The sequence below is a fragment of the Salmo trutta genome, chromosome 28, assembly GCF_901001165.1.
Source record: "Salmo trutta chromosome 28, fSalTru1.1, whole genome shotgun sequence".
NCBI lineage: Eukaryota > Metazoa > Chordata > Actinopteri > Salmoniformes > Salmonidae > Salmo > Salmo trutta.
This window is the reverse complement of record NC_042984.1, coordinates 25,467,438-25,611,616: the sequence shown is the minus strand read 5'-3', so window position 1 is coordinate 25,611,616 and position 144,179 is coordinate 25,467,438. Positions and strand designations below refer to the sequence as shown.

Here is a 144,179-nt window from a genome sequence, read left to right as displayed (position 1 = left end):
CAACTTAATCAATCTTCCAGTGCAAAGTTCCTTTATAGTTATTGTCTTTATCCCCATAAACACCATATCTCAACCCATCTGTCATTTCAATCATTGTGTCCATGTTCTGGTCATATACACACACAAACACAGTGTATACACACATTAACATAGTGTAGGTCTAAGAGCTCAAACTTCTATGCAAGAAGGAGAGAGGAAAAAGAGAAGGTAATGCCATTCAATGGACGGCATTACCAGACAGTATTAGACAGGGATAAATAGATCTAACCATGTCTGGTAAGACGCCAATCAACAGGCCATGGAGCTAGGACTGAAGGACGCTCTGAACCAACCGTCCCCTGTACGCAGAGGGAGCCAGCTGAAAAAAGGCAGGATGAGATACAAGAAGAGACAGGCTGAAAAAGATACAGTATGTCAGTCTGTCTGTCCGTCTGTCTGTCTCACACACAGACATGGATACTAGTTTGTCTTTTTTGTATTCTCAAAGACTATGTTATATGGAGTTAATTTACAATGAAGACAAAAGACATATTGATGATTGACTGGTCACGTCAAAGATATAGAAAAACAGCTTAAGTGGGAAAATGTGGTGCCTTTTCACCACAAATGAAATTCTTATGCCACTTTAAGGTTCAGTGCAACATCTAAATGGTCTTTTTAACCATGTGAAAAGGAGAGGGGGTAAAAAAGGGAAAGAAAAAATATGACAAACATTGAACCATTCCGTGTGTCTATGTCATAGATAAAGGCAAACGACATGAGTTGAGCCAATAAAGGTGTGGTTCAATATTTGTGGGGTAATTCTCCCTCCTTAAACAAACATTCAGACTGTACTGGCTCCTTGTTTATTATTTTCCTATGTCTGTGCTGCCTGTTTGAAAGCTTTAGCTATTCAATTGGGATTTATTTTTCTTTATGGAAGACCATGAAAAATGGGAGACATGGAACGAGATGGAAGTTTTCCTTAAGGGATCAATTCATTCAAGTCTATGGCTGTGTATCAGTTGCTTATGACAAAAAGGAAACACAATAAAAACATTCTAATTGTAACAAAAAAGATGCGAGGCAAAACACTTTTGTTCTCCAATAAAGCCTTGTAAAACGACAAAAGACACTACAGATAGAGCTATGGGATATACTTAGCAGTGATAAAAAAAGGGCAATCATTCATATGAAGGGAGAGAGAGAGGGAAGGCTGGGGGGGAGTCAAGGAGGATGTTGTTGAGTTTCTTTCTTTCGTAAGTGCTCAGGTGAGCTCGTGTCAGTTTCAGGATGTGCCACGCAGGTAAGGCGAGCTGAACCAATCACAGTGACACAACACAAAGCCATACGCTGCAGGGGGGAGGGGACACGGAAATGAGTAGTACGACCGGTGGAACCATCAACCGACTGGTATTCTTTAACTCAGGCTGGGTGGGGCTGCTATAAAACAGGACAGGGAAGTGGATAATACAAAGACTGGGTGAGCTAGGGCCCCTAACTGTCTCCTCTACTTGTCCTCTCGGTTCTCGCAATCCATTCGTGCCACTAACCTACTCCATTTGCTTAAATTGATTCCTAACTGAGTAACACTAAGATATTTCAACTACTTTGATTGACAAAGCACCCCAGTCATATCTGCCATACATTTTTCCAATATGATTCACAAAATAAGCACTTCATATGCCTATCTTTTTGACAAATAAATGATGACGTAAAACTAATCATTTTTCAGATGTGTAGTTTCAGCTAGTGTAATAAAGATGTGCCAAACTGAAGATTTAGGACAATCGCCCATGTAGAATCAAGTCAACTCAAAAAAGGGGAAACACATTCTCTTCCCAGTTTCCTGGTATAGCCAGCACACCTCTGCATGCTAGCAAAATTCTAGCCAAAATTACAGATGCGATGCTCAACCAAGTCTTCTTATCAGTGACGTTATCAGACATCAAATCCTTGAAGAAAGATAGAGTTCAAACTGGAGTCAAGTGCTACCATTACCACAGTACAGTTACCACAGATAATCTAAAAATCTGATCAGGTATTGCCTTTTTATCAAGGGGTCACACCTGACCCTCTAAGTCTGTCCATAGCTGAGGAGTATCTCTGGAGGTATGTGAGTCACCCAGGAAACATCGTTACCAGACAGTGTTAGAACACAGTTGTACAATCCAGCACTGTCAGGTAAGATGGATCCTGAAAGCCATTTCAGTGGGAACCAGGCCATTTAATTTGAAACAAAATGGCCGCCAAGTTGAGGTAAAGTGTGTTAATATAGCTAGCTAATGTCGTAAGTTGTGTGGTGTCTCACTGTAGTTAGCAGATGGCTACCATCATCATTACCAGGCAGTATTAGAGAGAGTGATTATATCCAATGCTGCCTCGTAAGATGTGGATGACCATCCAAACATGAATAGAAGACAAACAATGGGTCATAAAAGTGATTATTTTACAGATCGCATTAATAATATTTTCCTCTGAGCATTTTCCAATACATGTTTCTCTTGTATATATTAGTGTTGTGATATCTCCTGATTTTGACTGACAAAAAAACTTGATAAAGGCTAACCATGCTTTGGTAGGTTTATGTGTGGATAAGCCCCGCCTATGGGCATAATGGAGGCTTCAGGGACATTCCACTCTGAAAAGAGAGGGGTGTTCTAAACTGTTGACAACCCTGACTGTGGACGCAAATGATCGTTAGAAGGCCAGTCTATCACATCTCTGAAACTACATTTATATTTAACAGAAAGAAGGAGAAACTTATACAAAATCAAGTATACCCCCCTACCCAGGCACACATACAACTCGTCATCAATATCCATTACAACCCCACTTCAATTGACTCAACAAATTTTGGCTTTGGGTGGACTTCACTACCTCAAACTCAAACTAGCAGTGATAAGTTTCGATATATCACCTAACCCTCAGGACCTGAACAAGACATGAAGTGGGGGAAACCACGTATTTGAAACTCGCCTCGAAACTAAAAATACAGCTTGTTGTACGGCAGACAGGGTCTTTGTTCTAGTAGGGGCTGTAGCTTAGGCTGGCTGTTACAGGAGAGTGGGCCACAGTGGCTGTTAATGATTGCCCAAACCTGTTCTGACTGGTCTGGTTCTATGGCACAGCAAGGCTGGGAGGGCTGCTTTTCTTAAAATGGATGCAACTTTTCCCTCATTCCGAACATCCATTCTAGACTAACCCCACTGCATTTTTCATAATCAAAACTTAAGTAACAAGGCTTTGGGGGAGTTGTTCCGTATTCACATCGCATGTCACTGAAGATGTTAGCACAGTTAGCACGTTGTTGCAACATGCTGTTTTGGCACCAAACTCTGCTCATTTTAATTTCAATAGTAATTTGATGAAATGTTGAAAACGAAGGGGGAAATGAATGCCTTGCTTTTTCCTGTTCCTCATGTATTTGTGTTTGTAATGTGATGAAAGCCTGGAGGAATGCTGGACTGACCTGAACTGTTCCTATGCAGTGTGTGCAGAAGGTCATTGAGACAGCCTTCGTTTACTGAATAACATGGGCGATTCACAGGTACTGTACACAGTGTGAAAATATCACACTCATTAGAATCCCATATGACGTAGTGCTGCCTGCTCATTATTTCTATTTATGTAAGATAAAGACTCAAATATAGTATGTTACAGTATTCCTTAATTAGTCATTCTATTTACATTGCCACTTAAAATAATAGTGACACAAGTCTGAATTAAAATTAAAATATGTATACATTTAGTCGACAATGAAAAGTGCCTACAAACTATTTGCATCGTGCTTTGTAAAATAAAATGCTATTAACTGTTAGAATATATTGAGACTTGGTACAGTAAGTCAGCAATACTTATACCAATTAACTATTTTAATATATTTTAAACAGGAATCATTTTCTGTAAACCTGAAACAAAAATAGAATCAAGACAATCTTGTGTCCAGAGGGAAAGAATAAAGAATAGACTTCCAGTCATCCTGCCAGTGAGCTAAACGGAAGAGCTTTAGTGAATGAGAGAGAGTGAGAGAGCAGGAGAGAGGAGAGAGAAAGACAGAGCATAAGGGAGGGAAAAGCACAGGCAGCAAAGGGAGGTGGAGAATGAAAATGGAGAATGCACCTGTAACCTTACCGTTGTGAAAAGGAACCCAAAAGGAAAGAATGTAACAAAACAAAGTGATTAAAGGTGGGGGGAGGGGGGAGAAAATATCTTGAATTTCCAGTAACCAGAGCCTGTAAACACTTCAGCTTCTTCCCGGTCAGTCAGTCAGGCCCCATGAAATGAGAAAGCCAAGCAGACCTGCTCTCTGCAGCAGCCTCTATTTAGTTAATCATCAGCATTATAAACCAGGGCTGCAGGCCTAAGGAGGAAGAGAGAGAGAGAAAGAGAGCGAGAGAGAGAGAGAGAGAGAGAGGGAGAAAGATTAGTGAGAAAGAATGAGTATTAGAATGAATGCTTTTAGAATGAAGAAGAAGACAATGGAAATAAAAGTTAAAGTCAAGTAGACCCTATAGTTTCAAGTATTACCGGAGTACTTGGCATCCTACCGCCAACAAGTACTTGCTATGAATTTCTTCTGTTATCTTTCCTTCTTTTAGCTTCGCTTAAGTTTTCTCCCTTTCTCCCTGAAACTCATCCCTGTTTTGGCGGAAGTTATTCCGTTGTTGGAGCTGTTGTTCATTTGGCATGGCGCTTATGGCTGCCCATGCTTTAGCCTTACTGATTTGTAAGTGAGGCGTGATCAGGTAACTCTGCCCTCTCCGCTGGAATGTGACTCCACTGTGAAATGAACAACCTGATAGGTAAACCAGCCTGGTCCTTAATCAATAGTTGGCATTTTTGTGGAGAACATTGGCAGGGAAATCCAAAACCTTATTTAAGGCTAAACCTTATCTCAACACCACTAATTAACCCTCCAGACTACTGGAGAGAAAAGCTTAGTGGCTCGATTTGTCGCTTTTGTCGCTTGTTCAATTCCCTCTGCTAAATCACTGAATTAAGTCTGAAATTGTATTCACTATTCTACTATTTTATCAGAGTTAAATATTTCAGTTTAGAACTATCACTGTTTCCTTTTCCTTTTAGTTTTAGTTTTAAATATTTCCTATGAGTGAGTGAAATTTGCAAGACATTTGTTAAGCAAAAAAGGTTTGTAGACTCTCTCATGCATGGTGCCTTAATTCAGTAATCTATATTTCAGTTTGGGTTGGTATAAGTCTCACAAATATAGATTAGCATTTCCAATTTTCCTCACATTGATATTAAAGCTAGGAATAGACAAGAGTAATGTATTTCCATGATTTGTCTGATTATAATTTCTTGCCTTAACATATCGTTAAATAGATTGCCTTTAACATATAGTTAAATAAAGGTTAAATAAAAAAATAAAAAAATATCCTTAAAAAATAAGGGAAAAAAACCCCCTAAAATCCTGCCAATGTTTCACATATTTTTATAGCACCTAATGCCATTGATTTATCGAGGCACAAAGCAACAGCATTCCATCAAGATCGACTATAACGTTAATGGTTTAAACTGGTTATTGAACAAACTGCATAGTCAGTCATACTGTACCTATTTAAATTGCCTGTTCTTCAGTTCACAAACTTAATGGTTTTTTTTCCTGACCTCTCACCTTACTCCGTGATTGGCACTACAGTTTTCTCTCACCGAGAGGAAACACACTAGTAAATGTGTTCTTAGTTTCACATGTCTGTTTTCTAAGCTGTAAAAAAAAACAATAAAATAAATGATATAAAAAATTCAACCACCATTTTGTATGGCCTGCCAATACAGCAAGTCACATTCTATGGAAATTCTCTACAGACCAGTGGTGATATCTGTAATACCCAAACCATAGCCATAATCTTTAAAAAGCTATAAACAATTACAAATGACTCATTCATGTATGTGTATTAATTGCGCAAATATCTCTCTCTCTCTCGCCACCAAACAAAATCTTCCACCTCACTCCTCACATTTTCCCTCCATTTATAAACAACCCCTTTATAACTCCATGAAATATGCAAAAGATTAGTTTAATCTTCTTGCCAACATAAAACATTCCAAAAACATAACCATCATCATGGCGATTTTATAATCCCAGAAGTCTAACAATATATAACAGTCCTTATTGACTTGCAATTCAAACCACACAGGAGAGTAAAATGGACGAGCAGACATTTTACGTTCAACATACATCCACTACATGAAGCCTCTTATTTCTCACATCAAAATGTTAAGAAAAACTGAGATTTATATTTCAAATCTCTATCTATAGATGCCAAAGGAAACAAGTAAGAACAGGCCTAGCCTTGGTATTTTAGTCTCCTTTTCAAGACATGCAACAATCCTAACAAAAGGCTGCGATGAGACTCTTATTCAACAGGTATCAGAGATAAGTTATCAAAAGCCATTTTAAATCAACAAGAAATGCTTCCATGCCTTCATTATAATTGTTTATCAGAAATAGATACATTATTTTAAATACATAATAACAATGGTTCTTTTGTGAAATAATCAAAACATTCAACATGATTTTTTCGTCAATTGGTTATCATCAGCTTTTCTAGATGTAAAACTAGCATAACGTTACCATAACGGCTCAAATGTTCCTTCAAATGTGCATTGGAGGGAAAAGGCCGCTGTCTTTATATCCTTTGACAAGTCTGGCTGTTTGCCTCTACCTGCCCCAACTGGTCTTTCCAGTTTAGTAATGAACGTTTGGCTCTATTGTTCCCTCTTTTTCTTTCTGTTTAAATGGACTGGAATCTGATACAGTTTATGATATGCTTGCCATCGAAGCACGCATTTTCTTGTAACAGCATACAAATACCAACAACCTTGTTTGCTTGCCATCCACTTCCTGGCCATTGCACAAGTATACACACAACTGGGCTTCAGTGTACCTGTAAGCCGGTGCTGAACAAGGGCGATGACAAAGCAAAAATATCACAAATAATGTCAGAGGAAATCATACACTGATCAAAGTGAAAACAAATAAAGAGATATCATGCTGTCCAGTTACCCTGTCCAGTTACCCTGTCCAGTTACCCTGTCCAGTTACCCTGTCCTTCCCAGGCGTGGTCAAGCGAGCCAGAAACCCATGACAAGAGCCATCAATGTGCACTGGCTGCTGGGGATGCTGGGGATGCTGGGGCTGCTGGCTGCTGGCTTCATATGCTTGTCTTCCTCTTCCCTCCTCTCACAGAGAGATAACCTCTACGACGATCGCTTTGAAAAAGTCGTCAATCTCAGGCAAGAGAATTAGCTCGGCTTGACTAGACACCCAACGAGGAGGCGAAGAACAAAAACCTAATCAACAGGTTTGACTCGGTTCAAGTTTCAAGGGAGCTTGCGGCACCGCTACCTGGTTAAGCTCCTTAAGATGAGTAGACTGAATTTGTAAAGGGGCTAGGTTTACATGTAGCCCACCCCCCCACCCCCACACAGGTGTAATTTTCAGGTTTCAGCCAATCCCCTAAGCCTTTGGCGCTCACAGGTGTGTCCCCTGCGCTGCAGTGGGCCAATCAGGTCTGAGACTAACCCCAGTCCCCCCTCCAGTCCCACCTCACCGGTTCGACTGCTAGCCACCCACACACCCCAACGCTCCCGCCCCAGGTACTTTGTATGTGTTTATGATGTCAGCCCGAGCTTCTGTTCTTCTTTTCCTATCACAACACAAACTACACCACCATCATCCACGATTGGGGGGGGGGGGGGGGGGGGGGGGGGGGGGGAGTAGAGCCTACCTAAAATCCTCTGTAGAAAACCACATGACCTCTGGCTTACTTGTCAGCGTATATGAAATGGCTGTAACCTGAAATACCTGCTCTTTGCCCTTGTCTCTTTCAGTCTCTCTATTTTCTGTTCACACACCCATTCCAGCCTCAGTGGCTAACAAATAAAGCCCTACTGGTTTACAGCCAGAACGACAGTTGAACAAAGTACCAGTAGGTGAAACAGACAGACAGAGAGAAACATGCCGTTGGAGGTGAGCCAGGGAAGGAGAGGGAAGGAGAGAGAGGGAGGGGGAGGTGACAGGAGCAGGATATGTTGGTCTATCAATCACTGGGGCTGGTGGGGCTGAGGCTGAGCCCCGGAGGCATCAGGCCCTAATCCCTGGGCTGGGCTGGCTGGCTGGCTGTCTAGTTGGCTGGGCTGGGCTGACTAGTGGGCAAGGCAGCCACTGTGGTCCTGGTGTAATTGACTGGATTAGCTTTAACAATACAAACAATGCCAGATTCAGATCCTGTTTCAGGGGAGCGGGCGTGGCACAGATTGCCGTGAAGCAGCTGAGAGGAGAGGTGATTGTTCGAATCGGCAGGCCACAGATATATACGGAGTGTACAACAGTTGAGGCTGCTGAGGGGAGGACGGCTCATAACAATGGCCAGAATGGAGTGAATGGAATGGTATCAAACACATTCATGTTTGATATGTGTTTGATACCATTCCATTCACTCCATTCCAGCCATTATTATGAGCCGTCCTCCCCTCAGCAGTCTCCACTGGTGTACAAAACATTAGGAACACTTTCCTATTATTGAGTTGCACCCCTCTTTTGCCCTCAGAAAAGCCTAAATTCGCCGGGAGATGGACTCTACAAGGTGTCGAATGCTCCCCACAGTTGTGTCAAGTTGGCTGGATGTCGTTTGATGGTGGACCATTCTTAATACACACGGGAAACTGTTGTGTGTGAAAAACCCAGCAGTGTTGTGGCTTTTGACACACTCCAACCAGTGCGTCTGGCACTACATTACTCTGTTCAAAGGCACTTAAATCTTTAGTCTTGCCCATTCCCTTTTCCCTTTTCCCTTCATTCTCTGAATGGCACACATACACAATCCATACCTCAATTGTCTCAAGGCTTAAAAATCCTTCTTTAACCTGTCTCCTCCCCTTCATCTTTACTGACTAAAGTGGATTTAACAGGTGAAATCAATAAGGGATCATAGCGGTCACCTGACTTCACCTGGTCAGTCTATGTCATGGAAAGAGCAGGTGTTTTGAGTAGAATTATGCAGAATCCATCTAGTTTGAACTTTAAAAACAAAATGTAACTAGGCAAGTTAGTTAAGAACAAATTCTTATTTTCAATGACAGCGGGTTAACTGCCTTGTTCAGGGGCAGAACAACAGATTTTTACCTTGTCAGCTCAGGGATTTGATCTTGCAACCTTTTGGTTACAAGTCCAACACTCTAACCACTAGGCTACCTGTCGCCACTGAACATAATATCAGTTGGAAACACAACCCGTCATAACATTACATTTTAGTTAGCAAAGCGGCTTACAGGCAGTGTATTCAACTAATATTAATAAAAGCAACCACATACAGGGGTTGTGAGAGTGGAATGACTACTCAGGGAAGACTATGATATGTGTTTATTTTTCTGCATTTAGCAGACATGGGTTACTACTATGGGTGCACCAAAGCACCTAAGTGTTCAAGCACACAGAGAAAATGTGAAGGCATGTTTCATTCCAAAAAATACCTATTAGGTTTTCTGATTCTCTCTAAAGTTGTTCCTGAGTGAAGTTAGCATTTTTCAAAGGGATTGGTGAGTAAATTGCCCTGGTCTGAAAGGTTTGCTTTGTTTAGCATTTTCATTTGCATTCCAAATTAGGTTTAGAGTGAGGAGCTGGGGCACAACCTGAGTTCATTTGAGTACTGATGGGTATCAGGCTGGCCTGTCACGCGAGGGAGGATGTAAAGACATCTATCAACACTGTCCAGCGTTAACTACACACACACACACACACACACACACACACACACACACACACACACACACACACACACACACACACACACACACACACACACACATACACACACACACACACACACACACACACACACACACACACACACACACACACACACACAATTCTGCTCAATGGGCTAGTGCTCATGCCGTCATAGAGTGTGTGTGTTTTTGTATTACTTTGCATTTATGCCCTGTTGTACTGTCTTTCCCATTGTGTTTATCCAATTGTATCCACTTCTTATTGTCTGATTAGTCGTTGTTGATTTTGTGAGGTCATTCATTTTAAATTTAATATCATGTGTTCAGTTTGTCTGTTTGTTGTCAGTTTGTGGACTTTTATGACCCCTCCTCCCAAATAGATCCCTGTTACCTTATGCCACTGGACACTAGTTAGACATTAGGTCAGCCCTATAGACAGTCTGTGAGTTATGATCACATTTCATTTTGTCATCACTCACGTTTTACAATTTCACCTAGCTACCTACATGATTTTTCCCCTCTTACATCGTAAGCCAAGTCATAGTTTTGTCATTACTCGTCAGTACTTGTCCTCCATTAGGCCAATATGCTGAATCTGTTTGTTTTGTTTTATCCACCTGTCTTCCTTTTGTCCTTCCGCTCAGTGACTGTGGGATAATTACAGAGATTGACATTGTTTTACAGGAAATGAAAGGACTTAGCACAGGTGTGATGCTGAAAGGGCTCTCATTATCATGATCAGTGCTGAACCATTGATTTCTATGAAGTTTCTCACCAATTACCTCCTTGTCTTTGCACTACTCAAGACTTCAGCTACCTCTGAGTTGACCAGAGATGAGCTATGAGTGGGAATGAATGACTAGGCCTACTACATAGATACATTTCATGTGACAGAGTACCTTAACTCGCTGTAACTCCATATTGTGATGTGTATATGAAAGAGGTTTAGAAGTGATATGAGAGGAGTTGTGTGTGTGTGGAGTATTCACCTGGGGACTGCCACACACAAGCAGTCTAGCAACCACAGCCTTGCTCCAACTTGCTGCCATATACCACCAGGTAATTGGGCCCAAGGATTGTGTGGGGGCAGGGTGTGTGTGTGTGTCTCGGTCTCGGAGAGCCATCCCATAAGCCCCAATGAGGTTGTTGCCATAGGAACACAGGGAAAGGGGAGTCAGACATACCAATTATTAAAGCACCTTTATTCCACAACACATCTGTTAGGCCAGCCCAGTGGTTTAATTTACTCAACACAATCAATAGTCCTCACCAGTGGAGAAAAAGCACTTTCATGTGATCTTCAAGGCCTAAAGCTGATAAGTTTTATAATGCACAGAATCCACTATGATGTTCGGCCTTAGAAAGGATAGCATACAATGCTGGAAGTCACTTACTGGGCATTACTCTCAAATTTAGGGCCTTAAAGTGCCTTTTTTGTTGGGAATGCAACAGTGCTAGTGGAAATGTATTGTATTAGTTAGTAGTGCATTCAAAAGCATGGACACCAACACATAATTATTTTATGTGATTATTTTTATTCAACCTTTACTTATACAGATTCTAATCTCTTTTACAAGAGAGACATGTTCATAAAGATCAAATTACAAACCCCACTAAAGCACTTTGAACATTAGAAAAAAAACACTTTTACAATCCATTGCTCATTATTATTCTTATTATTTTGGACATTATGATCATTCATCTCTTTATATTTGAGTGAAGCCATCACATTCTCATCTGCACACATTAACCCATGAAAGGCCCTGCTAGGTCTGACCGCCACAGCCCATCAAACACACCTGGCCAGTGGCTGCTCAGGGTCAAGTTTCAGTAATGAGGGGAAAGCCATGTGCGTGGCCCTGTGGAGTTTGTTTAGGAGATGAGGCTAAATGTTGACCTCCAGGTCTCCTTTTTCATTGTACTCCTGGTATAGAGCATGTCTGTTTGCATCGCCTGCTTCTTGGGCACATTGGGTATTGTGTCGTTTTGAAGAGGTTTGTGTGCTCTGGACACAACATATGGACTATTGCAGCGCACCATCTTCAAACACACCTGTCTGTCTCTCCCATTCGAGAATCCTCTCCATTGTTTCTCAAAGAATACCAAAGCCAGTTATGAATTGTTCACAATAGAACAGTACATGCACATTCATGACCAAATCATCTTAAAAGGGAATGGAAACACTTCAGGAAGTAAAGCTGAGCAAAAATATGTATTCTGTCAGTTCTCAGACCTATGTGAGGAGAACATTTACATTTACATTTAAGTCATTTACATTTAAGTCGTTTAGTAGACGCTCTTATCCAGAGCGACTTACAAATTGGTGCATTCACCTTATGATATGCAGTGGAACAACCACTTTACAATAGTGCGTCTAAATCTTTTAGGGGGGGGGGTTAGAAGGATTACTTTATCCTATCCCAGGTATTCCTTAAAGAGGTGGGGTTTCAGGTGTCTCCGGAAGGTGGTGATTGACTCCGCTGTCCTGGTGTCGTGAGGGAGCTTGTTCCACCATTGGGGTGCCAGAGCAGCGAACAGTTTTGACTGGGCTGAGCGGGAACTGTGCTTCCTCAGAGGTAGGGAGGCGAGCAGGCCAGAGGTGGATGAACGCAGTGCCCTTGTTTGGGTGTAGGGCCTGATCAGAGCCTGAAGGTACGGAGGTGCCGTTCCCCTCACAGCTCCGTAGGCAAGCACCATGGACTTGTAGCGGATGCGAGCTTCAACTGGAACGACACTATAGACATGTCATCTGTGCACTAGGCAGTTAATAGCTGCCCCCACGGTGACAAGGATAGGCAGGGGCTGGAGAGACTAGACAACATGCTTCTGAGGCTGCAAACAGGGCTGAGGGACAATCACACCCTCACCGGAAACATACATAGATATATACTGATTATACCAAACATCAGAAACACCTTCCTAATATTGAGTTGCATCCCTCTTTTGCCCTCAGAACAGCTTCAATTCATTGGGACATGGACTCTACAAGGTGTCGAAAGCGTTCCACAGGGATGCTGGCCCATGTTGACTCCAATGCTTCCCACAGTTGTGTCAAGTTGGCTGTATGTCTTTTGTGTGGTGGACCATTCTTGACACACACGGGAAACTGTTGAATGTGAAAAACCCAGCATCGTTGCAGTTCTTGACACAAACCGGTGCGCCTGGCACCTACTACCATACCCCGTTCAAAGACACTTAAATATTTTGTCTTGCCCATTCACCCTCTGAATGGCACACATACACAATCCATGTCTCAATTCTCTCAAGACTTAAAATTCCTTCTTTTTAGCCTGTCTCCTCCTCCCCTTCATCTACTCTGAAGTGGATTTAACAAATGACATCAATAAGGGATCATGGCTTTCACCTGAATTCACCTGGTCAGTCTATGTCATGGAAAGAGCAGGTGTTCTTAATGTACATAGGTACTAGTAAAGGGACTCCTAGTCTTCACCCAGTAGCTCAGATTTTCACTGGTAATTTCCCCTTTCTTGCCTGCTTTTAATTTGGTCTGACTCTTCTTGTATTAGGCTGCAGGCCTAGTGAATGTCTGTAAGAAGACATTTAAGTTGTAAAAGACAATTATTGTTATTATATCCCTTATTCTTATAATATTTTATAATTCCAGTTAAATTTTGATGACAATATCCATGAGAGGAATATTGTATATAATGTTATGGTTAATACATTTACATGTTAGTCACTTAGCAGACGCTCTTATTCAGAGCAACTTACAGGAGCAATTATGATAGTATGATACCATTGGTCCTATTAGCCAACGTACAATCATTGGATAATAAAATAGACAAACTACAAGCACGTATATCCTACCAACAAGACATTAAAAACTGTAATATCTTATGTTTCACCGAGTCGTGACTGAACAACGACATGAATAACATACAGCTGGCGGGTTATACACTGTATCGGCAGGATAGAACAGCAGCCTCTGGTAAGACTATGTATATTTGTAAACAACAGCTGGTGCACGATATCGAAGGATGTCTTGAGGTTTTGCTCCCCTGAGTTAGAGTATCTCATGATAAGCTGTAGACCACACTATTTACCAAGAGAGTTTCATCTATATTCTTCATAGCTGTCTATTTATCACCACAAACGGATGCTGGCACTAAGACGACACTCAATGAGGTGTAAACGGCCATAAGCAAACAGGAAAACGCTCATCCAGAGGCAGCGCTCCTAGTGGCCGGGGACTTAAACGCAGGGAAACTTAAATCCGTTTTACCTAATATCTACCAGCATGTTAAATGTGCAACCCGAGGGGAAAAAAATCCAGACCACCTTTACTCCACATACAGAGACGCATACAAAGCTCTCCCTCGCCCACCATTTGGCAAATCTGACCATAATTCTTACAATCAAAACTAAAGCAGGAAGCACCAGTGACCCGGTCAATAAAAAAGTGGTCAGATGAAGCAGATGCTAAGCTACAGGACTGTTTTGCTAGCAAAGACTGGAATATGTTCCAGGATTCTTCTGATGGCATTGAGGAGTACACCACATCAGTCACTGGCTTCATCAATAAGTGCAGTGACAAACCATCAAACAGGCAAAGCATCAATACAGGACTAAGATCAAATCATACTACACCGGCTCCGAAGAACGTCGGATGTGGCAGGGCTTGCAAACTATTACAGACTACAAAGCAAAGCACAGCCGCGAGCTGCCAGGTGACACGAGCCTACCAGATTAATAAATTACTACTACGCTCGCTCGAGGCAAGTAACACTGAAACATGGACGAGAGCATCAGCTGTTCTGGACGACTGTGTGATCACGCTCTCTGTAGCCGATGTGAGTAAGACCTTTAAACAGGTCAACATTCACAAGGCCACAGGGCCAGACGGATTACCAGGATGTGTTCTCCGAGCATGCGCTGACCAACTGGCAAGTGTCTTTAATGACATTTTCAACCTCTACCTGTCTGAGTCTGTAATACCAACATGTTTCAAGCAGACCACCATAGTCTCTGTGCCCAAGAACACTAAAGTAACCTGCCTAAATGGCTACCGACCCGTAGCACTCACGTCTGTAGACATGAAGTGCTTTGAAAGGCTGGCCATGGCTTACATCAACACCATTATCTCAGAAAACCTAGACCCACCTAATTTGCATACCACCCCAACAGATCCACAGATGATGCAATCTCTATTACACTCCACACTGCCCTTTCCCACCTGGAAAAAAGGAAGACCTATATGAGAATGCTATTCATCGACTACCACTCAGTGTTCAACACCATATTGCCTCAAAACTCATCACTAAACTAAGGACTCTGGGACTAAACACCTCCCTCTGCAACTGGATCCTGGACTTCCTGATGGGCCACCCCCAGGTGCTAAGGGTAGGTAACAACACATCCGCCATGCTGATCCTCAACACGGGGCACCTCACGGGTGCGTGCTCAGCCCTCTCCTGTATTCCCTGTTCACTCATGACTGCATGGCCAGACACGACTCCAACACCATCATTAAGTTTGCTAATGACACAACAGTGGTAGGCCTGATCACCGACAACAATGAGACAGGCTATAGGAAGGAGGTCAGAGAACTGGCCATGTGGTGCCAGGAAAACAACCTCTCCCTCAACGTGATCAAGACAAAGGAGATGATTGTGGACTACAGGAAAAAGAGGACCGAGCATGCCCCCATTCTCATCGACGGGGCTGTATTGGAGCAGGTTGAGAGCTTCAAGTTCCTTGGTGTCCACATCACCAACAAACTTTCATGGTCCAAGCACACCAAGACAGTTGTCAAGAGGGCACAACAAACCTATTACCCCTCAGGAGACTGAAAAGATTTGGCATGGGTCCTCAGATCCTCTAAAAGTTCTACAGCTGCACAATCGAAAGCATCGTGACTGGTTGCATCACTGCCTGGTATGGCAACTGCTCAGCCTCTGACCGCAAGGCACAGAGGGAGTGCCTACGGCCCAGTACATCACTTAGGCCAAGCTTCCTGCCATACAGGACCTCTATACCAGGCGGTGTCAAAAGGAAGGCCATAAAAATGGTCAAAGACTCTAGCCACCCTAGTCATAGACTGTTCTCTCTGCTACCGCACGGCAAGCGGTATCGGGGCGCCAAGTCTAGGTCCAAAAGGCCTCTTAACAGCTTCTACCCCCAAGCCATAAGACTCCTGAACAGCTAATCAAATGGCTACCCAGACTGTTAGCATTGCCCCCCCCCCTCTTTTACGCTGCTGCTACTCTCTGTTTATTATCTATGCATAGTCACTTTAACTCTACCTATATGTACAGTTGAAGTCGGAAGTTTACATACACCTTAGCCAAATACATTTAAACTCAGTTTTTCACAATTCCTAACATTTAATCCTAGTAAAAATTCCCTGTCTTAGGTCAGTTAGGATCACCACTTCCTTTTAAGAATGTGAAATGTCAGAATAATAGTTGAGAGAATGATTTATTTCAGCTTTTATTTCTTTCACCACATTCCCAGTGGGTCAGAAGTTTACATACACTCAATTAGTATTTGGTAGCATTGCCTTTACATTGTTTAACTTGGGTCAAACATTTTGGGTAGCATTCCACAAGCTTCCTACAATAAGTTGGGTGCATTTTGGCCCATTCCTCATGACAGAGCTGGTGTAACTGAGTCAGGTTTGTAGGCCTCCTTGCTCGCACACGCTTTTTCAGTTCTGCCCACAAATGTTCTATAGGATTGAGGTCAGGGCTTTGTGATGGCCACTCCAATACCTTGACTTTGTTGTCCTTAAGCCATTTTGCCACAACTTTGGAAGTATGCTTGGGGTCATTGTCCATTTGGAAGACCCATTTGCGACCAAGCTTTAACTTCCTGACTGATGTCTTGAGATGTTGCTTCAATATATCCACATAATTTTCCTCCCTCATGATGCCATCTATTTTGTGAAGTGCACCAGTCCATCCTACAGCTAAGCACCCCCACAACATGATGCTGCCACTCACGTGCTTCACAATTAGGATGGTGTTCTTCGGCTTGCAAGCCTCCCCATTTTTCCTCCAAACATAACAATGGTCATTATGGCCAAACAGTTCTATTTTTGTTTCATCAGACCAGAGGACATTTCTCCGAAAAGTACGATCTTTGTTCCCATGTGCAGTTGCAAACCGTAGTCTAACTTTTTTATGCCGGTTTTGGAGCAGTGGCTTCTTCCTTTTTGAGTGGCTTTTCAGGTTATGTCGATATAGGACTCGTTTTTACTGTGGATATAGATACTTTTGTACCTGTTTCCTCCAGCATCTTCACAAGGTCCTTTGCTGTTGTTCTGGGATTGATTTGCACTTTTCGCACCAAAGTACGTTCATCTCTAGGAGACAGAACGCGTCTCCTCCCTGAGCAGTATGATGGCTGCGTGGTCCCATGGTGTTTAATCTTGCGTACTATTGTTTGTACAGGTGAACGTGGTACCTTCAGGCGTTTGGAAATTGCTCCCAAGCATGAACCAGACTTGTGAAGGTCTCCTACTTTTTGGCTGATTTCTTTTGATTTTCCCATGATGTCAAGCGAAGAGGCACTGAGTTGGAAGGTAGGCCTTGAAATATATCCACAGGTACACCTCCAATTGACTCAAATGATGTCAATTAGCCTATCAGAAGCTTCTAAAGCAATGACATCCTTTTCTGGAATTTTCCAAGCTGTTTAAAGGCACAGTCAAGTTAGTGTATGTAAACTTCTGACCCACTGGAATTGCCATACAGTGAATGATAAGTGAAATAATCTGTCTGTAAACAATTGTTGGAAAATGACTTGTGTCATGCACAAAGTAGATGTCCTACGACTTGCCAAAACTATAGTTTGTTAACAAGACATTTGTGGAGTGGTTGAAAAGCGAGTTTTAATGACTCCAACCTAAGTGTATGTAAACTTCCGACTTCAACTGTACATATTACCTCAATTACCTTGACTAACCGGTGCCCCCGCACATTGACTCTGTACCGGTACCCCCTGTATATAGCCTCGCTATTGTTATTTTACTGCTGCTCTTTCATTATTTTTGAAATGTTTCTTATTTTTTACTTATCTATTTTTTACTAAACATGTATTTTTCTTAAAACTGCATTGTTGGTTAAGGGCTTGTAAGTAAGCAGTTCACTGTAAGGTCCACACTTGTTGTATTCGGCGCATGTGACGAATACAATTTGATTTGATGTAACTTGCACTTAGTTTTCAGGTTTGAATAAGAGAATGTATTCCCCTAACCTTATTCTTACAATTAAGTTATTGTTTTATTAATATTATATTACTTGTGTATGTCTTTTCTTATTAAATGTAAGACTGAATGCCATTTGTAATATGTTTTGTTGCATATATGTGTTTAATATCCTATTCAGATAAGAAAGTGTCTGATCACAGAAGATGCCATAGAATTCTAGAAAAATACCACCATTCACATGTATTTTTTCAGATGATCAATCCTGACAAAATAAGGAGGATTCAATATTCTCTAAGTTTTTCTCTATTTTCATTAGGAAGTTTTGTTAATGGCAGTTGTTTGGGAAAAGAGCATATAAGATACATATTTTAACAGAAGTACTTGAAGACTGGAGTTGGGAAATACTGCCATAGATATATCATATAACATAAGCTAGAAACATATATTTTTTTAGAAATGTAACAGCAGGTCTAGATAATGATGCAAGATGTGTTTGTGATGAGAGGACCCTTGGGGAGCGGGGCTCATGTGAAGATACAGTCATCACTGGGCCCAAAGGGATTGGTTGCCAAGGAGGGGATCCGACCGCCATGGTACACCTATCGCCCTTCTTAGCCCTTCCATTGTGCTAAGAAGCCACCAGGAACATTCTAAAAATTAAATGTGATTTATAAAATAAACAGAGATGATACCAAGATCAGCAGCATGATAAAGATATGAAATGTGAATATTGGGGTAAGAATAATCAGGAACCTCAACTAACACTCTCAAAAATGTTTGTATAGATACAATAATAAGCACTACTCAATGGTCAAATCTCATGTTATCATAAAATCCACTCACAAGGAACATAGATGTCACATACTGTATGTGGAACAACTTAAAAGCAGACCAATGTTCTGTTGCATATAACCCTTCTGATCTTCAATAAAAGGCATCAGCCAGAGTGTACAGATTAATAAAACTGACTGCCTTAATGCCTAAGTACATTTCTGAATTGAAATGATGGACGTGTTTATTGCTGGCTGCACTGGGGACCCCTTTGTTCTTCAATGAGGGTGTAAAAAAACTGGTTCCTCTTTGTGTTCAGTGAGTAGCATGATTTACTTGAGCACAGTATTAAAGGTCCCAATTAAAAGTGATTTACTGAGAAATACTGAGAGCCATTGTCAAAGAATACATCTCACCTAAGCATTATAGTGAGTAGGGGGAGATCAAGATATTCAAAACGCTCCCACATGAACAAATACATTTGAGGAGAATGCATGGACACACACACACTGATAAATAAATGCTTATCTTTTTCTTTCATCACCTATTATATCTAGAAATTGAATGATCTAGACTCTCTCTCTCAAGTTTAACATTGTCCACACAGGCCCTCAGGCCAAGTAAATGATTGGCAGATTTAATTTATTTTCAATGATTCAGGAAGAAATTAGGAATCAAAGTCCACGGGCCTGCCTGCGTATCATCTGACTCCATCATATACACACTTTGGAGTCTGCAAGAGGGCTATACATTAACCCATTTGTCAGTGTGTGTTAATAGAACAGGGGCTGTTGCTCAACCCTGGAAGCAGTTTTATGGCTTCACAAAACATTCAGTTTCGGCGCCACTCTGTCAACAGAGAGATCTCCAGTCACAGAGCTAGTGAGTCCACTACGGCCTTTGCCCAATCAGAACGCAGCTAGACATAACACAGTCCCAAAAGAGCCTATCAGAGAACGGGAGTTAAGGAGACCAGCTATTCATAATTCACCCTGATGATGTCCTATGTTATGATATAGAAATAGACTTGGGCATAGGAACATGTAAATTACTGGTGCTACAGTACATGTATGGCACAGATGCTATAGTATTTGGGTTGATCATGTAGCCTGGTCAAGAGAGTTAAGTGGTATCTGATAAGAATATCTTCAGGAAGACAGGTGTTAATTAATGTAGCTATCAAACAGCACTCTGGTTTCACCTAAGAATTTCTCCTCACACTTTGCGCGGACATCATTGAGGTTTGACGTATATGATACAAACATCCAAAACTCAATTGTATCCAAACAAAACAACAAGTAAAATAGTATTGGCAAACACATATTTATGATCTAATTTTGATTATATTTAGAGATGCAAGCAAAATATTTTGAAGAGCTGAAAAGGAAGAGCTAACTCAACTTTACAAAACAATATGAAAATGCTTATTTATCTAAAATACCGGTATTTGGTACTGCTGCTGCAAGTAAATTAAACTGAAATTTGAAATGGCACCACAATCCATCGAGATACATTACCTTCAAACAACTTATTTTGCCTGAAATGATTTCAACAAGTCATTCTGTTCTACTCACTATTAATTCTATGACAGTAAAATGCACGTGATTGATTATATTCTCCTACTCCAAAAAGTGCCCGTTTCCAGTCATAGTGACAGGTTGACACTCGGTAGGTGTGAGAACACCTACCTCATGATGAACGTGACATGTGCCGTGGAAGAGAAACAAATCCAGCAGTCTCCTGTTCAGGAAAACAAAGACAACACCACCATGCACCACCCGGAAACAGCTCCCTCTGAAATCCAACCTCATACGCCAACTTCAAACTATCCAAACACTGCATGGACTTACTTAGCCTACTTGGTTACAGGAGCTAAGCCAGAGCTAAAGAAATAAGGCTTGGGGGGAAAAGAGATGTTGGTAGCTGTGATGTGTGTTGAGAAAAATGCATCAGTGTTATCACTGTGGGTTATGCAAGAATAGCTTGGTGTAAACCTTTGCCTGGTACAGCACTGGGCCCCAGCCTGCACTTGGCCATGGAATCCTACCCTGAAGAATTCCTAATTGCCCTTCCTTAACAGGAAGCTGTCATAGCAGCCGGACTCAACCAGGGTCTCCTGCCTGGGTTATCACATATTCCACCATCCTCCCTTTTCTCCCAACGATACTATTTTTAGGCTTATTTGTAAGACAACCGAGGGCATTAGGTGTATGGGAGGCATAAGGAGAGACTCCATCATTGTAATGTATAGCCTGAGCCAAAACCCTTAAAAGTATTTACAGTAGGATAGGGACTTTCCCATGTACTGTTCTGTATCACTATCCAAGGCAGGAATCCTAACTGATTCTTTCACACACAAAAATGTACATTTACACAGATTTTACACAAACTGGTTTTGTAATTTATTGGGGGTCATTTTATTTATTCAAATCTTTATACCTAGCTACAAGCAACATTATTTAGGTATGCTCTTGCCTTCGATGGTGTGTGTAAAACAGTAACATGAATTGTTTGTGGCCAACTGCATATTCAAAATGAAGTCTGCAGGATGCAGTGTAGTAGTGACTTTGAGCCCAGCGCCATAGACCTGTTTGCAGTGACAATGGGGTGAGGAAGATGGGTATCAAATGAAAGGGGGTCTGTAGATTTAAGGCTTTTTGTCTTTGGTCATTCAAAGGAAGCAGCTGCCAACTGCACAGAGCCTGGGCCTATTCATGTGGTGGTGGGGCACAGACATGGACCACGCCAGCACACACCAGGGTTGGGCTCAATTCAGAATGTTGTAATTGACACCCCACAGGATGTAGAGTTAGAATTTGACTTTGAGTGACAGGAAGTAGAATTTAAATCTGTGCTATTCAAATAAATTCCACTCAGTCATACTGTCTGTAGTTATGAAAACAATTAGTTTAAATACATTTATATTATGTTGGGTAACGGATCAGATCTCAGAACTCATTAAGAGGCACTTTCTATCTTCAATATAATCATTCATTCAGAAGGTTAAACCCATAGGTTTTAGGCCTGCAGTAAATTAAATTAGATTACCAGGTTCCTTTTTCATTAGGTTATAATAATCCATGCCTTCTGGGAATGTTATAAAGTCCAACAGTTATGGGTTGAGTTAGAAATTTGACTGTCAGAAGTATTAAAATCAACCAATGTCAGCCTTTATTATCTAAATGTTTAAAGTGCGTGTGGACGACAGAGAGAAACAAAATGGTGCAGTTTGAGGCAATGTGGCAGAGAGTGATGCGGGCGCTGGAGATGGGAGTGTGAGCAGGTGGGTCTGGGCAGGTGTGACGTAGTTGTCATTTGTATGTTTTGTATTGTCTAAAAATATAAAATACATTCGTACAAAAAAAATAAGGAAAAATGAAATGCTTGCAATAGCATTCCGATTATTCATTATGAATAGGATTTATATGATTTACATTCTTCATTGTAACCACAATGTCACAAATAATTAACACACACACAGAAGATTAACTTGGTTAAAACAGTCAAAACATTTCTTTATTAAAGACTATCAGAAAGAATGTTGGTACTTATTTATTTGGATCCAAAGTCACGAATGATTGAGTCACTCAGCTTTATGCTGACAAATCCTTGCTGCACTCTCTTTCATTCGGTTTCTTCTTCACATCAGCAAAGGACTCTGTGTTTCAGGGACGTACTTTATGTAGAGGGGCTATCACTCTTTCACACTGTGGTAAATAAAGCCTGTTTTATTTAAAACCAAAAGCCTACCGTGCCTATTTTTCAAAATTTGTCAGTCCACATATCAAGTGTAAATGTGCCATTGTATTTACCCACGTTCTCTCTCAACTCCAGGACCACCGCCAGCATATATATATATATTTTTAATATAATGCAGAACACTAGTGGCAGAGGAGACTTTCGGACTGAAAACACCTCCATTCATTTATGAAAAGATAGTCAATTTGTGCCACAGTTTAGACTATCGATAGATCAGCTTTCTAACTCCCCCTTGTGATAGTGTGGTGCAATGACAGAATTACGCAATTTACCACAATCTGCCAGCATCTACCACAAACAGTAACGGCATAAACTAGAAACCTTTAAAGAAAGAACCATTGCAGAACATGAGAGTTGCATTGAATCTGACAGGTCACTCTTCCAGATACCCAAAAAATGTATCACTTTTCTCTGAAAACAATGTTCATATACTCTTTTAACCTTTGTGCTTAGAATAGCCGATAATATTTCCACCAACCATTTTATTTGTTTGGCTTTTTTTTGAAGGCCTCAGGGTCAACTTGAGGGTTAAACTAATGCATTCTGGGAAATGCGCACGAATGCATACATAGAATAAAAAGAAATGGAAGGAATGTATTTAATGTATCATACACCACAGCCAGAATATTGAATCTACATTATTACTGTGGCTAAAATAACATTTAATTAACAATGACATCATGCATCATGAATATTGTAAATCCAAATGTCTGAAAAACCAAGAATGGGCCCAAAGGATATGAAAAGCCCTTTCCACTGTTGAGATTCAAATGTCACCCAGTCTTCTGTATCATGTTGCCTGCAGCTTGAGCCTCCATCCCCAGCACAACAGTAGATATTTGCATCCGAGGCAAATCAGTCTGGCTCTGTCCACAAAGAAAGTCTGGTATATTTCATGTGTTATTATGGGTGTGGAACTGTGGATAGTTTATAGAGCTTCACATATATTCCGACCGAGGGAAGACTAAACAGACATACAATTATCTTAATACATGATACGATGAGCATAACGTATACATGTAATCTTTTGAGTAGTAATACATTTTAAATGTAAATTAGGTTTGATAGCACTGTAAAAAAAATTGATTTGAGGGTATATAACCCACAAACTAAGATTTGCTTATCAATACATTGAGCAGATAATGATTTTGGGCACAGACACATTTTCAACACTTTCTTGTAGAACAGGTTAGTATTAGTCTCACCAGCCAAGAGTTCCAGGTCTGGTAATTATTAAATAGTTATGTTACCTTTAGTGTCGATGGATCCAAAAGTAATGAACATATATGCCTAGTTAACTCCTCAGCCTTTAAAGACTACACTTTAATTTTCCTATGCAAATAACTTTGCATTAGTTGAGCGGATGCTTTGCGAGGTTAGGAGACAAGGATGTTCTGTGCCACCCTGATCCTATCCCTGGCCCAGTAAAAACCAAACCAACATGCAAAGCAGCCTTCAACGGGGTCCTCAGTCAACACTCACCCTCCATTAGGGCTCAAACAGAGGATATCAACAAATGACAACGACACAATCTGCTGTCTGTTTCTGTGCCATGGGTCTTGTACTGACACTGCTTTACCAAACATTTCCCAACTAGCACATTTGGTTCCTTGGAAGTTGTGGGAACATAGTGTATGTTTTTGGTTTTTAAATCAGTTGTGGGAACAAAGCCATACATTTCCTGCCTGGTAAAACAGAATGTTTTTTCAATGTTCTGAGAACAGAAGTGTACATTTTGTCTGTTCTGGGATGGTTTATTTTTAGGTTGCAGGGAGGTTCTGAGAAAGTTTTACTCTGGTTCCTTGAAAGTTTTTTTATGGAGGTTTTATTAATGCTCTGAGAACAGAAATATATTTAGAGGTTTTTCAATAACTTCCTTAACTTTCACTGAATATTTCAATAAAACTTATAATAACACTGCTAGCTTACTTGGCGTAAACTTTTTTTTTTTTTTTACTTCAAGTACAGATAGGACACATGGAAATTCATATCCTTAGGCATTAATCATGCAAACATAAATGTTTTATTGTGATGCGGCATCAGTGAGATTCAAACCTATAATATTCCATTCTCTATCCAGGGAATTAGTCCGCTGCACCACCAGGATGCACGCTATGTTTATGCAATATTGGAGATAGTTTGGTGAGATCTGACATGCCCCCTGAGCCCACTCAGACACTCTTGACACCTATCCCAAATGGGAACTACACATGTGGCTCATGCGCACAGTGCAATATCCCTATAAACCTTCTTTCTTCAGACACCCACATACAAGTCAAAAGATCCCTGTTAGGGGTATCATCTCATGCAAGACCAAGGGAGTAATCTATCTCATCACCTGTTTAGGTGGAAAAGCCTATGTAGGACAAACGAAAAGACAATTAAAACAACGCATAGCTGAACACCGCAGCTCAATCAGGTGTAAGAACATTGACTCTCCAGTAGCAGCTCACTTTGTTGAAGCTAACCATCCCATCTCCTCCCTCAAATACACAGGCATTGAGCATGTTGCTCTACCAAGGAGAGGAGGTAACATTGAGATCCTACTACTACAAAGGGAGGCTTACAGGATATCCTATCTAAAAACATTGACCCCTAGTGGTCTGAATATTGACTTTGATCTCTGGCCCTTCTTATGAACACATTTTCCTTTATGAACGAACAAGTCTTACAAATTGAAAAATTATTTTTTACAACTTATTATTGTACACCTAATATGTTCCCCCTGTTGATGATGTTCATTATATATTAAGGTTGAACCAAAAGATTACATGTAACAAAAAATATGAAATTAAGTGAAATTGAATGAAACAATAATGTATGTTGATGCTAATATGATATACAATATTCCATTATGTTTCTATATGATAACAATAGCATAATATATTTAATATGCCATATACCATTTTAACAGTTTCACAAATTAATTTTAATGAACTTATTCATTATGACACACCCCTCAGTACTGTCATTGCATTTACATCACATTTACATTTACGTCACTTAGCAGACGCTCTTATCCAGAGCGACTTACAAATTAGTGCATTCACCTTATGATATCCAGTGGAACAACCACTTTACAATAGTACACCTATATCTTACACTAATTGCACTGTGTGTCTACATAACCTGGTTCAAGTACTCATGACATTACCCTGAGGAAGGCACAGCGATGCCGAAACGTTGGTTAATACCCATTAAATTGCTGGGAGATTATACATGGAGTGTGCGACTTCCTTTATTTTGATAGTTTATTCACCGTTAGTCAGCACCTCCACACAAACTATTATTCTGGGTGTGCGCCAGCTCATGTTTTTTTTTTCTTTTTTACATATCTGGGGGATACAACCTTTCCAGCTCTCCAGATTTTTAAGTATCTTTAACTTACAATCTGTAGAAACTATGAGAATAGTAAGGTTCAGAACTTTTGAGAAGCATCACAGTTGAAAAATATATGGCAAATAGAAATACAATATGGATGGTGTTAAGAGATAGATGGGAGGGGTTGAATGGAGCTGAAGGGTGGGACTAATAACAAATGTAAAAGCAAATATAAAATATACTGTGTCTGTAAAATGTACACTACGGTTCAAAAGTTTGGGGTCACTTAGAAATGTCCTTGTTTTTGAAAGAAAATCTAATTTTTTGTCCATTAAAATAACACCAAATTGATCAGAAATACAGTGTAGACATTGTTAATGTTGTAAATGACTATTGTAGCTGGAAACTGATTATTTTTTATGTAGATAGAGGCCCATTATCAGCAACCATCACTCCTGTGTTCTAATAGCACGTTGTGTTAGCTAATCCAAGTTTATCATTTTAAAAGGCTAATTGATCATTAGAAAACCATTTTACAATTATGTTAGCACAGCTGAAAACTGTTGTTCTAATTAAATAAGCAATAAAACTGGCCTTCTTTAGACTACCGTAAATTCCGGACTATAAGCCGCAACTTTTTTCCCACGCCTTTGAATCTCACGGCTTAAACAATGACGCGGCTAATATATGGATTTTTTACCCCTTTCAATTTTTTTTCCTCCAAAAAAAACACATTCTGTGATGTGCTCAGTTTTTTGCCGGCATGAAGCTTTCATTAGACCAATGAAATTGCCGAACGGGTTAAGGTCAAACAACTTTTTTGTTTACTGTTTAGATTAAATCGAGCGCTCTCAAACTTCCCATCATTCTGATTACGGTAGTCATTTTGTCACCCTCATCATGGCAAAGACACGGAGAAATGCATATGATGCAGCTTTCAAGTTGAAGGCGATTGATCTGGCTGTTGGAAAAGGAAATAGAGCTGCTGCACGGGAGCTTGGTCTTAATGAGTCGATGATAAGACGTTGGAAACAGCAGCGTGAGGAATTGACTCAGTGCAAAAAGACAACTAAAGCTTACTGCTAATTTTGTATTTTTTGTTACAAGCCGTGTTTCGTTAAAGCCTATTTATTTTTGTTACAAGCCGTGTTTCGTTAAAGCCTATTTATTTTTGTTACAAGCCATGTTTCGTTAAAGCCTGTGTAAAGTTCATTTGTTTCAATGTACCGGTAGGCACCTGCGGCTTATAGACATGTGCGGCTTATTTATGTTCAAAATAATATATATTTTTTTTAATTCAGTGGGTGCGGCTTATATTCAGGTGCGCTTAATAGTCCGGAAATTACGGTAGTTGAGTATCTGGAGCATCAGCATTTGTGGGTTCAATTACAGGCTCAAAATGGCCAGAAACAAAGACTTCTTCTGAAACTCGTCAGTCTATTCTTGTTCCGAGAAACGAAGGCTATTCCATGCGAGAAATTGCCAAGAAACTGAACACCTCGTACAACGCTGTGTACTACTCCCTATTGGCCAGTCTGAGATATGGCTTTTTCTTTGAAACTCTGCCTAGAAGGCCAGACTGGTGTTTTGCAGGTACTATTTAATTTAAAACTGGGACCAGTTGCAGTTCTGTACTGGAGTCTCTTCCATATAGTCTCTCTTTGTTGGTCACATAGCCTCCCTCTGTCAGGGAAGAGACACTGACGTGACACTAGAAGCTTTTCATCGCTCTGGGATTAGATGTCTGAGACAAATTGATTCTTAACACTCTTCAAGCTCTTAAACCAGTTATAACTTTCCCATCTCTGCACCAATCAGAACTCCTCTTCTCCAGTTCTACAACCAATCACAGTTCAACTTCTAGGCTCTTGAATGGTTTGCAACAAACTTGATGGACTCCCTCACACACAGAATGTCCATGCCGTTCACCTACTCCCAGAGACAGGAAAGTAAATTAAGCAGATATAACGTTCATTCACTGACTGTGTCTCCTACCTTGAGGCCAGGAATATAGTCTCTTCTCGAAGTACTTAGTGCTAGCAGATGACCTCTTGTGGTTCTCATAGATAAAGATACATGGCAGCTGCCACAGAGCCGCCATGTTGAAAGACTCAAGGATCTGGCCCTGATTGGACAAGAGGAAGATAAGATAATCGATGATGATTATTAGATAGATAGGTAGGTTAGGTTTCACACACACACGGTTGTTGCCCTGGTACTGACAGGCTAGGGACACACCTGCCACGAATGAAACTTGTAGACACACACACAGCGTGAGAATGCATCTTTCCTAAATTTAATGAAGCATTTATAAGTTAAGCATTTATAAGCTACATTCTTCAAGAATCAATGTCTATATATCAATAGTTTCACAGTACACAAATTGATAGTGTCAATCCCAGATTGTCTCTTTAAGTAAAATATATTCAGGCCTACACATCATCATATTATGTTTTTTTAATTTGACCTTTATTTAACCAGGTAGGCAAGTTGAGAACAAGTTCTCATTTACAATTGCGACCTGGCCAAGATAAAGCAAAGCAGTTCGACACATAAAACAACACAGAGTTACACATGGAGTAAAACAAACATACAGTCAATAATACAGTAGGAAAATAAGTCTATATACAATGTGAGCAAATGAGATGAGGGAGGTAAAGGCAAAAAAGGCCATGGTGGCAAAGTAAATACAATATAGCAAGTATAACACTGGAATGGTAGATTTGTAGTGGAAGAAAGTGCAAAGAAGAAATAGAAATAATGGGTGCAAAGGAGCAAAATAAAGAAATAAATACAGTAGGGAAAGAGGTAGTTGTTTGGGCTAAATTATAGATGGGCTATGTACAGGTGCAGTGATCTGTGAGCTGCTCTGACAGCTGGTGCTTCAAGCTAGTGAGGGAGATAAGTGTTTCCAGTTCGTTCCAGTCATTGGCAGCAGAGAACTGGAAGGAGAGACGGCCAAAGGAGGAATTGGCTTTGGGGGTGACCAGAGAGATATACCAGCTGGAGCGCATGCTACAGGTGGGTGCTGCTATGGTGACCAGTGAGCTGAAATAAGTGGGGACTTTACCTAGCAGGGTCTTGTAGATGACCTGGAGCCAGTGGGTTTGGCGATGAGTATGAAGCGAGGGCCAGCCAATGAGAGCGTACAGGTCGCAGTGGTGGGTAGTATAATGGGGCTTTGATAGACTACATCCAGTTTGCCGAGTAGAGTGTTGGAGGCTATTTTGTAAATGACATCGCCGAAGTCGAGGATCGGTAGGATGGTCAGTTTTATGAGGGTATGTTTGGCAGCATGAGTGAAGGATGCTTTGTTGCGAAATAGGAAGCCAATTCTAGATTTAACTTTGGATTGGAGATGTTTGATGCGAGTCTGGAAGGAGAGTTTACAGTCTAACCAGACACCTAGGTATTTGTAGTTGTCCACATATTCTAAGTCAGAACCGTCCAGAGTAGTGATGCTGGAAGGGCGGGCAGGTGCAGGCAGCGATCGGTTAAAGAGCATGCATTTAGTTTTACTTGTATTTAAGAGCAGTTGGAGGCCACGGAAGGAGAGTTGTATGGCATTGAAGCTCGTCTGGAGGGTTGTTAACACAGTGTCCAAAGAAAGGCCAGAAGTATACAGAATGGTGTCTGTCGCCTGCGTAGAGGTGGATCAGTGACTCACCAGCAGCAAGAGCGACATCATTGATGTATACAGAGAAAAGAGTTGGCCCAAGAATTGAACCCTGTGGCACCCCCATAGAGACTGCCAGAGGCCCAGACAACAGGCCATCCGATTTGACACATTGAACTCTATCAGAGAAGTAGTTGGTGAACCAGGCGAGGCAATCATTTGAGAAACCAAGGCTACTGAGTCTGCCGATGAGGATGTGGTGATTGACAGAGTCGAAAGCCTTGGCCAGGTCAATGAATACGGCAGCACAGTATTGTTTCTTATCGATGGCGGTTACGATATCGTTTAGGAACTCGATTTGTGCACAGGGGCATGGTCATGCTGAAACAGGAAAGGGCCTTCCCCAAAATGTTTCCACAAAGTTGGAAGCACAGAATCGTCGAGATAGAATGTCATATGCTCTAGCGTTAAGATTTCCCTTCACTGGAACTAAGGGGCCTAGCCCGAACTATGAAAAACAGCCCCAGACCCTTATTCCTCCTCCTCCAAACTTTACATGTTGGCACTATGCATTGGGGCAGATAGCGTTCTCCTGGCATCCGCCAAACCCAGATTAGTCCGTTGGACTGCCAGATGGTGAAGAGTGATTCATCACTCCAGAGAACGCATTTCCACTGCTCCAGAGTCCAATGGCGGCGAGCTTACACCACTCCAGCCGACGCTTGGCATTGATCTTAGGCTTGTGTGCGGCTGCTCAGCCATGGAAACCCATTTCATGAAGCTCCCGACGAACAGTTATATTATGTTCACTCCGGGGCCTGAAACTCCCCATACTCCCCCGTTGTTAGGTTATATTACTTGTTAGATATTACTGCATGGTCGGAACTGGAAGCACAAGCATTTCGCTACACTTGCATTAACACCTGCTAACCATGTGTATGTGACAAATAAATGTCATTTGATTCTACTGACATTGCTTCCAGAGGCAGTTTGGAACTAGGTGGTGAGTGTTGCAACCAAGGACAGGCAATTTTTTACGAGCTACGCGCTTCAGCACTCGGCAGTCCCGTTCTGTGTGCTTGTGTGGCCTACCACTTCGCGGCTGAGCGGTTGTTGCTCCTAGATGTTTTCATTTCACAATAACAGCTCTTACAGTTGACCGGGGCAGCTGTAACAGGGCAGAACTTTGACAAACTGACTTGTTGGAAAGGTGACATCCTATGACGGTGTTACGTTGAAAGTCACTTCAGTAAGGCCATTCTACTGCCAATGTTTGTCTATGGAGATTGTATGGCTGTGTGCTCGATTTTATACACCTGTCAGCAATGATGTATGATGAGGTGTCCACATACTTTTGTATATATAGTGTACCTGTAGACTTTCCATCACCATGAAGAAAAACAATGCACAATACAGTAATTGAGTACATTGAGACATCAAGTGGTTTGTGATGATGTGGCTCAGTTGATAGAGCATGGCGCTTGCAACGCTAGGGTTGTTGGTTCGATTCCCACTGGGGACTTGTTTGCACTTTTGCTCTCGCTAAGAGTGTACTAAAATGTTAAAGGAACGAATAGACCATTTCAGTTTTTACACAGAAATAAATTGCATTTGCAAAGTATTTCAAGAAACTGGAAAACATATCAAGCAAGTATTTTACATTCCACAAGTATTATCAGATTAATTGTTTTGTGTTTTTTTACAGATAATTGTCAGACTCAAAATACAAATGCTGGTATCACTCAAATACAATACATTTAGGGGGAAAAAAGTAGTCCACTGGGCCTTTACTAGTCCTGTATTAGTGGACAGATATAGACGTATTCAGCGCAGGCCAAAAATTGTTTCTGCGCATTCGTCTAAGATGCACTTGAAAGGTACGGTCCAAACACTTAAAAGACACCTCGTCCACTTACCCTCGCCTTATGCCCTTGGGGGAATCCCCGTCGCCATCTTGGAGGATGGTCCAAATGATTAGCCAAGCAAAGGAAGTTTGCAACTTAATAAGCACCTCAGCCCCGTTTTTAGTCGACTTTGCGAGTGTACAATTATGTTCACTCCTCTAGTGCTCCAAATAACTTACTTCTCGAGGAAATTGAAGAAATTCTTAAGTCTTCTGAGAAAATATCCATCCAGTCAGATTATAGTTGGTGGAGATTTTAATATGGTTTATTCTAATGAGACTGATAGATTGCCTCATAGGCCTAACATTGGTGTGAACAAGTTGGTGAATTGCTGCCAAAGCCTGGACTTAATTGACATATGGAGAGTAAAAAACCCTGGAGAGATACAATACACATGGAGTAATAGAGATCGTTCCTTACAATCAAGAATTGATTTGTGGGTGATAACCTCTAGTCTTGAGCCCAACATTGTAGAGGTAAAAATACTGCCTGCAGTCCTGACGGATCATAAAGTCATATGGTTGACAGTAAGAATGTGCAGTAATGATGGTAAGAAATACTCTGGTGGTTACTGGAAATTAAATAACTCATTGATATTGCATGATGATTTAAAAAATGTGATTAAAAATCTAATTTCTGTTTACTGGAGTTTAGCTACATCTAATGCAGAATATGGGAAATATTGGGAACTGCTGAAATTTAAAATCCGCTCAGCCTGTATTACTGATGGAAAACAGCTTGCTTTAAGAAGGAGATGTGAGGTAGCTGAACTCTCTAAAACAATTGCCGATATCACAGAGATTGAGCATCTTGATCTTAATGAGAAAGCTAAATTGAATGATTTACAGAATCAACTATATACATTGTATGAGGAAAAGGCTAGAGGAGCTTTCATAAGATCTAGAAAACAATGGCTTGAAAAAGGTGAAAAGAACAGTAGATACTTTTTTAATTTGGAGAAGAGGAGAGGGGAACTCAACACACTTCGGAAATGTAAGATTAATGGGGTTACCACTGAGGATAGAGAGTTGTTATCAGACTTTATCACTAAGTTTTATGAGAATCTTTACTCCTTAGATAAGAATTTGAGTGACTCTAAGGATCTCCTTGATTCTATAGAGAATGTTAATTCGGTTAGTGAAGAACTCAATCAGTCTTGTTGCCAAGGTTTATCCATTATGGACATCCAGTACGGGGTTGCTCAGTTAAAAAATAACAAATCTCCAGGTTGTGATGGATTAACCTCTGAATTTTACAAAACCTTCTTTGAAGAAATAGCACCTTTTTTACTTGAAACCTTTAAGGAGGCTATAAAGAAGGGAGAACTACCTGCCTCTCTGAAGCAAGGGGTTATTACTCTTATACCTAAACCACACAAGGATCTCCTAAGTATTGATAATTGGTGTCCAATCACACTCCTAAATAACGACTACAAAATTATAGCCTTAATCTTTGCAAAAAGGTTAAAGTCTTGCTTAAATTATCTGATTGATGCATGTCAATCAGGGTTTATGAAAGGGCGCCATATATCTAATAATCTGAGGCTGGTGTTAGACTTGGATGAGTATTGTGATCTATTAGATGACTTTCCTGTTATCCTATTTTGGGATTTTCAGAAAGCATTTGATACAGTAAGTCACAATTTTATCTTTGATTGTCTTAAGCATTTGAAATTTGGTCGTTTTTTTGTTGATGCTATTAGAACTCTGTATAATGGTGGCAATAGCTGTATCAAACTCTGTCATGGAACATCCTCGAGGTTTAACATTTACAAAGGAATACGACAAGGTTGTCCAATTTCACCTCTTTTATTTTTGTTAGTATCTCAAATGTTATGCTCATTAGTTCATAAAAGTCAATTTGAAGGCATTACATTCCAGGCCAGAGAGATCAAGATATCCCAACTGGCGGATGACACCTCACTTTTTTTGAAAAATGTGTCTCAAGCTAGATTAGCATTGGATATCGTGAAGCAGTTCTCCAAAATCTCAGGTTTGGCATTAAATCTTCCCAAATGTGAGATGTTTGTTTTGAAAGGAGCTGTCAATCCAGCAGATTGTAATATCTCTGAAAAAGATACTGTAACCTACCTCGGTGTAAAGATCACAAAAAATCTTAAGGCTGTGAATGATCTTAATTTGAACCCGGTAACTGAATCTGTCAAAAAAAAAAGTATCCTCATGGTTAGGGAGGGATTTAAGTCTTCAAGGAAGGGTGCTTTTATCCAATTGACATTTATTGACATTCCCAAATCCACTTGCTGTACCTTAGATAGGCTTTTGTACAACTTCATATGGAAAAACAAGCCACATAAGATAAAAAGAGATCTTATCACCAACAGGGTTTGTGATGGCGGTCTAAATGTCTTAGATTTCACTCTCTTTAATCAGATATCAAAGGTTAACTGGATTAAAAGGTACATAAAAAATCCTCAGTTTCTGGAATATTATACCTCATTTCGTTTTTCAGAAGTTCGGAGGGCTTAATTATTTACTACAATGTCCATATATTGTGGGTAAACTTCCTGTGAAACTGGCGGATTTTCACAAGCAGGCTTTAATGTGCTGGGCTTTGTTGTATAAAACACAACTTTTCACCTCAAAAATGTTTTATATGGAACAATGGGTCGATATTACATAGAAACAAGATGTTATTTAATCATAAATGGTTCTCGAAAAACATTGTTCTTGTCAGCCAATTAGTTGATAATAGTGGGAATCTATTTACACAGAGAGAATTTATGGAAAGATACAACTTTGAGGTTTCAAGCAAGGAATATGACACTGTTATTAAAGCTATACCTAGTGGGATAAAAACTTTACTTCAGAATAATACATATTTTGGAATATCTCCGATTGTAAGCAATATTCAGGTGAATGGCATTGGTCTACTAGATACGAAATTCAACAATCGTTTATTAAGGGATATTTTCTACAGGAAGTCTATTCCCTCTGCGATATTTTGTTGGGCTTCATCGTTTGATGTAAACTGGCGCCGTGCTTGGCTCACTCCACACAAATTTATGGTGACCAATAAAGTAAAGGAGATCTCCTTTAAGATAATCCATAGATTCTATCCGTGTAATAGCTTGATTTCTAAATACATACTTGATGTTACCAGTGAATGCAGTTTTTGTGAACTAGAAATTGAATCTATTGAACACTTATTCTGTAATTGTTTATATAGTGAAGTGTTCTGGACTGATGTAAAACTATATATTGGCCTCAAATTGCATACAACCATTGACATTTCTAAGATTGACATATTATTTTACTACACTGATTCCACAATTGAATGTGAGTATGTCATAAATCTTTTTATTTTATTAGGAAAATGTTTCATACACAAATCAAAATTTATGAAGAAAAAGCCCCTTTTCTTCATTTTTTTATCTGATGTGGAAAACTATTAGAGTCTTTAAAACATATACAAAAAAAAATGTCAAAAAATGTATTCGCTATATGTCTGTATTTGATTTGATATAATGTGGAATAGTTTTATTTAATTTTTTTATCATTTCTTTGGAATCCCTCTGGCTGTTATGTTTATGTTTTGCATGTTACTGTTAATAAAAATAAAAAAATTAAAATTATGTTCACTCCGGGGCCTGAAACTACCCATAATTCAATTCGCGACGATTGTGCATCTGCGAAAACTGAAAAACAACATCAATGGAGAAGTCAACATACAATTGTAAGTAAAAACGAATGCAAATAAGTTAGAAATGTTGCTATTAGTAAAAATGTCATGTTTTTGTTTGGTTATCTTTTGGAAATTGTAGAAATAAAACATTTTCCTTCAGAAGTTCCAGCTAGGCAGGCTAGCTAGCTAATTATTTTGCTAGTTGTCATACAGTAGGCATATATTACTAACTATATATATTACTAACTATATATTTAATATAAGTAGACATGCACTCATAATTGACTGTAGCGAATATAAATCACCCACAAGTTACCGGTGGCTGAAAACACAATCATCGCGGGATGAACGAGTGGCGAACTTCCGGCCAAGGGTGGTTTATTTAAAAATGATTCCTTCCCCCTTGTTACTGTTTAATAATAAATAAATACAAATTCCTTCCCCCTTGCCCTGCAAGTGTATACGCGTCGACGTCATGATACGTAACCTGAAGTGTCCACTTAACTTGAGGGGTATGGTGTGTCTTTTATTAAGTGTTTTAACTGCAGCCAAAGAAACGGCCAAATGCCGATGGCGAGCATCAGCAGATATAACTTGATATCAAGAAACGCCCATAACAGAAACCGCCCGGAATTGCGGTCTGCAATTACACCCTTCTCTTGGAACGACCCTCTCTGGCCACTATTTGATGTATATCGGCAGGGGGGACTGCAGTACAACAATACACCACTAGTCTATTAGTCTAGGACCATAAAAGTTAATCATGTCAGTAGGGGCACGACAATACTCTTGTCGTATGTGTGTCAAATGTTAGTAGAGAAAAGTAACATGCGAGTGTTGTGCACGTGCAGCTAGCAAACGTCAGCTACCTAACTTGCTGGCTCAAGCCTCAGTCTGCTAACTAACGTTAGCTACTGTAGCCTTTATGCTTTGGGAGAACTGTAGCAGGAGATCAATGTGTAACTTTACAGGTCTCCCAGAGCGAAGAGGCAGGGGACAAACTGGGCAGGCAATTTTTATTTCATCCCTAAAGGAAACATACATAGCTGCAATAACTACATCTTACGCAAGGGGTAGCCACCTAGCTACTGCTGCGCTTCAAAACAAGATGTGACGCACTATATATTCTCCACAATTCGTGGTACGGGCGGGTCATGGCTAGAGGGGATACAACTTTTGTTAAATTAGACTTTTCGTAGCAGGTTAGGAGACCATAGACACCGTTATGGACTTACACGTTAACACAGATTCAATATTTGGAGTCAGGTAAGGAAAGCACGACAAAAAAATGGTTTTCGAGTAGATTAGTTCAAATGTTAGCGTTCGCTAACTAGCTGTATGGTAACTAGCACACAGGACTACCAGCTGTAGTTACTGAATTTATGTTAACTAGCTAACTAACGAAGAAAATGTATCAATATGTGGCACCACTGGCAGTTGTCGCCCAATGTCATGGAAATTGAAAATAATGCAATTCCGGCAACTAGATGTTATACTGTGGATTGTAATGCATATCCACTTAAACATTTAAAACCTAGCCTAATATTGAACCATAAGGACAATTCTGTGGCCTACCCGTTTTTGACACACTAATATGTAAGACTGGTTTCAATAATAGGTGGTGAGCCTGCTTCTTCACTGGTATTCATTCTTGAAAACCCTTATTATGCTTAGGATTTTCAGCAGTGGGCGTAGCAGGTGAGCTTCGCCCACGATTGGCTGTATGTGAACTACAATTCCCGCCACTGTTTTGAAGTTGAGAAACGTCAATAATAATAATTGCTTGCGAAACGGTTTTCGAAACATATGAAAGATAATGGGCATATCACCGAGAAAGAATCGTTAAAATAAAACATTTACACTTACTGTAGCAGTTTTGCACAGATCCATACGTTGTTCCTCCACTTGAGGAACTACACTTCCTCCCCAATTAGCTTACGCATAGGTTTTCTAAGCATGCTAGATGGCTAATTAGCACGGGTGGCTGTCTCTGTCTTCCGTAAACAAGCACTGTAATCATGGAGATATGACCGTGTGCGAACACTAACCCTAACAGTGTAAAGGTGTATAGTGATTTAACCTTTTATTTGTATTTTTCCTCGCCGATTTCCAAAACCGTACCACAAGCGACGCGTTTTAACGTTCAGAACGAGAGTGGAAGCCCTTAATAACAAAACTGCCCCGGCCAGAAGACACAGTACTATCATCAGTAGGCACTAATGGTAACGTTAGTGTCTATGGATGGGTTACCCTGGTGTCAGAAGTGTGATAACTGTCAGTGATCAATGAAACGCATGATTTTAAAAAGTCATGATTTTGACAATGATAATTTCTGATTGCTGCCCAACTCCAATGTTTGCAATGACCCCTCAATGATTTGTATACCCCTCAGCTAAAATAAATACTTGTTCCTTCATCCAGTGCAAAGATGCAAGCAATATTGCCTCAAGATTTGATGTTGTCAACATTGTTAAACCATGACTCAATTTAATAATGCGCCTAATTACGTAACTCTCAACTCTTTTGTTAAACTATGCAGTACGCTATTCATCTTTGATTCAGTCATTTGCTTATTACAGACTTGATGGAATAGTGCCTAGACTATATTTGAGGTCAATTCGGTGAGAGGGATAGAGACAGACATACAGTAGGTCATATTTCTGTCTGACAAACTAGTGAGGGGTGGCCACCATTTGGCTTTGACAATTGTGTGCCTGACATGACAGAAATCCTTTGTTTAAAGACAAGTTTGTAAGGCTATATTACAAGAAGACGGTATCGCCACAATGACACAAGGTAGGTTATGGGACAATGTTTAGCCTGACTAAATGTATGATTTATTGTGAGGCAGGTTTTTTTATTGCAAAGGTTTTTCCCAAAAATGTGATGCAAATACAAAATTGCTTTGAGCAATGGTGGTTCAGGTGCAGTTTTCAGCATGCATTCTATATAAACAGAGGTCTTAGAATCAATTGTTTTTGAGTGGTGCCTGACTGGACTGCATTGCTGCTTCTGTCTATTTTGTCTCCATTGTTTGATATTAGCCTAGCTAATTGTTATTTTGCATTGGGACAATGAGGCTGTCAGTGTATATCCTATCACACAGGATATAGCACTATTTGATCTTTGAAAAACCACAGGCATCATGTCTAGACAGTTTCTGTGTATTGCCTAGATGCTGCTAATGTATGTTGCGGCTGCTAAAGCCTATCTGTTAACTTGGAAGTGCTGAAAATGACGTGTGTGTATAGAACATGACTCTGTAGTGTACTAAAGCTGGACGGAAGCAATCCAAAGGTCATGGCTCTGAATCAAAAGCCACAAGAACAAATAAAATGTCACTGTTAGGTTATCACCTACCGTAAAGCTGAAACTTGATCGTGATGGGCTTAATGTCATGGTTGACACATTTCCCTTGTGACACTGAGCAATAGCCCATTCCCTTTGTGACTCATTTATCTTGCATAGGTCCATATTTCACCTGAAACATCCAGAGTCTATTTTGATCACGGTGTGGTCTTGCGTGTCTGTCAGTCTCTTGCAGAGGACGAGTTGTGTAAATGCACTCTTTTTAAATCTAATCAGTTTATTGGTCGCGTGCACAGATTTTCAGATGTTATCGCAGTGTAAAACAATATAAAACAATACACATACATAATCCAAAAAGAAAGAAATTAAGAAATATCAGCACAAGCAATGTCAGAGTCTGGAATACAGTGCCTTCAGAAAGTATTGACTTATTCCACATTTTGTTGTTACAGCCTGAATTCAAAATGGATTAAAAAAAATTGTATTTCTCACCGATCTCCCCTTAATGAAAAAAACGACATGCTTTTATTAATTGTAGCAAATCTATGGAAAATGAAATACAGAAATCTCATTTACATAAGTATAAGTATTCACACTCCTGAATCAATAAGAGCTTTCCACACCTGGATTGTGCAACATTTGCCCATTTATTATTTTAAAAAGCTTTGTCAATTAGTTGTTGATCATTGCTAGACAACCATTCTCATTTACGGGGCTGTAGTAGTGGAGCAGGTTGAGAGCTTCAAGTTCCTTGGTGTCCACATCGCCAACAAACTATCATGGTCCAAACACACCAAGACAGTTGTGAAGAGGGCACGACAAAGCTTATTCCCTCTCAGGAGACTGAAAAGATTTGGCATGGGTCCTCAGATCCTCAAAGTTCTACAGCTGCACCATTGAGAGCATCCTGACTGGTTGCATCACTACCTTGTACGGCAACTGTAGTGCCTTGCGGTCAGAGGCCGAGCAGAGGGTAGTGTGTACGGCCCAGTACATCACTGGGGTCAAGCTTCCTGCCATCCAGGATCTCTATAACAGGTGGTGTCAGAGGAAGGCCCTAAAAATTGTAAGACTCATCATTGCATGTTCTCTCTGCTACCGCTTATTTTTCTTAATTGCACTGTTGGTTAAGAGCTTGTAAGTAAGCATTTCACTGTAAGGCCTACGCTTGTTGTATTCGGCGCATGTGACATTTGATTAGATTTTTAGGTCTTGCAATAGACTAGCATCAAAAAACTTTTTTATGCAATGTGGTTGACGCAACAGATCAGAACGTTTAGCTTAAAATGTTGATTAACTATTAGGCTATTTCTTCACATTATAAGCGCAGCAATGCGCACATGGTAGTAGGCTATAAGCGCATATGTTCCATTAGCGGAAAACACCATTATCAAAAGTGACCGCAAATGCAATTATGCATGTAATACTTTTATAATTTTCAAAATTAAAAATGCACCTTTATCTTCCCCAAACTTGAAACTCACGCGCTGCTTATGAATGCCAGTTAGGCTCTACACCCCTTGTAAAGTGGATTAATGAGCTTAATTTTAAGAAGTTATTTAGCCACTTTAGTTGTCTTATTAAAACATTTACCATGTCCAGGTGGGATAGCGCAGTGCAATGGTGATTACGTCGTCTGTGGATCTGTTGTAGTGGGTCTAGGGTGTTGGGTAAAGTGGAGGTGATATGATCCTTAACTAGCTTCTCAAAGCACTTCATGATAAGTCATTTTGTTCAGTTGCCTCTGCTTTCTTGGATACAGGAACAATGGTGTACATCTTGACGTAACTAGGGACAACATACTGGGATAGGGAGAGATTGAATATATCCGTTAACATTCCAGCCAGCTGGTTTGCACATGCTCTGAGGACACGGCTTGGGATGCCGTCTGGGCCGGCAGCCTTGCGAGGGTTAACACGCTTAAATGTCTTACTTACATTGGCCACAGAGAATGCGAGCACACAGCCGGCGACGCAGACCCATGCTGCGTTGCCGGCTCAATGTTTTCCTCAAAGTGGGCGAAGAAGGTGTTTTGCTTGTCTGGGAGCGAGGGCCTGTGTCTGCGACGTGGCTGGCTTTCCCTTTACAATCCATGATTGTCTGGAGTCCCTGCCACATATGTCTTGTGTCTGAGTTGTTTTGCCTCTTTGATTGCCTTAGAGGTCATAGCTGGTCTTTTTGTACACGTCCATGTTCCCAGTCACCTTGCCATGGTTAAATGCGTTCTCACTTTGTTTTGCACGAATGCTACCATCTTTCCAAGTTTTTTGGATTGGATAAATTCTAATCGTCAGTGGGAGCAACATCCTCTATGCACTTCCTGATTAACCCAGTCACTGAGTCAGTGTACATACGTTGATACTATCCTCAGATGCGACCCAGACATTTCCTAATCTTGAATCATAGATTCTGATTTTCGGTTGCGTTTTCCTCTGATTTACTTCATTAAAGTCCCGAGCTACAATAAATGCGGCCTCAGGATATGTGGTATCCAGTTTGCACAAAGCCCAGTGTAGTTCCTTGAGAGATGTCACGTGTCGGCTTGGGGGGGAATATACACGGCAGTGGCGATGGTCATTCGAGAGGTAATGCGTGAGGTAATTGGGTCTGCATTTCATTATTCCAGATTGGGAGAACAAAAGGACTTGAATTCCTATACGTTACCACAATCACACCCTGTCACACCATGAGTTGTTAATCATGAAACATACCACTCAACCTTTCTTTTTATTGAATCATTATTTCTTCCTGTCTGTGCGATTGACCTGTCCTATCTAGTCCTGAGCTGGCCTGCCTTGCCTGTTATATGGATGACAAGACTGGCTTTGTTTACAGACATAGAACAGAGTAGCAGGCTTCATTATTAGAATTAGTCTGCTGTGTGGTTCACCACCACCCCCTTATCATTGGCTAATTGGCAGTAGGAATGTCAGCTGCATGTGAGTTGTTCCATGTAATTTCAGCAAGCCATGACACCCACCATCTCAGATTGTTCTGAAATTGTTTCTGTAGATAGAAACATTGTGTGGTCATCCTCATAATTCAAGCTACGCCTTTCATTAAAGCAATTCAGTTTGTCCTTCTTTAGGCTTAATCTGTGTTCAAGAAATGGCCCCCAAAAAAGGTCTGGATTAGTTACTGTTAGACCATTCTTGGTGAACAAGCAGAACATTAGGCAACAGCAGTTCTAATGGTTTCAATGATAAAAGTTCCAAACACACACTGTAGTGTTTTACAATGGTGATGATATTGGCTTCTATTAGAGTTGTCACAACATTTTAGTCCCTTGCCCATTTCTCCATCAACGTTTTGGACTAGGAAAAGTCTTCATATGAGAATTGCACCATAAGGATAGCCCTCTGAGAGCTGCCACTTGTTGGACTATTCAAGAAGAGTTTTGGTTGAAGCATTAGGTTGGTAAGAGAAGGACATATTGAATTGCTTTCATGGAGGACTGGCTTGAATTGTCAGGATGACCACACAATGTATTTGAATAATGTGCCAAATCTAATAGGTTTCAACCCAAAGTTGCAAAGGAAAAGTTGTGATTGATTTAACAAACACAATAGTGTAGTGGTATAGCAGGAACGGCTGCATTTGTAGTCAAAACCAGATACATTCACAATACTTTCAATCTTTAATTTCTCTTAACAGGGGGGGAAAAAACAGGGAATGAATAACATAGTATGTAGAAGCAATACTACAAGCCACAGCTTCATACTAGTTGTCAAACATATAGAACTGATAATGTATACTGGTTGTTGGGGTGAGATTGGCATGAAATGTGGGGGGTCCGTGGGGGGATTTTTGGGGCGATTCCTTTGTGTCTTACTCATTGGTAGGAAGTTTGGTCCAAATCAGATGTTGGTTATTATATTTATTAATATTACCTGAATCCTATAAATTAAAATGGCCAATTTGGGTGCAATCAATTAGCTTAATTTGTCCGAGATCAACTTATATTTAAACAAAATAATGTTACAGGAATTCTAATCACATCTGTTACTAACTATGGTCTGAAATCGTTTATAATCTCAGATGGTGGGTGTCAATCCTCTTTCTTGTGCTTTTTGAGGTGGAATGACCCAGTAGCCTGTTCATGTGACTGTTTGTAGAATGACTGGCTGCAAAATGTACTGTCTTGTCCATGCCTTCCACAGCTGTGCCCACATTACTGAATTACTGTCCATAACCATGTGCTGTTCAAAGCGTGAGAACAAACACACACACATTATTCCCATTCCTCTTCCACTTCCCTGGCTATACCTCCACACACAGTATTTATTATTGCAGTATTAATGATTGCTAAATATTGCACAATTTAAGCACTTGCCCCCCCAATCCCACCTTCCGCAAAACAAATGTAAATATTGGACTATAAATTGTGCTTTCATGTATTATACTTGTGCTAAAATGTTTATTCTACTGAGCCATTTACTTTATGCTTGTATTTATATATTTTATTTCTTATTATTGTTGCATTATCGAGAAGGAACATACCAGGAAGCATTTCGGTGGACGGTGTATACCATGTGTATCCCGTACATACAACTAATAACTTGAAACATACACAGGTCTACTCACAGTCCATGATTGAAAATTGGAACCATTGCAGGTGCTCATTCATCCCCTTATGGAAGTCCCCCTTCCATATGGCCCCTTTTCTTCCCCCCCAAAAGCACAACCCCTCTCCAAACACATTGCCTCCTCCCCTGCTCTCGCTGCCCCTCCCCCTCTTCTCTGTTCTTTGCCCGTCTGTTCACTGGCAGCAAATACAGAGAGAGGTGTCCCTGGGGTATGGAAAGGAAGGCTGTGCAGCACAGTGTGTAAAATGCGCACGCGCACATGTGTGTTGATGAGGGAGAACACGGATTTAGCAGCCGAAGAGAAGCCTATCCGTGTGTGTGTGTACGTGTTCATGCATGAGCGCAGGTCTGAGTGCGCTGCCTGGGCAGCCACTTTCCCCACTGCCCTCCTCCTCCGATAATCCCTGCTGACACGGCGCACAAAGGACTAAACGCTGGCCGCATCCTCCAGGAAGGCCCTCTCCACTCTGCCTGTCTGCCCTCCAGCTCTGATTACCCACACAGAGGCTGAATACAGGAAGGATGCTGCTGCCGTAACGCTGCCTGCCTGCGGCTACATAACCTCTGGTTCACTGTCCACCACAGCATAGGGCTCTAGCCCCCGGATCCCCCCCCTCTATCTATCTCACTGGAGGTGTTCCAGGAGGTGCTGTAGAACTCTGTCCTCACCATCTTGTGCAGATCTGAGGCTGCCGCCTCCTCTCCTTCTACCCCATTTTTGTGTCTCTCGGCTTGCTGACTGTGCCGCACGCGTCTATTCCAACAGGTAAACCTACGAACCGAAACACAGATATGTAGCAGTACTGCCATATTTAAATACATTTTCACTAGTTTCAGGGTGATATGAGAATGCTATCTGCACATTCTGACAGTAAGGTTATTCCTTATCACATTTCTGGTAATACAGTGGCAATGCATGTAGCCTATTGCTTTTACTGTTGCTATTGTTTTGGTTTGAAGGTTCACAAAAATTAAGGGAGTGTATTTTTGGTAACATGGCAGTAACCTGGAGGAAAAAAAAATTCACTCTGAAATGGAACATGAAGACCTTATTTTATTTATTGGTAAATATGACAACTTCCCCATTTGCGGTAGGGGACATAGAAAGGGCAACCAGTGAAATATTTGCATGTGCACAAAGACAGTAGCAATTTAACCAATACTACAATGGCTACACTACTACGATTGTGCAATATGTAGTTGGAAACTATAGTAAAGCCAGCAGATAGAGGCTTGGCCAGGCAGGCACTACCTTCTACAATTGTTGTGTAACAGGCTAGTGATAACACCTTTTGGAGGTGCCAGAATATTTTATCAAGACATGTTTGCAGAGCTCTAGTTTGTTGTTTGAGATTGAGGTGCCAAAACTGTGACATTTGTTGGAAATGTAGAGTTAGTCTACCCCTCATGTGAGAAATTAGTCTATTTGATCAAGTCTTGCCCAGCTATGATAATACTTTTATGCTAGTAATTTTATTCCCCTCAACATTTTGGTTGATCTAAGCACCTACTGTAAATGTTCAAAGCTACTGTTAACTTATCAGTGTTGAATGCATTTAGTGATATGGGACTTAAACAGGGCAATTGCTACAACCCTTCCACATATTTTCACAGAAACCTTTATTTCTTTACATTGTTTGTCACAGATAGTGAGTCCAGTATGTTCTGTCCTTGAAAAATAGGCCAAAAACTGTTAGCTCCAAAAACAAAGTGCAAAGTTCACCCCAAAACAAATAGGAGAGATACTGTTGGAACATATTTATTCCCCTGTTAGCAGGATGACTGGTCCATAGTGCTAAGTTAGTCACATTGACAAGGCACTGACACAGCACAAAGCTGCTCATGGTGTCCTGCGACTCTGGAATACAGCTCTTCAAGATGTTCAGGAATGGGCTGAAGATCATGGGAAGTGAGTTTACTGCTCTCTCTAAGTGTACAAAAAACTGTAGCTCACTGTTGCATTATTTGGAGTAATAATGGAATACTCAGTAGGACTTCTGTTGAGATTTGTGTTTAGGTCTGTTATGTGGTGAAGTGGTTTGTGAGAGTGGTTCAGAAGCTCTCTGATGTGAAAATTAGACACTTATTTGCCTACGCGACATTGTAGAAGTTTGTGTAGGTGATCTGTAATGTCATAGGTAACAACACTTTTTCTGATTGGGGATGAGGGGAGATATTGGACTGTCAGTTATAGTAATAATTTGCTGGGTGCTTACAGTGCATTCGGGAAGTATTCAGAGCCCTTCCACATTTTGTTACGTTACAGCCTTTTGCTAAAATTACATTTCCCTCATAAATCCACACACCGTACTCCATAATGACAAAGCGAAAATGGGTTTTTAGAAATGTTAGCAAATTTATTTAAAAAAATCTGAAATACCTTGCTTACATACAGTACCAGTCAAAAGTTTGGAAACACCTAAAAACCTAAGAATTTTTCTTTATTTTTACTCATTTCTACATTGTAGAATAATAGTGAAGACATCAAAACTATGAAATAACACATCATGTAGTAACTAAAAAAGTGTTAAACAAATCAAAATAGATTTTATATTTCAGATTCTCCAAAGTAGCCACCCTTGACAGCTTTGCACACTCTTTGCATTTTTAAAATAAGGCTGTAACGTAACAATGTGGAAAAAGTCAAGGGATCTGAGTACTTTCCGAATACACTGTATGTGTGTGTGTGTATAAATACACTACCGTTCAAAAGTTTGGTCACTTACAAATGTTTTTGAAAGAAAACTTTTTTTTTGTCCATTAATTAGTACCCGCAAAACATCAGTCTCAACGTCAACAGTGAAGAGGCGACTCCAGCATGCTGGCCTTGTAGGCAGAGTTGCAAAGAAAAAGCCATATCTCAGACTGGCCAATTAAAAATAAAAGATTATGATGGGCAAAAGAACACAGACACTGGACCGAGGAACTCTGCCTAGAAGGCCAGCATCCCGGAGTCGCCTCTTCACTGTTGACGTTGAGACTGGTGTTTTGCGGGTACTATTTAATGAAGCTGCCAGTTGAGGACCGCTCAGTTTGGCTGGGGGGCCAGCTCTAGGAAGAGTCTTGGTGGTTCCAAACTTCTTTCATTTAAGAATGATGGAGGCCACTGTGTTCTTGAGGACTTCAATGCTGCATACATTTTTTGGTACCATTCTCCAGATCTGTGCCTTGACACAATCCTGTCTTTGAGTTCTAGGGACAATTCCTTCGACCTCATGGCATGGTATTTGCTCTGACATGCACTGTCAACCTTGGGACCTTTTTATATAGACGTTTGTGCCTTTCCATATCACGTCCAATCAATTGAATTTACCACAGGTGGACTCCAAGTTGTAGCAACATCTCAAGGATGATCAATGGAAACAGGATGCACCTGAGCTCAATTTCGAGTCTCATAGCCAAGTGTCTGAATACTTATATGAATAAGGTATCTGTTTTTTATTTTTAGTATATTTGCAAACGTTTCTACAAACCTGTTTTCGCTTTGTTATTATGGGGTATTGTGTATAGATTAATGAGGACAGTTTTTAAATGTAGTCCATTTTAGAATAAGGCTGTAACGAAACGTGGAAAAAGTCAAGGGGTCTGAATACTTTCTGACTGCACTGTACTTACATGCATACAAATTGGAACTCCAGTCGGGTCTTGACCCCTGGTATCATATGAACACGCATAAGACATGGCGAAATTTGTATAATTGCAGGAAATTGGCTTTAAAACTAAGATTTCCTCTGCCCCATGGCAAAATGTATAGAATTTCAGGAAATGAGCTTGAAAATGTAAAAAATGTCTCTGCCAACAAGGGGTGTGAACAGTATAACAGTTTGGGGTCTCACGGCTTGCGAAGTGGGGGTTTGTTGTAACTACTCCGATAAATGACCATATCCAGTCGGACCTTAGCGACCTAGGACATTTGTGTGACCGGACCTTCTCAAATAGTACTTGAGTACCCCTGATGTATAGCCTAAATTTGGATGACGGAATAACCATTTCACTGTCTGTAGTGTTGAATTTGCCTTGTCCAACATTCTATTGTGTTAGTCCCACTTTCTAGAAAGTACATTCTTTATTCCTGTTGGAATATGTCTTCTGTCACTGGTTCAATGTAAACGGTCAATATTTGTCTTGAACAGTAAGCTACACCAAATCAAAAACAAGGGAAGTCATGAGCCTGAAATGGTAAATGGCAAATTAAGTTTGTCCAGGTCATTTCCATGTAAAAGGACCCATGAGCACCAATATGTGATGTCCATAGGAGCATGTCAAATTGGGTATCAAATGAAAGCTGTCTCTATTTTGGAGAAATGAAGGCACATGTACATTTTTCAACCATTTTCCATCTTTAAAATTATGAATAATCAAAGGCTTTAATTTCGGGTCAAACAGATGGAAAGAAAACATACCAGAAAAAGCCTTAAAAGGTATTTGAAATGCATTAAAACACAATAGTGATGAAGTAACGACTCCAGCCAACTATCAACACTTATTTTAATTTGAGATTTTTTTTTCTAACTTCTGTAAATTTAAGAAACATTGCCTTGTGCTTTAATTCCGTTACCAAAAACCCACATCTTTAAGATATTTTCTAATTTCTCTCCCTCATGAGGGAGGATAATGAAGGTTCACAGAAGTAACAAGTAAAGGTATACCTATCAATTTAGTTAGGGTTTTTACTGATATCAATTTTGTTTATGAATTATGTGATTTAAAACTCATTGCGTTAATGGAATTTCCAAACATTTCTGCAATTTGATTGGCTGCAATGGGAACTCATAGTAGTGGCAAACCACAGTTTAGTTCACAAGTTTGGACAGTACAGTCAAGTAGAGTATAGCAAAGAAGAGTATAGTAATGTAGAGTTCAGTACAGTACACAGTAGAGCACACTAGAGTTGAGTACGCTAGTGTACTGTGTTAAACTGAACTGTATTCTACTGAACTCTACTGTGCTGTACTTTGATGTCCAAAGTTGTGAAACATCTATGATTGGTTCACATTTGCTCTGGTCTGGACCAACCCAAATTTGATCTTGTTTGGAGGCAGAGCTCATTAAAATAATAGCCAGTGTGTAGAATAATACCCAAATATGGGGATATTTGCATATTTATACCTTTTTGTGTACCTATTTAGGATATATCACAATGAAGAGAATGGCATATCCATAATTATGCATCTCTGTATAGTACAGATCCGGAACGCATGATGAAATTCCTTTACCGCAATTCCGCTGCTGGATGTAAATCCACTTCACCTATTGTAGTTCAATAACCAAAATATATTTTTTTCAAAGTCAATATGTCATGTCATAGCTGACACTCGCGTCGTTGAATTTTAATTTGGAGTAGATATTTAAGTTTATTACAATCCTTATTAAACATTATAGGCTACTGTAGGTTTATGCAATTTCAAAGCAAGTACCTAGCCTATTTCTATCGATATAGGCCTACCTACTTCAAGATATGTGTATGCATAGACCTATATGATGAAATACATTATTAGCCAGAGAGAATGTGCATTACCCACATTTTTACAGCGGACTAGATGTACTGTAGATGGCCATCAGATGTTAGTGTGATAGAATAGGATAACATGGCTGTTTAGGCACTCAATTCTACTTTTACCAGTGGTTGACATTATTATACCGTTGAAATTTTAGTCAAGTCAATCAAATTTTCACAATAGCATATGGGACAGATGTATGGCATTTGTTGTTATAGACGGGCAAACAATCAGTGTTTATTTCTGTTTAGGAAAATTGGTATATTTCGCTATTGATAGATCCGTGTCCACTTGCCTTCAGCCGATGCACTTGCCTCTAATGTAATGCTTAAAATTTTGGGAGAGACCCACTCTCTTTGTGAAGTGAGCGATTGATTAGTAATGTTTAGGATTCATCCACCTATACAGGGTTGGAGACTTGGGTATGTCTTGTGCACTGTTATCAGAAAATGGCCCTCAATTTAGATGTTGCCTAATTGTATTACTGATTCTCTTCTCAATAAGCACCTAGAGAGTATTACGTTGGAGGTAATTCTGTGTCTGACAGTGTGTGTGTCTTTGTGTGTGGTGACGTTGGCCTTACAGATAGGTCCTCAGCGGATGTGTGACAGAGGCCAGTCCATCTGTTATGAGGAGCAGAGCTGCTTATCCTCTCTCTTAGCCCTCAGACACAGATTGGCAGAGATTGCTCCTAACAGGTGGCCTACCCAGGGCCCAGTCCACCCCAGGGAGGACTGTGAGGACACCCTGTCTGGCTACCACCCCTGTCTCCCTGCACATGCAACTGCAGCCCCCTGTTGGGCACACTAAATATGGACTGCTGTGTTGGTGTTAAGTTTTGGCTGGCTTGCGCTCATGCTCGCCCACAGTGCATTTGGAAAGTATTTAGAATCCTTGACAAAAAATATTTCGTAGTCAATCTACACAAAATACCCCATAATGACAAAGCGAAAACTGTTTTTTTTTTTTTTTTAAAAGGTTTTTGCTAATTTTATCAATTTAAACAGATCATACCTTATTTACATAAGTATTTAGACCCGTTGCTATGAGACTCGAAAGTTAGCTCAGGTGCATCCTGTTTCCATTGATCATCCTTGAGACGTTTCTACAATTTGATTTGAGTCCAGCTGTGGTAAATTCAATTGATTTGGACATGATTTGGAAAGGCACACACTGTTGACAGTGCAAAAACCAAGCCATGAAGTCGAAGGAATTGTCCGTAGAGCTCCGATACAGGATTGTGTCAAGGCACAGATCTGGGGAAGGGTACCAAAAAATGTCTGCAGCAAAGAAGGTCCCTAAGAACACAGAACACAGTGGCCTCTGTCATTCTTAAATGGAAGAAGTGTGGAACCACCAAGACTTACTAGAGCTGGCCGCCTGGCCAAACAGCAATCGGGGGAGAAGTGCCTTGGTCAGGGAGGTGACCAAGAACCCGATGGTTACTCTGATAGAGTTCCTCTGTGGAGATGGGAGAACCTTCCAGAAAGACAACCATCTCTGCAGCACTCCACCAATCAGGCTTTTATGGTAGAGTGACCAGACAGAAGCCACACCTCAGTCAATGGCATACAACAGCCCACTTGGAGTTTGCCAAAAGGCACCTAAAAGACTCTGACCATGAGAAACAACATTCTCTGGTCTGATGAAACCAAGATTGAACTCTTTGGCCTGAATGCCAAGCTTCACGTCTGGAGGAAACCTGGTACCATCCCTACGGTGAAGTGTGGTGGCAGCGTCCTGCTGTGGGGATATTTTTCAGTGGCAGGGACTGGGAGACTAGTCAGGATTGAGGGAAAGATGAACGGCGCAAAGTACAGAGTGGTCAGGATCACAGACTGGGGTGAAGGTTCACCTTCCAACAGGACAACGACCCTAAGCACACAGCCAAGACAATGCAGGAGTGGCCCAGCCAGAGCCCTGACTTGAACCCGATCAAACATCTCTGGAGAGACCTGAAAATAGCTGTGCAGCAAACGCTCCCAATCCAACCTGACAGTGCTTGAGAGGATCTGCGAAGATGGTTGGGAGAAACTCCCCAAATAGAGGTGTGCCAAACTTGTAGCGTCATACCCAAGAAGACTCAAGGCTGTAATCGCTGCCAAAGGTGCTTCAACAAAGTACTGAGTAAAGGGTTTGAATACTTATTTAAATTATTATTACGTTTTGAATTTTTTATAAATTCGCAAACATTTCTAAAAACCTGTTTTTGCTTTGTATTTATGGGGTATTGTATGTAGATTGATTTAATCCATTTTAAAGTAAGGCTGAAGCGTAACAATGTGGAAAAATTCAAAAGTACAATCTTTGTCCCCATGTGCAGTTGCAAACTGTTATCTGGCTTTTTTATGACGGTTTTGGAGCAGTGGCTTCTTCCTTGCTGAGCGGCCTTTCAGGTTATGTCGATATAGGACTCGTTTTTCCTGTGGATATAATACTTTTATACCCGTTTCCTCCAGCATCTTCATAAGGTCCTTTGCTGTTGTTCTGGGATTGATTTGCACTTATTCGCACCAAAGTACGTTCCTCTCTAGGAGACAGAACACGTCTCATTCCTGAGTGGTATGACTGCTGTGTGGTCCCATGGTGTTTATACTTGTGTACTATTGTTTGTACAGATGAACGTGGTACCTTCAGGCGTTTGGAAATTGCTCCCAAGGATGAACCAGACTTATGGATGTCTACAATTTTTTTCCTGAGGTCTTGGCTGATTTCTTTTGATTTTCACATGATGTCAAGCAAAGAGGCACTGAGTTTGAAGGAAGACCTTGAAATATATCCACAGGTACACCTCCAATTGACTCAAATGATGTCAATTAGCCTATCAGAAGCTTCTAAAGCCATGACGTCATTTTCTGGAATGTTCCAAGCTGTTTAAAGGCACAGTCAACTTAGTGTATGTAATCTTCTGACCCACTGGAATTGTGATTAACTGAAATAATCTGTCTGTAAACAATTGTTGGAAAAATTACTTTGTGTCATGCACAAAGTAGATGTCCTAACCGACTTGCCAAAACTATAGTTTGTTAACAAGACATTTGTGGAGTGGTTGAAAAACGAGTTTTAATAAATCCAACCTAAGTGTATGTAAACTTCCGACTTCAACGGTAGATGCATGGAGAGATTTTTCCTTCTCTTTTGGGGCGTATCTTCTCCTTTCCCTAATCTCCAATTATTTCTTCATCCAGGGTGCATCTCAGTAATTTCAATTATCCTAGACCTTCTATTTCTCCTGGTTTCTTTTCTTGTACTGTAGGCCTGCCTAGCAGGAGTGATCTGAAAGAACTGCCAGGATTTCTGCTTTATTGCTTTAACCTCTCCAGTAGATCAAAAGGAGACGAGGACAGGAAGCTACTTTAGACTGACACAGGCTTGCTGAATTGTTTTTCTCCATTCTGATTTGTTTATTCTGAACCAAACTAGGACACAACTGACAGTGAAGTAGAACAATTTGTGTCGATCCATACACAGAGAATGAGAACACAGGAGTTATGCGAACAGAGGGCCATGGAAAATAATGGAATTGGACGTTGATGTCTTCCTGTTTGCATGCACACAAACCCTGTGACAGTGAATTGTGGAGCGATGGTAATTAGTTGGTGCCCATGATGGTCTGTGGACTGAGTTAGATAACTGGCCAGAGTTTTTAATCCAGTGAAAGCAGCCTAAACTGTAATTCTGGGGCTGGAGAAAGAGAGTATGAGCAGCCTTCTTATTCCCTGTCTAATCCCCCCACTCCATATGTTTTCACGCTAAAGCAGATACCTTTTAACACACAAATTATAGCATACAAATATAATTTTAAAACATTTTAATAATAATTTTGTTTTGCCTATTGCTGCAGGATTAAGATGGATTTAGGCCTATACTAAATCCCGTAACTTGATACTTATCCTGGGATTAAGACTGAATTAGACAACAAAAAATAATCACATGAACTGAGTTCGGTCAACATTGGCATTGGTTGTGTCACTCAGGGTGAATGAAAGTTGTTTGTAACCGTGAAGCCTCCTAGGTAGTGTTTTGTGCGTGGGTAGAACTAGCCTAATAGTTGCAGGTTCTTTCTGTTATTGGAAGCTGTGAGTGTGAAATAGTCTTTCGAGTGAGAAGTAGCGACAATTTAAAGGAATACCTGTCAGAAATTCTGTGGGTTAGAAAATTGTATCAAATTTGAGTGTGTTTAAGATTCCAATCCATTTCTGACAGGCCTATGTTTTTATTCGACTCGCCCTCACACACATGCACACACAATTCTGTAGGCTGTTACATAAAGGCTACAAGCCCACGGTAGCCAGCCCAGGCAGAGGAGGAGGATGCAGAGAGACAGGCTGATATAGTGTGCTCCATCCACATCTACAGGTGGATGGACTGCCTGCTTCTATCTATGCAGTCGCTCCCCCTAGATTCCTCTGTGTACTGTAGACCCAGACCAACGAAGCAGCATCAAATAATGCTACCACCAACATGATCAACAGAAATCAACCAAAACCAAACATGTTGGCTGAGGGACAACCGAGGTAGGCTTCCCCCGCCTCAACAATAGTAGTTAAATAGCATTTGTGAATTAATTGACCGTTAACGTGCCTTAGCCTCTTTGGTTGTGGCTGTGTAGTCGGTCTGTTGGATCTAAGCATGTGTCCGCGAGGAAGATGCGGAGGGTTGAATATCAGTCAGTGTTTCAACAACCAGTCAACTGAGACATTCCTCCTTGAAGAGCTATGCTATGTAAGACGGGCTAAAGTAGGCCATGTATGCAGTCTGCCCGATTGGCTGACTGATTGGAATACCTCTTTGAAGGTTCCTGCCTTTCTGCTGACTCAGTCCACATGAATATAGGCTTCCTTCCCGCGTTTGTTGGGCATGCCTGTATAGCTGTTGTGCCTGTATAGCTGAAGGCATGCCTTCCTTCCCAGCTATGCGGGCATGCCTGTATAGCTGTTGTGTGGTAGACTGTGTGTGGCTGCTGTGTCATGTCAGGGGTAGAGAGTAGAGCAGCGGGGCATGTTAGTGGTGTCTAATGTCCAGCTGCTCCTCTCTGAGTTGGCCGATGTCACAGCATGGTGCTCAGTGTATGTTCCAGGAAGGATGGGGGAAAAAAAGAGCTTCAGTACTCGGGTTAATAAGACCTAAGACCTTTTTTTTCCTGCAGCTTCACTGACTGTCCTTCAGCAGTCATCGACTAAAACACACAGTATCTCTGGGATGAGTGTTGCGCATCATTGTTTTAGGGCTTAGTCTCACTGCTCTTTTAAAATGTGTCAAGATCATAAAATGATTAAGCAATGAAGTGGCGGTGAATAGCTTATTTACAGAAAAAGCTGCTTGGCAACAATTACTATTTGTCACAACAAAAGCTCAAATTCCTGTTCTAATTTTTTTTAAGTACATTTTATTTCACCTTTATTTAACCAGGTAGGCCATTTGAGAACAAGTTCTTATTTACAACTGCAACCTGGCCAAGATAAAGCAAAGCAGTGCGACAGAAACAACAACACAGAGTTACACATGGGATAAACAAATGTACAGTTAATACAATAGAGAAATATATGTACATTGTGTGCAAATGTAGTAAGATTAGGGAGGTAAAATAATTACAATTTAGCGTTAACACTGGAGTGATAGATGTGGAGAGGATGATGTGCAAGTAGAGATACTGGGGTGCAAAAGAGCAACAACAACAAAACAATATGGGGATGAGGTAGTTGGGTGTGCTATTAACAGATGGGTTGTGTACAGGTACAGTGATCGGTAAGCTGCTCTGACAGCTGATGCTTGAAGTTAGAGAGGGAGATATAAGTCTTCAGCTTTAGTGATTTTTGCAATTAGTTCCAGTCATTGGAGAACTGGAAGGAAAGGCGGCAAAAGCAGGTGTTGGCTTTGGGGGTGACCAATGAAATATACCTGCTGGAGCACGTGCCACAGGTGGGTGTTGCTATGGTGACCAGTGAGCTGAGATACGGCGGGGCTTTACCTAGCAAAGACTTCTAGATGACCTGGCGCCAGTGGGTTTGGCGACGAATATGTAATATGTAGCGAGGACCAACCAACGAGAGCATACAGGTTGCAGTGGTGGGTAGTTTATGGGGCTTTGGTGACAAAACGGATGGCACTGTGATAGACTACATCCAATTTGCTGAGTAGAGTGTTGGAGGCTATTTTGTAAATAACATCGCTGAAGTCAAGGATCGGTAGGATAGTCAGTTTTACGAGGGTATGTTTAGCAGCATGAGTGAAGGAGGCTTTGTTGCGAAATAGGAAGCCGATTTTCTCGATTTAATTTTGGATTGGAGATGATTAATGTGAGTCTGGAAGGAGAGTTTACAGTCTAACCAGACACTTAGGTATTTGTAGATGTCCACATATTCTAAGTCAGAAACGTCCAGAGTAGTGAGGCTAGTCGGGCGGGCGGGTGCGGGCGGGTGCGGGCAGCGATCGGTTGAAGAGCATGCATTTAGTTTAACTAGCATTTAAGTGCAGTTGGAGGCCACGGAAGGAGTGTTGTATGGCATTGACGCTTGTTTGGAGGTTTGTTAACACGGTGTCCAAAGAAGGGCCAGATGTATACAGAATGGTGTCATCTGCGTACAGGTGGATCAGAGATTCACCAGCAGCAAGAGCAACATCGTTGATATATACAGAGAAAAGAGTCGGCCCGAGAATTGAACCCTGTCTCACCCCCATAGAGACTGCCAGAGGTCTGGACAACAGGCCATCTGATTTGACAACCTGAACTTTGTCTGAGAAGTAGTTAGTGAACCAGGCGAGGCAATCATTTGAGAAACCAAGGCTATTGATTCTGCTGATAAGAATGCAGTGATTGAATGCAAGGTTGAAAGCCTTGGCCAGGTTGATGAAGACAGCTGCACAGTACTGTCTTTTATCGATGGCGGTTATGATATCGTTTAGGACCTTGAGCGTGGCTGAGGTGCAGTGATCACTGACCAGCTCGGAAACGAGATTGAATAGTGAAGGTATGGTGGGATTCGAAATGGTCAGTGATCTGTTTGTTAACTTGGCTTTCAAAGATTTTAGAAAGGCAGGGCAGGATGGATATAGGTCTAGTGTCTCCCCCTTTGAAGAGGGGGATGACCGCGGCAGCTTTTCAATCTTTGGGGATCTCAGACGATACGAAAGAGGTTAAACAGGCTAGTAATAGAGGTTGCAACAATTTTGGTGGCCAATTTTAGAAAGAGAGGGTCCAGATTGTCTAACCCAGCTGACTTGTAGGGATCCAGATTTTGCCGCTCTTTTAGTACATCAGCTGTCTGGATTTGGGGGAAGGAGAAGCGGGGGGAGGGGGACTTGGGCAAGTTGTTGCGGGAGGTGCAGAGCTTTTGGCTGGGGTAGGGGTAGCTAGGTGGAAAGCATGGCCAGCTGTAGAAAAATGCTTTTTGAAATCCTCGATTATCGTAGATTTATCAGTGGTGACAGTGTTTCCTAGCCTCAGTGCAGTGGGCAGCAGGGAGGAGGTGCTCTTATTCTCCATGGACTTTACAGTTTCCCAAAACCTTTTGGAATTAGTGCTACAGGATGCACATTTCTGTTTGAAAAAGCTAGCCTTTGCTTTCCTAACTGACTTCTTGGTTCCTGACTTCCCTGACAAGTTGCATATCGCGGGGACTATTCGATGCTAATGCAGTACGCCACAGGATGTTTTTGTGCTGGTCAAGGGCAGTCAAGTCTGGGGTGAACCAAGGGCTGTATCTGTTCTTAGTTCTATATTTTTAAATGGGACATGCTTATTTAAAGCACTTTTAAAGAGCAACCAGGCATGATCTACTGACGGGATGAGGTCAATATCCTTCCAGGATACCCGGGCCAGGTTGATTAGAAAAGCTGCTCGCTGAAGTGTTTTAGGGAGCGTTTGACAGTGATGAGGGGTAGCCGTTTGACCGCGGACCCGTTACGGACGTAGGCAATGAGGCAGTGATCACTGAGATCCTGATGAAGACAGCAAAGGTGAATTTAGAGGGCAAGTTGGTCAGGATGATATCTACGAGGGTGCCCATGTTTACGGATTTAGGGTTGTACCTGGTAGGTTCCTTAATAATTTGTGTGAGAGGTTGAACAGGCTAGTAATAGGGGTTGCAACAATTTTGGTGGCTAATTTTAGAACGAGAGGGTCCAGATTAGAGTTCGACCGATTAATCGGAATGGCCGATTAATTAGGGCCGATTTCCGATTGTTATGAAAACTTGAAATCGGCCCTAATTAATCGGCCATTCCGATTAATCGGTATTTTTGGATGCCGATTTGGACGTTTTTTTAATTTTTTTATATATAATTGTTTTACTTATTTTTTTTTATTGACCTTTATTTAACTAGGCAAGTCAATTAAGAACACATTCATATTTTCAATGACGGCCTAGGAACGGTGGGTTAACTGCCTTGTTCAGGGGCAGAACGACAGATTTTTACCTTGTCAGCTCAGGGATTCAATCTTGCAACCTTACGTTAACTAGTCCAACGCTCTAACCACCTGCTTTACATTGCACTTCACGAGGTTACGCGAATGCAGTAAGAAGCCAAGGTAAGTTGCTAGCTAGCATTAAACTTATCTTGTAAAAAACAATCAATCAATCATAATCACTAGTTAACTACACATGGTTGATGATATTACTAGTTTATCTAGCCTGTCCTGCGTTGCATATAATCGCTTAGGTACACGTTGCGCCAACCATAAACATCAATGCCTTTCTTAAAATCAATGCACAGAAGTATATATTTTTAAACCTGCATATTTAGCTAAAAGAAATCCAGGTTAGCAGGCAATATTAACCAGGTGAAATTGTGTCATTTTGCGTTCATTGCACGCAGTCAGGGTATATGCAACAGTTTGGGCCGCCTGGCTCGTTGCGAACTAATTTGCCAGAGTTTTACGTAATTATGACATAACACTGAAGGTTGTGCAATGTAACAGGAATAACGTTTTGTTTTCGAGATGATAGTTTCCGGATTCGACCATATTAATGACCTAAGGCTCGTGTTTCTGTGTGTTATTATGTTAAGTCTATGATTTGATAGAGCAGTCTGACTGAGCGGTGGTAGGCAGCAGCAGGCTCGTAAGCATTCATTCAAAATAGCACTTTCGTGCATTTTGCCAGCAGCCCTTCGCAATGCATTGTGCTGTTTATGACTTCAAGCCTATCAACTCCCAAGATGAGGCTGGTGTAACCAATGTGAAATGGCTAGCTAGTTAGCCGGGTGCGCACTAATAGCGTTTCAAACATCACTCGCTCTGAGACTTGGAGTAGTTGTTTCCCCTTGCTCTACATGGGTACCGCTGTTGTCGACGTGTTCCTGGTTTGAGCCCAGGTAGGAGCGAGGAGAGGGACGGAAGCTATACTGTTACACTGGCAATACTAAAGTGCCTATAAGAACATCCAATAGTCAAAGGTATATGAAATACAAATCGTATAGAGAGAAATAGTCCTATGATAACTACAACCTAAAACTTCTTACCTGGGAATATTGAAGACTCATGTTAAAAGGAACCACCAACTTTCATATGTTCTCATGTTCTGAGCAAGGAACTTAAACGTTAGCTTTTTTACATGGCACATATTGCACTTTTACTTTCTTCTCCAACACTTTGTTTTTGCATTATTTAAACCAAATTGAACATGTTTCATTATTTATTTGAGGCTAAATTGATTTTATTGATGTATTATAATAAGTTAAAATAAGTGTTCATTCAGTATTGTTGTAATTATCATTATTACAAATAAAAAAAAAAGCGAAAAAATCGGCCGATTTAATCGGCATCGGCTTTTTTCGGTCCTCCAATAATCGGCAGCGGCTTTTTCCGGCCCTCCAATAATCGGCAGCGGCTTTTTTCGGTCCGCCAATAATCGGTATCGGCTTTTTTCGGCCCCCCAATAATCGGTAGCGGCTTTTTTCGGTCCCCCAATAATCGGTAGCGGCTTTTTTCGGTCCTCCAATAATCGGCAGCGGCTTTTTTCGATCCTCCAATAATCGGTATCGGCTTTCCCCCCCCGGTCATCCAATAATCGGTATCGGCATGGAAAAATCATAATCGGTCGACCTCTAGTCCAGATTGTCTAACCCAGTTGACTTGTAGGCTCAGATTGTAGGACGGCCTGGGTGTGAAGCATATCCCAGTTTAGGTCAACCATCAGTACGAACTCTGAAGATACATTTTTTTATTTTTTTATTTTTTTATTTTACCGTTATTTTACCAGGTAAGTTGACTGAGAACACATTCTCATTTACAGCGACGACCTGGGGAATAGTTTCAGGGGAGAGGAGGGGGATGAATGAGCCAATTGTAAGCTTAAATTGTAAAATTAAATGGGGGGCAATCAATTCACATATGGTATCCAGGGCACAGCTAGGGGCTGAGGGAGGTCTATAACAAGCGGCAACGGTGAGAGACTTATTTCTGGAAAGGTGCATATTAAAAGTAGAAGCTCGAACTGTTTGGGCACAGACCTGGATAGTATGACAGAACTCTGCAGGCTGTCTCTGCAGTAGATTGCAACTCCGCCCCCTTTGGCAGTTCTATCTTGTCGGAAAATGTTGTAATTGGGAATGGAAATTTCAGAATTTTTGGTGGCCTTCCTAAGCTAGGATTCAGACATGGCTAGGACATCAGCGTTGGCGGAGTGTGCTAAAGCAGTGAATAAAACAAACTTAGGGAGGAGGCTTCTGATGTTAACATGGATCAAACCAAGGCTTTTATGGTTACAGAAGTCAACAAATGAGAGTGCCTGGGGAATAGGTGTAGTGCTAGGGGCTACAGGGCCTGGGTTAACCTCTACATCACCAGAGGAGGAGTAGGATAAGGGTACGGCTAAAGGCTATAAGAACTGGTCGTCTAGTGCATTGGGAACAGAGAAGAAAAGGAGAAGATTTCTGGGCGTGGTAGAATAGATTCATGTACAGACAAGGGTATGGTAGGATGTGAGTATAGTGGAGGTAAACCTAGGTATTGAGTGACGATGAGGGAGGTTGTCTCTGGAGGCACCAGTTAAGCCAGGTGAGGTGTCCGCATGTGTGGGGGGTGGGACAAGAGAGCTATCTAAGGCATGTTGAGCGGGGCTGGGGGCTCTACAGTGAAATAAAACAATAATAACTAACCGAAACAGCAGTAGACAAGGCATATTGACATTAGGGAGAGGCATGTGTAGCTGAGTGATCATAGGGTCAAATGAGCAGCAATAGGTGAGTCAGGGAGCCGTTCGGTAGTCGCTACTACGCTAGGTGAGCGGGAAACCCAGCGATTCAGAAAGCTAGCGGATGGGTCTTCGGCGACATCGCGACGGAAAAGCCTGTTGAAACCACCTCGGATGATTCACACCTTCTCTGGTAGACAGCGCCCCAACTGATTTTGTATTTTTTCTTTTCTCTCTTTCTCCCCTCAGTCACCCCTGATCTGGTCCCGGAGCCCCTCGTTCCACCTGTGGTGCCTACCCTGCCCTCGGTGCGGGTCCGGCCTGCCCTGCACAGGCCCCGTAGGCGCAGCAGCAGCGGCAACAGCAGCAGCGGAGGCGACCCCACCAGGCCGTGGCCCTCGGGCCTGGCAGGCCCCAGAGGAAGCATGGAGGTAGGCATGCGCGTGGTGCGTGGTCTGGACTGGAAGTGGGGGAACCAGGATGACGGTGACGGCCACGTGGGCACAGTGGTGGAGATCGGGCGGCAGGGCAGCACCACCACGCCCGACAAGACGGTGGTGGTGCAGTGGGACAGCGGCACACGCACCAACTACCGCACAGGCTACCAAGGCTCCTACGACCTGCTGCTCTACGACAACGCCCAGATTGGTGAGCACTGAGCCCTGATCACCCCACCACAGGTTTTTAAACACACAAGTTACACTATATATACACTGCTCAAAAAAATTAAGGGAACACTAAAATAACACATCCTAGATCTGAATGAATGAAATAATCTTATTAAATACTTTTTTCTTTACATAGTTGAATGTGCTGACAACAAAATCACACAAAAATAATCAATGGAAATCCAATTTATCAACCCATGGAGGTCTGGATTTGGAGTCACACTCAAAATTAAAGTGGAAAACCACACTACAGGCTGATACAACTTTGATGTAATGTCCTTAAAACAAGTCAAAATGAGGCTCAGTAGTGTGTGTGGCCTCCACGTGCCTGTATGACCTCCCTACAACGCCTGGGCATGCTCCTGATGAGGTGGCGAATGGTCTCCTGAGGGATCTCCTCCCAGACCTGGACTAAAGCATCCGCCAACTCCTGGACAGTCTGTGGTGCAACGTGGCATTGGTGGATGGAGCGAGACATGATGTCCCAGATGTGCTCAATTGGATTCAGGTCTGGGGAACGGGCGGGCCAGTCCATAGCATCAATGCCTTCCTCTTGCAGGAACTGCTGACACACTCCAGCCACATGAGGTCTAGCATTGTCTTGCATTAGGAGGAACCCAAGGCCAACCGCACCAGCATATGGTCTCACAAGGGGTCTGAGGATCTCATGTCGGTACCTAATGGCAGTCAGGCTACCTCTGGCGAGCACATGAAATGCCACCCCACACCCCAAAGAAATGCCACCCCACACCATGACTGACCCACCGCCAAACCGGTCATGCTGGAGGATGTTGCAGGCAGCAGAAAGTTCTCCACGGCGTCTCCAGACTCTGTCACGTGCTCAATGTGAACCTGCTTTCATCTGTGAAGAGCACAGGGCGCCAGTGGCGAATTTGCCAATCTTGGTGTTCTCTGACAAATGCCAAACGTCCTGCACGGTGTTGGGCTGTAAGCACAACCCCCACCTGTGGACGTTGGGCCCTCATACCACCCTCATGGAGTCTGTTTCTGACCGTTTGAGCAGACACATGCACATTTGTGGCCTGCTGGAGGTCATTTTGCAGGGCTCTGGCAGTGCTCCTCCTGCTCCTCCTTGCACAAAGGCGGAGGTAGCGGTCCTGCTGCTGGGTTGTTGCCCTCTTACGGCCTCCTCCACGTCTCCTGATGTACTGGCCTGTCTCCTGGTAGCGCCTGGACACTACGCTGACAGACACAGCAAACCTTCTTGCCACAGCTCGCATTGATGTGCCATCCTGGATGAGCTGCACTACCTGAGCCACTTGTGTGAGTTGTAGACTCCGTCTCATGCTACCACTAGAGTGAAAGCACCGCCAGCATTCAAAAGTGACCAAAACATCAGCCAGGAAGCATAAGAACTGAGAAGTGGTCTGTGGTCACCACCTGCAGAACCACTCCTTTATTGGGGGTGTCTTGCTAATTGCCTATAATTTCCACCTGTTGTCTATTCCATTTGCACAACAGCATGTGAAATGTATTGTCAATCAGTGTTGCTTCCTAAGTGGACAGTTTGATTTCACAGAAGTGTGATTGACTTGGAGTTACATTGTGTTGTTTAAGTGTTCCCTTAATTTTTTTGAGCAGTGTACAAATGTATGTGGACACCCCTTCAAATTAATGGATTTAAAATCGAGCACACAGCCATGCAATCGCCATAGACAAACATTGGCTGAAGAAGAATGGCCTTACTGAAGAGCTCTGACTTTCAACGTGGCACCGTTTTTTATTTATTTTGTATTTTATTTAACCTTTATTTAACTAGGCAAGTCAGTTAAGAACAAATTCTTATTTACAATGATGTCCTATCCCGGCCAAACCCTAACCCAGACGACGCTGGGCCAATTGTGCGCCGCCCTATAGGACTCTCAATCACGGCTGGTTGTGATACAGCCTGGAATCAAACCAGGGTCTGTAGTGACGCCTCAAGCACTGAGATACAGTGCCTTAGACCGCTGCGCCACTCAGGAGCAGCGTTATAGATTGCCTCATTTCCAGCAAGTCAGTTCGTCAAATTTCTCCCCTGCTAGAGGTGCCCCGGTCAGCTGTAAGTGCTGTTATTGTGAAGTGGAAACGTCTAGTAGCAACAACGGCTCAGCCGCGAAGTGGTGGGCCACACAAGCTCACAGAATGGTAGAGCGTAAAAATCCTCTGTCCTCGGTTGCAACACTCACTGCCGAGTTGCTTTTCTCTGTAGTTTTTGGCTAAAAGCAACAGTGAAAGAGAAGTTTGACAATAGAACTGATTCTGTTATGAAAAGGTTTTGCATTGATCTGTGTCAGGTCTTGTGGAAACTCTGTTAGTTGTTCGCCTGTAATTGCTATTTGAAGCGGGGGAAATAGCATTCCCGAGGTCAGTGCATACTGGAGGGTAAATGTGCAGCAGTAGTGCAATGCAGTTATAAATACTACATTCACAAGTTTGTTTTATTAAGCATTTCAAATGTCATGGTATATCCCTGAAGGTAACAATATCACTAGGATCATCTAATTTAATTTATAACAAAGCTTTTTCATTGTTAAAATAGGCCTACAATAATTTTTCTCTCCAAAAATGCACACTCACTCAAGTAATCAAATACTAATGTCCTTTCAGATATCGAGATATTCGATTAACTGTGCCCATCCCTAGTACTTGTGTATAAAACAACCTACTGTATATAAAACCATATTCAGTGAGGCCGGGATTCAATCTAATCCATGCAAGCTTGACCTTTAAAGGACATTTCCGATTGAGGAAACATGCACATTATTTACCGTGAATGTGATCTCTGCGAAAGTCGGGGAAATTGCCTTTAAAAGCATCATTGTCCGCTGTCCAGCACATTTTGCTCTGAATTGAGTCCCAGCTTTAAACTATATTCAAGTTTGATGAATTTTTTTTGTATATCATTTTTTATTTTTAGGTATTTATGTCTCATCTCTATGACTCAAGCAAGCTTCCTCAAGCTCATGTTTACTTAGCATCGCAGAGCAAAGGGCATCTTTCTCCATCTCCATTTCCTTTCGACTCAAAAATAGAGACAGGCAATATAGCCCTGTTTTAGAATCAAATGCCAAGTGCTAAGGCAGGATTAGTCTGCATTTTGCACCATTAAAGACGCCATTTTTCTGCCTCAGAAGCCAATAAGGCTTCAATTTTAGTCTAAAAAAGGGGGAGAAGGAGAGCAAGGGAGAGGGATGAGGAAGAGCAGCATCTCTCGACATCTCTTTCATCAGTCAAAGCGTCTCATTTGCTAGGCTGTCTTGACCTCCTTCCACCTCTCTCTAACTCTCTCGCTCTCTCTCCTCTTTTCTCTGTCTCAGGTGTGCGCCACTCCAACATCATCTGTGACAGCTGCAAGAAGCATGGCATCATGGGGATGCGCTGGAAGTGTAAGGTGTGCTTTGACTACGACCTGTGCACGCAGTGTTACATGAATAACAAGCACGACCTGGGCCACGCCTTTGAACGCTATGAAACCGCCCACTCCCAACCGTGAGTACCATGGTCACCCCCCCACATCTTTTCTCAAGAATTCCCAATTTCCCCCATCATTTAGTGCAACACACCCAGTATTATACAGACATAGCTAAAACACTATATGGGAGAACAGTACTTAAGCAAATATGTTTAGTGATGCCACGCAGAATACTGTTGGCCAATGGTACAGTAATTCCTTATATGGCACCAATTCCCTCTTATCTGCGATTGTTACACATTTCATTACATAGTTACAGTTTCCTCAAGTGAGTGAAGGCTTTTGAAGGCTTTCTTTCGCAATGTCCATAGACATTGCGAAAGACATTAGGGCAAAATAAAGAGGAACTGTGTCAGAGAACAAGCCCACCAAACCTTCAATGGCTGCATGTCATTGCTGCTTAGGTTTATTCCATTTTTAGGGTTAAAGTAGCCTGGACTACTGAATGAATGAGTCTTCATCTTGACATGCAAAAAAAGCATTCTTTTTTTGAAATTATTCTCTCATATAGAGAAAATGTATTTGTCACTGACGGTCAGCTCTCATATTCTGTACAGTACAATACAGTCTGACAGAGGCTCCTTCCCCTCTCACTTTGACTCCCGCCTCAGTTTCTCTAGTCTACGGTATTGATTTCACATTGGGCCTGCATGCTTTTATAAGATCTGATTTAAATGTGACTGCTTTGTGTCACATCGAGTGAAGTCTGGACTTCATGACTTGAAAGCTGATGGGAGAGTAAACACAAGGCTAAATGTTGGATTTCTGTCCTTTGAAAACACTAGTGGACAGCAGTTTGCCCCAAGAAGACTACTATAAGGTCTTATCGGTCTTGTTATTTTGAGGATGTTTACAAACTACTCAGCCCCACTGTAGGACTTACTCTAGCTACCTGACAAGATTACAAATCTCAACCTTTAAATAGATTTATCTTCTTCTACTTATATCAGTCTGCTCAGCCCCACCAGAGGACTTACGCTCGCTACCTTACTAGACCGCAAATCTCAACCTTTGAATAGATGTCTATCTTCTACTTATATCACTGGCTTCAGTAAAAAGCTTGATACATCTGGTGGGTGTGTTGATCCGATTTGAGAGTAGTAAACATACACACCACCAAACTGCTGCTTTGTGTTGAGGGAAACAAAAGGCCATTATTTGGTTACTTCACCATTTCTGAAATTACTCCCACAAACACATTAACTTCTCTATATCAACAAACAGAGCAGAGAGGTAAAGGCAAATGCAGGATTAGATATCTCAGTAGTTGAATCCTGTGCATGAATGATGGAGGTTTTGAAATGCAACGATTGTTTGATTTTGACCCAAAATGGCTGATGGTTAACACATGTTTAGTGCATGTGGTCCGTGCAGGAATTGAACCAACAACTCCTGAATGCCCCAATCTGGATGCCAAAACAACAGAGGGAAGGTTCAAATTTGAAGTGGGTCTCTGAAGGGATCTGTCACCCCAGTACAAATGCGTTATGAATCTCAGCGCCTTCTCTCTTGAGACATCTTTAAGCATGAATGGAGCAGTTAGTCTAAAGTGGAATGAAAGAATGTCACTCAGCTGAAGTTAGTGGGCCTGCAGTGATGTGATAGACCCTTCAGACATCTCTGGCCTTGGCAAGAGAGGACAGCAATGTGATGAGTGGAGGGCAGACGTGGCAAGGAAAACAACTCGTAGTGAACAGACGGGCTCTTATGCAACCCACATCCCGATGGAGAACATTTTATTAAGCTGATTCTACGAATGTTTTCCCACCGTGACCACTGAGGATTCTGAGAAACAGATGTCGTCAACAATGATACATACAAAGAGTCATTGATGGTCTTTCTCAGTTCTCTTTAGGCCTCGCTACTTAGCCTATTTCAGACACTTGTGCCTTTTGTATTCACACAGCTCATGAGGTACAGCACATGTCTTTAGAGAAGCCCACTGAGTCTGCATTAATTTATTTGAACTATGACTCCCATTGGCATCATTCTAAATTCGCTACATTGGTGTCAGGTGGGAGGCTGAACCAGTTTCAGTTCTCCTTTGGCCAAATATGCCATATGCATGAAATATAGCCGGTCATTTATATTTCAACACCTCATCATACCATAACTCATCCATACGTCATTAGATCATGCCATGAGCATTTTAGACATACTCCAGCAGCTTCCACCCATACCATACAAGCTTATTATGGGACGTTGCATTCGTCTTTCAAAAAGCTTATCTGTAAAATGTTTCATTATTGTCGATATGAATGGAGATACAGGAGGAGATAAAGGTAGACAATGGTGACTAAATTAGTCAACGTCTATATCCAACCATTGGATCCCATTTCTGGTTTAAATGTACTGTTGATGTCATTTATTACACACTGAAGTAGGGTTGGGCGATATATCGAATTAATTATAGAATGTATTATATTACGCGATATGCCTGTATCGCAAGAATCAAATTTATACAGTACCAGTCAAAAAGTTTGGACACACCTACTCATTCAAGGATTTTTCTTTATTTTGACTATTTTCTACATTGTAGAATAATAGTGAAGACATCAAAACTATGAAATAACACATATGGAATCATGTAGTAACCAAAAAAGTGTTAAACAAATCAAAATATATTTTATATTTGAGATTCTTCAAATAGCCACCCTTTGCCTTGATGACAGCTTTTGGCATTCTCTCAACCAGCTTCATGAGGTAGTCACCTGGAATGCATTTCAATTAACAGGTGTGCCTAAAGTTAATTTGTGGAATTTCATACCTTCTTAATGCGTTTGAGCCAATCAGTTGTGTTGTGACAAGATAGGGGTGGTATACAGAAGATAGCCCTATTTGGTAAAATAGCAAGTCCATATTATGGCAAGAACAGCTCAAATAAGCAAAGAGAAATGACAGTCCATCATTACTTTCAGACATGAAGGTCAGTCAATCTGTAAAATGTCAAGATCTTTGATGAACCTGGCTTTCACGAGGACCACCACAGGAAAGGAAAACCCAGAGTTACCTCTGCTGCAGGGGATAAGTTCATTAGAGTTACCAGCCTCTAATGAATGCTTCAGAGTTCAACAGACACATCTCAACATCAACTGTTCAAAGGAGACTGCGTGAATCATGCCTTCATGGTCAAATTGCTACAAAGAAACCACTACTAAAGGACGTCAATAATAAGAAGAGACTTGCTTGGATCAAGAAACACAAGCAATTGACATTAGACTAGTGGAAATCTGTCCTTTGGTCTGATGAGTCTAAATTTGAGATTTTTGGTTCCAACCGCCGTGTCTTTGTGAGACAGTAGGGGAACGGATGATCTCAGCATGTGTGGTTCCCACCGTGAAGCATGGAGGTGGGGGTGCTTTGGTGGTGACACTGTCGGTGATTTATTTAGAATTCAAGGCACACTTGAACAGCATGGCTACCACAGCATTCTGTAGCGTTACGCCATCCCATCTGGTTTGGGCTTAGTGGGATTATCATTTGTTTTTCAACAGGACAATGACCCAAAACACCTCCAGGCTGTGTAAGGGTTATTTGACCAAGAAGGAGAGTGATGAAGTGCTGCATCTAATGACCTGGCCTCCACAATCACCCAACCTCAACCCAATTGAGATGGTTTGGGATTAGTTGGACCATAGAGTGAAGGAAAAGCAGCCAAAATGTGCTCAGCATATGTGGGAACTCCTTCAACACTGTTGGAAAAGCATTCCAAGTGAAGCTGTGAATGCAAAGGGTGGCTACCGCTAGCAGCATTTTAGCCAAAGACTATTATATGGCGCCGATAGCCATGGTAGCTCTGCTTCTAGCTCCTAAGCAACTTTTACGTTTTTTTAAAAAAAAATGTTTTATTTCTTACATTATTAGCCCAGACATTTTTTGGTGTTATTACATACAGCCGGAAATAACTTTTGGATATCATAGCGGCGGTAAATCACCAGCATTACGACCAGGAATCCGACTTTCCCAAATTGGATCCTTTGTTCGTACCCCCCCAGGGCAATTTAACTTATTCCAGAGGCTGCTCCAAGTTGCTTCGGCAGAGAAGAGGTATTCAGAATTTACATCATCCACCGCTTCTGAGTATATTACTCGCTAAGGTTTTGTCTCTGGACAATAAAGTAGACTAGCTCAGGGTCGAGGATTTCCTTCCAGAGAGACATCAGGGACTGTAACATACTGTTTCATGGAATCATGGCTCTCTCCGGATATACTGTCCCTGACCATGCAGCCAGCTGGGTTCTCAGTACATCACTCAGACAGGAATAAAGAACTCTCCAGGAAGAAGAAAGGCGGTGGTTTATGTTTCATGATTAAATACTCATGGTGTGATTTGTCATAACATAACAAAACTCAAGTCCTTTTGTTCACCCGACCTAGAATACCTCACAATGATATGCCGACCGTATTACCTCCCAAGAAAATCCTCTTCGTTTATAGTCACAGCCGTGTGTATTCCCCCTCAAGCCGATATCATGACGGCCCTCAAGGAATTACACTGGACTGTGCAAACTGGAAACCCCATATTCTGAGGCTGCATTTATTGTAGCTGGGGGATGTTAACAAAGCAAATTTGAGAAAAATGCTACCAAAGTTCTATCAACACATTGAATGTAGGACTTGCGTTTCTAAAATGCTTGACCACTGCTACTCCCCCTTCCGGGATGCCTACAAGGCCCTCCCCGCCCTCCCTTCGGCAAATCAGATCACGACTCCATTTTGCTCCTCCCTTCCTATAGGCAGAAATTCAAACAGAAAGTACCCGGGATAACGTCTATTCAACACTGGTCTGATTAATTGGAATACATGCTTCACGATTGTTTTGATCACGTGGACTGGTATATGTTCCAGGTAGCCTCCTGAGAATAACATTGACGTATAAAGTGGTTTGTCCTTTAAAAGTTGTTGCGTGGTGCCGCAGAATTCTATGACACGTTATTTAAGTGCCAACCACTGCTACCATTAGTTCTAGTTTTACAACCAGAGGGCATCTTTGAGAAGCATTTGATAGCCTTCAATAGTGGCTGTACTAGAGAATTTAAAACCTTTTTTTGTAAGAACATAGTATATGGGACAGATTTTTAAGACATTTTGCTTAATACCTTTGATTAATATGGTGTTTCTATTCCAAGAAAAACGCACTGTATAAAATATGGCACTGTACAACGTAACGGTCGGGAGTAGGCCACAGTACTGGGCTATTTAGCTAAAGAATCCTCGTGTCGTGCATGCATGCGGGACACGGGGGTTCAATTCCCCGAAGGGGAGGAAAGGAGTAGGCTGTCCTTGTAAATAAGAATTTGTTCTTAACTAACTTGCCAAGTTAAATAAACATTATACTAAGAGTATAACATTTCTACACCCTAATTGTATAATTGTAGTTTAACCAATACCCAAACGGAGATTCAGTGAAAATAAAATCTCATTGATTTATCAAGACCAGTCCCCATGCTTGTCTCAGAGCAGCGCGAAACGGAGCTAAAATAGTTGTAGGCTATTGCTTCAAATCCTATTGCTTCTAACTTCAATATGCTCTTTAAATAAATAAGACCTACACCACTTTTAACAGCACATTACTCAACACTAGTGAGACTCATGTCGCCTACGGTAGGTCTACAGTATATCGAAAAATATGACGTGACTCTCCACCAATAATTACAATTAGAGGATTGGAGGATATTTCTGTAATTCTGATATTTATTCCCACAGTAATTCGTTATGGATCCATAACTAAATAAACATCGGCATTTTGAAAAATAGTATTTTTATCATTTATTTTATTAATGAAAGCATAAAGATGCCATTATCAGTTACATTGTTTTAGTTTGAACTTGCAGACTGGCGCTAAGAACAGTGGGAACGTTTCCCTAGTCATCGCTATTATTAGTGTAATGCCCCTTGGTGTTGCTCTGTGCTACCCAGTGTGGCGAGGTGGGGAGCTAGTTTGTTATTTAGAATGATTCATTTCTGTTTTTAGAGGGAGAGAAACCAAAAACCTACAGTCATCTCATGGGTCTCCCAGTTGAGGCCGGCACGGGTATTGAACCAGCATCTGTAGCAACACAGCTTGCACTGCTATGCAGTGTCTTAGACCGTTGCGCCACTCAGGCGCTGTACAACGTGACCAGTCGGGAGTGGGCTACAGTACTACAGTAAGAGCAAAATAAAATAATAAAAACCTTAGTGTAACAACAGTTTTAGGGACCACAGTGGAGACGGTGAAAGCTTCAAGTTCCTCAGCGTACACATCACTGACAATCTGAAATGGTCCAACCACACAGACAGTGTGGTGAAAGCACAACAGCACCTCTTCAATGTCACTGGTCACCTCAATAATGGAACACTAGTCACTTTAATAATGGTTACATACTGCTTTACTCATTTCATATGTACAGTTGAAGTCGGAAGTTTACATACACCTTAGCCAAATACATTTAAACTCAGTTTTTCACAATTCCTGACATTTAATCCTAGTAAAAATTCCCTGTCTTAGGTCAGTTAGGATCACCACTTGATTTTAAGAATGTGAAATGTCAGAATAATAGTAGAGGGAATGATTTATTTCAGCTTTTATTTTTTCATCACATTCCCAGTGGGTCAAAAGTTTACATACACTCAATTAGTATTTGGTAGCATTGCCTTTAAATTGTTTAACTTGGGTCAAATGTTTTGGGTAGCATTCCACAAGCTTCCCACAATACGTTAAAATAATTTTGGCCCATTCCTCATCACAGACAGAGCTGGTATAAGTAACCGAGTCAGGTTTGTAGGCCTCCTTGCTCGCACACACTTTCAGTTCTGCCCACAAATTGTCTTTAGGATTGAGGTCAGGGCTTTGTGATGGCCACTCCAATACCTTGACTTTGTTGTCCTTAAGCCATTTTGCCACAGCTTTGGAAGTATGCTTGGGGTCATTGTCCATTTGGAAAACCCATTTGCGACTAAGCTTTAACTTCCTGACTCAGGTCTTGAGATGTTGCTTCAATATATCCACATCATTTTCCTTCTTGATGATGCCATCTATTTTGTGAAGTGCACCAGTCCCTCCTGCAGAAAAGCACCCCCACAACATGATGCTGCCACCACCGTGCTTCACGGTTGGGATGATGTTCTTCAGCTTGCAAGCCTCCCCCTTTTTCCTCCAAACATAACGATGGTCATTATGGCCAAACAGTTCTATTTTTGTTTCATCAGACCAGAGGACATTTCTCCGAAAAGTACGATCTTTGTTCCCATGTGCAGTTGCAAACTGTAGTCTGGCTTTTTTATGGTGGTTTTGGAGCAGTGGCTTCTTCTTTGCTGAGCGGCCTTTCAGTTTATGTCGGTTATAGGACTCGTTTTACTGTGGATATAGATACTTTTGTACCTGTTTCCTCCAGCATCTTCACAAGGTCCTTAGCTGTTGTTCAGGGATTGATTTGCACTTTTCGCACAAAAGTATGTTCATCTCTAGGAGACAGAACGCATCTCCTTCCTGAGCGCTATGATTGCTGCGTGGTCCCATGGTGTTTATACTTGCGTACTATTGTTTGTACAGATGAACGTGGTAACTTCAGGCATTTGGAAATTGCTCCCAAGGATGAACCAGACTTGTGGAGGTTTACAATTTTTTTTCTGAGGTCTTGGTTTCGTTTGCTTTTCCCATGATGTCAAGCAAAGAGGCACTGAGTTTGAAGGTAGGTCTTGAAATACACTGCTCAAAAAAATAAAGGGAACACTTAAACAACAACATCCTAGATCTGAATGAAATAAATAATCTTATTAAATACTTTTTTCTTTACATAGTTGAATGTGCTGACAACAAAATCACACAAAAATAATCAATGGAAATCCAATGTATCAACCCATGGAGGTCTGGATTTGGAGTCACACTCAAAATTAAAGTGGAAAACCACACTACAGGCTGATCCAACTTTTGATGTAATGTCCTTAAAACAAGTCAAAATGAGTCTCAGTAGTGTGATTGGCCTCCACGTGCCTGTATGACCTCCCTACAACGCCTGGGCATGCTCCTGATGAGGTGGCGGATGGTCTCCTGAGGGATCTCCTCCCAGACCTGGACTAAAGCATCCGCCAACTCCTGGACAGTCTGTGGTGCAACGTGGCGTTGGTGGATGGAGCGAGACATGATGTCCCAGATGTGCTCAATTGGATTCAGGTCTGGGGAACGGGCGGGCCAGTTCATAGCATCAATGCCTTCCTCTTGCAGGAACTGCTGACACACTCCAGCCACATGAGGTCTAGCATTGTCTTGCATTAGGAGGAACCCAAGGCCAACCGCACCAGCATATGGTCTCACAAGGGGTCTGAGGATCTCATGTCGGTGCCTAATGGCAGTCAGGCTACCTCTGGCGAGCACATGGAGGGCTGTGCGGCCCCCCAAAGAAATGCCATCCCACACCATGACTGACCCACCACCAAACCGGTCATGCTGGAGGATGTTGCAGGCAGCAGAACGTTCTCCACGGCGTCTCCAGACTCTGTTAAGTCTGTCACATGTGCTCAGTGTGAACCTGCTTTCATCTGTGACGAGCACAGGGCGCCAATGGCGAATTTGCCAATCTTGGTGTTCTCTGGCAAATGCCAAACGTCCTGCACGGTGTTGGGCTGTAAGCACAACCCCCACCTGTGGACGTCAGGCCCTCATACCACCCTCATGGAGTCTGTTTCTGACCGTTTGAGCAGACACATGCACATTTGTGGCCTGCTGGAGGTCATTTTGCAGGGCTCTGGCAGTGCTCCTCCTGCTCCTCCTTGCACAAAGGCGGAGGTAGCGGTCCTGCTGCTGGGTTGTTGCCCTCCTACGGCCTCCTCCACATCTCCTGATGTACTGGCCTGTCTCCTGGTAGCGCCTCCATGCTCTGGACACTACGCTGACAGACACAGCAAACCTTCTTGCCACAGCTCGCATTGATGTGCCATCCTGGATGAGCTGCACTACCTGAGCCACTTGTGTGGGTTGTAGACTCTGTCTCATGCTACCACTAGAGTGAAAGCACCGCCAGCATTCAAAAGTGACCAAAACATCAGCCAGGAAGCATAGGAACTGAGAAGTAGTCTGTGGTCCCCACCTGCAGAACCACTCCTTTATTGGGGGTGTCTTGCTTATTGCCTATAATTTACACCTGTTGTCTATTCCATTTGCACAACAGCATGTGAAATGTATTGTCAATCAGTGTTGCTTCCTAAGTGGACAGTTTGATTTCACAGAAGTGTGATTGACTTGGAGTTACATTGTGTTGTTTAAGTGTTCCCTTTATTTTTATGAGCAGTATATATCCACAGGTACACCTCCAATTGACTCAAATGATGTCAATTAGCCTATCAGAAGCTTCTAAAGCCATGACATCATTTTCTGGAATTTTCCAAGCTGTTTAAAGGTACAGTCAACTTTTATCTTCTGACCCCATGGAATTGTGATACAGTGAAATAATATGTCTGTAAACAATTGTTGTAAAAAGGACTTGTGTCATGCACAAAGTAGATGTCCTAACCGACTTGCCAAAACTATAGTTTGTGGAGTGGTTGAAAAATGAGTTTTAATGACTCCAACCTGTGTGTATGTAAACTTCCGACTTCAACTGTATATACTGTATTCTACTCTATTTTAGTCAATGCCACTCCGACATTGCTTGTCCTAATATTTTATATATTTCTTAATTCCATTATTTTACTTTTAGATTTGTGAATTTTTAGATGCTAATGCACTGTTGGAGCTAGGAACAAAAGCATTTCGCTACACCCACAATAAAATTAGAGTTACTAGCTTTCTAGTCTGTTTTTTATAAATGTACAACTCGTTCTCATTCTGAGACATAAGGTATGCCACTTGATTTCAACATCTTAACAAAGTGGACAGACTTGCATGCTGTTCAGACAGTTGTAGATGGACAGAAGTTTGTTCATATCAGTTTAACTCTTCTACCTTGTTAGCTAGCAAATAGATATATTTGCTAAACTTGAAATATAAATATTAGCTGGCTACTCACTGCACTTGGGCTTGTGCTTGAGACATTGTTTACGCATACAAGGCCTTCCCTCGTCCTCCCTTCTGCAAATCTAACCATGACCCTATTCTCCGGTTTACAAACAAAAGCTCAAACAGGAAGTTCCAGTGATGCACTCAATACGGAAGTGGTCGGAGGAAGCAGACACTAGGCTACAAGAATGTTTTGCTAGTAAAGACTATGATATGTTCCTGGATTCATTCGATTGCATTGCGGAGTACAAGCATACAAGAAGCCCGCTATGACCTCCGAGACATCAAACATACAAAAGGACAAGTAAAATCCTATTACACCGGCTCCGTCGCTCGTCGTGTGTGGCAGGGCTTGCAGACGATAACAGATTACATAGGGAAATCCAGCCATGAGTTGCCCAGTGACGCAGAACTCCCAAATTAGCTAGATTCCTTTTTTGCCTGCTTAGAAGGAATATAAATTGCCTTGCGTGTAAACAGGTTTTTCATGATGGCTGTGTGAGCTTGTTCTCCGTGGCCGACGTGAGAGAGCCGTTTAAACAAGTTAACAATCACAAGGCAGCCAGGCCAGACGCAATACCGGGGTGCGTTCTCAAAGCATGCGCAGACCAGCTTGCAAGTGTCTTCAACAACATTTTCAATCTATCCTTGTCCCAGTCTGTAATCCCATTTTATGTTTCAAGCTGACAGCCATTGTTCCTGTTCCCAAGAGCTCCAAGTTAATCTGCCTAAATGACTAACGCCCTCTAGCAATCACATCTGTAATTATGAAGTGCTTCAAGTTCCTTGGCATCCACATCACTGACTTTCCATGGCCCACACACACCTGCACAGTTGTGAAGAGGGCAAGGGAGTGCCTCTTTCCCCTCAGTAAGCTGAAAAGATTTGGCATGAGCCCTCAGATCCTCAAGTTATTCAGCTGCACCATCGAGATAGTCTTGACCGGCTGCATCACCGCCTGCTTGGTATGGTAAATGCACCCCTCTTTACTGAAAAGCGCTATGGATGGTGGTGCGAACAGTCTAGTACATCACTTGGGCAGAAGTCCCTGCTATCCAGGACCTCTATATCGGGCGATGTCAGAGGAAAGCCTGAAAAATTGCCGAAGACTCCAGCCACCTAAGCCATAGACTGTTCACTCTGCTACCATCTGACCAACAGGCTCCGAGACAGCTTCTATCCCCAAGCCATAATAAGACTGCTAAATAGCCAGACTGCTAAATAGTAAATTATTGATGCCTGAACTATAAACCCACACACATACAGTGCATTCGGAAAGTATTCAGACCCCTTGACTTTTTCCACATTTTGATACGTTACAGCCTTATTCTAAAATCTATTTTATTGTTTTTCCCCCTCATAAATCTACACACAGTACCCTATAATGACATATAGAAACAGTATTTTTTTTTAAACATTTTTGCAAATGTATAAAAACATTTAAAAAAACTGAAATACAATTTACATATATATTCAGACCCTTTTCTCTGTACTTTCTTGAAGCACCTTTGGCAGCGATTACAGACTCAAGTCTTCTTGAGTATGACGCTACAAGCTTGGCACACCTGTATTTGGGGAGTTTCTACGATTTCTTCTCTGCAGATCTTCTCAAGCTCTGTCAGGTTGGATGGAGAGCGTCGCTGCACAGCTATTTTCAGGTCTGTCCAGAGATGTTAGCTCGGGTTCAAGTCCGGCTCTGGCTGGGCCACTCAAGGACATTCAGAGACTTGTCCAAAAGCCACTCCTGCGTTGTCTTGGCTGTGTGCTTACTGTCATTGTCCTGTTGGAAGGTGAACCTTCTCTCCAGTTTGAGGTCCTGAGTGCTCTGGAGCAGGTTTTCATCAAGGATCTCTCTGTACTTTGCTCTGTTCATCTTTCCCTCGATCCTGACTAGTCTCCCAGTCCCTGCCGCTGAAAAACATCCCCACAGAATGAGGCTGCCAACACCATGCTTCACTATAGGGATGGTACCAGGTTTCCTCCAGATGTGACGCTTGGCATTCAGGCCAAAGAGTTCAATCTTGGTTTCATCAGACCTAAGAATCTTGTTTCTCATGGTCTGAGAGTCCTTTAGTTGCCTTTTGGCAAACTTCAAGCGGGCTGTCGTGCCTTTTACTGAGAAGTGGCTTCCGTCTGGCCACTCTACCATAAAAGCCTGATTGATGGAGTGCTGCAGAGATGGTTGTCCTTCTCCCATCTCCACAGAGGAACTCTGGAGCTCTGTCAGAGTGACCATCGGGGTTCTTGGTCACCTCCTTGACCTAAGCACTTCTCCCCGATTGCTCAGTTTGGCCGGGCGGTCAGCTCTAGGAAGAGTCTTGGTGGTTCCAAGCTTTTCCATTTAAGAATGATGGGAGCCATTGTGTTCTTGGGGACCTTCAATGCTGCAGAAATGTTTTGGTACCCTTCCCCAGATCTGTGCCTTGTCACAATCATGTCTCGGAGCTCTACGGACAATTCCTTCGACCTCATGGTTTTGTTTTTGTTCTGATATGCACTGTCAACTGTGGGACCTTTTTCAAATCATGTCCAATCAATTGAATTTACCACAGGGGGACTCCAAGTTGTACAAATATCTCAAGGTTTACCAATGGAAACAGGATGCACCTGAGCTCAATTTCGAGTCTCATAGCAAGGGGTCTAAATAGGTATGTGTTTTTTTTCTGTTCTAAAAACCTGTTTTCACTTTGTCATTATGAGGTATTGTGTGTAGATTGAGGGGGAAAATTATTTGATTCATTTTAGAATAAGGCTGTAATGTAACAAAACGTGGAAATCGGGAAGGGGTCTGAATACTTTCCGAATGTACATACACATTACACGCGCACACTCTTATACACTATTCTTTTTTTTACTCTTATTGTTGTGAATAGGGCACGACAACCTTTTCCCCCTCAGGAGACTGAAACGATTTGGCAGGGGTCCCCAGATCCTCAAAGTTCTATTGCTGCACCATCGAGAGCATCCTGACCGGTTGCATCACCGCCTGGTATGGCAACTGCTCAGCATCTGACCGTAACGCGCTATAGAGTAGAGGTCGACCGATTAATCGGAATGGCCGATTTAATTAGGACCGATTTCACGTTTTCATAACAATCGGAAATAGGCATTTTTGGACGCCGATTTGGCCGATTTTTTTTATTTTTTATTATTATTTTTTTAATTATTCTTTTATTTATTTATTTATTTTACTTTTTTTTTACACCTTTTATTTAACTAGGCAAGTTAGTTAAGAACACTCTCTTATTTTCAATGACGGCCTAGGAACGGTGGGTTAACTGCCTTGTTCAGGGGCAGAACGACAGATTTTTACCTTGTCAGCTCGGGGATTCAATCTTGCAACCTTACGGTTAACTAGTCCAACGCCCCAACCACCTGCTTTACACTCCACGAGGAGCCTGCCTGTTACGCGAATGCAGTAAGAAGCCAAGGTAAGTTGCTAGCTAGCATTAAACTTATCTTATAAAAAAACAATCAATCATAATCACTAGTTAACTACACATGGTTGATGATATTACTAGTTTATCTAGTCTGTCCTGCATATAATCGCTTAGGTACACGTTGCTCCAACGTGTACCTACCCATAAACATCAATGCCTTTCTTAAAATCAATACACAAGTATATATTTTTAAACCTGCATATTTAGTTAATATTGCCTGCTAACATGAATTTCTTTTAACTAGGGAAAATGTGTCACTTCTCTTGCAACAGAGTCAGGGTATATGCAGCCGTTTGGACCGCCTGGCTCGTTGCGAACTGTGAAGACTATTTCTTCCTTGCAAAGACAGCCGACTTCGCCAAACGGTGGATGATTTAACAAAAGTGCATTTGCGAAAAAATCGCAACGTTGCACGACTGTACCTAACCATAAACATCAATGCCTTTCTTAAAATCAATACACAGAAGTATATATTTTTAAACCTGCATATTTAGCTAAAAGAAATCCAGGTTAGCAGGCAATATTAACCAGGTGAAATTGTGTCACTTCTCTTGCGTTCATTGCACGCAGAGTCAGGGTATATGCAAAGGTTTGGGCCGCCTGGCTCGTTGCGAACTAATTTGCCAGAATTTGATGGGAGAAAATCTGCACATTGATGGGAGAAATGTTTTCAGTTTTAAAGCTAATTTCCTGCTATTCTATGCATTTTGCCATGCAGCGGAGAGAGAATATTGCGGTTTTAAGACTAATTTCCTGCAATTCTACGTATTCTGCCATGGAGCTGGGAGAGAATATTGTAGTTTTAGAGCTAGTTTCCTGCAAATCTATGCATTTTGCCATGGATAATGCTGTGTTATTTTGCTCAAACATAATAACAAAAGGAATTCAGCTAAATTAATTGTTTTTCGACTTTTCAATTCTCCCTTAATGTCTAGCTTTTATTTTGGTGATTGTTAGTTCTGAAAGATTATATTATCAAAAAATATATAGGTCCATTGTCTTTTCTACGTAAGTTATATCTTGTTTTAGTCATTTAAGTTTACACCTAAAGCTTTTTTCCATCCTGAAAATGAATCCCCTGTTTGGATTTAGGCGACCCCAAAAAAAACAAAGTCCTTATTAGTGAATGTGCATTACGCATGGTTCTGGTTAAATGTGTAACAAAAAAGGAGTTTTCATAGACTTGAAAGCCAGATCAGTGATTTTTCTGAAAAATCACATTAAACTATTTTCATAAAATTAGTGAGTCTTATGGTTGTGGACGGCTTATATTTAGCCAATGTGTAATTTCACAAGCCCTGAATTCATTTGATTATTGCTGACTGTCTGAAATGCAGTGCCTTTGATCTTTAATTGTACAACAAAGCTTATTTAGAAAAATACATTTAAAAAATGTAGATGTATACTGTGAAATTTTGATGATTTTTAGGCAATAATGGCTTGTGAAAGTATTCACATGCCTACCACTTTTTGAAGATGCAAAATATTTTGTATTGTGAAATAAACAAGAAATAACACAAAACAATAAAAAAAATTAGCGTGCATAACTATTCCCCCCCGAAGTCAATACTTTGTAGAGCCACCTTTTGCAGCAATTACAGCTGCAAGTCTCTTGGGCTATGTCTCTATAAGCTTGGCACATCTAGCCACTGGGATTTTTGCCCATTCTTCAAGGCAAAACTACTCCAGCTCCTTCAAGTTGGATGGGTTTCGCTGGTGTACAGCAATCTTTAAGTCATCCCTCAGATTCTCAAATGGATTGAGGTCTAGGCTTTGACCAGGCCATTCCAAGACATTTAAATGTTTCCCCTTAAACCACTCGAGTGTTGCTTTAGCAGTATGCTTAGGGTCATTGTCCTGCTGGAAGGTGAACCTCCGTCCCTGTCTCAAATAATAGTAAGACTGAAACAGTTTTTCCCTCAAGAATCTCCCTGTATTCAGTGCCTTCCATCATTCCTTCAATTCTGACCAGTTTCCCAGTCCTTGCCAATGGAAAAACATCCCCACAGCATGATGCTGCCACCACCATGCTTCACTGTGGGGATGGTGTTCTCGGGGTGATGAGAGGTGTTGGGTTTGCGCCAGACATAGTATTTTCCTTGATGGCCAAAAAGCTACATTTTAGTCTCATATGACCAGAGTACCTTCTTCCATATGTTTGGGGAGTCTCCCACATGCCTTTTGGCGAACACCAAACGTGTTTGCTTATTTTTTTCTATAAGCAAAAGCTTTTTTCTGGACACTCTTTCGTAAAGCACAGCTCTGTGGAGTGTACGGCTTAAAGTGGTCCTGTGGATAGATACTCCAATCTCTGCTGTGGAGCTTTGCAGCTCCTTCAGGATTATCTTTGGTCTCTTTGTTGCCTCTCTGATTAATGCCCTCCTTGCCTGGACTGTGAGTTTTGGTGCCATATTATGGCAGGTTTGTTTTGGTGCCATATTATTTCCATTTTTTGAATAATGGATTTAATGGTGCACTGTGGGATGTTCAAAGTTTTGGATATTTTTTTAGAACCCAACCCTGATCTGTACTTCTCCACAACTTTGTCCCTGACCTGTTTGGAGAGCTCCTTGGTCTTCATGGTGACGCTTGCTTGGTGGTGCCCCTTGCTTGGTGGTGTTGCAGACTCTGGGGCCTTTCAAAACAGGTGTGTGTGTGTGTGTGTGTGTGTGTGGGGGGGGGAGGGGAGGGGGGGGTATTTGATCCCCTGCTGATTTTGTACATTTGCCCACTGACAAAGAAATAATCAGTCTATAATTTTAATGGTAGGTTTATTTGAACAGTGAGAGACAGAATAACAACAAAAAAATCCAGAAAAACGCATGTCAAAAATGTTGTAAAATGAAATTCGAACCTTCAGCTACCTCCACAGATTTTCTATGGGATTAAGGTCTGGAGACTGGCTAGGCCACTCCAGGACCTTAATGTGCTTCTTCTTGAGCCACTCCTTTGTTGCCTTGGCCGTGTGTTTTGGGTCATTGTCATGCTGGAATACCCATCCACGACCCATTTTCAATGCCCTGGCTGAGGGAAGGAGGTGCTCACCCAAGATTTGACGGTACATGGCCCCGTCCATCATTCCTTTGATGCGGTGAAGTTATCCTGTCCCCTTAGCAGAAAACCCCCCCCAAAGCATAATGTTTCCACCTCCATGTTTGACGGTGGGGATGGTGTTCTTGGGGTCATAGGCAGCATTCCTCCTCCTCCAAACACGGTGAGTTGAGTTGATGCCAAAGAGCTCCATTTTGGTCTCATCTGACCACAACACTTTCACCAGTTGTCCTCTGAATCATTCAGATGTTCATTGGAAAACTTCAGACGGGCATGTATATGTGCTTTCTTGAGCAGGGGGACCTTGAGGGCGCTGCAGGATCTCAGTCCTTCACGGCGTAGTGTGATACCAATTGTTTTCATAGTGACTGTGGTCCCAGCTGCCTTGAGATCACTGACAAGATCCTCCCGTGTAGTTCTGGGCTGATTCCTTACCATTCCCATGATCATTGCAACTCCACGAGGTGAGATCTTGCATGGAGCCCCAGGCCGAGGGAGATTGACAGTTCTTTTGTGTTCCTTCCATTTGCGAATAATCGCACCAACTGTTGGCACCTCTCCAAGCTGCTTGGCGATGGTCTTGTAGCCCATTCCAGCCTTTTGTAGGTCTACAATCTTGTCCCTGACATCCTTGGAGAGCACTTTGGTCTTGGCCATGGTGGAGAGTTTGGAATCTGATTGAGTGATTGCTTCTGTGGACAGGTGTCTTTTATACAGGTAACAAACTGAGATTAGGAGCACTCCCTTTAAGAGTGTGCTCCTAATCTCAGCTCGTTACCTGTATAAAAGACACCTGGGAGCCAGAAATCTTTCTGATTGAGAGGGGGTCAAATACTTATTTCCCTCATTAAAATGCAAATCAATTTATAACATTTTTGACATGCGTTTTTCTGGATTTTTTTGTTGTTATTCTGTCGCGCACTGTTCAAATAAACCTACCATTAAAATTATAGACTAATTTCTTTGTCAGTGGGCAAACGTACAGAATCAGCAGGGGATCAAATAATTTTTTCCCTCACTGTGTGTGTGTGTGTGTGTGTGTGTGTGTATATATGTATGTATGTATGTATGTATGTATGTATGTATGTATGTATGTGTGTGTGTGTGTGTGTGTGTATGTATGTATGTATGTATATATATATATATATATATATATATATGAGATCATGTGACACTTAGATTGCACACAGGTGGACATTAACTAATTATGTGACTTCTGAAAGTAATCGATTGCACCAGATTGTACTTAGGGGCTTCATAGCAAAGGGGTGAATACATATGCACGCACCACTTTTCCGTTTTTATTTTTCACTTCACCAATTTGGACTATCTTGTGTATGTCCATTACATGAAATCCAAATAAGAATCCATTTAAATTACAGGTTGTATTGCAACAAAATAGGAAAAACACCAAGGGGGATGAATACTTTTGGAAGGCACTGTATATCGCCCAGCCCTACAGTGAAGATAAATTCAACAAAGCATGGAGTGTTGCTGCTCCAAGACCCAGCACTGAAGCAAAGGGGAAAAACATCATATGAAAGTCATGCACACTACCCCCGTTCTTCATGCTTGTTGTGCATGATGCAAAACACAAGAGAGCCCCTCTATAGCTCAAGTCCTCAGTGACCCAAATTTAATCCAAAGCGCTACTGTATGCTGCACGTCTCATAAGACCCGGCTCATCTTAACTTGGTAGGCATTCAGTCTGTCCCAAACCGATATTGGGGGGGGGGGGGGAGACGTTGTCTGGCTTCCGTGATGAGAACTGCCCTGCTTTATTCTGCTAGTCATTTGTGATGGAGGGATTGGATCTTGGCTCAGCAGCACGGCTAATGGGATTCATTTCATGTCAGAGGGGGAGAGGGTAGCCGAGCAGGTGGCAGAGGGCTTTAAAGCAGAGAGCTACACACAGACACACACACTGGCATAGGGTCGTTTTTTCTTTATTGAGTATGACAGGACCTGCAGTGCCAGAGTTTTGCTGTATTGTAATTAGCCCACTTAATGGGATTAAAATGTTAGCATTCTCACCTTCCTCCCCATAGAAGTGTGTTGTGAGGTAATTAGTAGTGTGAGTACAGATTTAGGGAAGTGAGGTGCCAGGGGCTGTGCTGTGATCCATGTGTTTCCATTACAGGATGTTCATTTACGTGTGTGTGCTCACTTTATGGTCCTCTGGATATTCTCTAATTGTGTGTGTGTGTGTGGAGGCTGTGTCACATGGTTTGTGTAAAAAGTGTACCCCAGTAGGAATCATAACACCCATAAAATGTAGCAGTCAAACAAGGAAATGGTTCCAATCATTTTTCCACCATACATTTTTCCCATAGGGGATTTTAGAAACACTTAACATAAGGGCTTTGTTTTGTGTAGGCTTACCCTGGCGTGACATTTTGATAACCGTGTAAATCTCTGTAGGACAAGGTGACTTGAATTAATATATTCACCTGTATTTACCCCCCCCCTCCCCATTTAAAAAAATCTAATCAAAATTATCTGCTATCATAAAGAACTACAAATGCCATGATGATCTGGATGAGACTGGCGAATCGAGGCAAAGGTAAGAATCTCTGGATGAACTATCTAATGTTAGCTAATTTTAGTAATGTATGAATTGGTTAGATTTCTGTTAGCAAAGGTGTCAGCTAGAGATGACGTGCAGGAGCTTTCATGATGTCTACTTTGATTCTAATTAGCGGTTTTGAATCTGAGTCATTTAGCAGAGCGACTTACAGGAGCAATTAGTGTTAAGTGCCTCGCTCAAGGGCACAGACCGTTTTTTTTTTATTAATTTTTTTCCCCCCCAACTAGTCGGCCTGGGGATTCGAACCAGCAACTTTTCGGATACTGTCCCAACGCTCTTAATCGCTAAGCTACCTGAGCCGACTATATTGATGTAAGTCACCTTGTCCAAGAGAGATTTACATGGTTATCAAAACGTCACACCAGGGTAAGCCTACACAAAACACAGCATTTATTTTAAGTGTTTCTCCCTGTGGGAAAAATGAATAGTGGGAAAACAATTGGATCAATTTACCTGTTTGACCGCTAGGTTTATGGGTATTATGACACTGTGAGACTCTATAGTAGCTAAGTAAAATAATTACAATGACATGATTTGTTTAGTCGACTTTGTTCATGGTAAGTGGTGTTTATCATGGAATATGTGTGTAGGTTATGGCGTGTTGATGATGCGCTGCACAGCATATGTGTGTCCATATGTTTACTGAAGGGGGGTGGAAACGCAACAACAACTTCCTGGTTGGCTAATCGGCTCCTGCAAACACGCATACTCACACAAACTTACACACACAAATGCAGAGGCCCTGTCACGTAGACTCAGTTTAATCCTTATCCTGCATATCTGGCGATTCAGCACCATCTGACCTCTTCACCTCCTACTGGTCACGTTTCAGCCACATCTTCCCTCTCTTTCTCAGTCTCTTGCCGCTATCACTGTATTTGTATTTATTATGGATCCCCATTAGCTGTTTACTCTTCCTGGGGTCCATTAAAATTAAAGCAGTTATACAATTAAAAACATTACATTCACAACAGATTTCACAACACATTTAGTGTGTGCCCTCAGGCTCCTACTCTATTTCCAAATATATCTGTTTTATCTGTTTTTTTCTGGGGTTTTTAAAATCAGATTTTACTGCTTGCATAAGTTACTTGATGTGGAATAGAGTTCCATGTAGTCATGGCTCTATGTAGTATTGTGTGCCTCCCATAGTCTGTTCTGGAAGAGACCTCTGGTGGTAGGTCTTGTGGGGTTTGCATAGGTGTCCGAGCTGTGTGCCAGTAGTTCTGTGAAGTCAATCTCTCCTCCACTTTGAGCCAGGAGAGATTGACATGCATATTGTTAACGTTCGCTTTCTGTGTACATCCAAGAGCCAGCCGTGCTGCCCTGTTCTGCTCCAATTGCATTTTCAAAGTCCTTCTTTGTGGCACCTGACCACACGACTGGACAGTAGTCGAGGTGCGACAAAACTAGGGCCTGTCGAACTTGCCTTGTTGATAGAGCTGTTAAGAAGGCAGAGTAGCGCATTATTATGGACAGACTTCTCCCCATCTTAGCTACTGTTGTATCAATATGTTTTGAAGATAAAAGTTTATAATCCAGGGTTACTCCAAGCAGTTTAGTCACCTCAACTTGCTCAATTTCCACATTATTTAGTTGAGGTTTTGGGTTTAGTGAATAATTTGTCCCAAATACAATGCTTTTAGTTTTTGAAATATTTACCACAAACTTATTCCTTGCCACCCATTCTGTAACTGTAGCTTTTTGTTAAATGTTGCATTTATTTCAGTCGCTGTAGTAGCTGACATGTATAGTGTTGAGTCATCCGTATACATAGACACACTGGCTTTACTCAAAGATTGAAAAAATGTAAGGGGCCTAGACAGCTGCCCTGGGGAATTCTGATTCTACCTGGATTATGTTGGATAGACTTCCATTAAAGAACACACTCTGTGTTCTGTTAGACAGGTAACTCTTTATCCACAATATAGCTGGGGGTGTAAAGCCATAACACACATGTTTTTCCATCCCCAGACTATGATCGATAATGTCAAAAGCCACACTGAAGTCTAACAAAACAATCTTTTCATCAATTTCTCTCAGCCAATCATCAGTCATTTATGTGAGTGATGTGCTTGTTGAATGTCGTTCCCTTTTAAGCATGCTGAAAGTATGTTATCAATTGGTTTATTGTAAAATAGCATTGTATCTAGTCAAACACCATTTTCTTCTAAAAGTTTACTAAGGGTTGGTAATAGGCAGATTGGTTGGCTATTTGAGCCAGTAAAAGGGGCTTTACTATTCTTAGGTAGCAGAATGACTTTTGCTTCCCTCCGGGCCTGAGGGCACACACTTTCTAGTATGCTTATATTTAAGATAGGGCAGATAGGAGTGGCAATATTGTCCGCTATTATCCTCAGTAATTTTCCATCCAAGTTGATAGACAACAACCTTCCACACTCACTTTACAGAATTCAAAAAAATGTACAATGCTTGTCTTTCATATTTTGGTCAAATATACTTGGATGTGTAGTGTCAGCATTTGTTGCTGACATGTCATCCATAAGTTTTCTAATCTTGCCAATGAAAAAATAATTAAAGTAGTTGGCAATATCAGTGGGTTCTGTGATGAATGCAGCATCTTTTTGGCCAAAATTGTATTTAAGGTGCTCTAAAGCTTTTTACTATCATTCTTTGATAGTGTAGTTTCTTCTTATTTTTATTCAGTTTAGTCATGATTTCATGATTGTTTTTTTTATACATGATTTCTCAATGTGCAGTAGATTTGCCAATCACTTACAGCCAGACTTATTTTCCATCCCTCTCAACCATACAATTTGTCAATTCCTCATCAATCCACGGGGATTTAACTTTTTTTACAGTAATTTTCTTAATGGGTGCATGCTTATTAGTAACTGGAATAAGCAATTTCATAAAGTGCTGAATTTGGTTGCTTTTCATTACACACCACAGACCAACAAATAGTCTTTACATCAACAACATAGGAATCACTACAAAATGAATTTTATGACCTTTTACACACTATTAGGCCCAGCCTTTGAAACTTTGGTTTTCCTAGATATGGCTACTATATTGTCATCACGACATACAATGGATTTGGGTACTGCTTTAAGGCCAATTTCTGCAGCATTTGTAAAGATGTGATCAATACATGTTGATTTTTATTCCTGGGCTGTTTGTAACTACCCTTGTAAGTTGACTGATAACCTGAGCCAGGTTGCAGGCAGTAGTTATAGTTGGAAGCTTTCTCTTCAGTGGACAGCCTGATGAAAGCCAGTCAATATTTAAATCACCCAGAAAATATTCCTCTCTGTTAATACATTATCAAGCATTTCATACATGTTATCCGGATACTGACCATTACCACTTGGTGGTCTATACAGTGGTTCCTCCTTTTAAAAGTTGCGAGCTTGCACCGCAGGACTGAGAGATACCCAGCGTCACGGCTTCATTGCCCCAGACCACCACAGGGGGGAGTTGGAGCACTCATTATGCATTTGGGTCCCAAGGTTTTTATATGACCAATCATATCGAGTGGTTCCAATGATGAATTTTGACGCGAGCCACCCTTGCCTTGTGGCGTTCTTCAACAAAGATAACTGACAAAACATTACGGTGGAACCAGATGTAAGTTGTTATAACATCATAATGAGTCAAGCAAAAAATGTACAATTGAGAGGAATATGTTAATGTAGAGACAAATGTTTGCGCATATTTTTTTGTCATAAAGTTAACTTGCTAAATAGCGTAAATTATCTGACTAGGTAACATTAGCCAGCTAGCTAGTGTTAGGAGAATGAATTTGTAATTCATGTTGTTTAATGTTTTAGGGACTCCTGAGAACCAGCAAACCAGGCTGTCGTCTTGTGAAACAGTGGATGTAAAGAACCTAGCTAGCTAAAGCATTTACTGCAAATTGAATGTACACTTGTGTAAGCTTGCCTTGCAGCTGAAGTAACTAGCTAACTATTTACTTGCTTATTGTGTAGTGGAGGATAAAAATAACTTTATGCCTATGGATGTGTAGCTAGCTACAGTATGTAGCCGATATATGTATGGACCCTAAAACGTTAGGTTCTGGACTAATATTCATACCAATCTATGAACCTCAGCTATCATAGTTGTTGTATCAACTTCAAGCCTGAATGGCATTAATGAAGCCTATGTGTAACCGGTGTAAAATGGCTAGCTAGTTAGCAGGGTGCGCGCTAATAGCGTTTTCAAGTGGTGACGTCACTCGCTCTGAGACCTTGAAGTAGTTGTTCCCCTTGCTCTGCAAAAGCCGCAGCTTTTAGGAGCGATGGGTAATAGATGCTTCAAGGGTGTCTGTTGTCGATGTGTGCAGGTCCCTGGTTGGAGCCCAGGTAGGGGCAAGGAGAGGGACGGAAGCTATACTGTTACATATGGATAGAGTAGAATATAATAACTTTATTGTGCCAAGAATGCAAGTCCTATTTACACATGTACTGTAGTTATTACCACACATAAGATTCCCACATTGTAGCCTGTACATTGAATATGTTCACTGATTATGTACTCTTCCTTGGAAAATAAAGTTGTGGTTCATATGTGAATCTCTGAGACATATATTTATTTTTCAGTCATATCAAACTCAATTATTTGAATGATGCTGTGTCTGCATGTATGTATTAAATTATACACTTAAACAGTGTTTACTGCTCCTGGGACATCAATGATTACACATTGTAGCTAATAGACTAGAAACATGATTGATTTGTAATTCATATATGTACACAAAAAAAAATATGCATCTCTAACTCCCTTCATCTGCATTAATCTGAGGACACAGGATAGTATTTCAATGAGAAACTTCATTTCAACCAGTGGAGAATGTGAAACGCTTTATTGAAAGAAGTTCATTATTCAGGTGTTATAAATGCATTATAATTATGATAATTGTAATATTCTAAATACAAGTGTACTTCAATGCACATATGGTGTGCATTATAAAATGAGGTGGGGAGAGAGGTGTAGAAGACTGAAAGGGAAAGAGGTAAGAACAACGGCAGACAGCATATGATTCATGAATTACAGTGCTACCCTAATATTCTCTCAGTTCATCACAATTGCGGTGTCTCCTAACCAGCCTTGGGCCCCCAGTTGGCCCGAAGGTTATCTTAAGAGCGGGTGAGGTGGCGATGACGGGACTGGCTTCCTCTCTCACATCAAAACATACCTGCAGACGAGAGAGCATTATTAAGCCTTGTTTTTTTATATTCTAACACAGTCAGTCATCTTAAATCAGGAGGTGAAATACAAAACTGACCTTGTCATTAACTCTGGGACTACTACATCTCTGTCTGTATTTTAATTTAAAGCATCTCTTTTAATAATACTTCCTGTTGACCCGACCAAGTGACATCTCACCTATGATCCTGCTGTGCCCTCTGTGTCAGCCAGTTCAGATGCGGGAGGGGTTCACAAAAACAGCTGATATAACCTAGAGGATTTAGGGAGATGTGGGAGAGGGATGAATTGAAGAAGAGATACTGTTATTGTGTGTGGTCTCACCTGGTGTCCACACTACTAAGTGGCTACAGAGTACTTTATGCTGAAAAACAGACACGTGAGGACAAACAATAGAAGATAATGTCAATAGAAGATACTGTATGTGACTCAGACACCTATTGGAGTGTACCTGAAATATTTAAATATAGGGGACTTATGTGTCTCACCACTTGGTTATTGCAAGGCTAACCCCCAGGGAAATCATGACTTGGCAGCAACAGATAGTCCAGTGAAAATGGCTGTGTTTGTGTGATGTAAATCTGAAAATTAGCAGCTGACATCTTAAGTTTTTTTATTTTTATTAATGCATGTGAGACAGGTTCCATGTACAACAAGACAGGCAGAGATGGAGAAAAAGAACACAGAACGGTCTAATTACCTCTGGTTATGGACACTTTTGCCAGCAATTAAGCTTCCACGGCCTGTTCCTCGGACAGTGAACATCTGGCAATATCTACATTTTCGACCCCTTGGTCAGCTCGCTCTCCGAAAGTAAAGAAAACAGCTTATTTTTTATAGATATGAAAACAGTAACTGAGATTTGACTATTCACTCTAAAGCAGCAGATGTCATTTTTAGGATACGTCAATACAGCCCAGTGCTGCTTACCTGAGATGCCATCTTCGTAGGTGTCCGCTTTGACATCCGTTGTCGGAAAAAAGTTGCTTTCAGAACAACTATTTTTGATTGAAAATAAAGGTTTTGCTCTCGACAAAAAGACACAAATGTACCTTCATATCATATAACAGTTTGCCTGTGAATAACCCCACCTTCATACAAACGTGCTACTGTATGCAGAATTCTTGATGCACAACCGAAGATGCTGCCATATCCTGCCAGCACGCCCACAAGCGAGCCACTCATGAGCAGAATGATGATGCGTGGAAGAGGGAAAGGAATGAGATGGGAACAGCAATTTGTTGCAAGTTGGGGAGGAGGGATAATAGCTGAACAATAGACTATTCAATCTTTACTAAAGAATAGAATAATAGCCGAGCTAGGTGTGAAAACCCCCCCTCAGATCACAGACCGGATTTGCCCTAACGACCAAGGGGTAGCTTGCTACTCAATGTAATGACTTCAAAGAAGTTACCTTACATGTTATGTTGGCTGACAATTTGTTAGCTACGCTGTCCTTATGAACCACATACTGGTACATACTGCTGTAATGATATGCTATGTTAGCTAGCTACCTAACGTTAGTAGTTATACATCAAACTTGCCAATATATTAACTATAGGTTATCTAACTACCCAACGTTTATTGACTTGATTATTCTCGTCATTCTTAGCTTAGCTAAATGGCTTAGTCATTGTGCTTTCTCCAATGGACATTCGGGTGCTTTCGTAAATTCGCTCTGGCTATCTATAGGCTGGACAATAGAACGAGTCAAAATTCACCCAAGGCTGAATAGCAGCTTAAGAAAGTTGGCTAAACTGGAACACTAGCGTGAACAAAACAACGTGAGCAGGTCTCATTGCCAACAATAGCGAAGCAGGCATTGTTGAACAATAAGCTGGGAATAGAACGTTCAGAAGGCGAGTTGGTGCCACGGTGCTCAATAGAACTATAGGAGCTGGCAGGGTGAAAAATGCACTGAAATAAGGCCTGTTTTTTCACGATTACTTCAAAATGACGGCAAGCAACTCAGAAATATGGTCATATTATGAAACGGGGCTCCACAGCGGATGCAGTTAACTCGTTTTTATTAGAAAATAACGTTGTAAAAAAATTAATGTTTCATGAATTTACAAACTGACAATTTTTCTTTGAATGGAAACACCATAATATTAATCAAATTAATTAAGCGAAATTTGTTAATCAATCCAATATACTATGTTATTACAAAAAAAAAAGTAATTCTCTGGTAATGCCAATACAGAATACTATCATGCTTCTCAAAGATGCCCTCTGGTGGTCAAACTAGCAATAACTTGCAGTAACAGAAGAAATGGCTGAGAATTAAATGATGTGCCACAGAATGCTGCAGCAGCATGTAGGGTGTGCCGCAGTATGACGCAACTTTTAAAGGAGGAACCACAGTAGCAGCATCCCACCAGAATGGGTTTAAGGTGAGACAGATTAACATATAGCCATATTACTTCAACAGTAAGCTTTACAGAAATGTGGTTCTGAATATAAATGTCCACACCTCCACCTTTGGCATTTCTGTATTTTCTGTAGATCTTATGTATTGCTACCACTGTATCATCAAAGGTATTATCTAAGTGAGTTTCAGAGATGATCAGAATATGAACGTCATCTGTTACTAGCAAATTATTGATTTCATTAACCTTGTTTCTTAAGCTACATATGTTAACATGGGCTATTTTTAGCACTTTTATGGGATGCTTGATTGTTTTTATTGCTTTACTGTGAAGTTTAGCAGAGGTGGACATGCTCATGTTATTTATGTTAGTGCAGGGTGAGCTGCACACAGTGGACTTCCTACTAGAGCACACTGCCTCAGTGCTAACATTATAAATCTGGTTCATAGGCATATGATTACTGCATATAATAGTTGTGGGATCAGCAGAGGCATTCGGGGCAGTAAGAGGGACATGCATTAGGTTACTTACATTGTCTTCCAACTCCCCTGGGATAATGTACATTTTCTCAAGCATTATGACTACTCAGTGACCCAACGGTAGGGATTAAATGAGCTGGGCTTGGGTCATTGATAAGCAATTGTCTCAACGCAGCCATATAAGGCTGTGAAAGGATCCAGGAACCCAAATGATTTGGGTGGATCCCATCCTCCTTGTAATGTAAGCTTTGTTTCCAGAAGGTATCAAAATTGTCAATAAATGTTGACACCCACACAGCTCCAATAGCCTCGTAGCCAGTTATGGAGGGCTAAAAGTCTGCTGAAGTATGGGATGTTTGTTGGTGTCAAGTTGTGACCAAATCAGTTCTTTAAAATCCATCTTCAGCTCTTCTGAGCTGCCCTTCATAATGTCATTAAATCCCACATTAACTATAATAGACTCAATTTCCTGATGCTGGTTTAAAATGTTGGGAGCAGCTGATTGATGTCCTGTGCTCCTGGATTGCAGCAAGTTTTTGCTGCTCCAGGGACATTTCTCACCAGTGAACTGCCCTATACAACGGCTGGAGAAGGGAATGGCGAAATCCGGCCATTCCCACCCGTCACAATTCTTTGAGTCTTTCTCGGGCCCACGAGAAGCAGGATAGCGTATACCCTCTGCTCCCGGTGATAGTTCACAGCAGGCCATGCCCACAGCAGGCCATGCCCCATCAGCCATGCCCACAGCAGGCCATGCCCCATCAGATCCAGAGAGAGGGAAAGGAGCCGAACTCGACAACGAAGCCACTGCTGGAGTCAGCGTAGTTGGAGTCAGCACCGCCGTCACAGACACAAGCAATCCCAGCGATGAAGGCGCAGGAAGATCAGTCACCAATGCAGCAAAGCTATTCCTTATGTTAATCTGCTCCAAACCTCTCGCAGTCACTTCCGTCCGCTTAGCATCATGCCGCTACCTTTTGATTTCCACTACTTGTGACATTGGACCAGCACTGATTGGAACACTTTTCTTGCTGTTCTCCATCTACTTCACTACAGGATGGAGAAGAAGAAGCAGATGGAGACGATTTCCTTGGCAGGCAAGTTCCAGGTAGCACAGGCCATTCGGATAGGTATAGATGACGAGGCTGGGAAACATCCATCAGGCCCGAGCGGCGTCCAGCCATATGAGTTAAGAGTTACAATTTGCGTTTTCCCCATAAATTCACGCAGAATTGAGCTTTGTTTGCTAATCATAGCCACCTCATTCCTGTAATCGTCCTCTAGCAAACAATTGCTGCATTGGAACTCCGGATTGTCAATATTGTCCCGGACAAGAGCGTAATAAACACAGCTTCTAAAGCCCTTCTACAGCCCGTTCGTTAGTAATTCCAGGTGACGCGGGCTCCATTGCAACCTAGCAACTGTAGCTAGCTAGTTGGTAGCAGGTGTTGACACAGGTATCTGAGTTTATTGAGTTCTGAAGTTTTCGGCGTAGAGTCGGTGTCCTCCGACAGCAACTGGTGGGGATACACAAGAAGCACAATGAGGGGCTATACTGATCAGAATTTGGGATCACACTCACTCACACACTGGAAATAAGCATTTTCCTTTAGCTTGTGCTATTGCGAGCATTGTACGAGTTCCCTTCGGTAGTCTAGCTCACTTTGGGGGCGTAGTGTGTCATCAACAGGTGTTGATTTATTTCTTGGCCATTTAGATTGTTCATAAACTAGGTTGTTTTTCAATCTTTGAGTTTCAACTGCAAGTGAAGAGAAGACAATGCTGCTATTAGTTTGTCTCTCTCCCCTTCCAGGCAATGTAATCAAATCATGAGCGATTTTGACATGGGTAATGGTCAGGAGTTGGCATTTGGTGTAACAAGCGGTTTTAAGCACATTCCAAAATGTCACATTATGGTCAACAGGTCCCTAACCCTTTTCTGGCTGATGTGGGCAGAGAGACAGTTGGTCAGGCAGGATTAGACATTTAATCTCTACTAAATCTGTTTTGGATAGTGTTTCCCCCCCCCCCCCCCCCCCCCCCCCCCCCCCCCCCCCCCTTACATATTTTGTCCAGTGGTATCTGGACCCATAAATCCCATAAAGTGGTGTTTATAATCTGGCCGAACCGTATTGGTGATAGCAGCCCATTAACATCATCCATCCTAATCTACCAACTCAGGAAGTCCTGCAGTATAAACCAGCATTGTTTAATTCAGGCAATGCAAATAGTCTGGGTAGCCATTTGATTAGCTGTTCAGGAGTCTTATGGCTTGTGGATAGAAGCTGTTTAGAAGCCTCTTGGACCTAGACTTGATGCTCCGGTAGTGCTTGCTGTGTGGTAGCAGAGAGATCAGTCTATGACTAGGGTGGCTGGAGTCTTTGACAATTTTCAGGGCCTTCCTCTGACACCGCCTTGTATCAAGGTCCTGGATGGCAGGAAGCTTGGCCCTGGTGATGTACTGGGCCGCATGCACTACCCTCTGAAGTGCCTTCAGGCAGCGATGCAACCCGTCAGGATGCTCTTGATGGTGCAGCTTTCAAACCTTTTGAGGATCTGAGGACCCATGAGGACCCATGCCAAATCTTTTCAGTCTCCTGAGGGGAAAAACACAAATTCCTATGGTTTAGGGTTTCAAATAACACTATGTGAAAGCAATATTTTTTTTGAAACAAATGTTGCATTTTTTTTCTCGTTATAACCAGCTTGATAGCAATGTGAAAATTGTTGTGTCAATCTGTTGCAGCTCAAGTCGACTACAAAACCCACAATGCAATGCTCTCTCTGGCTGACTGGCTAGTAGCTACATACAATAATACAAAAGTAAGCATGTGAAGTAGCTAGCTAGCTGTAAAATCACCTAAGCAAACTGCGCTATTAATTTAGGAGTCTACAATCTCACCATGTTGAACATGCCTGCAGTTCGTCTGTCTGCGTGCAAAATGCAAATGTTACCATGGCAACAACATCCCATTTCCACAGACACACAGGGCGCATTGGCTGATTGTACTTGAAGGAAAAACCGAGTTGAATAATTTGGTACACTGTTTAGATTGAGCACATCTGAGGGCAATATATACTTCGTCATGACGATATAAATGGATTGGATGTGTTCTAGACAAGTATGCTCATTGGCCGATTAGGTGATCTGGAGTGCAGGTAATTGTTTTAATGTGATATTGCGTTATCCCCTATCTTAATTGTTCAAATCAAGTTTTATTGGTCACATACACATGGTTAGCAGATGTAGTGAAATGCTTGTTCAGGACCTTATAGAGTGCCTTCGGAAAGTATTCAGACCCCTTGACTTTTTCCAGATTTTGTTACGTTACAGCCTTATTCTAAAATTGATTAAATAAAAACAATTCCTCAGAAATCCACACACTACTCCACAATGACAAAGCGAAAATAGGTTTTTATACATTTTTGCAAATATATTAAAATAAAAAACAGATGCCTTTATTTACAGAAATATTCAGACCATTTGCTATGAGACTCGAAATTGAGCTCAGATGCATCCTGTTTCCATTTGATCATCCTTGATGTTTCTACAACTTGACTGGAGTCCAACTGTGGTAAATTCAATTGATTGGACATGATTTGGAAAGGCACAAACTTGTCTATATAAGGTCCCACAGTTGACAGTGCATGTCAGAGCAAAAATCAAGCCATGAGGTCAAAAGAATTGTCCGTAGAGCTCCGAGACAGGATTGTGTCGGCACAGTCAGGGGAAGGGTACCAAAACATTTCTGCAGCATTGAAAGTCCCCAAGAACACGGTGGCCTCCATCATTCTTAAGTGGAAGAAGTTTGGAACCATCAAGACTCTTCCGAGAGCTAGCCCCCCGGCCAAACTGAGCAATCGGGAAGAAGGACCTTGGTCAGGGAGTTTACCAAGATTGGTCAGTCTGTCACAGTTCCTCTGTAGAGATGGGATAGCCTTCCAAAAGGACAACCATCTCTGCAGCACCACATCAATCAGGCCTTTATGGTAGAGTGGCCAGACAGAAGCCACTTCTCTGTAAAAGGCACATGACAGCCCGCTTGGAGTTTGCCAAAAGGCACCCAAAGACTCTCAGAACATGAGAAACAAGATTCTCTGTTCTGATGAAACCAAGATTGAACTCTTTGGAGGAGAAAAATGTAATCACGTAACAATGTGAAAAAAGTCAAGGGGTCTGAATACTTTCCGAAGGCACTGTAGGTATAAGTTCCTACACGATTTCCTGATTTCACAGACTGACCAGTTAGAAGTTGAATCGTGGTGAAAAAAACATATTTTACCCACTGATAGAACATCGGCTTTCACCAAATTAACAGATGTATGATTTTTATTTACGGGGGTGGATTATCATGTCAAGGGCCATATGTTGTGTCTCCTTGGTGATGCGGGTGTATTCTTGGAACACACACATTCTTAGCTGTGCTCTCTGACAGCCTGCTTCCTGATTGCCCTGCTGTCTTGGGATTAGGCCTCAAAGCTCTGCTTTTAGACACGCCACCTCACCTCCCCACTGTCCCAACTCCGGCCATACGGCCCACACTGGGATTTACTGTCAGTCTGCAGTAAGCCACCAAGAAGCAAAGGTGCCACAGGCTTCTTTTTCTATAGGGCCCCAGTGCCTCACAAGTTGACCCGATGCGTTCGGAAGATAACCATGACTAGCTTCGTAAATGTACCCGTTTGCGTTGATTGACTATGACGCCCCTGTGCAGCCGAATGGGGAGCAACGCGTAGGAGTAGCAAAGCCTCTCTTTATCCAAGAGGAAGACTGCCCAGTAGATGGTTGTTTTACTTTGATTATAGTGGATTCAAGTCGCCTGTCTCTCGCCAAGCTGCATGGCAGAATGAAACCTGGATGCTGACCTTGCTGAGAAAGTATGGGAATAGGCAGTTCCTTTGCCCCTTTGAGATCTGACCAAATCTTTACCATAAGGTATGTCTTCTCCTAGACACCCCCCCCCCCCTTCTGATTTCTAAAGAATTTGATGTAACTGCCTGCCTGCCTGAACCTGTCAAACAAGTTCCGGTTTTTGGCAACCATATTCTGCTTGGTTGTGTTGTTGACATGAGATTGATGTCCTCTGTTGAGAGGTTAATGGTTTCGCAGCATGAGTTTTCAGTTTATGACGCCTCTCAGCCCTCAGCGATGCTGAACGACCCGTCAAAAACAAAGACCTTTCTTTAATTTAGACGAGCAATCGAGCACATGTACGCCATCTCCCCTTGGCAAGGACCCACCACATAAAACCTCCTTTGTCTCCCCACCACCCTTACTGATTCAAGTGTTCTCAGTAACATAGCCCGAACGTTGTTGTATCTTATGGCCCTTTAACTTTCTGGCTAGTGTGTGTGACCTACTGTAGTGTGTCTTTAAGCCAGAGAGCGTTAAATGTGGCCTGTTTGCCTGTGGGACTTAGTGGAATTTAATGTAGGCCAGACGGTTGGCTTACGTATTCGAGAAAGCTATACGTTTTAGAGGGTTTTAGCTTGTGTTATTCTGGTGGCCGATAAGCGATGCATTTGGAACAATCTGTCGGTCAGTGGTTTTCGGTTCCAAAATTGGACAATGTCATTTGGACAGAACATTCTGCATACACTCTGTTGTATAACAAGTCATAATGCTGTTTTCCTGCCATAGTGCTTTATGGAGAATGTGGTTTGTACTTTTTGCCTTTCACAGAGTGTGCTTGGCCCCGAGGCAGAATCTCCCACGGATCATCCTCAAAGGAATATTCCAGGGGGTGAAAGTGGTACGCGGACCCGACTGGGACTGGGGAAACCAAGACGGTGAGTGAGGGAGTGAGCAGAACAATCCATCCATACCGACCAGGGACTTTTGTTTACCAGTGTGGCAGCGTTGATTTTCAATCTGTTTCACCGTGACCCCATAACCTTAGAGACGATGGAATCTTATTACCTACAATGTGACAGTTTGAACTGGTGTGTTTTTGCTTAGTGCTTCAGGATTTTCCCCCAACCCACAAGTATCTCATTGAGTGTGTTTAACAGATGTTTCTTAAAGAGCTGTGTTCATATGAGCAAGTTTTATTTTCCCTTTCGTACCGTTTCCCCTCTAGTGTAGCGGAATATACAAAGAAGTCACATGAATTCTAATTATAGCATGTGCTGCAACTCCGGACAGGACAAAATGGTCTTTGGGGTTATTTAATGTTTTGGGATGTGGTTTTCAAGAGTCAAGATAATTTGGCTCTCAATGGCAAATCATTAGTGAAGAAACAGATTTGCCATACAAATACGAATGTAACTATTTGCAGAATCTCCATCTGTGGGAAGTTTGATGATTGCCCCTGTTTCTTTCCATTTCAAAACCATTAAATATCATTGCCTTTAGGGATGGCAAAATCTATCATTAGCTCTTTCTATTACCTCATGTGGGGTCAGAACCCGGGAATGGCATTGTGTCTTTTCTGTGCTAAAGCACTGGCGAATGAGTCAAAATGTCCTTTTGGTGTCTTTGAAAGTTAACCCCTGGGGTCTAAGTCAGTCATCATCAGTCTTTAATCAGAGTGTGGTAAGTGCATAGGGACATTCTTGGCATGGTCAGCAGAGAGCCTGTCACTTTCCATGAGTCCTATCCTGTTGTTACCTGGCAGGCTGTGTAATCCTTGATGATTTTGTAATCCTTGATGTAACCTGCATAACCTAAACTATACAATGCCAGGCTCTCGCTTTGTGGTGGAAACTGAACGTAGTATTTGATGACATTTGAACTTGAAGACTGTCAGTAAGTAGTAAAGTAGAAACGTATCGTGGTGGTTAGTAAATCAATGTATTTTATTGTACTTTCACTCGTGTTTGGTTACAGTAGTCTAAGAATGTGAGTGGTGCTAGCCCCAGCCTGTAAGTATGCTTTGTTTTGTGTTCTGTTTATTAGATTTTTTTTCACTTCTAGCGAGAATCAAATGGATGATTGGCCAAACCTTGTTCAAAGATGGCCAATGTTCACTGTCTGTTCAGATTACAGTGCCTTCAGAAAGTATTCAAACACCTTGACTTATTCCACATTTTGTTGTTACAGCCTGAATTCAAAATCGATGAAAAAGCTTTTTTCCCCCAGCCACCTACACACAATACCCCATAATGACAAAGTGAAAACGTGTTTTTAGAAATGTTAGGAAATGTATAGACCATTAAATACAAAAATCTAATTTACATAAGTATTCACACCCCTGAGTTTATACTTTGTAAAATCACCTTTTGCAGTGATTACAAAAGTGAGTCTTTGTGGGTGTCTCTAAGAGCTTTCCACACAAGAATTGTGCAACAGTTTACCATTATTATTTTCAAAATTCTTCAAGCTCTGTCAAATTGCTTGTTGATCGTTGCTAGACGAAGATTTTCAAGTATATTTAAGTCAAAACTGTAACTCGGCCACTCTGCTCCATTACGTTTCTTTTTTTTTTTACCTGAAAAACTCCCTAGTCTTTAATGATTACAAGCATACCCATAACATAATGCAGACTCCACTATGCTTGAAAATATGGAGAGTGGTACTCAGTAACGTGTTGTTTTGGATTTAAAAACTAAGAATATCGAACAGGAAGTTAAAAAGAAGGCAGCTATGAATAAGTATACCGACATAGAAGATTTGAATAAAATGCTGGTTGGTCTCGGATCAGGGGAGCCATTTGGACAACAAGGATTTCGACTCGGCTGACAAAGATTGTTTTCTCAAAGGACTGGATCCACTTTTAGATTTGTAAGTCAATTATTTTCATGACTTTATATAGCTAATTTACTATATGTATTTCATTTTTTTACAAGTTGTCTGCTTTTTGTGCTTTGGATTTAGTTTACATAGGCCTATGTGACAAGTAATTTCAATGTTATATAATTCCAATGTTTGCTGTTCTAAGTTTCATCCTTGTAACTTTAGAGAGGCCACTAAACTCTCATGGCCATTGTTTATTTGTGGTTCTCACCTGTGCCTTTGTCTCGAAGGTGTTTCTGTTTGCATGTGTGCGTGTTTCACACCTATGTGAGTCACTGTACAGAAAGTTTAGGCTTGGTGTTTTTACTTTACAGTAATGACGTTTTGTAAATTTAGTCAGCTGTAATTCTGTGTGTCTTTCATCAATATGATGATGACGTTTGAGAGCCACCCCTCCCCAGCAAGCACCCCCGCCGGTCAAGGTCTTCACCCCCCGCTGCTATGTCAATGACCCCGTGTGATGGTTCTACATCCACTTTTCATAGACCGCTTGAAAAAGAAAGTGCTTGTGGCACCATTCGTCCTAACATAATTGGTTTCCCCAAGACCAAGGTAAACGACATGACAAAGACAGTGGAGAGGGGGACCATACGTTGGATAAGGACTAACAAGCTACTTTTTCACTAGGGAAGTAACCTTGCTCACCACACAGCATAAGGCATTCAGTAACAACCATGTCTCAAGGAGGGTGAAAAGGGAATGATGTTTCTGTGAAGGACTACAATGCCAGCATGGGGGGTGTCGACCTATCTGATGGTCTGATAGGCTATGATAGGTATGAGACTTTTTTTAATGCTTTGTGGACATTGCTCCAGTAAATGCTTTCATTCTCCACAAGCAGATGGACAGCAAAAGGTCAAACCCCTCTCACCCAGTTGGCTTTCTGAGAGCAGCTGGTGTTGGAAATGGCTGAATTTGGGGCCCAAAGCAATCTCAGAACCATTTTTTATTATTATTATTATTTATTTTTTTACCTTTATTTAACTAGGCAAGTCAGTTAAGAACAAATTCTTATTTTCAATGACGGCCTAGTGGGTTAACTGCCTTGTGCAGGAGCAGAACGACAGATTTGTACCTTGTCAGCTCGGGGATTCTATCCTGCAACCTTTCGGTTACTAGTCCAACGCTCTAACCACTAGGCTACTCTGCCGCCCCACTAGGCTACGCTGCCGCCCCCACTCAAGGTGAGTGCCACTATCCAACATACATGCCAAAAGACAAAAGGAAGAACCGCAAGCATTGCACAAAACACAGGGGGGAAGAAAGGGGGAAATACCAGATCTTCTGTCCAAAATGCTAGTTTTCTTTTTGTTTCCTGGCAGAGAGGGACTGCTTCAAAGACTATCACGACATGAGCAAGCTATGGTGAAAGTGAAATCTAGTCATCTACACCTGGGATGTAACACGAATGCCGTTTTGTAAATAGTTCAGCTTATTTCTATTTTTGCACGTTTTTTAGTGAAGGACACGTGTGTAACCAAGTTTGTGTTTGATAAGACCTTTTTTTATGTAGCTTTTATATTGTTTTTGTAAACAGTTAATTTGTATTTGGGACCAATACATTGGATATGCCTAGGCTAAACTTTCAGGTAATTTGGAGAGGTTGAAAAAAACACTTGGATATCCCCTGTATGTCCCCCGACACCACCACAATGTTTGAGAGAGGTTGGTAGAAATTGTGTTTTTATACTGAACAAATAGCATTTGGGGATTGCAAATATGTAATAGCATTGGAATTATCTAATTTACGGACAAATACCACTTTGGAGAGGTTTAGGGACACTTGGAAGCGTCCCGTGACCACACCTGACACCACTTACTAAAACATCTGCCCATTTCTAGTTGTTAGGTCTATCAATCCCATTTTTTTCTGATATTGTTCACATGTTGTGGAAGCCATTTATTGTGTTTCCAGCTTTGGGCATCAGTAATTCACTTATAGCTTTTCAATGAAAGATGACTTTCAAAATACTTTTTTTTTTTTAAAACAATGATTTTGTGTGTGCTTGATCTTGTTTATTCTGAACTACGTAACTCCTGTCTCCTGATAATTTCCTCATAATCTCCCAGATATCTTCTTTCCAAATATACCAAGTTTTTGCATGTCAGTCATGTAATTACACATGAATAGCATTTACTTTTGGGTATGTCTATTTAAGCAGAAATCTACATTTTGCCATTACATTTTAAGAGGTTAAACACTATTGCACAGTTAGTCCATGAAACGTATTATGTTACCTGTTAAGCACATTTTTACTCCTGAACTTATTTAGGCTTGCCATAAGAAAGGGGTTGAATACTTATTGACTCAAGACATTTCAGCTTTTCATTTTTAATACATTTGTAAGACATTCGAAAAACATGATTCCACTTTGACATTATGGGGTATTGTGTGTAGGCCAGTGACAAAGAATCTCAATCAATTTTCAATTCAGGTGTGGAAAAAGTTGAGTATTGTGAATACTTCCTGAAGGCACTATCTGATTGGTCTTTGAGCCTTTCTCCGCATCCAGAGCACCAATTTGGAGTCACGATCTTCACTTGTTGTTTCTTGTTTTCAGTATGTGATGTGTTGAATTAGCTAAGTCTAGAATTGACAAGATTCCTTTAGCAGAGTATGGTCTGTGTGCTGTGTTCCCAGAAATGGGTTCAACATTTGGATGTGAAACATTGATGGGCACCATTTTCTGTTTAAAAATTGTGTCTTTTGAAGTGGCCTGTGCACGGAATCAAACGACACAAAATCAAATGATTGTGTTTCATATATTCACGCTAACTATTTCTCTTCTCATCATTCCAAATATTTCCCCAATAAGCCAATTTTTTAAATCTTGCTCTCCTCACTCTTTCTCTCCTCCCACACTTCTACACTGTGTTTGTGTGCGTGTGCAGGAGGAGAGGGTAAGGTTGGGAAGGTGGTGGACATCCGTGGCTGGGACACAGAGTCCGGTCGCAGTGTGGCCAGTGTCACCTGGTCCAATGGTACCACCAACGTCTACCGAATGGGTCACAAGGGCAAGGTAGACCTCAAATACTTGTCTGACGTCCAGGGAGGCTTCTACTACAAAGACCACCTACCAAAGCTCGGTATGAAACTGGGGGGGTGTAGACATAAGTTTCTACCTGTTGTTAAGGAGACATGCTTGTTTTTGTAATTCTAGAAAATAGTATATGTATCCTTATAGATCAAGGGTGTCAAACTCATTTTGCCCCACGGGCTACCTGCGGTCTTCCCTGAGGTCAGGAGGGCCGCACTTAAAATGTATTATTTCCTTGCTGTCAAAATTTGCTAAAAATTGTCTATCCATCGCTTTTGGAATTTTGAATACTCTTGACTTTCTAGATTTAGTTTGGATGACTGTTAGCAAGCTGGACAGAGTAAAGAGATTTATAAATGTAGGTCCATTATAATTTGTACACTGTTTCGATTAGGTTTTAGTTATTTCAATGTCGATTCAGACTGTCTCCCCCCCCCCCCCCCCCCCAACAATTCATCTGGGCATGTTTGACACCCCTGCTATACACTGAGTAAATCAAACATTAGTAACACCTTCCTAATAACTGAGTTGCAACCCCCCCCCCCTTTGGCTTTCAGAACAGCCTTAATTTGTCTGGACATGGACTCTAAGGTGTCGAAAGCGTTCCCCAGGGATGCTGGCCCGTGTTGACTCCGTTGCTTCCCACAGTTGTGTTAAGTTGGCTGGATGTCCTTTGCGTAGTGGACCTTTCTTGTTATACACAGGAAACTGTTGAGCGTGTAAAACCCAGCAGCATTGCAGTTCTTGACACACTGTTGCGCCTGGCACCTACTACCATGCACATTCACCCTCTGAATGGCACACATACATCAATGCCCAATTACCTCAGGGCTTAAAAATCCTTCTTTAACCGGTCTCCGCCCCTTCATCTACACTGATTTGAAGTGGATTTAACAATCAATAATCAATAAGGGATCATAGCTTTCACCTGGTCAGAAAGAGCAAGTGTTCTTAATGTTTTTTATACTCCGTGTATATCAATATGAAGGCACTCAGTGTAGAGTTGGCCTATTTTTGTCGTATATTCCTATGTGCGTTTGTGTGTTTATCTATGGTTCGTGCGTACACAGGTGAGCACGCAGAACTGCAGAGGCAGGAGAGTGCAGAAGGCCACACCTTCAACCAGGGGGACAAGGTGAAATGTCTCCTGGAGGTGGACATCCTCAGACAAATGCAGGAGGGCCACGGAGGGTGGAACCCCAAAATGGCAGAGGTACTAAACTAAACTCCCTCCAAGTCAAATGGAATTTCTCTGACAGAATTTTATCAAGAGTCTGACCTCATTCCAAGCTTTCTCCAGTTGTAGAACTACTTTGAAGCGTTTACCACATTGTCATTGCACTGCATGTACTGCATGTGCCATGTTAGACAAATATTACTTCAAATTCTGAGTACCGTTTCCCCATTTTGAAACTTTGAACCCAGCTTTATGTAATGTCGTCGGCGTGAATGGTCTCTGGTGTGCAATAGAGCAAAACCAACAAGCACCTTTTATGTTCAAATCAATGGAGCCAGCGAAATGATAAGGTCAAAGCCGGCCACAGTCTGCGACTGCAAATTTGTGTGTTTACAGTACACCTGCAGAATCGGGACGGTACACAGAATCACTGACCGGGGAGATGTCCGAGTCCAGTACAGCAACAACATCCGCTGGACCTTCCACCCAGGGGCCCTAACCAAGGTAGTCTACTTCTACCAGTGGGAAATGAATACAGGCTCACAGCATGGTCTTATAAGTTAGCGTTTGTTAGCGATGTGATGCTAATGCTGACAGATTAGCATAGAATCACATCACTAACAATTTGCTGTCTTCCCCTTTCTTGCCGTAGGTGAACACATTTGGTGTGGGCGAGCTGGTGCGAGTGCTGGAAGACATAGACAGCGTTAAGAGGCTTCAGGCTGGCCATGGAGAATGGACAGACAGCATGACACCCGTATGTTGACATAGCCTGAGGCTAACTTCCCATACCCTGGAGTTCACTTCCTGTGTCCTAACACTAACTTTCCTTAGCCTGGCACTAACCTCCCTTCTAGGTTTCCTTAGCCTGGCACAAACTTCCTGTCATGCCATTGTGCGAAGCCTCAGCTGGCAGTCAGCCCTCTGCATTAGAGGCAATGCCCTTTATGCCTCGGGACTACTGGTAAACAAGCTTATGGCTTCTGCGAAATAAAAGCCCTGAGAATTTCCCAGTGTCATTGGTATCTAAAAAGAGTGCATTTGAGATGGAAAGATGACAGTCATGGTTTGATGGAGGTTCTCTGAAACACTTCCTCTCCTTCATGGCTTGTGATGGGTGTTTATACCTAATATCTTGTCCTATTGGTCATGGTGGAAAGGAGACAACGAGAGGAAGTTTTAAAGTGTAATGGAACAGGAAGTTTTAAAGTGTAATGGTAGGTAGTCCATAGACCTACCTACCTATCTGGTGTCTTAACACTGTCAGTATCACTGTCTTTTCACCCTCCTTCCTTATCTCCCTCTCTCTCCTCTGCCCCCCACCCGTCTTCATCCTTTTGTTTTCTACACCCCCTCCTTTCCCATCAGGCCCTGGGGCAGGTGGGCAAGGTGCTGAAGGTGTACGCCGACGGGGACCTGCGCGTGGCCTTCAACGGCCAGACGTGGACCTTTAACCCGGCATGTCTCTCGGCCCAATCCGTGGAGGTGGACGCCAACCTCATGACGGCCGAGAACCCCAACGTATCCGGAAGTAAGGACTACTGAGACCTCGCAAACAGGAGGAAGGGGGCCTCTTATCTAACAGTCATCCAACGAGCTTTGCTTTTTATCTGTCCTTCCATTTCCTTATCACTTTCCCTGAATTCCCTATGGACCCCCTCCACCCCTCCCTCTTCTTCCAGCACTCTTGCTGCAAGCTATGCATGCACTACTGACCAAGGGCTGTGACAGTGGCTATCTGTTGCATATACGGCCCTTCATATTTCTGTTTCACCTGGTCACTGTCTCCACATACATGACGAATGGGTTTCATTTGCGCGTAATTTGCGTGTCTCTGAAATGTCTGTTTTTTCTCTCTTTCATGCCCCTTCATGTTGGAGGCAAGCTCCAGAGTCCTCATCAGCATATGTGCCTCTACTGCGCCTCGTGTCTGTGTGGCTCTACTAGTCTTGGGTACTCTGGCTCAATCACCCCTTTTTCTGTGTCTGTCATATACATCATGGTGGAAGAGAGTGGATACGAGAGGCTCGTAGTGCTGGGTTAGGGTGCACAGGGACATTTTGACTCATTCCAATGGTTGTGCTTTGACTTGACTTAACAAAGAGTCTTGGTAACTGTGTATGCTCTCTGAGTTTAGAGGGGCCTGAAGGGTAGCGCAGCACCAACTATGCATGTTCTCCATGCTCTGGAATCTATCACTAACATGTCTCTTCTATTTTTCTTCTTTCTCCTTCCCTTGCTCTTTATTCATCCACATTATCTTTTTTCACTCTCCCTTTTCCCCTTCAATGACGATTGTGTCCCCCCCTCTTAATCTCTCTCTCCAGACACAGTCATTTCAGTCCTGGAGAAGCTGCTGTCTCAGTCTACAGATCAGGACAACCCCAGCCGGCTGGTCATCGAGGCGGCGCATGGCAGTGCCAACAAAGTCCGAGAGCTTGTGCAGAAATACCCTGACAAGGTGTGTTCACTCCCGCCACCGCAGACTGTATGTCTGTCATCTCTTAATGTGATTGTGTGTGAGACATCTCTTAATGTGATTGTGTGTGTGACATCTCTCCAGGTGGATATAAAGAACCAGGGCAAGACGGCGCTGCAGGTGGCAGCCCACCAGGGCCACATGGAGGTGGTCCTGGCTCTGCTGCAAGCCAACAGCTCCATTGAAGTGAAGGACGAGGACGGAGACACCGCCCTGCACTACACGGCCTTCGGGTGAGAGGAATACACACACACACACACACACACACACACACACACACACACACACACACACACACACACAAGGTTGCCAGTCTTAAGTACCCTGTATTCACATTGTTAGAGAACAAGTTGGGGGGGGGGGGGGGGGGGGGGTTGGTCTCTGGATTTAATTGGATTTGGGGTGAAAATCACTACACACACAAATAGTCAATCACACAGGGGCATTACTGTTGTCCATAATCCCGCACCATGCCCCTTCCCCTAAAATAAGTGATTAAAAACATACATTTGTTATCAGAATGAGTCAATTAAAACAACACAACAAATATATGAAAATGTATTGAGTAATGGATATTTAAATGAGTACCCTAAATAGATAGGAAAATGATTGTGGTTAGGCCTATACATTTTGTTGCTCATTGTGTGTGTGCAGGAACCAGGCGGAGATTGCACGGCTATTGCTGAGCAAAGGGGCCAACGTGAACCTGCTGAACAACTCCATGTGCACAGCGCTGCACATAGCCGTCAACAAGGGCTTCACCGATGTGGTGCGCGTGCTGTCGGAACACTCAGCCGACATCAACCTACAGGTCAGTACCCACTAATAAGAACTACATTATCTGCGTCAGAAATGCCATCATATTCCTTATTTTAATTAAATACTTTGGTTCATGCTTTCTTCTGTCATGCTCACCGCCCGTACATGCAAACACACACTCACAAGTCTCAAGAAACTAAACAGCATAGACTGCAATGGCAGACATATTTATTTTAACTAGGAACAAAACAGAATGTTTCCGCAGATCCTTCTCTTATGAAGCATTTTATCACTTTGTTTTTTATATTCTTTGATGTGCTGCTTTTAGTGTCTGTCATTTGTTGTGTTTTTACTGTGTATTTATTGATGTTGTATGTATTGGCTAGTGCAATAAAATGTTCCCTTTGGGGGACTAATAACTTACTATCTTAAGTCGACACACCCGTATTCACCCCAAGCCTGAATCATTTCTTCATAAAGTCTGAGTCTTGTGTTCATTTGTTGAGTTCTTTAAGGCCATTTAGACGGCTCTCCAACTTTGTTGGGCTTTCCTCAAACGGCCACATCTCGAAGCAGCTCAATTCACCTCACAACTGGTTTTGGGTACTGTTCGGGATATTTCATTTTTCTGCTCAAGCAATGTGCGTGTTCAGCTGGAGTGGAAAGGCTGCTTGAAGTTTGTGTGTGTATGTTGGGGCGGCAGGTAGGCTAGTGGTTAGAGCGTTGAGCCAGTAACCGAAAGGTTGCTAGATCGAATGTCACGATCGTGTGGAGAGACGGACCAAGGCGCAGCGTGATTGGAGTTCCACATCTTATTTTTAGTGAAACTTAAAACAAACCAAGAAACAAACAACAACCGTGCAGTACTGAGGTGCAACATGCACTCACTCAAAAACAATATCCCACAAACGCAGTTGGAAAAACGGCTACCTAAATATGATCCCCAATTAGAGGCAACGATTACCAGCTGCCTCTAATTGGGAACCACACAAAACACCAACATAGAAAATATAAACTAGAACACCCCCTAGTCACGCCCTGACCTACTACACCATAGAGAACCAAGGGCTCTCTATGGTCAGGGCCTGACAGAATCCCTGAGCTGACAAGGTAAAAATCTGTCATTCTGTCCCTGAACAAGGCAGTTAACCCACTATTCCTAGGCCATCATTGTAAATAAGAATTTGTTCTTAACTGACTTGCCTAGTTCAATAAAGTTTAAATAATATTTTTTATTTTTGTTAATGTGTGTATCTGAGCTGTAGTGTAACAGAAAAGAGCAGCATTGCTATACATGAGTACTAAGTAGGCTTGGGCGATATACCATTTATATCGACGGAAAGATTTTCAAAAATGTATATCTATTTTTGTGGGGGTACCCGAGGGCTGCGGGGGTGCATGCCACTCCACTACTTATTCGTTAAGTACAACTATAACAAATCTAAAATATATCAAATAAATTGTATCCAGCTCAGGGCTCCAGCTTTGCATTTGGTTTGCTAACTTGCTAGCCAAGTGGCTAGATATCAAGATCAAGCTTCTTGGTTACAGCAAAGACATTCTAGCCTGAGTGCCAGTCTCTTCAGCTAACATTCCATTCCTTCCAACGCCTTTTCATTGCCAAAGAGACTGGCCTTTCTGCCATCTTCAAATATGAACATTGTATCATATAGAGATAGTAGTGGTGTCTTTTTGTAGGCACTAACCTCATGGTTAGTTGGACAAAGCCTATGGGGAAATGAATGGCGTTTTTGTAGGGGTTTTCGATAAATGCCAAAAATAAGGTATGTGGTAAACACAGGCTTAGGAAATCTTACACGTTTTGTTCTGTGAGATCATTTTCATCAACGTCACTTTTTGTGAATTTTGAATAATTTTTTAAATTAAAATAGCACAAAGGCTACATAATTAATAAAGGCCATGTTAACTGAATGATATTATCTCATAGATCAAAATGTTTAAGATCTCCTAAGCCTAAACTTATTTTCGGCATTTATCCCAAAACCCTATTCTTTCCCCATAAATTTTCCCCACTTGGATCGCTGAACGTACCAGAGGTAAATCATTTCCGGGTTTTAGGACTGCAAGCTGGCGAGCTCTACTAATGAGCTCGAAGTGAACAGAGTTGATCCTGATTCGATAACCCTCACAGCTATCTTCAACGATATCCAAATATTGGAACTCTCTTTTTTTTTTGTTATCCGGTTGCTAAGCAACTGTTTTTTGTTTGTGCAGCCGAAGCCAGCCTGTCAAAAGTTTCTAGCTCACGTCTAAATTCTCAAACTAAATACATACTGCAATTCCACACATGCTTTGATTTTAAGCCTCAAAATACAACAACTTCCCTCGCTAACAGCTTTAATATTGCAGATAGTGTGGCTTCCATCAATGTAATTGTCTGCATAATTTCCATCACCCCATATATTTTATTTTGTAAATGTATTTACACTTGAAGTCGGAAGTTTACATACACTTAGGTTGGAGTCATTAAAACTTGTTTTTCAACCACTCCACAAATGTCTTGTTACCAAACTATAGTTCTGGCAAGTCGGTTAGGACATCTACTTTGTGCATGACAAGTTATTTTTCCAACAATTGTTTACAGAGATTATTTTACTTATAATTCACTGTATCACAATTCCAGTGGGTCAGAAGTTTACATACACTAAGTTGACTGTGCCTTTAAACAGCTTGGAAAATTCCAGAAAATGATGTCATGGCTTTAGAAGCTTCTGATAGGCTAATTGACATCATTTGAGTCAATTGGAGGTGTACCTGTGGATATATTTCAAGGCCTACCTTCAAACTCAGTGCCTCTTTGCTTGACATCATTGGAAAATCAAAAGAAATCAGCTAAATTTAGACCTCCATAAGTCTGGTTCATCCTTGGGAGCAATTTCCAAATGCCTGAAGGTACCACATTCATCTGTACAAACAATAGTACGCAAGTATAAACACCATGGGACCACTCAGCTGTCATACCGCTCAGGAAGGAGACACATTCTGTCCCCTAGAGATGAACATACTTTGGTGCGAAAAGTGCAAATCAATCCCAGAACAACAGCAAAGGACCTTGTGAAGATGCTGGAGGAAGCGGGTACAAAAGTATCTATATCCACAGTAAAACGAGCTCTATATCAACATAACCTGAAAGGCCGCTCAGCAAGGAAGAAGCCATTGCTCCAAAACAACCATAAAAAAGCCAGACTACGCTTTGCAACTGCACATGGAGACAAAGATTGTACTTTTTGGAGAAATGTCCTCTGTTCGGATTAAACAAAAATAGAACTGTTTGTCCATAATGACCATCGTTATGTTTGGAGGAAAGAGGGGGAGGCTTACAAGCCAAAGAACACCATCCCAACCTTGAAGCAGGGGGGTGGCAGCATCATGTTGTGGGGGTACTTAGCTGCAGGAGAGACTGGTGCACTTCACAAAATAGATGGCATCATGAGGGAGGAAAATGATGTAGATATATTGACGAAAGATCTCAAGACATCAGTCAGGAAGTTAAAGCTTGGTCACAAATGGGTCTTCCAAATGGACATTGACCCCAAGCATACTTCCAAAGTTGTGGCAAAATAGAAAATAGACATTTTGTGGGCAGAACTGAAAAAGTGTGTGCGAGCAAGGAGGCCTTCAAACGTGACTGTTACACCAGCTCTGTCAGGAGGAATGGGCCAAAATTCAGCCAACTTATTGTGGTAAGCTTGTGGAAGGCAACCCAAAACATTTGACCCAATTTAAAGGCAATGCTACCAAATACTAATTGAGTGTATGTAAACTTCTGACCCACTGGGAATGTGATGAAAGAAATAAAAGCTGAAATAAATAATTCTCTCTACTATTATTCTGACATTTCACGTTCTTAAAATAAAGTGGTGATACTAACTGACCTAAGACAGGGAATTGTTACTAGGATTAAATGTCAGGAATTGTGAAACTGATCTTAAATGTGCACTGCTCAAAAAAATTAAGGGAACACTTAAACAACACAATGTAACTCCAAGTCAATCACACTTCTGTGAAATCAAACTGTCCACTTAGGAAGCAACACTGATTGGCAATACATTTCACTTGCTGTTGTGCAAATGGAATAGACAACAGGTGGAAATTATAGGCAATTAGCAAGACACCCCCAATAAAGGAATGGTTCCGCAGGTGGGGACCACAGACCACTTCTCAGTTCCTATGCTTCCTGGCTGATGTTTTGGTCACTTTTGAATGCTGGCGGTGCTTTCACTCTAGTGGTAGCATGAGACGGAGTCTACAACCCACACAAGTGGCTCAGGTAGTGCAGCTCATCCAGGATGGCACATCAATGCGAGCTGTGGCAAGAAGGTTTGCTGTGTCTGTCAACGTAGTGTCCAGAGCATGGAGGCGCTACCAGGAGACAGGCCAGTACATCAGGAGATGTGGAGGCGGTCGTAGGAGGGCAACAACCCAGCAGCAGGACCGCTACCTCCGCCTTTGTGCAAGGAGGAGCAGGAGGAGCACTGCAAGAGCCCTACAAAATGACCTCCAGCAGGCCACAAATGTGCATGTGTCTGCTCAAACGGTCAGAAACAGACTCCATGAGGGTGGTATGAGGGCCCGACGTCCACAGGTGGGGGTTGTGCTTACAGCCCAACACCGTGCAGGACGTTTGGCATTTGCCAGAGAACACCAAGATTGGCAAATTCGCCACTGGCGCCCTGTGCTCTTCACAGATGAAAGCAGGTTCACATTGAGCACGTGACAGACGTGACAGAGTCTGGAGACGCCGTGGAGAACGTTCTGCTGCCTGCAACATCCTCCAGCATGACCGGTTTGGCGGTGGGTCAGTCATGGTTTGGGGTGGCATTTCTTTGGGGGGCCGCACAGCCCTCCATGTGCTCGCCAGAGGTAGCCTGACTGCCATTAGGTACCGAGATGAGATCCTCAGACCCCTTGTGAGACCATATGCTGGTGCGGTTGGCCCTGGGTTCCTCCTAATGCAAGACAATGCTAGACCTCATGTGGCTGGAGTGTGTCAGCAGTTCCTGCAAGAGGAAGGCATTGATGCTATGGACTGGCCCGCCCGTTCCCCAGACCTGAATCCAATTGAGCACATCTGGGACATCATGTCTCGCTCCATCCACCAACGCCACGTTGCACCACAGACTGTCCAAGAGTTGGCGGATGCTTTAGTCCAGGTCTGGGAGGAGATCCCTCAGGAGACCATCCGCCACCTCATCAGGAGCATGCCCAGGCATTGTAGGGAGGTCATACAGGCACGTGGAGGCCACACACACTACTGATCCTCATTTTGACTTGTTTTAAGGACATTACATCAAAGTTGGATCAGCCTGTAGTGTGGTTTTCCACTTTAATTTTGAGTGTGACTCCAAATCCACACCTCCATGGGTTGATAAATTGGATTTCCATTGATTATTTTTGTGATTTTGTTGTCAGCACATTCAACTATGTAAAGAAAAAAGTATTTAATAAGAATTTCTTTCATTCAGATCTAGGATGTGTTGTTTAAGTGTTCCCTTTATTTTTTTGAGCAGTGTATTTGGCTAAGGTGTATGTAAACTTCGGACTTCAACTGTATGAAAATGTGATATTTCAGTTTTGTTATTTTTTTATAAATTGCCAACATTTCTAAAAACCTGTTTTTGCTTTGTCATTATGGGCTGTTGTGTGTAGATTGATGAGGTGGAAAAAACTATTGAATCAATTTTAGAATAAGGCTGTAACCTAACAAATTGTTAAAAAAGCCCCCTTTAACAAATGTTGGTCTTTTAAGGCAGGGCTGACAGACACGTTCCTTTCACCCCCTTTAGATAACAGTTAAATGTTTGTTTCTAATTCTATTCGAGGAACCACATGTTGTCATGGAAAATATTGTTATTTCCAACAACCCATGAGCAACTCCCGCAAATCCATCTGCATATTGAACGTTGAGATTGCCGAAAGGCCAGTCTCTTTGGCAATGACATGGAGTGGAATGTTAGCTAAAAAGACTGGTTCTCAGACTAGAGACATTCAATCCCCTCATGGATCCCGGATGCCTAAATTGTTTTGTGCGTCCCCCCTTCCCCCCAAAAATAGCGCACCATGTGTGCACATCCGGTAATAACTTATTCCCCGGTATGGTATAGAAACGGTATGAAAATCTGGATACCGCCCAACCCTGTAGTTCATTCATGATATAAAAACGTTGCTGTAGAACTACGATCAAATAGAAGGCCTCAAGGTCTCACATCCCTCTTGGACAGCTGTTAGCACAGATTTAGGATCAGCTCTCCCTGCCCAAATGCTAACCCTCTCTATTAGGGGCTACAACTATAAACTGACCACAGATAATTTATTACCTGGCTAACTTCTTTCTCCTCCTCTCCTACAAGGACTCGTACGGAGACACACCGCTGCATGACGCCATCGCCAAAGACTTCCGGAACATCATTGAGATCCTGGTTGTGGTGCCCAACATAGACTTCACCCAGCAGAACCACCGCGGCTTCAACCTGCTGCACCACGCAGCCCTCAAAGGCAACAAGCTGTGAGTAGTTCACTACTAGGGTTGGGCGGTAACCAGATTTTCATATTGTAGGGCTTCCAAGTGGAGTACCTGTCTAAGGCATTGCATCGCATTGGTGAGGCGTCACTACAGCCTCGGGTTCGATCCAGACCCGGCCGTGACCGGGAGACCAATGGGGCAGCGCGCAATTGGCCCAGCGTCATCTGGGTTAGGGGAGAGTTTGGCCGGCCGAGACTTCCTTGTCTCATCGTGCTCTAGCGATTCCTTGTGGCGGTTGGGCGCCTGCAAGCTGACCATGGTCGTCAGTTGGACAGTGTTTCCTCCGACACATTGGTGCGGCTGGCTTCCGGGTTAAGCGAGCAGTGTGTCAAGAAGCAGTGCGGCTTGGCAGGGTTGTGTTTCGGAGGACGCATGGCTCTCGACATTCGCCTCTCCAGAGTCTGTATGAGAGTTGCAGCGATGAGACAATCGTAACTACTAATTAGATATCACGGAATTGGGGAGAAAAAGTGAGTAAGGTAGTAGTAATAATAAAATGTCATACCGTCTTACTAGGATTTACGGTATTACCGGCTTAGTACACAAGGGGCGCTAAAAAACGCAACCACAAAAAAGCCCATTGGGCATCTATTACCAGAATGCTAGCAAAATTAGCACAAGTAATTGCACATTTCCATGGAGCCTGCTAGCTGAATATGCTAACGAGCGCAAACAAAAATTGCAAAGACAGACAATCCAGCTCAAAGTTATACATATATAGGTAGTAGCAACCAGTGATGTACTGGGCCGTACTCACTACCAATGTTTTTTTCATTGCTGTGCAAATTTTACATCTGCTTAGAGCAAACTTGAACGTTGTGAAAATTCTGTGCAACTTCCGGCGCACGTTTACTGTGAACACTGAGGCTGTACCCGATTTTAAGTTTTAACAGGTCAAGTAGACTACTGTGGCTATTTGATCATAATGTAGGTCTCCCAGAGTGGCCTACTATCAAAAACAATGGAGAAAATTCATCCCATAACATTTTAACATAGCTGTTCTATCGTTCAGCCTACAGTAGCAGCCAATGTGTGGTGTTCATTGTAGGCCTACATTCCATGACACTTTTCAAAAAAACATGCAGGGCTTGACATTAACATGTTTATCCACTTGTCCTTCAGACAAGGTGAATGAAAATATTGTTGTTTGATGCAAGAAACCACTTTACAAAATAAAATGCATCATTATTCATATACCATTATTACAGAGAATAAGACAAATTATGTTTCCCCTCTGCATATTGGCCACTTAGCATATTCAAGCCTGTCTGAAAATACAACACTGCCCCTTTAAGACAAATAAAGCTCTTTATCTGACTCGCTTTTCAAAGATTTGCACGTTTTGTGCTCTTGTAGGAAGCAATTACTCCCCCATTGCTGACTACAAATGATCTAGAACTGGGCTAATAACTCACTAACTAGCAAAGGATATGAACAAATGCAGAAATGTGCACATGTAGCTACATGTAGCTCTCGCTTTGATCTCAAAACAAGCGCATCTATTTACAACTGGTCATGCTGTTAAAACAGTCCAGTTCAAAGTGAATGGCACAGATCCATATATGGCAATGGTATATTTGCATATAGGCCTATGATTGGGTATGGCGCACTGGTCTGTGTAGAGTACGGGCCTGAGTCATGCCTGTCAATGCAATTGAATCCTACAACAAAATCTCTTTCATAGTTCATTTTGTTTTGGTATATTGCATTGAAAGTGACTAAATTTCGCGTTAATCCAATCACAATTCCCACAGTAAAAGGAAACGTTGATAGTGTTAACTAACAGGGAAAACTCTAAAAAGTTGAGTGAAGTTCAATCTCATGCTTCTCTGTGTGCGCTGATATTTCTTCTGCCCGGCAGTCCCGGGGAGGAGAGGGAACATTGCTCACTACCCTCTGTAGCGCCTTGTGGTAGGGTGCCTTAAAGTTTCTGTACCAAGCGGGGATGGAGCCAGTCAAGATGCTTTCAGTGGTGCAGCTGTATAACTTTTGAGGATCTTAGAGCTCACGCCAAATCTTTTTAGTCTCGTGAGAGGGAATTGGCGCTGATGTGCGTAGACCATGTTATTTCCTTAGTAATGTCGTATTCCACAGGTCATTGCTGTGAATGAGAATGTGTTAAATACACATTTATATTTATTAAGGATCCCCAAGGCAGCAGCTACTCTTCCTGGGGACCAGCAACATTAAGTCAGTTATATACAGTTTAAAATATTACATTTCATAACACTTTACCCAATACATTTAGTATGTTCCCTCAGGCCACTAGTCCAATATCACATATTTACGATACAACATTCATGTGTGTGTCTTATCATTTGTGTATTGTATGTGTGTGTCTGTGCCTGTGTCTCTCTTCACAGTCCCCGCTGTTCCATGAGGTGTATTTTAATCTGTTTTTTAAATCTGATTCTACTGCTTGCATCAGTTACCTGATGTGGAATAGATTTCCATGTAGCCATGGCTCTATGTAGTACTGTACACCTCCCATAGTCTGTTCAAATTGTATTGGTCACGTATATACACTACCGTTCAAAAGTTTGGGGTCACTTAGAAATGTCCTTGTTTTTGAAAGAAAAGCACATTTGTTTTGTCCATTAAAATAACATGTAATTGATCAGAAATACAGTGTAGACGTTAGTGTTGTAAATGTTCCAATGGCACGCTGTGTTAGCTAATCCAAGTTTATCATTTTAAAAGGCAAATTGATCATTAGAAATCCCTTTTGCAATTATGTTAGCACAGCTGTAAACTGTTGTTCTGTTTAAAAAAGCAATAAAACTGGCCTTCTTTAGACTAGTTGAGTATCTGAAGCATCAGCATTTGTGGGTTTGATTACAGACTCAAAATGTCCAGAAACAAAGAACTTTCTTCTGAAACTCGTCAGTCTATTCTTGTTCTGAAAATGAAGGTTAATCCAGGTTAATCCCGTTGAATTGACGTTTTGCCTGTTTGATTGCCTTATGGAGGGAATAACTACACTGTTTTTATTCATCCATATTCCCAGTCACCTTGCCATGGTTAAATGCGGTGGTTCGGGCTTTCAGTTTTGCGCAAATTCTACCATCTATCCAAGGTTTCTGGTTAAGGTAGGTTTTAATAGTCAGTGGTACAACATCTCCTATACACTTCCTGATAAACTCCGTCACTGCATCAGTGTATTTGTCAATGTTATTCTCGGAGGTTACCCTGAACATATCCCAGTCCGCGTGTACAAATCAATTTTGAAGCGTGGATTCTTATTGGTCAGACCAGCGTTGAATAGTTCTTAGCACGGGTTCTTCCTGTTTGAGTTTCTGCCTATAGGAAGGGAGGAGCAAAATGGAGTTCAGATTTGCCAAAGGGAGGGTGGGGGAGGGCGTTGTTGGCATCCCGGAAGTTGGATTAGCAGTGGTCGAGTGTTTTAGCAGCGCGAGTACTACAGTCAATGTGTTGATCGAACTTCGGTAGCGTTTTCCTCAAATTTGCTTTGTTAAAATCCCCAGCTACTATAAATGCGGCCTCAGGATATGTGGTTTCCAGTTTGCATAAAGTCCAGTGAAGTTCTTTGAAGGCCGTCGTGGTATCGGTTTGAGGGGTAATATACACAGCTGTGACTATAACCGAAGAGAATTCTCTTGGGATGTAATGTGATCGGCATTTGATTATGAGGTATTCCAGATCGGGGGAACAAAAGGACTTGAGTTCCTGTATGTTATCACGATCACACCATGAGTAGTTAATCATGAAACATACACCCCCGCCCTCCTTCTTCCCAGAGAGTTCTTTATTCCTGTCTGTGGATGTATGGACGAGTATGTTACAATCCCTAATGTCTCTCTAGAAGGAAATCCTCGCCCTGAGCTGGTCAACTTTATTTTCCAGATACTGAACATTAGTGAGTAATATACTCGGAAGCGGTGGATGATGTTACCGCCGCTCTGATATCCAAAAGTTCTTCCCAGCTGTATGTAATAACACAAAAAATTGTCTGGGCTAATAATGTAAGAAATGACACATAAAAAACCCAAAATGCTTCAAAGTTGCCTAGGAGCTAGAAGCACAGCTGCCCTGTCTGTTGGCGCCATTTCCTATAGTAACTTAGAGATTGTGAACAGACTTTTGGTAGCATGTCTTGTGGGGTATGCATGGGTGTCCGAGCTGTGTGTAAGCATTTCACTGTAAGGGCTACACCTGTTGTATTCGGCACATGTGACAACAACTATTTGATTTGATTTCAATCTAAGCCTAATAGAAATTGTGCGCCCTCAGGCCTGGAAGGAAGCAAAAGTAATTATGTTACCCAAGAGTAGTAAAGCCAACTTCACTGGCTCATATAGATGACCAATCAGCCTGTTACCAACCATTAGTAAACTTTTGGGGAAAAAAGCACACTTCTAGGGAAGGACATTCAACAAGCACGGTACTTACATGAATAACTGATGATTGGCTGAAAGAAAAATTATGATAAAAAGATTGGGGGAGCTGTTTTGTTAGACTTCAGTGCGGCTTTTGTCATTAGAGATCATAGTCTGCTGCTGGAAAAGCGTATGTGTTAACAGAACGCAGAGGTTGTTCTTTAATGGAAGCCTCTCCAACATAATCCAGGTACAATCAGGAAATCACAGGGCAGCTGTCTAGGCCCCTTTTTTCAATCTTTACTCATGAAATGGCACTGGCCTTGAGTAAAGACTGTCTTTGTATGCAGATAACTCAACACTATAAACATCAGCTACGACAGCAAATAAAATCACCCGCAACACTTAACGAAGAGCTGCAGTTAGTTTCAGTAAAGTAAATAGCATTATCAGTGGGTTTTGTGATGAATGAGCCATCTCATTCAATGAATGATGGAGCTTAGTTAGCTTTTTTGCCCAAAATGTAGTTGAAGGTGTCCGAAGCTTTTGCTATCATTCTTTGTCATTTATCTTTGTTTCATAGTGTCATTTCTTTTTTTATTCAGTTTAGTCACATCATTTCTCAGTTTGCAGTGCATTTGCCAATCGGTTGTGCAGCCAGATTTATTTGTCATTCCTTTTGCCTCATCCCTCTCAACCATACAAATGTTAAATTCCTCAACAGTTTTTTGTCATTTTCTTAATGGGTGCTAGCTTATTAGTACCTGGAATAAGCATTTTCATAAATGTGTAAAGTGCAGCATCTGGTTTCTCCTCATTACACACCACGGACCAACAAAAATTCTTTACATCAACAACATAGGAGTCACTACAAAACTTATTGTATGACCTCTTCTACACTATATTAGGCCCACACTTTGGAACTTCGGTTTTCCTAGATATGGCTACTATATTGTGAACACTACATCCGATAGATTTGGAAACTGCTTTGAAACACATTTCTGCAGCATTAGTAAAGATGTGATCAAAACTTGTTGTTGTTTTCATTCCTATGCAGTTTGTAATAACTCTGGTAGGTCGACTGATAACCTGAACCAGGTTGCAGCATTTTCTTGAGTGGGCAGCTTGATGAAAGCCAGTCAATATTTAAATCACCTAGAAAATATACTTTCTGTTGATATCACATACATTATCAAGCCTTTCACACGTTATCCAGATAACAACTGTTAGCACTTGGTCTATAGCAGCTTTCCACCAGAATGGGATTTAGGTGAGGCAGATGAACCTGTAGCCATATTACTTCAACAGTATTTAACATGAGATCCTCTCTAAGCTTTACAGGAATATGGTTCTGAATATAAACAGCAACAACTCCACCTTGTGCATTTCTGTCTTTTCTGTAGATGTTATAACCATTTATAAAAAGACACAGAGGAACTTGAAGCACTCGTCCCGCTCCACTACAGCCCCATCGATGTGGATGGAACAGTGCTCGCCCCTCCATTTCCTGTAGTCCACAATTAGCTCTTTGTCTTGCTGATGTTGAGGGAGAGGTTGTTGTCCTGACACCACACTGCCAGGTCTCTGACCTCCCTATAGGCTGCATCATCGTCGTCGGTGAGCAGTCCTACCACTGTAGTGCCGTCAGCAAACACGATGAAGGTGTTGGAGTTGTGCGTGGCCAAGTGTGTGTGTGTGTGAGAGAGATAGAGAGAGGGAACAATGTTAGGCTACATACAGTACATGGAGGGGATTACTGGGAAATTTGGTTCATCAGGCTGACCCCTAGTTTTTGAGGGATGATGATAGAAATTCCAGAGTATGGAACCTCAGTATCTGATAGACTATGTGTGGTGCGGCAGTGGGGAGGATGAAGGTTATCAAACTGTCTTGTGTTGTATGCATGGATCTGGGAATTAACCTGGAAGAATTCATTGAAGGTAGGCTGTCTGGGGAGGTACACTACATGACCAAAAGTATGTGGACACCTGCTCGTCGAACATCTCATTCCAAAATCATAGGCATTAATATGGAGTTGGTCCCCTCCTTTGCTGCTATAACAGCCTCCACTCTTTTGGGAAGGCTTTCCACTAGAACACGTTATGTTGATCGAGTAGATAATGGAGTGTAGTGATTGATACGTACTTGTCTTCCGCATTAAGCTTTTCAGCGTTTTTTGTTTCTTGTAGACATGCTTAAGGTTTGCTCTGAACTATAGTGAGTTTGCAAATGCAACCCCGCCTCCCAAAAACAAGCTCAGCCAGTGAATTGGCAACCACACAAGCAACACACACCTGAATCACACACCAGTACGATAAATGGAGAGAAAGCGGAGTACTTGTTCACTGTACGGACCCTGGCTGCACATACACTAAGCTAGTGCTGTGGATACAAGCAGTATGCGAGGCAGTAAGCCAAAACACTGGTCAAAGAAGTTAGGGAGAGACATGGCTAGGCTACACCCTAAAATATTGTTTGTCCATCCAGTTTATGAGGATGATGAGGAACAAGTAGTTTGTGCTCAAACAGAGTAGCGGTGTTGCATTGAGTAAGTACATACTAGACAGGAGGTGCAGCTTTCACTTCAGATGTTCTGAAAGAGCTACAAAACCTGGACCCGTACAAATCAGCTGGGCTAGACAATCTGGACCCTCTCTTTCTAAAATTATCCACCGCCATTGTTGCAACCCCTATTACCAGTCTGTTCAACCTCTCTTTCGTATCGTCCGAGATCTCTAAAGATTGGAAAGCTGCCGCGGTCATCCCTCTCTTCAAAGGGGGTGACACTCTAGACCCAAACTGTTATAGACTATCCATCTTGCCCTGCCTTTCTGAAGTCTTCGAAAGCCAAGTTAATAAACAGATCACTGACCATTTCGAATCTCACCGTACCTTCTCCGCTGTGCAATCCGGTTTCCGAGCTAGTCACAGGTGCACCTCAGCCAGGTACTCGGGTACTAAACGACATCGTAACCGCCATCGAAAAAAAGACAGTACTGTGCAGCCGTCTTCATTGACCTGGCCATGGCTTTCGACTGTCAATCACCGTATCCTTATCGGCAGACTCAACAGCCTTAGTTTCTCAAATGACTGCTTCGCCTGGTTCACCAACTACTTCTCATACAGAGTTCAGTGTGTCAAATCGGAGGGCATCTTGTCCGGACCTCTGGCAGTCTCTATGGGGGTACCACAGGGTTCAATTCTCGGGCTGACTCTTTTCTCGGTATATATCAACGGTGTCGCTCTTGCTGCGGGTGATTCCCTGATCCACCTCTACGCAGATGACACCATTCTGTATACATCTGGCCCTTATTTGGACACTGTGTTAACTAACATCCAAACGAGCATCAGCTGTCTGAGCAGCTAACCGATCGCTGCAGGTGTACATAGCCCATCTGTAAATAGCCCACCCAATCTACCTACCTCATCCCCATATTGTTTTTATTTACTTTTCTGCTCTTTTGCACACTAGTATTTCTACTTGCACATCATCATCTGCTCATCTATCACTCCAGTGTTAATTTGCTAAACTGTAATTACTTCGCTACTATGGCCTATTTATTGCCTTACCTCCTCACGCCATTTGCACGCACTGTATATAGACTTTTTTTCTATTGTGTTATTGACTGTACGCTTGTTTATTTCATGTGTAACTCTGTGTTGTTTGTGTCGCACTGTTTTGCTTTATCTTGGCCGCAGTTGTAAATGAGTTGTAAATGAGAACTTGTTCTCAACTAGCTTAATTGGTTAAATAAAATTCTAACATTCAGTCGAACAGTAACTGAATGACTCGATGCCTGTCTGCCTGCTTTATATAGCAAGCCATGGCCACGTGACTCATTGTCTGTACGAGAGAACCTTTTTCGTGAACGGCGTATACCTAATAAACTGACAGGTAGCACGTCCGGTGAACAGGTCAGGGTTCCATAGCCCCAGGTAGAACAGTTGAAACTGGAGCAGGAGCACTGCAAGGAGTCATCAGGCCAGGTAGTCCTGAGGCATGGTCCTAGGGGAGGGAGGGAGGGGGAGAGGCCTTCGACACATAAAATACTGGAGGCTGAGACAGGAGGGGTTGGGAGATACTGTGGCCCCGTCCGACGATACCCCCGGACAGGGCCAAACAGGCAGGATATAACCCCACCCACTTTGCCAAAGCTCAGCCATCACACCACTAGAGGGATATCTACAACCACCAACTTACCATCCTGAGACAAGGCCAAGTATAGCTCACAAAGATCTCCGCCACGGCACAACCCAAGGGGGGCGCCAACCCGGACAGGAAGATCACGTCAGTGACTCATCCCACTCAAGTGACGCACCCCTCCTAGGGACGGCATGGAAGAGCACCAGTGACTCAGCTCCTGTAATAGGGTTAGAGGCAGAGAATCCCAGTGGAGAGAGGGGAACCGGCCAGGCAGAGACAGCAAGGGCGGTTCGTTGCTCCAGTGCCTTTCCGTTCACCTTCACACTCCTGGGCCAGACTACACTCAATCATAGGACCTACTGAAGAGATGAGTATTCAATAAAGACTTAAAGGTTGAGACCGAGTCTGCGTCTCTCACATGGGTAGGCAGACCATTCCATAAAAATTTTGCTCTATAGGAGAAAGCCCTGACTCCAACTGTTTGCTTAGAAATTCTAGGGACAGTAAGGAGGCCTGCGTCTTGTGACCGTCGCGTACGTGTAGGTATGTACGGCAGGACCAAATCAGAAAGATGGGTAGGAGCAAGCCCATGTAATGCTTTGTAGGTTAGCTGTAAAACCTTGAAATCAGCGCTTGCCTTAACGGGAAGCCAGTGTAGAGAGGCTAGCACTGGAGTAATATGATCACATTTCTTGGTTCTAGTCAAGATTCTAGCAGCCGTGTTTAGCACTAACTGAAGTTTATTTAGTGCTTTATCCGGGTAGCCGGAAAGTAGAGCATTGCAGTAGTCTATCCTAGAATTGACAAAAGCATGGATTAATTTTTCTGCATCATTTTTGGACAAAGTTTGGAAAAAAGCAGTCCTTGAAACAGTCTTGATATGTTCATCAAAAGAGAGATCAGGGTCCAGAGTAATGCCGAGGTCCTTCACAGTTTTATATGAGACGACTGTACAACCATCAAGATTCATTGTCAGATTCAACAGAAGATCTTTCTTTCTTGGGACCTAGAACAAGCATCTCTGTTTTGTCCGAGTTTAAAAGTAGAAAATGTGCAGCCATCCACTTCCTTATGTCTGAAACACAGGCTTCCAGGGAGGGCAATTTTGGGGCTTCACCATGTTTCATCGAAATGTACAGCTGTGTGTCATCCGCATAGCAGTGAAAGTTAACATTATGTTTCCAAATCAAATTTGATTTCTCACGTGCGCCGAATACAACCGGTGTAGACCTTACAGTGAAATGCTTACTTACAGGCTCTAACCAATAGTGAAAAAAAGGTATTATGTGAACAATAGGTAAGTAAAGAAATAAAAACAACAGTAAAAAGACAGTGAAAAACAGTAGCGAGGCTATAAAAGTAGCGAGGCTACATCCAGACACCGCTTAGTCAGGCTGATTTGAGATAGTATGTACATGTAGATATGGTTAAAGTGACTATGCATATATGATGAACAGAGAGTAGCAGTAGCATAAAGAAGGGTTGGTGGGTGGCGGGGCACAATGCAGATAGCCCGGTTAGCCAATGTGCGGGAGCGCTGGTTGGTCGGGCCAATTGAGGTAGTATGTACATGAATGTATAGTTAAAGTGACTGTGCATATATGATAAACAGAGAGTAGCAGCAGCGTAAAAGAAGGGCTGGGCGGGGCACACAATGCAAATAGTCCGGGTAGCCATTTGATTACCTGTTCAGGGGTCTTATGGCCTGGGGGTAGCCTATGTTATACATGACATCACTAAGAGGTAAAATATATAGGGAAAATAGTGGTCCTAAAACGGAGCCTTAAGGAATACCGAAATTTACAGTTGATTTGTCAGAAGACAAACCATCCACAGAGACGAACTGATATCTTTCCGACATATAAGAACTAAACCAGGCCAGAACTTGTCCGTGTAGACGAATTTGGGTTTCCAATCTCTCCAAAAGAATGTGGTGATTGATGGTATCAAAAGCAGCACTAAGGTCTAGGAGCACGAGGACAGATGCAGAGCCTCGGTCTGACACCATTAAAAGGTAATTTACCACCTTCACAAGTGCAGTCTCAGTGATATGATGGGGTCTAAAACCAGACTGAAGCGTTTCGTATACATTGTTTGTCTTCAGGAAGGCAGTGAGTTGCTGCTCAATAGCTTTTTCAAAAAAAAATTTAGAGGAATGGGAGATTCGATATAGGTCGATAGTTTTTTAAAATATTTTCTGGGTCAAGGTTTGTCTTTTCAAGAGAGGCTTTATTACTGCCACTTTTAGTGAGTTTGGTACACATCCGGTGGATAGAGAGACGTTTATTATGTTCAACATAGGAGGGCCAAGCACAGGAAGCAGCTCTTTCAGTAGTTTAGTTGGAATAGGGTCCAGTATGCAGCTTGAAGGTTTAGAGGCCATTACTATTTTCATAAATGTGTCAAGAGATATAGGTTTAAAAAACTTGAGTGTCTCCCTTGATCCTTGGTCCTGGCAGAGTTGTGCAGACTCAGGACAACTAAGCTTTGGAGGAATACGCAGATTTAAAGAGGAGTCCGTAATTTGCTTCTAATGATCATGATCTTTTCCTCAAAGAAGTTCATGAATTTGTCACTGCTGAAGTGAAAGCCATCCTCTCTTGGGGAATGCTGCTTTTTAGTTAGCTTTGCAACAGTATCAAAAATACATTTTGGATTGTTCATATTTTCCTCAATTAAGTTGGAAAAATAGGATGATCGAGCAGCAGTGAGGGCTCTTCGATACTGCACGGTACCGTCTTTCCAAGCTAGTCAGAAGACTCCCAGTTTGGTGTAGCGCCATTTCCGTTCCAATTTTCTGGAAGCTTGCTTCAGAGCTTGGGTATTTTCTGTATACCAAGGAGCTAGTTTCTTATGACAAATGTTTTAAGGGGTGCAACTGCATCTAGGTTATTGCGCAAGGTTAAATTGTGTTCCTCAGTTAGGTGGTTACCTGATTTTTGTCCTCTGTCCTTGGATAGGCGGAGGGAGTCTGGAAGGGCACCTAGGAATCTTTGGGTTGTCCGAGAATTTATAGCACGACTTTTGATGATCCTTGGTTGGGTTCTGAGCAGATTATTTGTTGCGATTGCAAACGTAATAAAATGGTGGTCCGATAGTCCAGGATTATGAGGAAAAACATTAAGATCCACAACATTTATTCCACGGGACAAAACTACGTCCAGAGTATGACTGTGGCAGTGAGTAGGTCCGGAGACATGTTGGACAAAACCCACTGAGTTGAAGATGGTTTCGAAAGCCTTTTGGAGTGGGTCTGTGGACTTTTCCATGTGAATATTAAAGTCACCAAAAATTTGAATATTATCTGCCATGACTACAAGGTCCGATAGGGAACAGGGAACTCAGTGAGGAACGCTGTATATGGCACAGGAGGCCTGTAAACAGTAGTTATAAAAAGTGATTGAGTAGGCTGCATAGATTTCATGACCAGAAGCTCAAAAGACAAACGTAGTTTTTTTTTGTAAATTGAAATTTGCTATCATAAATGTTAGCAACACCTCCGCCTTTGCGGGATGCGCGGGGGATATGGTCACTAGTGTAACCAGGGGGTGAGGCCTCATTTAACACAGTAAATTCATCAGGCTTAAGCCATGTTTCAGTCAGGCCAATCACATCAAGATTATGATCAGTGATTAGTTCATTGACTATATCTGCCTTGGAAGTGAGGGATCTAACATTAAGTAGCCCTATTTTGAGATGTGAAATGCCCCATAATGACAAAGTGAACACATGTTTTTAGAAATGTTAGCAAATTTATTGAATAAGTATTTACACCCCTTTGCTATGATTCTCCAAATTGAGCTCAAATTGAGCCTGTGGCCAATTCAATTGTTTGGACATGATTTAGAAAAAGAAACACCTGTCTATATAAGGTCCCACAGTTGACAGTGCATGTCAGAGCAGAAGTCCACGGAACTGTCCGTAGATCTCCGAGATATATGCCTCATCATAATTATATCTGGCAGTGTGCTAGTGATGACTGTTTAACAGTCTGATGGCCTGGCGATAGAAGTAGTTTCTCAGTCTCTCGGTCCCAGCTTTGATGCACCTGTACTGTCTTTGCCTTCTAGATAGTAGCGGGGTGAACAGGCCGAGGCTCAGGTGGCTAAGGTCTTTGATGATTTTCTTGGCCTTCCTGTGACACACACCGGATGCTGTAGATGTCCTGGAAGGCAGGCAGTGTGCTCCCGATGATGCGTTGAACTGACTGGACCACCCTCTGGAGAGCCCTGCGGTTGCGGAAGGTGCAATTGGCGTACCAGGCGGTGATACAGCCCGACAGGATGCTCTCAATGGTGCAACTGTAGAAGTTTGTGAAGGTCTTAGGGATGTTGACTCGGCACAAACAAAGGGGAAAAGGGAATACAGTCATTCAGGAAGGCTCCAACACAAAATCATAAAAGAAATGGCCAAATGTGTTCTGGAAAGTGTCATGTGCAGTGCTTGAGTTCAGCATCCTCTCTTGAGCATTCATTTGGCCTGACATCAGCTGCTGCTGCAAATGAAAAGAACATTGAGAAATACAGTATTCTGGAGGAGCTCTTTTTACTCATGTATACATACATATATTAGAGTGTGGTCTAAGATACTGTATGCATGCATGCTGAAAAATGCCCAAGTGTCTGTTTCTTTCATTGTTTAGTTGTTTTGCGTTTATTTGTCCACAAAGTAGCATCCCTAAAGGGGTTTTGAGTTATTCCATTCTTCTGCCGCTCCTCTCCGTTGGTTTTGCCGATATGAATGTGCGTTTGTTTATTTTAGTGAAGGTATTTATTTAGTTTATCTGAGGAAATGGGAAAAGAGGGTCATAGTTCTAAAATGATCCTGGGAAGCCAAAGGGAGAGGCAGGCAGAACATGAGAGAGAGCCTCCTCTCTTTTCTCTTCCTCACAACTATCTTCTTCTGTTTCCCTCTCTTCTAATTCTTTCTTTTTCCCTCGCTCTCTCTACCTATTTCCCTCCCTCCAATCTTCCTCTGTCTCTCTCTCTTTCTCTGTTGACCTGGGCTCTCTGTGCTCCTCCCTAGCTCCCAGCCAAAGGCAAGTCCGTCTGGCCGTACACACCCCAGCTAGGCCTTAACCCTCACACACAGTCCAACCACAACAACATTAAACGTCTGACTCACTCTGTCTCTCCAACTACTTCACATAAGTACTCAGCACATAAATACACTGAAAAATGCATTTATCTTTCCACCTCCCCAAATCGATTTCACTGAAAAGCGATGTTTATATTCCCCAATGAGTCCACAATTGAGACATTCATTCAGAAAGTTTTTTTTTTCTTTTTAGCGAAGTCATTACCATTGCGTTGGTGTCATGATGTACAGTGCCTTGCGAAAGTATTCGGCCCCCTTGAACTTTTCGACCTTTTGCCACATTTCAGGCTTCAAACATAAAGATATAAAACTGTCATTTTTTGTGAAGAATCAACAACAAGTGAGACACAATTATGAAGTGGAACGAAATTTATTGGATATTTCAAACTTTTTTAACAAATAAAAAACTGAAAAATTGGCCGTGCAAAATTATTCAGCCCCTTTACTTTCAGTGCAGCAAACTCTCTCCAGAAGTTCAGTGAGGATCTCTGAATGATCCAATGTTGACCTAAATGACTAATGATAATAAATAGAATCCACCTGTGTGTAATCAAGTCTCCGTATAAATGCACCTTCTCTGTGATAGTCTCAGAGGTCCGTTTAAAGCGCAGAGAGCATCATGAAGAACAAGGAACACACCAGGCAGGTCCGAGATACTGTTGTGGAGAAGTTTAAAGCCGGATTTGGATACAAAAAGATTTCCCAAGCTTTAAACATCCCAAGGAGCACTGTGCAAGCGATAATATTGAAATGGAAGGAGTATCAGACCACTGCAAATCTACGAAGACCCGGCCGTCCCTCTAAACGTTCAGCTCATACAAGGAGAAGACTGATCAGAGATGCAGCCAAGAGGCCCATGATCACTCTGGATAAACTGCAGAGATCTACAGCTGAGGTGGGAGACTCTGTCCATAGGACAACAATCAGACGTATACTGCACAAATCTGGCCTTTATGGAAGAGTGGCAAGAAGAAAGCCATTTCTTAAAGATATCCATAAAAAGTGTTGTTTAAAGTTTGCCACTAGCCACCTGGGAGACACACCAAACATGTGGAAGAAGTCAGATTAAACCAAAATCGAACTTTTTGGCAACAATGCAAAACGTTATGTTTGGCGTAAAAGCAACACAGCTCATCACCCTGAACACCCTATCCCCACTGTCAAACATGGTGGTGGCAGCATCATGGTTTGGGCCTGCTTTTCTTCAGCAGGGGCAGGGAAGATGGTTAAAATTGATGGGAAGATGGATGGAGCCAAATACAGGACCATTCTGGAAGAAAACCTGATGGAGTCTGCAAAAGACCTGAGACTGGGACGGAGATTTGTCTTCCAACAAGACAATGATCCAAAACATAAAGCAAAATCTACAATGGAATGGTTCACAAATAAACATATCCAGGTGTTAGAATGGCCAAGTCAAAGTCCAGACCTGAATCCAATCGAGAATCTGTGGAAAGAACTGAAAACTGCTGTTCACAAACGCTCTCCATCCAACCTCACTGAGCTCGAGCTGTTTTGCAAGGAGGAATGGGCAAAAATGTCAGTCTCTCGATGTGCAAAACTGATAGAGACATACCCCAAGCGACTTACAGCTGTAATCGCAGCAAAAGGTGGCGCTACAAAGTATTAACTTAAGGGGGCTGAATAATTTTGCACGCCCAATTTTTCAGTTTTTTATTTGTTAAAAAAGTTTGAAATATCCAATAAATTTCGTTCCACTTCATGATTGTGTCCCACTTGTTGTTGATTCTTCACAAAAAATTACAGTTTTATATCTTTGTTTGAAGCCTGAAATGTGGCAAAAGGTCAAAGTTCAAGGGGGCCGAATACTTTCGCAAGGCACTGTATGAGCTCATGTTACGAAAGTAATGCCTCGTAGATGAGGAGATATGTTCATGAACGTGCAGGGGTTATGGAAAGTATGCAGAGATCTAAACTGAGGGGAGACAACAGTGACTGGGCTAAAATCCAATCAGAGACACTTTCCCAAGGCTGCAGGGTAAGGGGGTGGGATTATGAGCTTGTGAAGTGGGGCGGGGCAGAGGGGGTCTGAGAGATGCAGTCTTGATGGAGGAAAGAGGGAGGCAGCAGTGACAACCTCCCTATCCACCCTCCACCCCACTTCCCCAAGTGAGTCACACTGCAGGTACAAATGACCTCTGTCCCCCCACCATTAGTAAAGTATGTACAGGTAACTGCCAAAATAATGGACACTTGAGTAAATGAGGGATACAAAGTATATTGCAAGCAGGTGCTTCCACACAGGTGCGGTTCCTGAGTTAATCAAGCAATTAACATCCCATCATGCTTAGGGTCATGTATAAAAATGCTGGGCAGGCTATTCTTTTGGCTACCATACGCCCATAGGATGACAATGCCCCCATCCACAGGGCATGAGTGGTCATTAAATGGTTTGATGAGCATGAAAAAGATGTAAACCATATGTCATGGCCGTCTGTCACCAGATCTCAACCCAATTGAACACTTATGGGAGATTCTGAAGCAGCACCTTGGACAGCGTTGTCCACCACCATCAACAAAACACCAAATGATGGAATTTCTTGTGGAAGAATGGTGTTGCATCCCTCCAATAGAGTTCCAGACACTTGTAGAATCTATTCCAAGGTACACTGAAGCTGTTCTGGCTTGTGGTGTCCCAACGTCCTATTAAGACACATTATGTTGGTGTTTCCTTTATTTTGGAATTTACCTGTAGTTTGCTCTAAGAGCCGCAGTGAGTGGTGAGCTGCTCCTAGCAATGCTGGCTGCCCTGAGGTGAAGAATGACCATATGTAACCATGCCAATCCGCTGGTTATTTCCCCCCCAGCCACCTCTGCTTCTCGTGTAGAGTACTGAAACGGATGAGCAATGTGTTAATAAGGACTGCACTCTTACTTTGTTGCTATCATAAATAATGCTGCATTAAACCCCCCTTATTTGACTCCGCAGCAGAAATAGACTATGCTTTCTTTGACCATGCTTTTACTGTACACTACTGTAACTACTTGTACTAAACGGCTACCCAGTCAATTAAGGATATACAGTATAACTATTTATTCTTGAAGAATATAATTTTATAAATGCCTTTATTATCTTTCAAATTATTTAACAGTAACTTGGAGATGCAAATAGGCAAACCCACTTTTAAAATGACATTAGAACCAGCAGATTCTAAAAATGTAGATTACAAAGGGAAAACAACTCTGACTAATGGGAAAGAGTCTGGTTCGTGTCTGTTTTTGTGTCTGTCTGCCTACATGTCTGCGTGAACCCTGTCTGCCGTGGCCTGAGAACTGTATGATACTGTGTAGGGCTAATTTCACACGCCATAAAGCAGAGGATGGACAGCCCTGCTTTACAGCCAGCCGGCCCCCCGACGGACTGCAATGTCAAAACCCAGCGAATGAATAACAGAGCAGGATTAATCAATCCGTCTGTCCTATTCGTTTACAAAGCCTGAGTTCAATGTCTCTCCACCACACTATGGAGATTGGCCAAAGTCTGTGGAAGTGGTTATAGAAAACAATTTTGTTGGCCAATATGTGGCATGGATTAGAGTGAATTATGATGAGTGCTTGAGGAAGATTTAACTGAGTGTGGGAATGGTGGAGTAGCTAAGTGACTGAGAGAGAGACAAGATGGTGTATGACGGGCGGGGGGGGGTGTTAGGAAAGAGCAACGCCAATCCATTATGCAAGTACAGCCGAGAGCTGCAGGTCAATGCTGTTTAGAGCCGCTGCTCTCAGTAAAACGCTTAGCACTGCCTAATGGAAATCCCTGCCCCATGTTGGGGCTCACTGGCTGTGTTGTTTCCTTTCCTTCTAATGGTGGGTTAGTTTTAGCTCCTGAAACAGCCGTCTGCCTGTTAAGCTACCGATTGTGACGCAGATACATTTGTCATACACACCTTCTCTCTGATTCCAGGGTTTTCATGGTTGTGTGTTAACAGTGATTTATAATCCATAAAGCAGTCTTCTGTCCCCAAGGCACAAAACATGTCCATATGAGTAGTGCACTATATGCTCAATCTGAACCCGAGGCCATTTGTTTCCACAGGGCCACGGAGAAGATCTTGGCTCGGGCGCGTCAGCTGGTGGATGTCAAGAAGGAGGACGGCTTCTCGGCTCTGCACCTGGCCTCCCTCAACAACCACCGAGACGTGGCCGAGATCCTTGTAAAAGAGGTAAGGAACGGTGTGGAAAAAAGGGGTTTCTCTCACCATCTAGGACCCTGTCTTTCAAAGATAATTCGTAAAAATCCAAATAACTTCACAGATCTTCATTGTAAAGGGTTTAAACACTGTTTCCCATGCTTGTTCAATGACCCATAAACAATTAATGAACATGCACCTGTGGAACGGTCGTTAAGACACTAACCGCTTACAGACAGTAGGCAATTAAGGTCACATTTATGAAAACTTAGGACACTAAAGAGATATTTCTACTGACTCTGAAAAAGACCAAAAGAAAGATGCCCAGGGTCCCTGCTCATCTGCGTGAACGTGCCTTAGGCATGCTGCAAGGAGGCATGAGGACTGCAGATGTGGCCAGGGCAATAAAATGAAATGTCCGTACTGTGAGACGCCTAAGACAGCGCTACAGGGAGACAGGGCGGACAGCTGATCGTCCTCGCAGTGGCAGACCACGTGTAACAACACCTGCACAGGATCGGTACATCCGAACATCGCACTTGCGGGACAGGTACAGGATGGCAACAACTGCCCGAGTTACACCAGGAATGCACAATCCCTCCATCAGTGCTCAGACTGTCTGCAATAGGCTGAGAGAGGCTGGACTGAGGGCTTGTAGGCCTGTTGTAAGTCAGGTCCTCACCAGACATCACCGGCAACAATGTCACCTATGGGCACAAACCCACCGTTGCTGGACCAGACAAGACTGGCAAAAAGTGCTCTTCACTGACGAGTTGCGGTTTTGTCTCACCAGGGGTGATGGTCGGATTCGCGTTGATCGTCGAAGGAATGAGCTTTACACCGAGGCCTGTACTCTGGAGCGGGATCGAATTGGAGGTGGAGGGTCCGTCATGGTCTGTGGCGGTGTGTCACAGCATCATCGGACTGAGCTTGTTGTCATTGCAGGCAATCTCAACGCTGTGCGTTACAGGGAAGACATCCTCCTCCCTCGTGTGGTACCCTTCCTGCAGGTTCATCCTGACATGACCCTCCAGCATGACAATGCCACCAGCCATACTGCTCGTTCTGTGCGTGATTTCCTGCAAGACGGGAATGTCAGTGTTCCGCATTGGCCAGCTAAGAGCCCGGATTTCAATCCCATTGAGCATGTCTGGGACCTGTTGGATCGGAGGGTGAGGGCTAGGGCTATTCCCCCCAGAAATGTCCGGGAACTTGCAGGTGCCTTGGTGGAAGAGTGGGGTAACATCTCATAGCAAAAACTGGCAAATCTGGTGCAGTCCACGAGGAGGAGATGCACTGCAGTACTTAATGCAGCTGGTGGCCACACCAGATATTGACTGATACTTTAGATTTTTGATTTTTGATTTTGCGGTCACAAGATATCTACGTTAAAGCAAATGCATGCAATGTAACATTGGTACCTTCTGAGTCTTTCAAAAAAGGAAAAATGATAGCAACACCCAAAGATGGCCAACAAGGTTATATTCAATGCACTTGTACCTTTTTAAGCTTCAAAAGGAACATCCCAACTAACTTTCTCTCACCCACCCTCTCACAGGGCCGCTGTGACGTCAACATCCGCAACAACCGCAATCAGACGCCGCTGCAACTGGCGGTGACGCAGGGCCACGGGGACCTGGTGCAGCTGCTAGTGGTCGAGGGCGCGGACGTCAATGTGGAGGACGAGGATGGGGACACGGCCATGCACGTCGCCCTCAGCCGCCCGCAGCTGGCCAACGCCACACTCACCCCCGCCACCACCAGCACCACGACCACCACGCAGGAGAGAGGAGAGGGGGGCCCGGGCTCGTCGTCATCCTCGCTGTACTGCCAGGTAAGACTATGAGGAAGGGTGTGATTTTTCTTGATTCTTGGGTGGTGCAAGAGAAATTATGCAAAAAGAGACGTGACAGGAAGAGATGGGGAGACCAAAATAAGGGAGAGACCTAGTTTTGAATGAGACATTAAATCACTGAGAGAAAAATGAATTCTCCTTAGCCTAATAGTGTATCTAATCATCTTCCCTAACTTCAAATAGGCACAATCACTCCTCACCTCTCAATTGTCATACACAGGTCTGTTTAAAAAATGTGTTCCTTCTATTAGCTAGGTCGGTTAATGCAAATCATCAGCATTGTGTTCTGGCAGCTGCTGCCACTGGCACCGCCAAAGGGTATCGGCATGACCCCAAACACTGCAGCGCTCAAACAGCGCTCATGCTGGCCATCCGCCAAGCCATTTTGGATAGGGGAAAAACACACTGTACTTAAGGTGGCTAGTCTAAGTACCCTGTATTCACATTGTCAGCAAAGGAGGGGAGTTCTGGATTTGATTCGATTTGGGCTTGTCTTTCTCCAGCTGGGGTGCATTGGGTTTAGTGACGTTACTCCCTTGCTGTACTATAGTCTGTACGAGGACCAGACATCCCCTTTGCATTTTTATTTAATTGTAAAAAAAAATAAAAAATAAAAAAATATTTAACCAGGCAAGTCAGTTAAGAACAAATTCTTATTTTCAATAACAGCCTAGGAACAGCCTTGTTCAGGGGCAGAACGACACATTTTTACCTTTCGGTTACTCGTCCAACGCTCTAACCACTAGGCTACAGGTAGTAAACAGGTGGGCAGCTTGCATCTGACGTGCCACTGATTACTAGAAGATTATTGCTTAATTGATATTAATTAGCAATTACTCGTTTTTAGTGTCATCTGACGTCCCCAGTAATCTTGTTGTGGTTGTTGTACACTACTTTCTGTCTGACTCTCTCATATCCTGTGTGTGCAGCTTTGACTCTCATGTGATTCCTTTAATTTACAAGAATAAAGGCTCCCCAGAACTCAACTCTCCTCCTCCCTCCCTCCCTCCTGTGTAGCTGAGCAGCTCGGGGCTGATGGGTAACACGGAGCTGAGCGTGGGCGCAGCCATTGCCTGTTTCCTGGCACAGGAGGGCGCCAACATCAACTACGCTAACCACAAGGGCAAGAGCCCGCTAGACCTGGTAGCTGACACAGCTGTGCTGCAGCTCATCAAGAGCTTCTCTGAGAAGCAGCGGTATGTACAACTACTGACTAGCTGACTGTATGGTCCTTAACGGTTCTACTATTATAACAGCACCTTTTACACTCATTGCTATGAAGGGTCAGCCTGGAGATTAAGGCCCCAATCAGACATACAGTGCCAAGGAAAAGTATGTGAACCCTTTGGAAATATGTGGATTTCTGCATAAATTGGTCATACAATTTAGGTCACAACAATAGACAAACACGGTCTGCTTAAACTAATAACACACAAACAATTATACGTTTTCATGTCTTTATTGAACACACCGTGCAAACATTCACAGTGCAGTGTGGGAAAAGTATGTGAACCCTTGGATTTAATAGCTGGTTGACCCTCCTTTGGCAGCAATAACCTCAACCAAACGGTTTCTGTAGTTGCGGATCAGACCTTTTTACAAAACATTATTTTTTACAAAACTCTTTCAGTTCAGCAGTATTCATGGGATGTCTGGTGTAAACTGCTCTCTTGAGGTCATGTCACAGCATCTCATTCGGGTTGAGGTTAGGACTCTGACTGGGCCACTTCAGAAGGTGTATTTTCTTCTGTTGAAACCATTCTGTTGTTGATTTACTTCTGTGTTTTGGGTCGTTGTCCTGTTGCATCACCCAACTTCTGTTGAGCTTCAATTGGCGGACAAATAGCCTATCTTTCTCCTGCAAAATGTCTTGATAAACTTTGGAATTCATTTTTCCGTCGATGATAGCAAGCTGTCCAAGCCCTGAGGCAGCAAAGCAGCCCAAAACCATGATGCTCCCTCCACACATAGTTTACAGTTGGGATTAAGTTTTGATGTTGGTGTGCTGTGCCATTTTTTTTCTCCACACATAGTGTTGTGTTCCTTCCAAACAACTCAAGTTTATTTTCATCTACCCACAGAATATTTTGCCAGTAGCACCGTGGAATATCCAGGTGCACTTTCGCAAACTTCAGACGTGCAGCAATGGTTTTTTTTGGACAGCAGTGGCTTCTTCCGTGGTGTCCTCCCATGAACACCATTCTTGTTTAATGTTTTATGTATCGTAGACTCGTCAACAGAGATGTTAGCATATTCCAGAGATTTCTGTAATTCTTTAGCTGACACTCTACGATTCTTCTTAACCTAGGATTTTTCTTATCATTCTGCGCTGTGCTCTTGCAGTCATCTTTGCAGGACGGCCACTCCTAGGGAGAGTAGCAACAGTGCTGAACTTTCTCCATTTATAGACAATTTATCTTACCGTGGACTGATGGACACCAAGGCTTTTAGAGATACTTTTTTAACCCTAGTCATTAGCCTAGGGGTTCACATAATTTAAACATTCACAGTGTAGGTTGTAAAAAGTATGTATTCAATATAGATAATAAAAAAATACAATCATTTGTGTTAGTAATTTAAGCACACTGTTTGTGTATTGTTGTGATTTAGATGAAGATCAGATCAAATTTAATGAACAATTTATGCAGAAATCCAGGTAATTCCAAGTGTTCACATACTTTTTCTTTGCCACTGTAAATGGGCTTTAAAATAAGTGGAAAAGATGAGCACAAATAACTAACCAAAACAAAGAAGATAAGAGAACAAATCCTATCGTACACTGTGTACCAATCAGTCTTTCATCCATCCGTTCCTCCAGGTTGCAGCGGCTGCAGGCCATCACGTGCGGCACATCACTGAGCAGCACCAGCCTGCGGCGGGTCCACACCACGCCCAATACCATGACTAACCTGGCCATGCCCGTCCTGCCGGGGCCCAGCGAGTGTCTCATCTGCTCCGAGCTGGCGCTGCTCGTCCTCTTCTGCCCCTGCCAGCACAGCGTCGCCTGCGAAGGTAGATTGGGGGGGGGGGGGGGGTGTCCGTGCAAGAAAGAATGTGTGTGGGGCAGCTGGAGCATTAAGACTAGTCCTGGACTAAAATGTATCCATTGGAAGTGGTTTTAGTCCAGGACTAGGTTTAATCAGTATCTAAGAAACCAGTATTGGTGTTCCCACAAGATCTTGATGTTTGGGATCTGAAGTAACTCCTTGTGCCTCTCCCTAATCTCTCCAGAGTGTGCTCATCGAATGAAGAAATGCATCAAATGCCAGGTCACGATCACCAAGAAAATAAGACAAGGTAATGTACAACAGATGACTAGAAGCCCTTTCTTTTTTTCTGATGTGTGTCGGTGAGTGGCATTGGTAGTAATTGATAAATAGAAGCTACAACATGAATATATTTCCTGATAATACTAGTACAGATCACAATACCTTTTAGTGGAGTGTGATGTTAAATGGTGAAGTGAATGACATGTATCCCCCTCCTCTCTCTCCAGACCAGACAGAGGTGGACTGCAGCCCGGACTCGGAGCAGCACAACCTGCTGGAGCAGCTGCAGTCGCGCTACCGCCAGATGGAGGAGCGCATCACCTGCCCCATCTGCATCGACAACCACATCAAGCTGGTCTTTCAGTGTGGCCATGCCTCCTGCATCGACTGCAGCGCCGCCCTCAAGACATGCCCCATCTGCAGGCAGACCATCCGCGAGCGCATTCAGCTCTTCGTCTGACCCAGGCCCCCGTCCTCCGTCGAACTTCCCACCCCACCCCCGATGAAGTGGCCCAGGGGTGGTCAGCTTGTTGCTCGTTTTCTGCTGGTGTCCGTTAGTCGGTCAGTCTGCTCCTCAGTCCTTTGGGATAAGCCACTTGCTCGTCCATCCTGGATCAGCCGCTGCGCTTTGTTGTGTTCTGTTTCATGAAGTTGCGCCAGGGGTGTTATCATTACGCCGATTCTGTTGCAAAACATTTTGTCTGTTGCAAAACGTTTTGCCACAGAAACTGTTTACTCCAAACAGAAAAACACACTAGAGTTTCTATTTGGAAAATTCAGTTAGGTCCCTCTGTGTTTCGTTCCATTTGCTCTGTTTGCTTCCATTTTGTTCTTAAACAGTAAACGGTTTCCGTAATGAATACACCCCAGGATTTCCAGCAGTGTCACATAGCTGGATATGGTCATACTGACTAGATTTATTTCGTTTTTGTTGTTGCCCATTTCTGCATGGAAAAAATCCAGCCGCTGCCCCTGAAAGGCTCTGCAATGCTTTCTCCGTGGCCCCCAGTAACCAGCAGCCACAGCCGGTTACATCAGGAGGAGGTGGTGGTGCCACAAGCTCCACTCATATTGGTGAACAAGGAGGATGTCCCTACGAACCAGGGAGGATGTCCATCTGAATAGGCCCTAACCTGTGCTGCTCTAAGAGGATGTCTATTATTCCCCATTTGATTGCACCCCGTTTGCCTGTCTTGCCTCCCCTGTTTACAAGGCTGCAGAGAACTGTCCATCTCCCTGTCTTGAATCCTGTGTATTATGTTTGCTGTCCTTCGTATGAAGCTCTTTGTAATCTGTGTTAGTCCCCAGAGGGTGATGGTATAACTAAAGGCTCCTCTGTATAGCCCCTCCCGCTTGCCGTACATACGTAAGAGGAAAATACACACTATATGCATGAGTACATGCATATTCTAAGATGAAGACTTTGTTGTGGGTTTGGTTACATATGTGGTTTTAAGAGTACCCGTAATTAGTACTGAGTTATTAATGTCTGAAGGTGTTTCTATTTAGCTAAAGTCATATTATTTATGGTGTTTGATCAACAAAAAAAGGATTTCTGTTGTAATTTCACCCAAGCCTATGTCTTCTCTACTCAGGGTCCTGATTCATTGAAACACTTCTAGTATGAAAACGGTTGTGGAATGTTTTGTTTTTGTCAAACGTTTTTACATTAGAGCCTTCTGACAATTTGGTGTGCATTTACTAAGGGACTTGTAGATATACAGTGGGGGGAAAAAGTATTTCATCCCCTGCTGATTATGTACGTTTGCCCACTGATAAAGAAAGGATCAGTCTATAATTTTAATGGTAGGTTTATTTGAACAGTGAGAGACAGAATAACAACAACAATATCCAGAAAAATGCATGTCAAAAATGTTATAAATTGATTTGCATTTTAATGAGGGAAATAAGTATTTGACCCCCTCTCAATCAGAAAGATTTCTGGCTCCCAGGTGTCTTTTATACAGGTAACGAGCTGAGATTAGGAGCACACTCTTAAAGGGAGTGCTCCTAAACGCAGCTTGTTACCTGTAAAAAAGACACCTGCCCACAGAAGCAATCAATCAATCAGATTCCAAACTCTCCACTATGGCCAAGACCAAAGAGCTCTCCAAGGATGTCAGGGACAAGATTGTAGACCTACACAAGGCTGGAATGGGCTACAAGACCATCGCCAAGCAGCTTGGTGAGAAGGTGACAACATTTGGTGCGATTATTCACAAATGGAAGAAACACAAAAGAACTGTCAATATCCCTCGGCCTGGGGCTCCATGCAAGATCTCACCTCGTGGGGTTGCAATGATCATGAGAACGGTGAGGAATCAGCCCAGAACTACACGGGAGGATCTTGTCAATGATCTCAAGGCAGCTGGGACCATAGTCACCAAGAAAACAATTGGTAACACACTACGCCGTGAAGGACTGAAATCCTGCAGCGCCCGCAAGGTCCCCCTGCTCAAGAATACATATACATGCCCGTCTGAAGTTTGCCAATGAACATCTGAATGATTCAGAGGACAACTGGTGAAAGTGTTGTGGTCAGACGAGACCAAAATGGACCTCTTTGGCATCAACTCAACTCGCCGTGTTTGGAGGAGGAGGAATGCTGCCTATGACCCCAAGAACACCACCTCCACCGTCAAACATGGAGGTGGAAACATTATGCTTTGGGGGTGTTTTTCTGCTAAGGGGACAGGACAACTTCACCGCATCAAAGGGACAATGGACGGGGCCATGTACCGTCAAATCTTGGGTGAGAACAGCCTTCACTCAGCCTGGGCATTGAAAATGGGTCGTGGATGGGTATTCCAGCATGACAATGACCCAAAACACACGGCCAAGGCAACAAAGGAGTAGCTCAAGAAGAAGCACATTAAGGTCCTGGAGTGGCCTAGCCAGTCTCCAGACCTTAATCCCATAGAAAATCTGTGGAGGTAGCTGAAGGTTCGAGTTGCCAAACGTCAGCCTCGAAACCTTAATGACTTGGAGAAGATCTGCAAAGAGGAGTGGGACAAAATCCCTCCTGAGATGTGTGCAAACCTGGTGGCTAACTACAAGAAACGTCTGACCTCTGTGATTGCCAGCAAGGGTTTTGCCACCAAGTACTAAGTCATGTTTTGCAGAGGGGTCAAATACTTATTTCCCTCATTAAAATGCAAATCATTTTTGACATGCGTTTTTCTGGATTTTTTTGTTGTTATTCTGTCTCTCACTGTTCAAATAAACCTACCATTAAAATTATAGACTGATCATTTCTTTGTAAGTGGGCAAACGTACATAATCAGCAGGGGATCAAATACTTTTTTCCCCACTGTATGGTAAAACAACAGCTTGGACTGTTTTATAGCAGAATAGATTTGTGGATGAGTTCACTTCAACCCAACATACCTTTCTTGCTTTTGGTGTGAAATTAATGTTGAAATACACCATTGTAGAGAGAGGTTTGTGTGTTGCTTTAAAAGAAAGGAAAGACTTATTTGTCAGACGTCGCAGTGCAAGTCATTTTCCTTATACCATCACCCAGATACCTATTGTTCTTTTTAGATTTGTATAAAAAGCATGAACGAAGCCCCTGTCTGTTGTTGTCTGAACCTGAGCGCCTCTGTCCGTCTCCTCAGCGTCTAGCGTAGCGTAGCGTTGTACTGCCCAGCAAGTGCGTTAGCTGCCCATCCGCTTGCTAGCATCATCACACTCAGCCTCAGACAGGGCTCAGCCAATTGGGTGGTGCAGAAAGGTTTGTCATTGAGTTTAGGTCAACTTTGGACTCTTGCGGACAGAATTACTTTTGATTTCTGGAAGCCTTGGTGTCCTTTGGATAGAGGAAGATAACTCCTCCGATACAGAACAGAAAGGATTATTGGTCAATCGAGGTGTGTAAACCTCTATAAAAGCTGAGCCAGAAAAATGATGTATATGCTTGTTCTTTATTTTGTCACAATGTGGACTTTTGGCAGCCTTTGGACTCTTGTAATGTATTTTTTTTTCTCAAACAGTATTGTAAACATTGAATTAGACATGGCAAAAAAAATGTGGAACTGTGCATCTGTAGTTACCTGTCTCGCATCATATTCAGCCTACTTAGAAGAAACCCTCCCCAGTCTGTTTGGCAAAGCATTTTGGATTGTACATCATCCTTTGTATTTTTTGGTTTGTTTTCCAAAGGGCTTATGTGTTTTTAAAAAATGATCTATTTGATTTTTCTATTGTTAACTTCCAGTGACAGGGGTTTTGTAGATCCCAGCTTTCGGTAAGCCAATTAAGATGTACATTTTGAATGTCAGAAAAAATGTAACCCGTCTTACTCTGCCTTTTTGTGGAAAGGTTGTAAAGATGTGAGAGAAGGCACAAGAGGGGGAAAGTAAGGTTTACTCTAAGAAGTATTACTACACCAGTGCCAAATCTTTAAAATGATGTGCACAGGACTGCACAGCCTAGTTCATCTAGATATAATGCTCTAGCCGTTATCAATGTTCAAGTTGTTTTGAAATAATTGAATAGCACTATTGTGGCTCCCCATGTTGATTTTGTCTCGCAAAACTATCATAGCTATGTACTATTTGGGCAAAAGAGCAAGAGCATATTGTGAGTATGCTATGGAGTTTGGACAACAGGCTGCAGGGTACTAAAAAAGTAGTGCACTACATGGGGAATAGGGTGTCATGAGACGGCACCCAGTCTCCTTTCCCAGCTTCTCAATGACAACTGATATTAAAGAAGAAAAAAAATTGGAGCCAAAACTTTATTTTATCATTTTAATGAATTGAGTCTTTATGATCATTAAAGATTGTCATCTGGTGTCCTACATTGGGTCATGTGAGTATTCTCTGTACACAGGTAAAAACAATTCTTTAGGAGAGCCAGGAGGTTTGGAAATGTACTACAAGAGGTTTGCTATGAGAACTACATATACTATTTAAGCAAGAAATGTTACTATTTGTGTGTACAGCACTTGGAGTTCTGATGTTGGCCTTACTGTCCATTCCTCCAACGTTGACGTGTTTGTTGAGTTGTATTCTGTCCGAAAATATTTTGCAATAAATATGGAACTGTTTTATAAGTATTGGTGTTCTGCGCCTAATCAGTCACTGTCTCCTCCCAACATGCACAGTGCATTCGGAAAGTATTCAGACCCCTTGAATTTTTCTAAAATGTATCATGTATATTTTCTCAATCTACACACAATACCCCTTAATGACAAAGCAAAAACCTTTTAGAAATTTTTGCACATAAAAAAGGAAATCACATTTACATAAGTATTCAAACCCTTAACTCAGTACTTTGTTGAAGCACCTTTGGCAGCGATTTTGAGTCTTCTTGGGTATGACGCTACAAACTTGGTACACCTGTATTTGGGGAGTTTCTCTCAAGCTCTGTCAGGTTGGGTGGGGAGTGTCGCTGCACAGCTATTTTCAGGTCTCCAGAGATGTTCGATCAGGTTCAAGCCCGAGCTCTGGCTGGGCCACTCAAGGACATTCAGAGACTTGTCCCAAAGCCACTCCTGCATTGTCTTGGCTGTGTGCTTAGGGTTGTTGTCCTGTTGGAAGGTTAACCTTTCCCCAGTCTGAGGTTCTGAACTCTCTGGAGCAGGTTTTCATCAAGGATCTCTCTGTACTTTGCTCTGTTCATCTTTCCCTCGATCCTGACTAGTCTCCCAGTCCCTGCTGCTGAAAAAAACCATGCTTCACTATAGGGATGGTGCCAGGTTTCCTCCAGATGTGACACTTGGCATTCAGGCCAAAGAGTTCAATCTTGGTTTCATCAGACCAGAGAATCTTGTTTCTCATAATCAGTCCTTTATGTGTCTGCAAACTCCAAGCGAGCTGTCATGTGCCTTTTACTGAGGAATAGCTTCCATAAAGGCCTGGTTGGTGGAATGTTGCCGAGATGGTTGTCCTTCTGGAAGGTTCTCCCATCTCCACAGAGGAACTCTGGAGCTCTGTCAGAGAGATCATCGGGTTCTTGGTCACCACACTGACCAAGGTGGTCAGTTCTCCCCTGATTGCTCAGTTTTCTGGGCAGCCAGCTCTAGGAAGAGTCTTGGTGGTTCCAAACTTCTTCCATTTAAGAATGATTGAGGCCACTGTTCTTGGGGACCTTCGATGCTGCAGAAATGTTTTGGTATCCTTCCCCAGATCTGTGCCTCGACACGATACTATCTCGGAGCTCTACAGACAATTCCTTCCACTTCATGGCTTGGTTTTTGCTCTGGCATGCACTGTCAACAGTGGGACCTTATATAGACATGTGCGTGCCTTCCCAAATCATGTCCAATCAATTGAATTTACCCCAGGTGGACTCCAAGTTGTAGAAACATCTCAATGATGATCAATGGAAACAGGATGCACCTGACCTCAATTAGCCATGAGAATGCTTACCATTCATTGGTTGCGTTCCCCTGCTCAGATGTTGCTGACGCATGCCAGATCTTACAACGCCTGGATAGGCATTTTACATATTAAGCTCCACTCTAGCCACAAGCAAGCATACAAGGTCCTCCCTCGTCCCCCCTTCAGTAAATCAGATCATGACTATATACTCCTGCTTCCAGTCTACAAGCAGAAGCTCAAACAGGAAGTACCTGTGACGTTTTTCTATAGAAAAATGTTGCTTTGCTAACGCTGACTGGAACATGTTCCAGGATTCCGCCAATAGCGTCGACGAGCTAACCACCTCCATCACAGGCTTCATTAGGAAATGCATCGCCGGCATTGTCCCCACAGTGAAGGTTCACTGCTTCCCCCAATCAAAAGCCCTGGATTAACACAGAGGTTGGTGCTAAAATAAAGGACAGGGCTACCACACACCAGGCTATCAAAGCCAACTCCTAGGCTACTGCTGAGGACACAAACAAGTACAAGAAGTTCCGCTACGACCTCTGGAGAGCCATCAAACAAGCAAAAGGACAATAGGAACCAGGTGGAATCCTATTACACAGGCTCTGACTCCCACAACGTGGCAGGGGCTACGTTCCATTACGGATTACAAAGGAAGACCCAGCCATGATCTGCCAAACTATGCCTCACTACCAGACGAAATCAATGCATTTTATGCATGTTTCGACAAAAATAACACCGGGCCCATGCATGAGGGCCTCCGCCGAACCAGGGGACTGGGTGATCTCGCTCTTCGAGGCCGACGTGAGTAAGACTTTCAATCAGGTCAACACTTGCAAGACCGCGGGGCTGAACGGTATTCCAGGGTGTGTTCTCAGAGCATGCGCAGAACAATTGGTAGGGATATTCACGTTCATTTTCAACCTCTCCTTGTCCCAGTCTGTAATCCCCACGTCTCAAGCTGACCGACATCATTTCTGTTCCCAATAACTCTAAGGCTACCTGCCACAATGACTACCGCCCTGCATCACTCACATCTGTAATCATGAAGGGCTTTGAAAGGCTGGTTATGGTACACATCAACTCCATCATCTCAGACACCATAGACCCCTCAAACTCAACTCTGGACCTCGAAGCCAGTTCCATTGCATTTTTTTTTTATTGTTTCACTCTAATCAGGGACTGGTTTAGACCTGGGACACCAGGTGGGTGCAATTAATTATCAGGTAGAACAGAAGACCAGCGGCTTCCGGACCTCGTAGGGCACGTGTCTTGTCATTATGGAGTATTGTGTAGATTGTTGAGGATGAAAATCCATTTCAGAATAAGGCTGTAATGTAACAAAATGTGGGAAAAGTCAAGGGGTCTGAATACTTTCAGAATGCACTGTATCTGGCCGGCCAGCCGGACCAATTTATCTGGCCAGCCGGACCTACCAATCTGGACAGACCTATCTTGCTAGATTCGGCCGGCCTGACAGCTAGGTCTGTCCGGCCGTCCAGACAGCTAGGTCCTGCCGGCCGCCAAGATAGCTAGGTTCAGCCGGCCAGATAGATACGTCCGGCCAAATTGGTCCGGTCGGCCAGATAGATACACAACATGTAAAGTGTTGGTCCCATGTGCTGAAATAAAAGATCCCAGAAATGTTCCATATGCACATAGAGCTTATTTCTCTCTAATTTTGGGCACACATCCCTGTTAGTGAGCATTTCTCCTTTGCCAAGATAATCCATTCACCTGACAGCTGTGGCATATCAAGAAGTGGATTAAACAGCGTGATCATTACACAGGTGCACCTTGTGCTGGGGACAATAAAAGGCCACTCTAAAATGTGCAGTTTTGTCACACAATACAATTGGCACGCTGACTGCAGGAATGTCCACCAGAGCTGTTGACAGAGAATTTAATGTTAATGTCTCTACCATTAACCACCTTGAACGTTATTTTACTGAATTTGGCAATACGCCCAACCGGCTTCACAACCGCAGCCCAGGACCTCCAAAGCCGGCTTCTTCACCTGCGGGATCATCTGAGACCAGCCAACCGGACAGGTGATGAAACCAAAGGATTTCTGCACAAACTGTCAGAAACCATCTCATGGAAGCTCATCTGCGCACTCGTCATCCTCACTAGGGTCTTGACCTGACTGCAGTTAGGCATCGTGACCAACTTCAGTGGGGAAATGCTCACCTTCGATGGCCACTGGCACGCTGGTGAAGTGTGCCCTTCACGGATGAATCCCAGTTTCAACTGTACTGTGCAGATGGGCAAGCAGTTTGCTGATGTCAACATTGTGAACAGTGCCCCATGGTGGCGGTGGGGTTATGGTATGGGCAGGAATAAGCTACAGACAATGAACACAATTGCATTTTCAAATCTTATGAAATTGTATTGGTCACATACACATATTTAGCAGATGTTATTGTGGGTGTAGCGAAATGCTTGAGTTCCTTGCTCCAACAGTGCAGTAATATCTAACAATTCACAACAATACACACAAATCTAAAAGTAAAATAATGGAATTAAGAAATATATAAATATTAGGATGAGCAATGTCGGAGTGGCATTGACTAAAATACAGTAGAATAGAATATAGTATATACAT

The 144,179-nt window shown here is 42.3% G+C and overlaps 1 protein-coding gene across 3 annotated transcripts; it reads left to right on the top strand.

Annotated features, from left to right (window-relative positions):
• The first annotated feature begins 36,052 nt into the window (after positions 1-36,052).
• On the top strand, positions 36,053-136,791 carry LOC115165862 (E3 ubiquitin-protein ligase MIB2). 3 transcript variants are annotated; one of them, XM_029719305.1, is made up of 19 exons: positions 36,053-36,181; positions 59,693-60,091; positions 63,432-63,603; positions 96,341-96,447; positions 101,285-101,479; positions 102,501-102,643; positions 103,004-103,111; positions 103,260-103,364; positions 103,976-104,138; positions 104,935-105,068; positions 105,171-105,319; positions 105,741-105,897; positions 112,217-112,371; positions 130,025-130,151; positions 131,677-131,952; positions 132,991-133,169; positions 134,792-134,985; positions 135,205-135,270; positions 135,470-136,791. In XM_029719305.1, exons 2-19 carry the CDS (start codon positions 59,869-59,871, stop codon positions 135,700-135,702), a joined length of 2,886 nt encoding a protein of 961 aa, XP_029575165.1. In that variant the 5' UTR covers positions 36,053-36,181; positions 59,693-59,868; the 3' UTR covers positions 135,703-136,791. The 3 variants fall into 3 exon arrangements, with proteins under 3 accessions (XP_029575165.1, XP_029575166.1, XP_029575164.1); XM_029719306.1 differs by lacking the exon at positions 36,053-36,181 and adding an exon at positions 43,023-43,576; XM_029719304.1 differs by lacking the exon at positions 36,053-36,181 and adding an exon at positions 44,593-44,719.
• Positions 136,792-144,179: the final 7,388 nt, after the last annotated feature.

Coding starts and splice junctions, on each gene's coding strand:
- LOC115165862 (XM_029719304.1), top strand. CDS start 44,653: ATGGTGTCCTGCGACTCTGGAATACAGCTCTTCAAGATGTTCAGGAAT. Junction 130,152..131,676: donor CCGAGATCCTTGTAAAAGAG/GTAAGGAACGGT, acceptor ACCCTCTCACAG/GGCCGCTGTGACGTCAACAT. Junction 135,271..135,469: donor CACCAAGAAAATAAGACAAG/GTAATGTACAAC, acceptor CTCTCTCTCCAG/ACCAGACAGAGGTGGACTGC.